Here is a 124,671-nt window from a genome sequence, read left to right as displayed (position 1 = left end):
GGCAGTGTTTCCCTGTAGAGTGAGAGATGGCCTGATAAGTAGAGGTAATAAATAGCCCAATCCAGGCGTGAACAGCCTTTTCTCTCTCTCTCCCCTTTCTCTCTCTCACTCACTCACTCACTCCAGCCCCTGTGGCCAAAAAGGCATCTGCTGCTCATGCTGATGTCATCTGGCGATAATAACCAGGCCCAGCGTGGCACCAGACCACAGCCAGCGCTACGCCTCCCTCCTCTCTGCCGTGCTTTGGCTTACTGGGAGAAGATCTGGCAACCTGAGGCTGAGGAGGATAGCAACTCATGCACTACTGGCAGTCAGCCCCATAGACGCAGGGTTGGGGAGCAGTGAGGGACCGCAATAAGGGGTTACTGGGGTCTGGCAACCTTCGGATGGAGAGTTTCAAGGATCTGGCAACCTCGGAGGTCTGCGGTAGAGATTGCACCCCCTGCAGGAAGCCCCATAGCCGAAGGGTGTTAGGGACCCAGAGAGGGGGATCTGCAGCGCACTGCTGGGATCTGGCAACTCGCAGCTATGGTGAAATACAAGTGCAACAACTCAACAGTCACCACACTGCTATATAAACACTAAAACAACAGGATAACCTTGTTTCCAGTGTGTGTGGGAGGTATTTGGTTGGCATGGCTAATCCAGGCTAACCATTTTACTCCCCTTGTCCTAGTCCTAGAAGGCTCCATCCAGCCCCACTACCACCTGCCTTACCACAGCTTTTTCCCCACAACCCACCAGGGACGCCAACCCCCAACCCTCCAAACCCCCCAACACATTACCACAGAGTGGCCACTCTCACCCTAATCCCCCTCCCCTGCCTCCTCCTCAGTGGTTTGTAGGAAATCTATTGCTGTGTCTCAAATGGTACCCTATTCCCTGTTTAATGCTCTATGGGCCCTGGTCAAAGCTAGTGCACTGTGTAGGGAGTAGGGTGCAATTTGGGACGCAGTCAATGTGTTCACTTTCCTAGAGTGGTTAAGAGCACCAGCAACATGGAATTGGAAGGTAACTAACTCGACACTCTTGCCATTTCCTAAAGGGTTTCTAAAATGGGTGTGAGTGGGAGAATTGAGTTACTTTGGGTGGGTAAGATGGTTCAGGCCTGGTCACTCCGCCCACCTGCACTGCGGACCATTACAATGGCTATTAAAGCTCCTGCTAGCACGTGTCAATCTCTCCATTTGGACTCAGAGTGGGAGGACTATTAAATGACTGGATGGGCTGCTGCTTCCTACTTCTCTTTCTGTCTGTCTCCTCCCCCTCCTCTGTCTCTTTTTAACTCCATCTCTCTCCCTCTCTCTGCCAGTCTCTCTCTCTCTCTCTCTCTCTCTCTCTCTCTCTCTCTCTCCTCTCTCTCTCTCTCTCTCTCTCTCTCTCTCTCTCTCTCTCTCTCTCTCTCTCTCTCTCTCTCTCTCTCTCTCCTCTCTCTCTCAGTAACTGTCTGCTGTCTGCGAGCATCAACTCCTCGGCTGACACTGATGCCTGCCTGCCTTCCTGCCTCTCTCTCGCTCTCCATCTCTATGGAGGAGAGGAAAGAAGGAAGCAGGGTAGACAGAGAAATCAAATTGTCTTCATCTAATTCCCTCTGACATCCAATTCAGACTGCTGGAGGAGGGGGTGGGCTGTGGTGGTAACCTGAGGAGGAGGGATGTGTGTGTGTCTGGGTGTGTCTGTGGGTGCGTGTGCGTGTGCCTGTGTGTGTGTGTGTGGTGGGAGGGGGGTCAGTTAGCTGTGGGCAGATATTCAGAATCCCCCTTGCTCCGTGTCAGATGGAGCACAGATCAACCAAGGGATGAAGGCTCCCCTCAAGTCAACACGCGTACACGTACACACACACACACACACACACACACACACACACACACACACACACACACACACACACACACACACACACACACACACACACACACACACACACACACACACACACACACACACACACTTCTTCAAGGATAGACTGACCAATACTCTTTCTTTCAAAATAACGGTTTCTTTCATGTAACAACCATGCATGAAACAAATACCACTGAAAGCAATTTAAGGAGGCAATTTAGATTCATTTGAGTAACCTACATACGTTTACATAAATTGCAATCAATTGCATAACCAAATATCCCAAACACTGTGACCGACCTAAGTAATACACACCAAAAGAAGCAGTATCAACAGACCGAAGCTCATGACTATCCAGGGATTGCTTGAGAGGAAATGATGTCATAATTAAAAGGTATTGGTATTTTCTCTCAGGGACTCAAAGTCAGGTCAGCTAATACATGGTCATCGTAGAGCCACGAGGACCGTGCTGGTCAGAGTATCTATCTCCACGGTGACCTGTCCACTCATATACCATTTTCACTCTATCGTGCCGACCCCAACCACAGACTGCTAGCGCTGGTATAGTATGCTCACCCTGTACCAGCATGCTTCCAACAGCTTTATAGGGCGGCAGGTTAGTGCTGAGGGTGTTGGGATAGTAACGAAAGGTCGCTAGTTTGAATCCCCAAGGTGAACGATCCATCGATGTGCCCTTGAGCAAGGCACTTAACCCTAATTGCTCCAGGGTCTCCCGTTAATAATGGCTGACCCTGGCTGTGACCCCACTCTCCCAGGGCGTCTTAGGGAGAGTGGGATAAACACATTTCCAATTCACATCTGTATTTACACACAATTGTACATGTGTGAAAGAGGACAATAAGCAGCCACTAAAGTGGACGAGTAACCAGGCAAGACCAGTTCAGCTTGGCTCAGTAGTGAGAAAAGGATAGTAGTGAGACTGACTGCCTGGGCCTTACTAGTCCACCTGGTTCACTCTGCAGACCAATCTGGTTCACTCTGCAGACCAAGCTGGTTCACTCTGCAGACCAAGCTGGTTCGCTCTGCAGACCAAGCTGGTTCACTCTGCAGACCAAGCTGGTTCGCTCTGCTGACTAAGCTGGTTCGCTCTGCTGACCAAGCTGGTTCGCTCTGCTGACCAAGCTGGTTCGCTCTGCAGACCAAGCTGGTTCACTCTGCAGACCAAGCTGGTTCGCTATGCTGACCAAGCTGATTCACTCTGCTGGCAAAGCTGGTTCGCTCTGCTGACCAAGCTGGTTCGCTCTGCAGGCCAAGCTGGTTCACTCTGCTGACCAAGCTGATTCACTCTGCTGACCAAGCTGGTTCACTCTGCTGGCAAAGCTGGTTTGCTCTGCAGACCAAGCTGGTTCGCTATGCTGACCAAGTTGGTTCGCTCTGCAGGCCAAGCTGGTTCACTCTGCTGACCAAGCTGATTCACTCTGCTGACCAAGCTGGTTCGCTCTGCTGACCAAGCTGGTTCGCTCTGCAGGCCAAGCTGGTTCACTCTGCTGACCAAGCTGATTCACTCTGCTCTCCAAGCTGGTTCACTCTGCTGACCAAGCTGGTTCACTCTGCTGACCACGCTGGTTCGCTCTGCTGACCAAGCTGGTTCGCTCTGCTGACCAAGCTGGTTCGCTCTGCAGACCAAGCTGGTTCGCTCTGCTGACCAAGTTGATTCACTCTGCTGGCAAAGCTGGTTCACTCTGCTGACCAAGCTGATTCACTCTGCTGTCCAAGCTGGTTCGCTCTGCAGACCAAGCTGGTTCGCTCTGCAGACCAAGCTGGTTCGCTCTGCTGACCAAGCTGGTTCACTCTGCTGACCAAGCTGATTCACTCTGCTGTCCAAGCTGGTTCGCTCTGCTGACCAAGCTGGTTCGCTCTGCAGGCCAAGCTGGTTCACTCTGCTGACCAAGCTGATTCACTCTGCTCTCCAAGCTGGTTCACTCTGCTGACCAAGCTGGTTCACTCTGCTGACCAAGCTGGTTCGCTCTGCTGACCAAGCTGGTTCGCTCTGCTGACCAAGCTGGTTCGCTCTGCAGACCAAGCTGGTTCGCTCTGCTGACCAAGCTGATTCACTCTGCTGGCCAAGCTTGATTCGCTCTGCTGTCCAAGCTGGTTCTGCTGACCAAGCTGGTTCGCCTGCAGGCCAAGCTGGTTCACTCTGCTGACCAAGCTGATTCACTCTGCTCTCCAAGCTGGTTCACTCTGCTGACCAAGCTGGTTCACTCTGCTGACCAAGCTGGTTCGCTCTGCTGACCAAGCTGGTTCGCTCTGCTGACCAAGCTGGTTCGCTCTGCAGACCAAGCTGGTTCGCTCTGCTGACCAAGCTGATTCACTCTGCTGGCAAAGCTGGTTCACTCTGCTGACCAAGCTGATTCACTCTGCTGTCCAAGCTGGTTCGCTCTGCAGACCAAGCTGGTTCGCTCTGCAGGCCAAGCTGGTTCGCTCTGCTGACCAAGCTGGTTCGCTCTGCTGACCAAGCTGGTTCGCTCTGCAGACCAAGCTGGTTCACTCTGCTGACCAAGCTGATTCACTCTGCTGTCCAAGCTGGTTCGCTCTGCAGACCAAGCTGGTTCGCTCTGCAGGCCAAGCTGGTTCGCTCTGCTGACCAAGCTGGTTCGCTCTGCAGACCAAGCTGGTTTGCTCTGCTGACCAAGCTGGTTCACTCTGCTGACCAAGCTGGTTCACTCTGCTGAGCAACTACTTCTCTTTGTCATCCGTCTGTTTTTGTTACCACAACGCCCTTCAGGCCTCCTACACAGCCTATGGAAGCCCCTAAATCCCCCTTTCTCTCTCATTATTTATCTCTATCTACCCCATTCTATCTATCCCTCCTCTTTCTCTTCCCCATTTGGTTTTTTCAGTCTCTCTCTCTCTCAAGGCTATGCTCACTGAGTCTGTACATAGTCAAAGCTTTCCTTAATTTTGGGTCAGTCACAGTGGTCAGGTATTCTGCCGCTGTGTACTCTCTGTGTAGGGCCAAATAGCATTCTAGTTTGCTCTGTTTTTTTGTTAATTCTTTCCAATGTGTTAAGTAATTATCTTTTTGTTTTCTCATGATTTGGTTGGGTCTAATTGTGCTGTTGTCCTGGGGCTCTGTAGGGTGTGTTTGTGTTTGTGAACAGAGCCCCAGGACCAGTTTGCTTAGGGGACTCTTCTCCAGGTTCATCTCTCTGTTTGTGATGGCTTTGTTATGGAAGGTTTGTGAATGAGGTGGTTGTAGAATTTAATGGCTCTTTTCTGGATTTTGATAATTAGTGGGTATCGGCCTAATTCTGCTCTGCATGCATTATTTGGTGTTTTACGTTGTACACGGAGGATACTTTTGCAGAATTCTGCGTGCAGAGTCTCAATTTGGTGTTTGTCCCATTTTGTGAAGTCTTGGTTGGTGAGCGGACCCCAGACCTCACAACCATAAAGGGCAATGGGCTCTATGACTGATTCAAGTATTTTTAGCCAAATCCTAATTGGTATGTTGAAATTTATGTTTCTTTTGATGGCATAGAATGCCCTTCTTGCCTTGTCTCTCAGATCGTTCACACCTTTGTGGAAGTTACCTGTGGCGCTGATGTTTAGGCCAAGGTATGTATAGTTTTTTGTGTGCTCTAGGGCAACAGTGTCGAGATGGAATTTGTATTTGTGGTCCTGGTGACTCGACCTTTTTGGAACACCATTATTTTGGTCTTACTGAGATTTACTGTCAGGGCCCAGGTCTGACAGAATCTGTGCATAAGATCTAGGTGCTGCTGTAGGCCCTCCTTGGTTGGTGACAGAAGCACCAGATCATCAGCAAACAGCAGACATTTGACTTCGGATTCTAGCAGGGGGAGGCCGGGTGCTGCAGACTTTTCTAGTGCCCGCGCCAGTTCGTTGATATATATGTTGAAGAGGGTGGGGCTTAAGCTGCATCCCTGTCTAACCCCACGACCCTGTGTGAAGAAATGTGTGTGTTTTTTGCCAATTTTAACCGCACACTTGTTGTTTGTGTACATGGATTTTATAATGTCATATGTTTTACCCCCAACACCACTTTCCATCAGTTTGTATAGCAGACCCTCATGCCAAATTGAGTCGAAGGCTTTTTTGAAATCAACAAAGCATGAGAAGACTTTGCCTTTGTTTTGGTTTGTTTGGTTGTCAATTAAGGTGTGCAGGGTGAATACATGGTCTGTTGTACGGTAATTTGGTAAAAAGCCAATTTGACATTTGCTCAGTACATTGTTTTCATTGAGGAAATGTACGAGTCTGCTGTTAATAATAATGCAGAGGATTTTCCCAAGGTTACTGTTGACACATATTCCACGGTAGTTATTGGGGTCAAATTTGTCTCCACTTTTGTGGATTGGGGTGATCAGTCCTTGGTTCCAAATATTGGGGAAGATGCCAGAGCTAAGTATGATGTTAAAGAGTTTTAGTATAGCCAATTGGAATTTGTTGTCTGTATATTTGATCATTTCATTGAGGATACCATCGACATCACAGGCCTTTTTGGGTTGGAGGGTTTTTATTTTGTCCTGTAACTCATTCAATGTAATTGGAGAATCCAGTGGGTTCTGGTAGTCTTTAATAGTTGATTCTAAGATCTGTAGTTGATCATGTATATGTTTTTGCTCTTTGTTATAGAACCAAAAAGATTGGAGAAGTGGTCTCTCTCTCTCTCTCTCTCTCTCTCTCTCTCTCTCTCTCTCTCTCTCTCTCTCTCTCTCTCTCTCTCTCTCTCTCTCTCTCTCTCTCTCTCTCTCTCTCTCTCTCTCTCTCTCTCTCTCTCTCCGCTCTGTCCCGTCTTCTCTGACCCTGACTCTCCTCGACCCCTCACACAATGGTGCTTCACACACTGTCACCAGCCTCACTGCACCCTCGGTATTCACTTGGAGAAACACAGGGAGAGGGTGAGATACAGAGAGAGAGGGAGGGACAGAGAAACAGGGAGGGACAGAGAAACAGAGGGAGAGAAACAGAGGGAGAGAGAGGTAGAGGGAGAGACTGTACTATTTACTGTAACCTACTACAGCTGTGCACAGTGAACCAAAAATGTGCTCCATGGAAATCGGTGGCCACAAATGATAGAATCTTGCTGGAGCAGTGCAATGCTCTGATCTGTAATGGATTTTAAAAAAACACCACCAATTCTATAACTGTGTGTACAGAAAATATTGATGGAGCAGAACATGAGGGCTAGCTCCATGTAGGTACACACAGGGGGTGGGAGCTGGCTGAGTTCTTTCTCTCTGTGTGTGTGTGTGTGTGTGTGTGTGTGTGTGTGTGTGTGTGTGTGTGTGTGTGTGTGTGTGTGTGTGTGTGTGTGTGTGTGTGTGTGTGTGTGTGTGAGAGAGAATAAGTGTGTGTATGACAGGTTTCTGGACAGATTCACACGAGGGAGCTGCCACTCCTTGGTCACTTGCTTCACACCATGCCAGGTCAGCAGTGGGTCAGCACTAAGCAAGGAAGACAGAGATAGAGACAGAGAGAGAATGACAGAACCCTGAGTGTAAATAAGAGAGAAAAAATGTGATGTGTAGCTGTACAGAGAGAGAACGAATAGCAGAGAGAGAGAAGCAGAGAGAGAACTAGAAGCAGAGAGAGAAGCAGAGAGAGAACTAGAAGCAGAGAGAGAGAGAGGGGCAGAGAGAGAGAGAGGCAGAGAGAGAGAGAGAGAGAGGCAGAGAGAGAGAGAGAGGCAGAGAGAGAGAGAGGCAGAGAGAGAGAGAGAAAGATCAAACATTAATTTCTTGTACAGCACATAGCAGCAGGAGCCGTGGCACAGTACCAAAGGAAACGAAAGGCAAGAGTTGAAATGAGAGAGCGTTTGTTTTCGATGTGTTTCGGTTTGTAATGACTGAAGTGAAGAGCACATTTTAAAGTTCTAGTTCAGAGTCATGAGTGGGCTGTTGTTTTCAATTAGAGCCACGGTTTCCCTCCCTAGTTTAAATATGCAATGCTTGGCTGTGAAACCATTTACTTTGATAGACTGCACTGCTAAATGAGAGGAAACCAGTATAGAAAAGGCACAGGCAGCATGGGGGAGCGTTTAGACACACTGAAATAAATCTGGAGGGATTGCAAGTGACATGCCTGCAGCTCCGACATCCAAACTCGATCAATTAAACATCAAATCCTGATCCTCCACCATAGTTCTCCTGCCAAACCCGTTCTTCATTGCTTTAATCCTCAATGCTGAAACCCAGCCCAGTTCCCAAGCTAGCGTGGAGAAAGAAAACAATCAAAGCATGTTAAAGTAGCCCTATGGTGCAGGGGTGTTGGGGGGAAGACAGTATGTGTGCGTGAGTGTGTGGGGGGGTGGCAGTGTGTGTGTCTGTGTGTGAGGCATGGTGTGTGTATGTGTCTGTGTGAGTGAGGGAGACAGTGTGTGTGTGAGAGGCATGGGGGATAGGGTGTGTGGGCTGTGGCCAAACCCCTCCTCCTCCTCTCCCCTCTATAGCAGGGTCTTGGCTGCGTTCACAGTGCAGGCATGTCACTGTCTTTAACAAACTCTGACATCACACAAATCACTGGAGTGGTTACTCGGCAACTGGAGGGGATTTTGGACCCCGCTGGAGCCAAAACCGTCTTCCACTGGGGAATTTGATTCAGTGGAAGTCTTCACAGATAAACAGCCAAGTCAATAACCACCACAAGAGCTAAAGGGGGACGTTGATTCAGTCTTCTGTTTTCCTGCCAGTAGACGGATATCAGAGAAGTCAACTCTGACATACGGCCAGAGAAACGCCTGCCCAGTCTGCCACATGCATGTCAGAGAGGAAAGACGTGCTGTTTTCACATTGTGGTGAAATCCCCAAATCTATTTCCCACTCACTCTTAATCTTCCCTCTCTCTCACCATCTTTTTTTCTCTTTCAACCACTCCCACGAACTGTTATTCATTTCTTTCTGTCTCCCCCGTGTGGCCGTTGACATTTATAGGCAGGAATGCAGTCAATGCAGCCGAAACCCAAACCAACATTTGACAGTTGACTTTTAATTCGAGGCAGAATTTGAAAGTGGTGAAAACTCATACCTCCCAACTCCAAAGTTAAGAGTATGATGTCATATCACATGTTTATCTTGTGAGAAAACCCATAAAATGTGAGTGATACGCCAGAGGTTGTGGTCATGAGGTCTGTTAATTGTAAAATACTTAAATGGACTATTTTATATCATTATAAAGTCATTTAGCACACATCTAATATATTTTGGTAGAAAAATGAACGAGCGGTTCTGCAAGCATCTCCAATTTTATGCTGCCAGTGGCGGAGCTGAATTTGAGAGTTTTCTACAGCAGGAAAATAATCCTGCAGCGAAAGGATTATTATGTGGATAATAATCTATGTACATTTTTGTAGTGGTTTCTACATTTTTTGGAAGTGAAGAACAAATTACAAACTTTTTAAACCTCAAATACACTACAAGTTTGACATTTCCTGCATTGCATGATGGTGCCCCTGCAACAGGGTGATCCAATTAAGATCCTACACTCAAAGGCTGTGTTTAGACAGCCCAATTCAGATCTTTTTTTCACTAATTGGTCTTTTGGCCAATCACATCAGATCTTTTTCAGATTCTGATCTGATTTGTCGAAAGACCAATTAGTGGAAAAAAAGATCAGAATTGGGCTGCCTGTCTAAATGCAGGCAAATGTCTGTAAAAATATCACTTGTTCCATTCAGTTTCATCATTGCTCTATAGATATTTTTGCAAATCAAAGACACCCCAAATTAAACATATTGGGACACTACATTCAGCCAAACTCAAAGTATGTCGATACAAATCTTGCTATGAACGTCCATGTTGTTGGTGTCTATTGCAATGACCTTGTTTTAAAATAACGGTACAGTAATTTTCTTGTTAATTTACCTGTGTTTTTAGGCACGGGTTGTAACGTTGTCAATAATTCCTAAAGACTCTAATTACTTATGCTCCTACGTTAAGCGTACTTGTTGCTTTACCTAAACGTTGGATAAGTAATAGGCTATAACATAATTTACAAAATAGAGTATGTTTGACAAATTGGAGAAGCAGAAATGTTGCGGGTTGCCTACCTTTTAACCTTGCCTCCTCTGCTGGTTACATTGGAGCATTACACGTTAATGTACCTGAACACACTCACTTCAAGCTTAAATGCTAATTAATTGCAAGTGTTAACAAAATGAATGACATTTGGTAGAAACCAAACCATAAATTCTTCTTGAGGACTTTGCTTTGAAATAAATGTGCAAATACGAAAGGAATATGATGAAATGTATTTAGACACAAAATATTTACATATTTTATAGTATTATTTCTTTTTAGTGGCCAAAAGATTGTAATGCACCTGTAAACACACGTTGTAACAATCGGATGGCAAGACAAACACATCTTAAACATATTTAATTACACAAAATAAAAAAAGTATTGCCATATCTCTAATCCACCACCATCTGTTCATTCATTCCATAGTCAATATCATAAACATTCTTATGAGAGATGATGGCACAACTGACACAACACATGCATATAAATCTCAGAACACAATAAGCAGGTTTTAGACAGCTGGCTCAGGGACCGTGACTAATACTGTACCTGGTGGTTCTTTAGGAGGGCAGGGAAAGATCATAAAGAGAAGATGTCGGTGGAAGAGAGAGGGAGGGGCTAAGCGCTGCACAGGAAGTTGAGCTTTGTTCTCATTCCTAGAGTGAGTGACTAAGGGTCAATGATACCTGAGCTCTGTGTACAGTCATCGTATATCGTAAAATACAATGAGTTATCATGTCATGTAATATCAGTTACTTTGTCACCCTTTAAAAAAGGTGGTATTCAAAACATTTCTGAGGTTTTTGTCCTTCAAATCTGTTAATCAAATAACCGTCAATTTATTACATCTCTTATCAAAATGAAAATAAATCAATAAATAGATTTAGTCCATTACATTTTTCAAATGATCTTTCTCAAAAACGTTTGTATATTGTCAAATAAAATAATGTGTACTCTTCATTTTTAGGGGTCCTTAACCCAGACTTTCAATGCCACTGCTTTAAAAACATATTCCAACATAAATCCATATAATGCCTACAATCATTACACTTCAACCCTATCTTGAGTTGCACACTTCCGAATAGGTCATTAAATCCCTCATTGTATGGAAACTTTAACTGTGTCGGACAGTTAGTCAACATACTCGGACTGGAATTCCTACATTACATTTCAGGTGTGACTTGGGTATGACCATATGGTTTCACAGGTTTGTTGAAATCCCGTGTATAATACAATACACAGTATTTAACACTATCGTATCTTTATGATGAAGATCATTGAAAAACGATTCCCAAAAACAATACAAGTAAATATAGGTTGGAAAAAACAACAAGAACTTAATGAAGCTAAACCAAAGTGCAGGTACATACTACCTTGATTACAGAATTCATGTATAGGTAGCTATCATAGGTACACAATCCATTTCCCTTGTCCCATAATGGTCAGGTATGTAATGCCTATTGGAACTCTTCTACGTCTTATCCGTTTACAAATAATCCAAATCATTTATTTGACAAATTTGTAATTCAAAGACATCCAATTTGGCCACGAGTACCTCATCAACAAACTTCACATTGGTGCCTCTGATGCCTTAAAAATCACCACAAATCAGGCTCCACCCACACAATCTTCTTCTGCTCCACCAAGATGATGGAGTGCAGGGTGGTGAGCAGAGTGGTTTTGTCGTCCCACGAGTCAGGGCTGACGATGCGGTAGAGGCAGGGCAGCTTGTCCAGCAGCGACTCCTCGCTGCGGGAACACTCCAGTTGCTGCTCCTCGGACCAGCCCTGACGCTGCACCTTAGACCTGGGCGAGAGGGGGAGGAGGTAGGGGTGAGGTCGGGCGATAGCGAGAGAGCGAAGATAAAGACAAATAGGGTAGAAGGCGAGATGGAGGGAGAGAGAACAAGAGAAATAAACACAAAGACACACCATGTAGGAGGGGCAATGGAACAATATTGCTACCATTCATATTTCGTATCAAAAGTCACACAATGGCCTACTTGAGTTTGCGTGCTGCTCTGGACTTGGACTGGGCGATGAAGATGATGATGGGGAAGATCTCTGCCCTGTGGAGGCGGCGTACACAGTCCAGACCTAGAGGCAGGACACAGTGAGTACCCTGAGAGAAGAGACAGGAGAGGAGTTTCGGTATGGTCAGTACTGCAGCTGCATTAAATAACAGGACCACTGAAAATAAGGGAGGTATTGTCGGTTATTTTTGTGACGTTTGTGGAAAACGGTTCAAGTAAGTCATAAACCATTTTTTCCCCCTAATACCAGTATGTCAAATACGGTGTTGTCATTTGGAATATCCCACCTGTTTCATGACCCTCTCAACACTCTGCAGGGTGTAACACCACTGACCCCCCTGTTCACACTCCTCCAGCACCTCAGAGCTCTGCAGCCTGGCAGCGTGCTCACTGGAACTCAATAACTCTGGGGATAGGGGGAGGGAGGGAGAGAGGGAGGGGGAGAGATGGGTATAGGATAAGGTGAGACAGCAGGTACGAGGAAAACAAACATTTGCATCTTCATTAACATCACCTCCCGCTACTGAGCAAATAGTAGATCATCTCATTGGAATTCCGCTCTGGGCATCGGGCAGGTGATGGATGGAAGAAGAAAAAAAGAGAGGAGAGAGAAAAAACACCAGAAAAAAGAAAGACTCCTCCCTAACCTGGCTCACACAACTGAAAGCCCTGCCACTCGGCCAGCTTCTGATCCAGGACACGGCCGAGGATTGTGGGTAGCAGGAGGACCGGACGACAGACGGGTGGGTAGTGGGGCGTGACCAGGGTGTAGGGCATGAGGGTCAAATAGCCTCTGGGTGCAGAGGCATCCCCTAGAGCAGAGGACAATATTAGGACACGCCGGGTTCAAGTCAATAACCAAGGCGACATTATTACAGGTATAAGAGCTGTGACGATACCAGGAACGCAATATTTTTACCTTGGCAAAAATGAAAACACGATACATGCCACGATACCCGTATCGTCCCAGCCCTAATAGGTATGGTAATATCATAGGGGCGTTAATCCAACCTGCTTTAGCAATGTTTATGCACAGTTTAGCAAACTTGGTTTGATGCAGAACTTCAATGGGTGCCATGTTGACAATTCAATGTGTTTGGCTCCAACATGGAGGACAGTCTTATGATACGACCTCTATGGTCCTGGCTCTGTTATGTTTTGTATATTCTTGTGTACAAAAATGACTTCCAATCCAGCTTTGACTGTGTCTGATGTATACCTGGCCCAGTGCGCTTGTCCTTGCTGTCTTCTACACAGACCCACAGAGGATTCCTCCCCTGCCTCCCCATACTGACGATCCTCACAGTCTTCTTCTTGTCCTGGGCCTGAGAACCCAGCAAACAACGTGTTAACCCGAACGTTTGACAGCGGTTCGGAGGGATATTCACACGACTACAACGTTTTCTTCATGAATGTTCGGTTAACACGTTCCAGAGACGTCAAAAACAAACATTTTTGGAACACATTCGCGGGACAGGAGTGTCACCTGACTGTAACTCAGAAACCCTAAAGCGAGTTGGATTTTGGTCCGAGCAGTTCTGCAAACTATGAAACGAGTGAAGGATGTTACCTTTCTAAGTGCCATGGGTTGGATGCTCATGTCCTCGATAGCGCTGATCAGCAGGCGTTGGGCCCTGCAATGAGATATACATGATGTCATTTATGTATTGGCCAATTCAAATCCTGTAGTAGTCATTATCAGTACGTCATTGAATCAAACATAGATTAGATGTAGTAGATGTTAGTTCTCCAGAGGGGGACAGATATAGCCTAGTCTAGAAAGACTAGAAAGAATCCATGTCAACGATCCAATCCCACATGGTGGGTACTGGGCCTACTACCTGTAGTAGTTGGGCAAGTTGCCAGTCTTGAGATCCAGCAGTTGGCAAGGGTGGACGTGGCTGGCCCTCCAGGAGCGGTCAGCGCCCGCTGGGAGGGTGCATGTGACGTGGAGGATGTCGTTACAGGAAACGGACAGAGCGTCCTGCGAGCCCCCGGGTAACGTCATGTTGACGCGCACGTAGAAGGAGTCACCTGACATGGCCTCGCCACTCTGCCGCAGGAGCTTCTCATAGGCTGAGAGAGAGAGAGAGAGAGAGAGAGAGAGAGAGAGAGAGAGAGAGAGAGAGAGAAGTGGAGGGACCATGGAGGATTATGACTGTGACGATCTGGGTCACGGCACCAATGTTACAGGTGTGATATATACACACACGCGACCAACCAACATGAATACAGAAACATTAAAATAGCATATTTTATATTACACAGAGAACGGTAACTATACAATGCTATTGTAGCATCCCAATAGCTTTCCAGCGAGAAAAAAAGAGAGCACTCTCTGTGTTGCTGATGTGAATATTAGCCAGGTGCTGAAATGGACTACTTTGAAGTTATCATGGGTTAAGTGTCCCCAGTATGTCACTCTGTTTTTCACCCTTATGTTGCTATGTTACCTCAAAACAAACAGTCAGCCTAAATACCTATGAAACATGAAACGGATAACCCTCGACTTTCAACCTAAATCATGAGAATGAGGCACTTCTGTGACGAGATCCAGAGACACACACTACTAGTCAAACAACATTTTTTCTAATCAGCTAAGAACACATTTTTCTCTCTCTAGTGTCTGATCTGGGCGATTTGACACTAAAGTCACGTTAACATTTTGAAGAACCTCCTTGCTTATACAATTCTGTCACATCAGAAGGATAATGTCAAGCAAGGGAGAAAGAAAGGATGCATTTTAGTATTTGCACTGGCTAGGGTATTTGAATGTGTTAACGTACAATTATTTTGACCAGACTGTTTTGAACATAGGGCCAGGGTCTCACCATCTTGGTTGGGCCTCAGGGAGAGGTGGCAGAAGCCTCGGACCTGCCCCAGAGCCCACCTGGCCTCTTCCAGGGTGGTGTCCTCCAGAACCATCCTTAGAACCTGCTGAGCCTGCTCATACTTCACCTGGAACCCAGTAGCACAAACACCCATTAGAATTATAGTGCCTTCACAGAAACTATAAAGAAGAGCGGGGAGTTATGACACAAAATGGCTGCCATGAATCGATCTGTCAGGTAGATAGGAGACTGGAGTTGTGGAGACAGACACAAACACACACACACCTCCAGAATTTGTGCCCCCGAACTAATGCCCACTGTGTTGGCGGCGGAGCCCTCAGTGACCTGGTGGACGAACACTCCCGTCTTGTTACCCCCCACCACCTGCAGCTGGCTCAGCAGCGCCTCCCCCTGGAAGGAGATGGTCAAGACTCGGCCAGTGATGCGCATGGCCCGGGGCCGGGAGCGCAGCAGGAACGGGGGGGCTGATGCCCTGGAGAGACTGGGGTTGAGATGGAGAGGAGTGGAGAGTATTTCATTGTCACATTAATCTATCCTGGAGAGGCTACGGAAAGTTCATAAACAATCGAGCATCTGACCAACATGCGTGTGATTTTAGCTTCGGGTTAACTAAGATTATTGTTAAATGCATACGATGTACAATAAGGTACTTTGATTTTGGTAATGGCGCCCTATAGGAGCAAATAATTTTCATGTGTCATCATCATAATACCATCTCCTTGCAATATACAGGCTAAATGGCTTTCTTCCTCTGTTCCTCTGCTTGCTTCAGCCTTCCCTTCAGCAACAATTCAAGGTAGGGAATGTGAGTACATCCCATAGATTTCAGTACATCACGGTAAATTCAAGTTCCTCACCCATCACTGTTGTTGCTTTGGCAGGAAGGCATGTTTGACATAACAGATTGCTCAACCTCATTGCCTGTAAATCGAATAAAACAAAAGAGACTGTTCAAGAATGTGTCCACAGAGAGAACGCCCGACAGTTAATGTGTTACCTAGGCTACCAGGCCAGGATCCAAACTTCACCCAAGGCTAATTTCGTCTCTGCTCGGAGAGTGGCCAACCAAAACATTTATATTTGTTTCCAGGAAGTCTCATCTGGGTGTTCCCTTCAAAGACAAACATGCAAGCACACGCTTATATCCATGTATGTAAGCACACAAATGCACAAACACACAAACACACTCGAAAGTACACACAGAAGCTGCTAAGTCCCAGTAAGGTGAGAGGTTGTTAAAGGTTGGAGTTTATTCAGTTACGTACCACCGGGGATGAACACAAAGTCATTGTCAAGTAAGACGTCACATTCAGCCGTCTCCGAGCTAGAAGAGGGGATAACACTTGTTTACAAAATGGTGTCTTCTTATTTTGTCCTTATTTTCTCTCTCTCTCTCTCTCTCTCTCTCTCTCTAACCACTCCTTCCCCCCCTCTCTATGTATCATGTATGCTGCGACATATAAACTGGCTGAGTGAGTTGGACTGCAGAAATACAGAATTGCCATCAAGGCACTTGGACGGACTGTCTTCACTGTAAACACAAAACCACGACAATAAACATGAGCATGGGCAGCCGTTCACCTGTGAAAACAACCTATGATTAGTTCCAAGAATAACACCTGAATCCTCGATCAAATATGACCACAAAGGGTGCGTTTCCAATGGCACCCTAATCCCTATATAGTGCACTACTATATAGAGATTTGGAACACAGCCAGAGAACCCAAATAGTTTACAGGAAGATCAAATCTACCTTTATAATGAAATGATCTCATGTTACTAGAACAGAAAGCAGGGCTAGAGACCCTGGGGGGAAAATGAAATGAAGCCTTGAAATGAAGCTCTTCCCGGCAACACAGAGTAAACACATGGCCTTCCTGGTAAAAAAGCAGACTTTGGACAGCGACATCACATCACTCAGAATATAGAAGGAAGTATGCCAGCTGTACTACTGTGTAAGTGTCCAACTGGTTCTGAATGAGGAGTCAGACTGTGTCTTAAACATACACAGAGTCTAAAACACACACACACCTTACCTGTCTCGATTGTACCATAGGGTCTTTTCTCGTGTCCGCAGTGACTCTGGGCATGGAGGCTCCACATTTTGGGACCGGACACTACTTGGAGTAATATCGCGACTCTACACACACACACACACAATTACCAGATGTCAAGTTTATAATGCAAATCATTAAAGACAAATCAGATGATATAAACAGCTGACATGACTGATATAAATCCTGCACACACACCTTTATATTGCATCCCCTCACGGAATCGGAATCGGGGCAGATTGCATGCATGCGGCGGAGGCGGGGACGAGGGGAGGGGCTGGAGGGGAGGCTGTCACTGCTGGAGCCCTGGCTCTCCCAGCTAAACTTCCATTCCTGGAGACAGACAGACACACGTTAGTCGTTAGTATCTCGTTTAGAATCTGCTCTGCATGTTAATGTGTGTATGGAGTGTGCGTGGGTGTGTACACAATGTGCATTTGCATGTATACAGTGTTCGCGCTGCGCAGCGTGTCCTTCTCAGCCAAGCTCCTGGCATTCTGGGCCTGGGCCTCGTCCCTGGACAGGCACGCCTGGAGGGATGGACAGACAGACAGATAAGACAGACATACCTACAATGAGTGTTCAAAACATTAAGGACACCTTCCTGATATTGAGTTGCAACCCCCCCAGCAGTGTTGCAGTTCTTGACACAAACCGGTGCGCATGAACTGCCTGCATGTCTGACTTTGCTCGTCCCGCCACATACACTGAGCGTACAAAACATTAGGAACACCTGCTCTTTCCATGACGTACACTGAGCAAGTGAATCCAGGTAAACGCTATCCCTTGTTGAGGTCACTTGTTAAATCCACCTTCATCAGTGTAGATGAAGGGGAGGAGAAAGAAGGTTAAAGGTTAAAGGAGGTTAAAGAAGGTTTTTGATGCCTTGAGACAACGGAGACGTGCGTAAGGCTGAATGGGAAAGACAAAATATTTCAGCGCCTTTGAACAGAGCATGGTAGTAGGTGCTGTTGCACAGCTACTACCATGTTGAACACTTACTACCATGCTCTGTTCAAAGGCGCTGAAATATTTTGTCTTTCCCATTCCCCCTCTGAATGGCACACATACGCACGTCTCCGTTGTCTCTTAGCTTTTGCCTGGATTCACTTGCTCAGTGTATGTCATGGAAAGAGCAGGTGTTCCTAATGTTTTGTACGCTCAGTGTATGTGGCGGGACGAGCAAAGACAGACATGCAGGCAGGTCAGTATGCAAATAGGTGGATATAGGCAGACAGACATGCAGGCAGGTCCGTATGCAAATAGGTGGATATAGGCAGACAGACATGCAGGCAGGTCCGTATGCAAATAGGTGGATATAGGCAGACAGACATGCAGGCAGGTCCGTATGCAAATAGGTGGATATAGGCAGACAGACTGACAGGCAGGCGGACACACAGAAAGGTACGGCATTCCAATAATTGATTTCAGGATGAGCAATGATGCCATAAGGTAATCGCTCCTCACGTGGTCTCTCTCTGCCTGTAGCTCCCTCAGTTGGCTCTGTATGACAGTACTCTTCTGCTGGTACATCTCACAGTCCAGAGTCAGCTTCTGAACCTGCAGCGCCAGACACTCTTTATGTTCCACCATCTTAAGAGCAAACACACACCAGGTGGTGTTTTAAGTTTGGCCACTCATAAATGTACCCGTGTAACAAATTCTATTGCCTTTCAGCAGATGTTTGCTGCCGGAATAAAATGGCCAACTCAAAAGGGTTGTTCGCAATCTCCTAGACACACACACACCTCCTGCCTCTCGCGGGTCAGCTGCTCATTCTCCTCTCTGTAGCACCTGAGCTGCTCAGCAAGCTCTATATGGACATCCCTCGCCTCAACCAGGTCTTGGCCCAGGATATCCCCCAGCGCCTGGAGAGAGAGAGAGGGGGGTGTAGGGATACAGAGAATGGGGGATAGAACATTGGAGAAAAATAAAGGGGAGAGGGATAGTGAGAGAAACAGAAGGACAAGAGGACGTGACAGTCAGAACCACAGTGTGTCTGAGAAATTCTAGTTTCTTTGTAGAAGTCTGAGCTTGTTTCCTCCTCACTCACCGGGGCGATTGTCTCCGCCACCAGTAGCTGCCTGCGCAGAGCGCTAATCTCCTCCTGCAGTCGCTGCGTCTGGCTGGGGGTGGTGCATTTGAGCGAGCGCTGCCTCTCATAGTCCGTCTCTGTCTGGGCTTTGCGCAGCTCAAACTGAAGCTGATATACCTGCCCATCATCGAAAAACAGAAGACTAGTGTCACAAATTCTGTGACCGCAGTATTTGACCACAGTTACTTCAACATGTTTTCTGTTGTCCCTTGTTGTTTCTTACAGTAAATTAAATGTATCACTTAAAGATGGAATCCGCAGTAGGGGAAACAGTGCCACTGTCCGCCCCATGGTTGTTGTAATTGTTTTGTTGAAGAAACAGAGCTGGGGAGCATCGTGTACAGTTTTTAAAAGAAGTGTGGTACATATGCAATGATGTCCGAGGGGGGAAAAAACTGTGTTTGTTGTTTGCAGTAATATCTTTGTTGTTGTAATATCGCAAACGGACGTGGCAGTTTCACCATTAAGGATTCCAGCTCTTTGAATTGAATTTCTTTTGAGTAACAGACATATACAACAAATGTACAATGAGGACAAGGATGCCGAAGCTTTAACACGTTTCTACACCAAAAATAATGCTGTTATTAGTTCAATGAACTTTACCATACTTTTGGTCAACCCTGTAAATACCGTAATTTATCACTTCATGTAAACGCAGTGCAGTCATCACCACTCCGGAATATCACACAGCTAGCCCTTTTACCCTGACCTGCAGGTTGAGGTCGCTGCAGTGGATGTTGGCGGCCGACCTCTCCTCGATGACGGCGGTGTACCGCGCATACAGGCCACACTTCTCGTCCTTCAGCTTCAAGATGTCGTGGTGCGCGGCAGCCAAGTTCTTCCTCATGCGGCCGTGGTCGGCCTTAAGACGGCGAGACTCCTCCTGCCGCTCCAGAGTCTGACCTAGCTGCGCCTCCAGGGAGGTGCAACGTGACCCCAGCCGACTGGCCTCCTGCCGAGCCTCCTTCAGCTCCTTCTGCATCCCTGTCAAGGCTTTGACCAGGTACTCCGTCAAGTCCGAGTACTTAATCAGGCCTGGCAGGAAATCAGATTAGGATGGACACACTACAGCTACTGCTAACCCAGGACTACTGATTGGACTATTTATAATTTCCCACCAAATATTTTTACCAAATGATTTACTCCAATGGGGATTATATGAATACTTTATATTTAGAATACTGTTTACTGATGAATAGAATGAACACATTGCACTGGTTTTCAAGCAGACAGGGCAAATTGAAAAAGAACCATCATTCTTCACACAAGGTAACCCAGCCCTCTCCTTAACACAGGGCCTAAATGAGCCAGATGGGAAACAGGGCATGTGTTGTGTGTTACTCACCACTGAAGCCGGAGGGCTCGGTGCTGGGCTTGCGGCCTGTGACCTGGGTGTAGATGGTGGGGTAGTGGATCATCAGGCTCTCCAGCAGGGCCATTGCGCCGTTCCTCCCCTGGATACGCAGCAGGTCCAGCATGTGACCTAAAGAAGACAAAGGGTTAAATAGGACGAAGTGCACAACGTAAATCAAAGACGAAGATGGACTGTTTTATGGACTTATTCATAAAAATGTGCTGTTGTATTTCCTCATTCATTTAGTAGTTTTATAGGGACAGACTATTAAACTATGGACATGTTGAGTTATAAACATTTATGAATCGCATAACTCATTTTCATCACCAGTTATACACTGAGTGTACAAAACATTAGGAACACACAATATTGAGTTGCACCTTCTTTTGCCTCAATTTGTCAGGGCATGGACTCTAGAAGGTGTCAAAAGCGTTTGACAGGAGACTCCGTTGGGGTGTGTTTCCCCACCTGTTGTTGTTGGGTTGGGACTTCATAATGAACGACAGTGCCACTGGAAATCCCTATGCTCTCCTGCTTCTGACTCCTGCACCTACCTCTTCTTAGGAGGCACCTAACAACTGAGTGTATGCAAAGATTTTTATTTTCAAATCCTTTTACATTTAATTCAGCTTGTGTTATGCTAATTTTACTTTTTCCCGACCCGCGGAAACAACTTTGAAGATGACGACCGCAAAATGTAAAATCCTCAAAGGTTGTTACAATCCTGCAACGCTATGTCAACAGAACTTGGTGCTTACCCACGGATGTATTAGGTTACGAAATCCAACTTTAAAAAAATAAAACATTTATACTAATGACATGTTAGAGAAAGAATGATTCAGAACATAAATGATCATATTTGTCTTGGTAAAATGTATTTTATAACATAAGTAAGTGACATTTCATCACCAAAGCTGGGCAGAGTAGGTGGACACCCTATACAGTGTCCTTGTGGTTAAAGTGTCCACCTTGAGATTGCAAGGTTGAATGGCAGGTTCCTGGTTGATTCCTACCCAAGACTCTACAAATGGGACCTTGATGCCTCTCTGCTTGGGACTCAGCATTAAGGAGATGGATTGCTGTGCCACTAGTGTCCTGCCCAGGGGGTGTACTTGTACATCAGGCTCCCTCATGCTACAGAAACAGGACATAGGCTCCTGCCCATATGGGCCGTTCTGGCTCTACTTACTCCCCCAACGAAATGTATAAACAAAACCAAGTGGAAAAAAATCAACAGTGATAGAATGGAATAGAATTAAACAGAACAGAAAGAATACAGAAAGCATACAACAGAAGAACATCTAAAGTAATACAATAGGAAATCATAGAAACGAATAGAATAGAAGTCTTACTGGTCCTCATGGAGCTGTTGTTGAGCTTGAGGCAGGAGATGATCTCATCTTCATCCATCTCTGTGAGGACCCTGGCCTGGCGCAGGTAGGGGATCAACATACATGGTTTCACACCCAGGGAGATACGATGACGGTTGTCGTTGATCAGCTCCCACACATCTTCCTCACCCATCTCCTTGAGGTCGGGCCCCTCCGGAACACATTCCGCTGCCATGGTGAATGCCCGGCGTGTGTGTGAGGCGAGTCACTTCGAGTGAGTGTCGCAGGCAGACGCAGTCACTGAAGACACACACACTTAATAACACACACACACCTAGTATTATCACTGTCCAATGCTGGGGGAAAAAGCTAACTGTCAGAGACACAGGGACTCCACGCCCGGCTGGTGTAGGCGTCAATGCATGCAAGGGTGTGTGTGTGTGAGAGATAACCTGAAAGACAAGAAACATACACCCCAGTGAATCAGTGCCCACGCCAACCCATGCATGCCCTTTATTACTGAACTCATTTTGTAAATGCCGGATCTCTAGCGAGACGCTACTTCACCCAAGTTGCGTCAAATAGTATCTTCTTCAGTGCCATGAGATATTGCGTGTGACTAAACAAACTGACAAGATTTCAACTTGGGGGACAGGAATTGAGTACAATTCACACGCAAATATTTAAAGTCAAATACACACAGGCCTACTTAAAGCGTAAAATGACTTCCTATAACATGTACAAAACCATTTACCATTTCTTTGGAGTTGCAAGTGTAGCCTCTGTACAATCACCATGATCTACCCAACTCGGGCGAGCAGCGCTCCTCCCGTCAATGTCAGCGCATGGGCGAGGAGGACAACTAAACCGACTAATTGTACAAAGTTACTAACCAACCAATCAAAAAATAACTAATTTGGATTATTACTGATGGACCACAGCCTAAAAAATAAACAAACAAAAAACATGAAGCTTGTTCCTGGTAACATTTCTAGGGCCATTGGGTTATTCCTTGGGAAAGTGAATATAAAAAGGCTGAGGTTGGAACTTACACTACATGACCAAAGGTAGGTGGACACCTGCTGGTCGACCATCTCATTCCGAAATCATGGCCATCAATATAGAGTTGGTCTCCCCTTTGCTGCTATACTCCACTCTTCTGGGAAGGCTTTCCACTAGATGTTGGAACATTGCTGCAGGGACTTGCTTCCATTCAGCCACAAAAGAAATAGTGTGGTGGAGCACTGATGTTGTGCAATTAGGCCTGGGTACATCCCAAAGGTGTTCGATGGGGTTGAGGTCAGGGCTATGCGCAGGCCAGTCAAGTTTTTCCACACCGATCTCGACAAACCATTTCTGTATGAACCTCGCTTTGTGCACGTGGGCATTGTCATGCTGAAACAGGAAAGGGCCTTCCCCAAACTATTGCCACAAAGTTGGAAGCACAGAATCATTTAGAATGTCATGTATGCTGTATCGTTAACATTCCCCTTCACTGGAGCTAAGGGGCCGAGCGCGAACCATGAAAAATGGCTGCTCGGCCAAGGAAACCCATTTCATGAAGCTTTCTGATTTTGCTTCCAGAGGTAGTTTGGAACTCAGTGGTGAGTGTTGCAACCGAGGACAGACGATTTTTACACACTACGCACTTCAGCACTCTGCAGTCCCGTTCTGTGAGTCTGTGTGGCCTACCACTTCGCGGCTGAGCCATTGTTGCTCCTAGACGTTTCCACTTCCACTTCACAATTACAGCACTTACAGTTGACCAGGGCAGAAATTTGACGAACTGATTTGTTGTAAAAGTGGCATTCTATGACGGTGCCACGTTGAAAGTCACTGAGCTCTTCAATAAGGCCATTCTACGGCCAATGTTTGTCTATGGAGATGGCATGGCTGCGTGCTCGATTTTATACGCCTCTCAGCATCGGGTGTGGCTGAAATAACCAAATCCACTAATTTGAAGAGGTGTCCACATACTTTTGTATATATGTTGTGTCAATTTTTGGATTATGAGATGTCACATGGAAAATGCATTTGAATAATGCTATTTAAATATATTACAATTGCAATGGCGTCATAACTTTACTGGAAAATCAAATGGTCATTGAGATGACACATCAGTAGTTGCACCTTCAAAACCATATTCATTCCATTGAGTTACTTCCCTACGGCCTACTGCATGTAGGCTATTTACTTAGAGCTTCTGTGAATCATAGTCTGTCTTATAAAAGGTCTTTATGTAATGTAGCCTAGACACTGTGTGTGCAATACCAATGGAACTAGGATGTTGTTTTTGTGACAACCAATGAAACCATCAACAACAAGTTTAAGTTATGAGAAACAATATGAATCCACCCCACTGTGACTGATTTCTCAATCAACACTGACAGATGCCCATATATGAGACTGACTAGACTGGTATAAATTAATTTGGTGTCACAGTGGAAAAGTGCAGAACATACTAACTACTTATTTTAAAATATATATTGTCACTTCGGTATGTGTCCCTTCATCCGTCGACACGGACACCAAGGCTGCATTTACACAGGCAGCCAAATTCAGATTTTCTTTCTTCCCTAATTGCTCTTTTGACCAATCAGATCAACTCTGAAAAAGATTGGATGTGAAAAGATCCGATGGGATTGGTCACAAGACCACCTAGAGGAAAAAAAGATCAGAATTGGACTGTCTTAATGTACACCTTAATGTACACTTATGTTGACAATACCTGTTAGACCAGACGGCAAGTGCAGCTATAGGCCTTGGAATACAGGTCATACACAAACACATTTACAAGCCTTCTTACATAATAAAGTGTTAAACATACTTATAACAAATTATAAAGAATTATACCTGGATGATTTAAGTAAAGTGTGTTACTGAAATAAATTCAATCAAACCCAAAGTATGTAAAAATGATACATTTCCTGTTCCTACGCTGTAAAATTGTAATTCACTGATTTGAAAGCAACTTCCTAGTAGGCATCAACTATATGCTTTCACCTATCATGCACCCTTAGATCAGAGCAGATGAGCGAGAGGATGCGAGGAAAGGAAGCCTTCATAGACTATAGAGACGCATCCTAGGACGAAACATAACAGGTTAGTGGGTGGTCCACCGGCTGATATTGATCTGTGCCAACTGAAGGGCTGTGGCCTCACTAATGTGTAACCTGGCCTTCTCACCCTTCCAATTCAATTCATTGTGTGTATTATAATAGCACCAAACCGGTCATGTAACAGGCAAACAAAGCCACTGGCAAAGCTATGTGAGAGATTGAGGCCAAGCCTCTAAATAACAGCCATCACGGACAAAGATTCCTATAACAAAGGTTTCTCTGACAGTAAGTACACAAACTACTTCTTGATCCATCAGTGAAACATATATAACAGCAAAAGTTGTTGAAAAGAGGGGGAATGTAATTTGTGACTGGCCTGGTTCCGGATCATCACTGATTTAGGGACAGTTTTTGAGCGGCAGGTAGCCTTGTGGTTAGAACTTTGGGCCAGTAACCGAAAGGTTTCTAGATCGAATCACCGAGCTGACAAGGTAAAAATCTGTCGTTCTGCCTCTGAACAAGGCATTTAACCCACTGTTCCTAGGCCATCACAGTAAATAAGATTTTGTTCTTAACTGACCTGCCTAGCTAAATAAAAGGTAAATAAATAAATAAATAAACAGTTTGGGAGCTCCCTTCCCTTGCTGGAGCCCCAAACTGTGACAAAAGGCACTTCAGGAACACATGAGATTAGGGTGATAATCTAGTTATATAAATGAATTAGATATCCAGAGTTGAATAGAGAATAAATTCCAAAGGGGCCCGGTGTTGATTCACAAAGAAACCCATTTGGGAAAAACTTCCTGACTATGTCAGCGACTGCTTATTGGATGGTGGAACCAGACAATTATCCAATATTATCTGATATTTGACTTTGATGGATATATCCTTTAATTTATGTTAAGTGACCCTTAAAGGCATTGAATTATGTTGTTTGTCTGTTTGTTATTATCTAAGGAAGTCTCTAGATTTTGCTCGCCTGAAGTAGAGTATCTTGTGATAAATTGCAGACCACACTACTTGCCTAGAGAGTTTTCAGCTATACTTTTCGTGGCTGTTTATTTACCACCACAGACAGATGCTGGCACTAAGATCGCACTCAGTCAGCTGTATAAGGAAATAAGCAAACAAGAAACCACTCACCCAGAGGCGGCGCTCCTAGTGGCCGGAGACTTTAATGCTGGGAAACTTAAATCAGTTCTACCTCATTTCTGTTAAATGTGCAACCAGAGAGAACAAAAATTCTAGATCACCTTTACTCCACACACAGAGACACGTACAAAGCTCTCCCTCGCCCTCCATTTGGTAAATCTGACCACAATTCTATCCTACTGATTCCTGCTTACAAGCAAAAATTAAAGCAGGAAGCACCAGTGACTCGATCTATAAAAAAGTGATGAGATGAAGCAGATGCTAAATAACAGGACTGTTTTGCTATCACAGACTGGCACATGTTCCAGGATTCTTCCGATGGCATTGAGGAGTACACCACATCAGTCACTGGCTTTATCAATAAGTGCATCGAGGACGTCGTCCCCACAGTGACTGTACGTACGTACCCCAACCACAAGCAATGGATTACAGGCAACATCCGCACTGAGCTAAAGGGTAGAGCTGCCGCTTCCAAGGTGCGGAACTATAACCCGGAAGCTTATAAGAAATACTGCTACTCCCTCCGACGAACCATCAAACAGACAAAGCGTCAATACAGGGCTAAGATTGAATCGTACTACACCGGCTCCGATGCTCATCTTATGTGGCAGGGCTTGTAAACTATTACAGACTCCAAAGGGAAGCACAGCTGCAAGCTTCCCAGTGACACGAGCCTACCAGACAAGCTAAATCACTTCTATGCTCGCTTCGAGGCAAGCAACACTGAGGCATGCATGAGAGCATCAGCTGTTCCGGATGACTGTGTGATCGCACTCTCCGCAGCCGACGTCAGTAAAACCTTTAAACAGGTCAACATTCACAAGGCTGCAGGGCCAGACGGATTACCAGAATGTGTGCTCCGGGCATGTGCTGACCAACTGGCAGGTGTCTTCACTGACATTTTCAACATGTCCCTGATTGAGTCTGTAATACCAACATGTTTCAAGCAGACCACCATAGTCCCTGTGCCCAGGAACACGAAGGCAACCTGCCTAAATTACTACAGACCTGTAGCACTCACGTCCGTAGCCAGAAACCCTAAAACCACTCCAATTTGCATACCGCCCAAACGGATCCACAGATTATGCACTCTCTATTGCACCTCACACTGCCCTTTCCCACCTGGACAAAAGGAACACCTATTTGAGAACGCTATTAATTGACTACAGCTCAGCGTTCAACACCATAGTATTTTCACGTCCGGATGAAAAGCGTGCCCAAAGTAAACTGCCTGCTACTCAGGCCCAGAAGCTAGTATTAGTAGATTTGGACAGGAAACACTCTGAAGATTCTAAAACGGTTTGAATAATGTCTGTGAGAATAACAGAACTGATTTGGCAGGTGAGAGCCAAATCCATCCAGGGAGTTTTTTTTTAGGTCAATCTGTTTTCTATTTGTTTTCTATGGCAAGCCCGTTTTAATAGAAATATGCTTCCAGTTCCTATCGCTTCCACTAGATGTCAACAGTCTTTAGAAATTGGTTGATGTTTTTCCTTTGAGTAATGAAGAAGTAGCCATTTCCTATCTGGGTGGATAGCCAAGTGTACTGTTGAGGTTGGGGCGCACGACCTGAAAGCTCGCTCCACTTTGTTTTTATCCGCTATTGAACGCAATTTACCCCGTCTTAAATGTAATTGAGTATTTACGTAAAAAAATACCTAAAGTTAGATTAGGAAAGTTGTTTGAAATGTTTGGACAAAGTTTACAGGTAACTTATTCAATAATGTGTAGTCATGTCGGGCGAGTTGGAACCAGTGTTTTTCGGGAGATCAAACACGCCAAATAAATGGACATTTTGGAGATATAATGACAGAATTCATTGAACAAAATGATCCTTTGTGATGTTTATGGGTCATATTGGAGTGCCAACAGAAGAAGCTCTTCAAAGGTAAGGCATGAATTATATCGTTATTTCTGACTTTTGTGTCGTGCCTGGCGGGTAGAAATATGATTGTGATGTGTTTTATGATGGGGTGCTGTCCTCAGATAATAGCATGGTTTGCTTTCGCCATAAAGCCTTTTTGAAATCTGACATGGTGGCTGGATTAACAAGAAGTAAAGCTTTAATTTGGTGTATTGCACTTGTGATTGTATGAAAGTTAAATATTTCTAATAATTTTATTTTAATTTGGCGCTCTGCCATTTGACGGGATTTGATCCCTAAGACGTTTTTAAGGATCCTGGGACTAAACACCTCCCTCTGCAACTAGATGCTGGACCTCCTGAGGGGCCGCCCCCAGGTGGTGAGGGTAGGTAGCAACACATCTGCCACGCTGATCCTCAACAGTGGAGCCCCCCAGGGGCGCATGCTCAGTCCTCTCCTGTACTCCTTGTTCACCCACGACTGCATGGCCAGGCATGACTCCAACACCATCATTAAGTTTGCAGACAACACAACAGTGGTAGGCCTGATCACCGACAATGACTAGATAGCCTAAAGGGAGGAGGTCAGAGACCTGGCCGGGTGGTGCCAGTACATCACTGGGGCTAAGCTGCCTGCCATCCAGGACCTCTACACCAGGCGGTGTCAGAGGAAGGCCCAGAAAATTGTCAAAGACCCCAGTCATAGACTGTTCTCTCTACTAATGCATGGCAAGTGGTACCGGAGTGCTAAGTCTAGTACAAAAAGGCTTCTCAACAGTTTTTACCCCCAAGCCATAAGACTCCTGAACAGGTAATCAAATGGCTATCTGGACTATTTGCATTGTGTGCCTCCCCCTCCCCCCTCGTTTACACTGCTGCTACTCTCTGTTTATCATATATGCAGTCACTTTAACCATATCTACATGTACATACTACCTCAAATCAGCCCAACTAACCGTTGCATGTATGTAGCCTTTGATTTGATTTATTTCACCTTTATTTAACCAGGTAGGCAAGTTGAGAACAAGTTCTCATTTACAATTGCGACCTGGCCAAGATAAAGCAAAGCAGTTCGACAGATACAACGACACAGAGTTACACATGGAGTAAAACAAACATACAGTCAATAATACAGTATAAACAAGTCTATATAAAATGTGAGCAAATTAGGTGAGAAGGGAGGTAAAGGCAAAAAAGGCCATGGTGGCAAAGTAAATACAATATAGCAAGTAAAACACTGGAATGGTAGTTTTGCAATGGAAGAATGTGCAAGGTAGAAATAAAAATAATGGGGTGCAAAGGAGCAAAATAAATAAATAAATAAATAAAATACAGTTGGGAAAGAGGTAGTTGTTTGGGCTAAATTATAGGTGGGCTATGTACAGGTACAGTAATCTGTGATTTGACATATGATCATTCACAGGCTGGCTTTAGTGATTCCATATTTAAGATTTAGCTAGTTTGCAGATATTAAGTAAAGAAAGAATATCAAATGTTGCCTTTAATGTTTATATACTGTACGTGTATCTTCAGTTTATCCATGGACAATATTATTTTCACACGCTGGCAGGATGTATCCGTGTATATATTAAATCAACTCTTAATTTTATCAACTGAAAATGAACTGAAACAAAATAAACTGAAATATTCTGAAAACCTAAATTGCCCAATCAAGGCCAGGAGGAGAGCTTCCACCCCAAGTCCAGCTCCCAAATCCTAACAGTCAGAGTAACATAGAACACCATAGAGCAGTAAAATCCTACAACTATAATGGATCTCTATCTCCAATCTACTCCGTGGGTGATCCTATGATGGGAGTTTTCAGTCATGTAATAGCCAGTGTGTCTCCTGACCAAGCGGTGTCAGCAAGCACGCGGCCAGGGCTAGGGAGAGGCGTCGTAGCGCCCCTTGGTGCTGGGGGAACTCCTGCTGGACACGGTGCAGGATGGTGGCCACAGCATGCAGACGCTCCTCCTGCAACGCAGGCTCCAAGGCTTCGCCGGTGGACAGGGCGCTGTAGCGACCCTCATGCACCGCTTGGAGCTGCTTGGCCCGGCCCTGGAGGGAGACCAGATGGGCCAGTTTCTAGAGGAATGGAAAGAGGAGAGATGAAGGCGACGGAAGAGCGGGGGAGGGAGGAGAGAGAGACAGAGACAGAGAGAGAGAGAGAGAGAGAGAGAGAGAGAGAGAGAGAGAGGGAGAGAGAGAGGGTGAAAGTGAGGATAGAGAGAGATTAGGTGTGAGAGAGAAAGAGAGACAGAGCGAGAGAACCAGACCCGAGAAAGGAAAAGAAGGATGGATAAGAGATTAAAAAAGACATGGCATGTGATGAAAAGAGATATTCAAACAGCTATGCACAGTGAAAACCACTTCTCAACTATGGATAACAATAAGCTGGGCGGGAATAATGTTGAGAGTGAATGTGTCTACATCGCGTACCCTCTCCTTGGTGTCCTGCAGACAGTGGAAGTCTGAGGTGAGGACAGTTCTGGCTCTGTGGAGCTCTCCCAGCTGCAGCTGTTTGTCCCGCAGACTGCTGCTCAGACTGGCCTGGCCGTGCTGCAGCTCTCTGAGGCCCTCACACTCCTCCGCTTTGCTGTTAGGGTGGGGACACACACACGCAACATAGACACACATATTAAGCATACAATATGTGTACTGTACGTATTTGACTGGGGGACTGATGAACACCAGTTTGACCTTGAGTCTGTGCAGGAAGTCAGTCTCCATCAGGACATTGCCCTGCTTCAGGGCCTGGTTGAGATGCCTGTTCTCAATCAGTAGGAAGTTGAGCTTCAACATGTCCGCCATCAGCTCCTTCATGTGTCTCTCCAGCTCGGCCTGCTCCCGCTGCTCCTGTTGCATCTCACCTGGACGGGAGGCAGCGGAGAGGTGGGGAGACCATGGGTTAGGGTGTGTGTGTTGGGGGAGACCATGGGTTAGGGTGTGTGTGTTGGGGGAGACCATGGGTTAGGGTGTGTGTATTGGGGGAGACCATGGGTTAGGGTGTGTGTGTTGGGGGAGACCATGGGTTAGGGTGTGTGTGTTGGGGAGACCATGGCTTAGGGTGTGTGTATTGGGGGAGACCATGGCTTAGGGTGTGTGTATTGGGGAGACCATGGCTTAGGGTGTGTGTATTGGGGGAGACCATGGCTTAGGGTGTGTGTATTGGGGGAGGCCATGGGTTAGGGTGTGTGTGTTGGGGGAGACCATGGGTTAGGGTGTGTGTATTGGGGGAGACCATGGGTTAGGGTGTGTGTATTGGGGGAGACCATGGGTTAGGGTGTGTGTGTTGGGGAGACCATGGCTTAGGGTGTGTGTATTGGGGGAGACCATGGGTTAGGGTGTGTGTGTTGGGGGAGACCATGGGTTAGGGTGTGTGTGTTGGGGGAGACCATGGCTTAGGGTGTGTGTATTGGGGAGACCATGGCTTAGGGTGTGTGTGTTGGGGGAGACCATGGGTTAGGGTGTGTGTTGGGGGAGACCATGGGTTAGGGTGTGTGTATTGGGGAGACCATGGGTTAGGGTGTGTGTGTTGGGGAGACCATGGGTTAGGGTGTGTGTGTTGGGGAGACCATGGGTTAGGGTGTGTGTATTGGGGGAGACCATGGGTTAGGGTGTGTGTGTTGGGGGAGACCATGGGTTAGGGTGTGTGTGTTGGGGGAGACCATGGGTTAGGGTGTGTGTATTGGGGGAGACCATGGGTTAGGGTGTGTGTGTTGGGGGAGACCATGGGTTAGGGTGTGTGTGTTGGGGGAGACCATGGGTTAGGGTGTGTGTGTTGGGGGAGACCATGGGTTAGGTTGTGTGTGTTGGGGGAGACCATGGGTTAGGGTGTGTGTATTGGGGACGGGAGTGTGTTTGTTTGGTCAGGGTCACAAAGAACCACCTGTGGGCTGGGTACTGGTAGGTGTATGACACTTAAATAAATCATATTTCTCTCTATATCCACTGTGCGTGTGTTTTACTCTTGCTGCGGATGGAGAGTTGCATCCGTAGTGTGAGCAGGGTGGTGCTCTGAGTCCGTGTCTCCTGGGTCAGTGTGTGTGCGGGTCCGCGGGTGTTTACGTACTCTCGGTGCAGACTTTCCTCTGCTGTAGGATGGTGAATTGGGCCTGCAGCGTGAGCAGGGCGGCGATCCGGGCCTGTTTCTCCTGGCTCAGTCTCACTAGCAGCCAGAGCTGCTGCTGCTCCTTGATCTCTCCTCCCACTGCTTGGTCAGAGTACTGGCCTGGATCTCCAATGGGCCCAGGTCCTCGTGCTGTTGACGTACGTAGGGACGTGATCAAGACAACATAGAAAGTCAGGAAAATGGCATTTTTCAAAGCTGAAACGTTTCAAATCCATTCTAGCTCCAGTCTTATTGTAGAGGATGGTGCTACCATAAAAATAGAATATCATTGTAGATATGTCGGTGCCACCTATTTTAGATTCAGTACCTATAGTCCTTTATTATTAGACAATAACCCCAAAATATTCAGCTGGTTACTGGTCAGTGCTTGGTTGTAAGTTAACTCTCACCCCAGTGCTGGCGACGAGCTGCTCAATCGTCTTGTTGTAAACGTTGATGGTGGCCTGCTTGCGCTCGATGACGGTGACGTGCTTGGTGATCCGGGTAGAGAGAGGGGGGTAGAGAGAGGGAGAATCAGTTATAGAAGCCATAGCCCTCCACTCACCAATCAAGAACTCACAAAATGGGACAAACACCAAATTGAGACTCTGTGTGCTGAATTCTGGAAAAATATCCTGTGTGTTCAACGTTAAACACCAAATAATGCATATGCAGAGGAGAATTAGGCCGATACCCTCTAATTATCAAATCCAGAAAAGAGCAGTTCAATTCTACAACCACCTAAAAGGAAGCGATTCTCAAACCTTCCATTACAAAGCCATCACCTTCAGAGAGATGAACCTGGAGAAGAGTCCCCTAAACAAGCTGGTCCTGGGGCTCTGTTCACAAACAGACCCCACAGAGCTCCAGGACAGCAACACAATTAGACCCAACCAAATCATGAGAAAAGAAAAAGAGAATTCTTTCCAATGTGTCAAATAATTTACAAAAAAACTGAGCAAACTAGAATGCTCCATGGCCCTAAACATAGAGTACACAGTGGCAGAATACCTGACCACTGACTGACCCAAACTTAAGGAAAGCTTTGACTATGTACAGACTCAGTGAACATAGCCTTGCTATTGAGAAGGGCTGTCATAGGCAGACTTGGCTCTCAAATGAAGACAGGCTATGTGCACATCGCCCACAAAATCAGGTGGAAACTGAGTTGCACTTCCTGACCTCCTGCCAAATATATGACCCATATTAGAGACACATATCTCCCTCAGATTACACAGATACACAAAACTCCCATATCTACTGGGTGAAATATCACAGTGTGCCATCACAACAGCAAGATTTGTGACTTGTTGCCATAAGAAAAGGGCAACCAGTATAGAACTAGCACCATTGTAAATACAACCCATATTTATGTTTATTTATTTTCCCTTTCGTACTTTACAGCATTACAACACTGTACAGTATATAGACATAATGACACTTGACATGTCTTTATTCTTTTGGAACTTCTGTAAGTGTAATATTTACTGAAAATTGTAGTTGTTTATTCAACTTTTGTTCATTGATTTTTCACTTGCTTTGGCAATGTTAACATGTTTCCCATGCCAAAAAAGCCCTTAAATTGAATTGAAATTGAATTGAGAGGGGGGTAGAGAGAGAGAGAGAGAGAGAGAGAGAGAGAGAGAGAGAGAGAGAAGATTCAGCCATAGTAATAAGAATTATTTTAAATTCTATTTCTAGACCCTTAGCAACTGGTCCAGGACCAGTTTTGCTGTTTGGCTCAGAAAGGTTAACATTAGAACTAACATTTGGCTGATCTTGAATCAGGTGTGTTTCTGCCTGGGGCTTCTCGGAGTGGGGCTTTCGCGAGGTGTTCTTCGTGGCTGTGATGTCGGAGTGCAGGTCGGCATTAACCACCTGCATGTAGAACAGACGCAGTGCCAGGTTCTCTACCTCACTCTGCAGCTGGGACACTGAGGAAGGAGGTGATAGACGTAGTTAGGGACAGGAGTTTTTCCTGACTATGTCACCTGACCAGGAAAACCTTTAGGTGACCGTTATGTACTATTATAACTAGGTTAGGGTACTGATTTTTTCCTTGATTAGGTCAAGAAAAACTCCTGGCCCAAGCCATAGTACAGATATAGGATCTTAATTGGACCTATATTATCACAGCAAAATAAGTGCATAATGTTGCTTGATCGGTGGTTATATCTCTATGGGTCTCACCGTGTGACCTCTGCTTGCCGGCCTGGCTGGTGCGGTACTGGCTTCGGACCCCCTCTAGCCGATCCTGGGCCTGTTGGCGCTGGGTGGCCGCCTGCGGTCTAAATAGCCATCTAGGGAGATGGGTGGAGGAGGGGAGGGAAAGAGAGGATAGCTTGGGGTCAGAATTACATATGGCAAATGCATTTATGGCAAATGCACTATGGATATTTCTTAATGTTATAACAATAGTGATTAATTGTAAATCAATTGTTGTTGCTTATAGATCATTTCTAGTTGCAGATTCGTTTATTTTGTATTTTGAAATGAAAGCACAGGGTCATGTTTCGAGATTGAGCCAAAACAAGTCAATGGCTCCCTCTCCTGGGAAAAGAGTGAATTCAAAACGGGGACCCATAAATGGTATGAATCGTACTGCATGTCTACTGTAAAGTGGATGTCCATGCTGATTTGATTGTAAACCATTGGAAAGGATTTAAAGTCTTTGCTTCAGAAGAAGAGACCTACTGTACCTTCTCCCGCAACTCCACGTTGAGTCTCCCCAGTTGCTTATGGAGGTGGTTCTTCAGTGCAGTCTGGAACCTTCTCATCAGCGGCTGCAGGCAGATAGGAGAAGCCATACTAAGACGTTCATCTGATAAGCATAACAGGGTTTAAACCTTAAGGTAATTAAAAACAATGTTATCAGTGATGTTAAGCGGGGAAACTGCTTACGTGTTCAGGGGTCCAGCACAATTTGCTCATCTGCACCATCATCCTCTTCCGCCGCCCTGCGTAACTCGTCCCCATCGCTGTCAGAGAGGGGGTCTGAGAGGTGCAATAAGGGGTGAGGTGGAAAGGGCATTGTTTCGTTATCTGGAACCCCCAAAAATATGTTTCGTGATCAAACCTCAACAGATACCGTGCTTGACAAGTCACAGTGCTCAACGCAATTTCAAAGATGAAAGAAATCAGTTAAAATTTCCACCATTGTTCTATCCCTCGCTTTTATTGAAACCCAGCTGACCTGAGTTGCTGGTGGGGTTGAAGGCTGCACCTGTACCACTGTCTCCTGACTGTGACACTGGGTGATCAGTCCCCGCCCTCAGCCTGCTCTGCTGATCCACCCTGCATGGAGGACAGACAGGAGGACACTCAGGAAGTCACTTTTTGAACCATAGAGACACAATATAATACTACTAATAAAGTGTTATTGTTAATTCTGTGCATTGACCATCGGCTAAATCACGTCTAAATCGTCTTTTGGAAACAATTTCATGATTTTGAATGATTACAAAGAAAATGCCGATGATACAATATCATGAGACTCACAAATCCTAACTTGAGAAAGGTGAGAAAATACGTATTCTGTGCTGTAGAGTAGTCTCTTTCACAAACCTCCTGCACAGGTAGCACAGTAACGCCAGAGTCCTCTGCTGCCTCGTCAGCACCACCTGGCTGTTCATCTCCTCCTTCTGTGGCGGGGTTCCCCTCCTCTCATCTTCCCCTCCTCCCTCACTTCCCCCACCCTCCATTGGATGCGGTGGAGACCAAGATGGTTGACTCTGTCAGCACTACAAGAAGGTTATCTTTGTGACACCCAAGTCACAACAACATTGGATTTGATTGCAGTCATATAGGCAGGTAGTCAACCGATTAAGAGCTTTGGTGCCAGTAACCGAAAGGTTGCTGGTTTGAATCCCCCAGCCGACCAGGTGAAAAATCAGTTGATGTGCCCTTGAGCAAGGCACTTAACCATAATTGCTCTGGATAAGAGTGTCTGCTAAATAATGTCACCTGCTCTTTTAACACCCTTTCATTGAAAGCCTTACCTGCTTCTTGAGTTATTAAGGCAAAAGAAAGGTCAGAGAATGAAAATAATGTATTGAAACAATAATGAAAATGTAAAAGTTGGCTGACAAAGCCTCCTGTCATCACCTGGGAAGACATGACAGAGCAGACACAAATCATTTGATTCACTAACGTTATGAAGTTCACGACATAATAATCTATTAGGCCCTCATACCTTTGCTTCAAAATGAAATAAGATAGATATGATGGCTATGCCTACTACACGCATAATGTTTCTCATTGCATGCGGCTATCCACTTGTCTTGAAGTTGGCGTGCTTATTGGTTATATGCTATTAACGCTAACTGAATAGCATATTTTTCATTTGACAGCTAACAGCTTAAAATACCAGAATGTTTGGAATATTCTCGAATGCATAAATTACTAAACCTTACGGTTGCTTTATCACCTCTTCAGCAACAACAAATAATCCTGTAGCTAGTCGGACGAAATTGAATTTGCAAACTTAAAACAGGCACTCACCACTGTTTGTCAGCCGGTCAGGCGTTGCTAGGAAACGACACACTTCCGTGAAGGGATAAGGGGGTTAGAGCCTAGTAATTGAATAGAGCCGCCCCTCGTGAATATTCATGATTGAAATTTGTGGACAATTCAAGCTTTGCAGTACATGGGTTTTCAGAGATGAATGAATTTGAACATTTTAAATATTGATGCATGGGTATGTGAGTGTGGCAGTTATAACTTCAGTATATGACAAAAAAATAGGTTCATAAAAAAATATATATATTTCAATCAAGAGCGAATAATTACAAAGCCAGCTGATATTTTTTAATAATTTGTACCACAATACCATTGAAATTCATAGTCGTACAAAATCGATAACAGAAAAGAACAAAGCCTGCTAAATCAACAAATAACATTATTTTGTAAAAATAAAAAGGCATCATTTTAGAGAACTTCTTTAGGGAAACTTTGTCTCTCCCAACTAAGAGACATGTTCCAGCCAAGCAGGAGACATGGATGAGGCTCAACAAATTAGTCCTTAAAAATCTAAATAATCCATCCATTTGCAGAATCATCAACTCTTATCGTATAAATCTGATGTGATATTCATATCATTCTGTCATTGTACATTGTCTTTCAGAAAAGCAGACAAAGCTTTACAAAACGTTCTAATTCCAACCTGGTACTATGCCTACATTCAGGTCCATAATTATTGGCACCCTTGATAAAGATGAGCAAAGAGACTGTGTAAAATAAATAACACAAATACTGAGCTATATTGTATACGCCAAAACATTTGAAAATGTAATTATTTTATACTAATACAATTGCTCAGAGAATACAATTGCTCATTTTTTAAATAAGGGGTCAAAATTATTGCCACCCCTGTTTTCAATACTTTTAGCACGCTCCCCAGATCCCTCCCACTGTGTTCTCCAATCTTTTAAAAATGTTCTTTAAAGGCTGTGTCATTATTCTCACAAAGGTACAGTGCTGGGGTACTGAAAACAGGGGTGCCAATTACTTTGACGCCTACCATTTTGATAATAGATTTAATACTTTTTAAACTAAATCTCTTTCTCTGAGCAATTGTGTTAATATACAATAAATCACAATTTCAACAAACAAATGCATGCAATATAGTGCAGTATTTGTATAATTTATTTGAGTGTTTTTGGCTCATCTTTATCAAGGGTTCCAATAATAATAATATTACCAACCAAATAATCAATAAAACGAAGATGAAGAAAGAAACGAATTAGAAGTACTGTTAAAGGAAAGTGAAAACGAGATATTCCTTCAATGACATTCTACAACAGTGCCTTAGTGTCCTGACAAATAAAAGGAATGAAAACAAATAGGAATTCATGTAAACAAATCCAATACTGTGCATTTAAAACTTAACTACAAAATTAAGAAAACATAACAGTACAGAAAATGATTCAGACTTCAATAGTGATGATTTCTGAGATTTAAATTATTTTTGGAGTTAACAGTTTATTTTCCCAGTATTAATGATAGTTTTGGCAAAGGGTACACTACATCATTTAGTTTAACTCTACCAAGTGTCATGGAGCACATCTGGCAAGGTGGCTCATTTCCAAGCATTGGCAACTGTTGATGATGGCCATTTGAAAATACACAACAAACAAAAAAACTTTTTTTAAAACAACACTTCCTACATCATTTGAAAGAATAAATGAAAACCTATGTGGTGCCGAGCACCACAGGAATGGTCTCAACGTGCCATGGGTATTATACTCTCTGTAGCATGTACAACACAATAGCACTGCAAAGATGCAATACATGTCTGTAGATACAATTGCATTAGTGTTTACAAGGAAAAAATCAATCAAAACTTCTGTTTAAGTTGTGCAATACTTGGCATACCCCAATCAAAATGATCCATGTGATTGGTTAGGAATAGTTTCCATACAACAAACAATAAAACAGTCCAACAATCTGTCAATATAGCCATACATACATTCAACAAAAGTGTTAGGCCCCTTATGTACACCTCTTCAGAAATACATTTCTATGAGATATATCTTCACAAGATTATATATATACTACTTTCTCATTGCTCACCTCATGTCCATAGTTAGCAAGGAATTTGCATAGGCATTAGTGAATTAAAGACACGTGTTGCCTAGGTAATGACGGCTAACCCTATAGCATTGGCTTCCAGAGACAAACGAGGGGAGGGGCTTCATATAGCTGCTTCCATATAGATATGGACAGTGATCATTTGCATATAAAGAGGTGTGGTGTACAGTTAAAGAGGGGAATAGGTAGAACTTTCCCCCTTGCCACTGATATACAGTAGGGTCAGACATATTCTCATCCCCAAAACAGTTAGAATTTGGGGTGGAGCAATCCGATTCTAGACCTGTAGTAAAGGGGAACTTCTACCCCGAGCAGTAAGATACGTGGGGTCACAGCAAGTGTACATACTGTTAGTGTTCACTTGGACACAGACCACACAAAGCATAGGGTAGCATTGATGCCTGAAATCATATGGCAAATAATACATGTGACATTGTCAAAAGTATCCACTCCTGCTTTTAGTGTCAGGCTCCACACACACAAATGCTCACTCAAATGCAGACACACCTGTACAATAACAAAAGTATAATCTAGCGGTTTACATGTCTCATTCAACTATTTATTTTCACGCTATTCTCTTGATTCGGGTCCCCAAACAATAGTTGTTTCCTATCTAGGACGTAAGGTGAACGGTGAATGCGAAATAACCATGTGTTCATAGGACACTGTGTAACCTTATAACCCACAGAAACTCTCCACTCCGTTCCACCTATACCACTAACCTCTAACCTGCCCCTGTCAAAGGTTGTATCACTGTTACATGTGACATTATTTAAAAAATGGAATTTTCTAAGTCTGTTCATCCTACAGATTTAAAAAACAACAACAACAAAAAACAGCAGTGACAGTTTTTATTTTTAGTGTTTGTCCTTCCTGGTTGGTTGACTGACCTCTGTCTCAGTCCGTCAGTGAGCTTGTTAAAGGGTCAAAGTTCATCTGATGAGGTCATCCTGTTCTGCCAGTGACAAAAAAATACCCTTGGGTATGGAGCTATTGGAATGTCTGTGGTAATGGATGTCTTTTTGTATGTCCTTATACACCGACAAGCCTTATACTACTACAAGGCCCCTTGGCTCCCATTCTAATTCACACGTTTCAGGCAAATACTGTAAACAATCCTTCATATGCCGTTAGTGGCGCCCCCCTCTGTTTCGGAGGGCTCTGTTTCCCCCTGGGTCGTATCGGCTGTGGAGGTGGAGGGCATTCCAAAAGAGCGGGGGTCCATGGCAGAGTGCATGATGGTCAGCCACAAGTCGTCCATGTTTGGCATGACAAAGATTTTCTACGTCGGAGAGAAGATGGGAGAGATTCAGAGGTGATACTATTTGGATGTAGTATGCGGACATACAGTTTGGACACAGGCATGCAGACACAGGCATGCAGACACAGGCATGCAGACACAGGCATGCAGACACAGGCATGCAGACATACCTGAAACTCCTGGTCCAGTTTCTTCTCGATCCAGTCGGTGACGTGGGCCAGTGTGACCTCTCGCTCTCCCAGTTTGGGCCGAGCCTTTAACTCCAGGTGGGGTGGACTCCTGAAGCCATACCTGCGATTCAAACAGAGTCAACAAACACACTAGAGAAACACCAGGGTGTAAATTTCAACTATAACAGATCACGCAGCACTCATTGGGTCATTGGTTATTGTACTGTGTGGGAAAGTTAACCTCTTGAGTGTAGGGGGCAGTATTTTGATGTTTGGGTGAAAAACATACCCACATGAAACTGCCTATTTCTCAGGCCCAGAATCTAGAATATGCATATAATTGTCAGATTACGATAGAAAACACTAAAGTTTCCAAAACTGTCAAAATATTGTCTGAGTATAACAGAACTGATATTGCAGGCGGAAACCTGAGGAAAATCCAACCCGGGTGTGCTGTTTTTCCTGAAAGCTCTCTGTTCCATTGCCTGCCTTCGCTCCATTTAAAGGGATATCAACCAGATTCCTTTTCCTATGGCTTCCCCATGGTGTGAACAGTCTTTACATTTACATTTACATTTAAGTCATTTAGCAGACGCTCTTATCCAGAGCGACTTACAAATTGGTGCATACACCTTATGACATCCAGTGGAACAGCCACTTACAATAGTGCATCTAAATCTTTTATAGACATAGTCTCAGACTTTTATTTTGAAAAATGAGCGAGAAAGATCACATTGCGTCATTGTATGGCTGGGTGCCAGCAGAGTTTTGCATGTGCAACAGCTTGGAGCAGACATTTTCTCTCTCTCTCCTATTGAAGAAGCTACAGTCCTGCTTGAAATATTATAGATTATATATTGTAAAAACAACCTGAGGATTGATTTTAAAAAACTTTTGACATGTTTCTACGAACTTTACGGATACTATTTGGAATTTTCGTCTGCCCGGTCGTGACCGCTCGAGCCTGTGGATTTCTGAACATACCAACCAAATGGAGGTATTTTGGATATAAAAATAATCTTTATTGAACAAAAGGAACATTTATGTGTAACTGGGAGTCTCGTGAGTGCCAACATCCGAAGATCATCAAAGGTAAAGCGATTCATTTTATTGCTTTTCTGACTTTGTGACAAATCTATTTGGCTGCTAGCGGTTTGTAACGTTTTGTCTGCTGAGAGAGATGTCCTTACATAAACGCTTGGTATGCTTTCGCCGAAAAGCTTTTTTGAAATCTGACACGCCAGGTGGATTAACAACAAGCTAAGCTGTGTTTTGCTATATTGCACTTGTGATTTCATAAAAATTAAATATTTGTAAAAATTTTATTTGAATTTGGTGCTCTGCAATTCAGAGGATGTTGACGAAAATTATCCCGGTAACGGGATGGGTGCATCAAGAAGTTAATGGTAAAGGTTACTCAGAATAACAAGGTACATAAAATGTCAGTTTTCCAGGGATGTGATCAGTCACCAGCAGAGGGCTCAAGTGCATTGAACAACAGCATTAACTAATGCACAACAGTATGCCAACAAGTGTTTGATTGGCACCCCTATAATACTATATTAAAGTGTATTCATTATGTATTGAGGTGGTATGAATGTGTTGGGGGTGTAGCATATCCTGTTGGTGGGTGGAGGTATGATGTATAACTATATGAAGCTGTTAAGAACATACCATATCCTGTCAGTGGGTGGGGGTGGGATGTTAACGGCCAGCGTTCCTCGGAGCGCCTGTACTTCCACGGTGAGCAGCAGGGGCGTGTTGGACACCTCCTCCATCTTCTTCTTGATGAACTCCGTCTCAGTGGCCTTCTGGAAGTACTTGGACTTGGCGATCTTGTCCACGAAGCGCATGATCTTACTGGGCTGGCGGCCCCCCATGTATCTAATGGAGAGGAGAGATTTAAGGGTGTTACTTTGTCGCGCAAATCTACCTTGATTTATGTAAAAGTCTGGATTACATACAAGTAGTACAGAAAGGTACTTTAAAAAGGTAAACAAGGTAAATAATCAGGGTAAAAGTAAATACACTGTAATTAGTCTCACCCCTCTGCTCCAGGGACATCATTGGTGACCTCTGAACTATCCTCTTCGTCAGAGGACCCTGCACTGGATGATTCCTCATCACTGTCCGCCAGGCAGTATGTCCGTGGTCTGTACCTGGCACACACACACACACACGATTCAGTATGGACTCAGAGGGAGATGAACTACAAACCCTGTTCACACGAGGAAATACAAGTGTTTTTCAGTCCCCCCCCGAGCACATTGAATTATTGAATACTATATTATTGAGTTTCTCACAGATTTGAAACATTTGTTGTGGTATTGTGTAGAAAGACATGACAATTTAAGTTACTGAAAATGCATGAGTTCAGTGTATTGTTAGTTGTTTTGGACAGTGTCTCAGTCTAGGGTTATATGATCAGGACTAAGAGTAAGAGAACATTAAACATTTGAGATTAAAGTCTTATTTACAGTTTAACTGCAAGATATGAATTGCCACAATGATGTTTGTTCTTCAAATTATGTTGTTAATGAAAACAGAAATATGTAATAGCCCACATTATCTAGAAAAATGTATAAAAGGATTTTGTTTTTAAGAGGATTCCATTTGTTTCAGGTTTTTCGTTTCAAATTCACAATTTAAAAGAAAAACAAGAAATGTGAGTGTTCTAAGTCCACAATAACGCTTAAACCACATCAAGAGACCACTTTAGGTCTGAAAAAATAAAAAATAAAAGTGTGTAGTTTCATGTGCACAGCAAGCAAGCAAGTAGTGTGATGTTAGAGTTTGCAAAACAAATGCCCACTCATGATATAATTTTTCCAGGTAAACATAGGGTAGTTTGTAGTTAACATTTAACTGTGCAGGTTGTTGGGAAAGCCATCTACCAGAAGACTTCTTTAGCATAATTGTTAATGACTTACACAAAGTGGTAGACCCGCGCACCACACGCATACAGACAGGCATTTTCATTGCCTCTTCAGAAAGTTGCATTGATGGATTCTGTTCATGTTAGAGGTTGACCGATTAATCGGAATGGCCGATTAATTAGGGCCGATTTCAAGTTTTCATAACAATCGGAAATCTGTATTTTTGGACACAGATTTGGACATTTTTTACACCTTTATTTATCTAGGCAAGTCAGTTAAGAACACATTCTTATTTTCAATGACGGCCTAGGAACGGTGGGTTAACTGCCTTGTTCAGGGGCAGAAAGACAGATTTTTACCTTGTCAGCTCTGGGATTCAATCTTGCAACCTTACAGTTAACTAGTCCAACTCTCTAACCACCTGATTACATTGCACTCCACAAGGAGACTGCCTGTTACGCGAATGCAGTAAGAAGCCAAGGTAAGTTGATACTAGCATTAAACTTATCTTATAAAAAAACAATCAATCATAATCACTAGTTAACTACACATGGTTGATGATATTACTAGTTTATCTAGTGTGCCCTGCGTTGCATATAATCGATGTGGTGCGTATTCGCGAAAAAGGACTATCGTTGCTCCAATAGGTACCTAACCATAAACATCAATGCCTTTCTTAAAATCAATACACAAGTATATATTTTTTAAACCTGCATATTTAGTTAATATTGCCTGCTAACCTGACTCGTTGCGAACTCTGTGAAGACTATTTTTTCCTAACAAAGACAGCCAACTTCGCCAAACGGGGGATGATTTAACAAAAGCGCATTTGCGAAAAAAGCACAATCGTTGCACGACTGTACCTAACCATAAACATCAATGCCTTTCTTAAAATCAATACACAGAAGTATATATTTTTAAACCTGCATATTTTGCTAAAAGAAATACAGGTTAGTAGGCGATATTAACCAGGTGAAATTGTGTCACTTCTCTTGCGTTCATTGCACGCAGAGTCAGGGTATATGCAACAGTTTGGGCCGCCTAATTTGCCAGAATTTTACGTAATTATCACATAACATTTAAGGTTGTGCAATGTAACAGGAATATTTAGACTTATGGATGCCACCTGTTAGATAAAATACGGAACGGTTCTGTATTTCACTGAAAGAATAAACGTTTTCTTTTCGAGATGATAGTTTCCGGATTCGACCATATTAATGACCTACGGCTCGTATTTCTGTGTGTTATGTTATAATTAAGTCTATAATTTGATAGAGCAGTCTGACAGAGATGGTAGGCACCAGCAGGCTCGTAAGCATTCATTCAAACAGCACTTTAGTGCGTTTTGCCAGCAGCTCGTCGCTGTGCTTCAAGCATTGAGCTGTTTATGACTTCAAGCCTATCAACTCCTGAGATTAGGCTGGTGTAACCGATGTGAAATGGCTAGCTAGTTAGCGGGGTGCACGCTAATAGTGTTTCAAACATCACTCGCTCTGAGACTTGGAGTAGTTGTTCCCCTTGCTCTGCAAGGGCAGCGGCATTTGTGGAGTGATGGGTAACGGTGCTTCGAGGGTGGCTGTTGTCAATGTGTTCCTGGTTCGAGCCTAGGTAAGGGTGAGGAGAAGGACGGAAGCTATACTGTTACACTGGCAATACTAAAGTGCCTATAAGAACATCCAATAGTCGAAGGTATATGAAATACAAATCGTACAGAGAGAAATTGTCCTACAATTCTTATAATAACTGCAACCTAAAACTTCTTACCTGGGAATATATTGAAGACTCCTGTTAAAAGGAACCACCAGCTTTCATATTATTCTCATGTTCTGAGCAAGGAACTTAAACGTTAGCTTTTTTACATGGCACATATTGCACTTTTACTTTCTTCTCCAACACTTTGTATTTGCATTATTTAAACCAAATTGAACATGTTTCATTTTATTTTAGGCTAAATTGATTTTATTGATGTATTATATTAAGTTAAAATAAGTGTTCATTCAGTATTGTTGTAATTGTCACTATTACAAATATATATTTTTTAAATTGTCCGATTAATCGGTATCTGCTTTTTTTTGGTCCTCCAATCATCGGCATGGGCGTTGAAAAATCATAATCTGTCCACCTCTAGTTCATGTCTTATGATAAACTTGGGAAAAGTAATTACAGTTCAATACATGTAGTTTTTAAAATATTGTTGAATTCCATTTTAATGCCTGCATTTTGTGAGGGCCCTAATTATCATATTTGGACCAGAATGAGGCTCTCACTACCTATTGTTTCTGAAATGATGAATCGCCATCTTCATCGAATGTTTTCATAATTTGTCTGCATGTAAGCGCCAAAAAGCCTCGTCTATCAGTAGCCTATGAAAATTAGGGAGACAAGTGAACGACTCTCTCACTGATGCATTTCGGTAGGCTACAACTGACAGACGAGAGTCACTCACTTCAGCGTCACTGTCTGGCAAGACACGACATCCTAGGAAAGGAAACCTAGGAAATCCTTTGGTTTACTTGTCCATGTACATATAACCACGTTGTGTGATTTATGAAAGGCAAAGGTATATAGGAGAAGGACTATATTGAGTCAGTTCGACACCTATGATAAACTAGTAAACACTTCCTGTTCAGTTATTAATCAATGCACAGTAAATGGTCTACAACGTTCCACGACTCCGCGTGGCTGGCTATGTGGAAACACCCAAAAGAAAATAAATGTGTGTCAGAAATTAAAATAGGCTAAGTCGTGGATTTCACAAGCATCACTCTCTCTACCTACTCCGTGTAAAGGAATTTAACTGCAACCAGAGATCTGTATATAATGACAAGATGCTCCCTACCAATGGGGGGAGTCGTCCCAAACAAGGGAAGACAAGCGACAAGCTTAGGTCTAAAATAATCCCATAGAAACGCATTGGGTTTATTTTGGAAAGATTTTGGAGAGAGTGAAACCTCTCGCTTCGACTCTTCCTCTCTGCTGCGTTTCCTGTCATCGCTCGCTTTCTGACAGGAGCCTATCCTATCAATAGATCTGTAAAATAATCATATGGTTCATTCGAGCGGGACAGGGCTCAACGGACTAGCGAATTGAAACTTTTAAAATGAAAAGTAACCTAGTTAATATGAAATGGAAAATGTAGCAAGCTACAAATGAGTCTAACTGGCTGATTAGCCGACAGCATCAGCCGGCGCTAATGGAAAACACTGAGTATGGATTGATGCGTCCTCTTGAGATCCCCTTTGTTTTAGCGTTCACATGAGTCTGAACACTGACAAAACAAACCCATTCACAATGTCAGTTAGATGGGATGGAAGCCATCGGTAATGAAATGACCACAAAAACAGATTGAAATGAAAAGAAAATGGAAACGAGAAGGCCCCAGAGAATCTCAGCACTCACCAGGTGAAGGAAATATCCATGTAAGGGTGCGTCCAGGAACGGAAGGAAGGAAGGAAGGAAGGAAGGAAGGAAGGAAGGAAGGAAGGAAGGAAGGAAGGACAGAGAAAAAGGGAGAGTGTACAGGAGACCAGTTAAGAGAACAGGTCGCTAAACCCCTGATCCTGTGGAAAGCTAATTCTCTCATTATGTGTTCAGAGGTGGAAAACGGTGTAAACCTTTAACAGTTGTTTCAAGAACGTCAGTGCAAATTTGTCAACAAGACAGCTATTAATAAGGTTAATATCCCACTGGATAGTGAAGAGAATGTCTCATACTTCCCATATGGCTACACAAATGTTTACTGTGGGAAATGAAGGTTATTCCACCCTGTGCAACCACCTTCGAGAGTAATTATGTTCATTCAATGTTTCATAGTTAAAATACTGTTAACCCTACACTGTAAACCTAGAATGAACGTTTATAATCATTATTAGAGTAGGTCACACACCAGTCAGTGTTGTGTTTAGTGAGGACCATTCCATCCCCTTACCCATCCTTGCTGATGTCTCTGATGCGCACGCCATCTCCGTCCTTCCCCAGTCTGATCAGGTTCATCTTAGTCTCCAGGGTCATCAGGAAGGAGCCGCTGTACGAAATCTCCAGGTCAAACCACAGACCTGGGGGAGACAGACAGACAGAGGTTGGTGTGTGTGTAGGGCAGGCGATGTCTGTGTGCGTGTGTTCCTGTGTGTGTAGTCGAAATTACACATCTCTGTTTGGAAGAATGCCAATGGAGTGGAGGAACACATATTAGATGATCACGTTGACAAACCAAACTACTTGACCCAGCATTGAACAGTAACCTACCACCATTGACTGTAGCATGAAGACAAATAGCAGCGCTTCAGGTAAAGTCATTGGAAACTACAGTAAGTGATGAACTTTCCAGATCTGCAGAGCCTAAAGTTGAGTAGATCTGGCTAAAGGTTCTCAATCTGTGGCGAATGCTCCAGGACACTATTGCCAGACAGTGGAAGAGAACCGAAGTGAGGGATACAAAAAGAGAGAGATCACAGGACCCTTTGAACAGAGGGGAAACAGTTGGACACAGTGCGATACCCCTCACAGGGCTCGTTTGATGTCAGCGGGGTGCTGCTCGCTGCATAAACATGCGTCTCTTCTGAAAGCCCCAGCTCTGTTAATCTGGGTTAGAGAAATACCCTATCAAGGCCCCGGCCCAAAGCCTCCCTCACATGGGGCAGACCTGGGTTCTCCGAACAGGTTGACCATCACACACACTATTACACAGCAGCACGGGAATACAGACACACACTAGCACATACACGGTAACACACACGCACATCATGGAACTGTACTTTGGGAGAGAGCCACTTTACACCGCTAGGAGGCACTCCTGGGTTGATAGATGATGCAGGCGTGTATGTGCGTTAGTGAGAGACCATACACTCTCTCTTAGCAACACAGTAAGCCTTCACACTAACACACCAGTTGTATCTCTCCCACAGCAGGAATGATGGGAATTCTAACCGGCTTAATCAGACAGTCGATCAATAGATGACACACAGACTCATACGGTGCATTCGGAAAGTATTCAGACCCCTTTACTTTTTCCACATTCTGTTAAGTTAAAGCCTTACTCAAATGTATTAAATTAATTTCTTTCCTCATCGATCTACACTCAATAACCCATAAAGACAAAGTGAAAACAGAAATACTTTATTTAGATAAGAATTCAGACCCTTTGCTATGAGAGATTGAGTTCAGGTGCATCCTGTTTCCATTAATCATCCTTGAGATATTTCTACAACTTGATTGGAGTCCACCTGTGGTAATTTCAATTCAAATTCAAAAACCAAGCCATGAGGTCGAAGAAATTGTCCGTAGAGCTCCGACACAGGATTGTGTCGAGGCACAGATCAGGGGAAGGGTACCAAAAAATGTCTGCAGCATTGAAGGTCCCTGAGAACACAGTGGCCTCCATCGTTCTTAAATGGACAAAGATTTGAACCACCAATACTTCCTAGAGCTGGCCGCCCGGCCAAACTGAGCAATCGGAGGAGAACAGGGAGGTGAACAAGAACCTGATGGTCACTGACAGAGCTCCAGAGTTCCTCTGTGGAGATCGGAGAACCTTCCAGAAGGACAACCATCTCTGCAGCACTCCACCAATCAGGCCTTTATGGTAGAGTGGCCAGACGTAAGCCACAGTAAAAAGGCACATGACAGCCAGCTTGGAGTCTGCCAAAAGGCACCTATAAAGGCCTCTCAGATCATGAGAAACAAGATTCTCTAGTCTGATGAAACCAAGATTGAACTCCTTGGCCTGATGCCAAGCCTCAAGTCTGGAGGAAACCAGGCACCGCTCATCACCTGGCCAATACCATCCCTATAGTGAAGCATGGTGGTGGCAGATTCATGCTGTGGAGATGTTTTTCAGCGGCAGGGACTGGGAGACTAGGATCGAGGGAAAGACGAAGGGAGCGAAGTAAAGAGATCCTTAAATGAACAGTGAAGCTCTGTATGAGTCTGTAATTGAATAACACACATCCTCAATATCACAGGGTCTTTATCATGGCGTGTTTTAGAACACTGTGTACAGAAAGACAACTGTATGTCTCCTGTACGGCACTACACTGCTTTGAAATGAAAGATGTTCGGTTTACTTACAGCTAAAAGAGACTTGATAGCTAGACAGAAAGTTTTGGTACAAACGTAATTAGCATAGAGTATTATATACATTTTCAACTATTGTTGGCCAGTTCTTTTAGTGGGCTTTCATCCAAGGTAATTTACCTAGGACTAAGCTTAAGAGAGGAAAATCATGAACAGTAACATTTGAGTTGACCTGTAGCCTCACTGTTCCTGTTGATTTCACAGAAACACAGCAGGTAGAGAAAACGAGGAACTATGCATGAAAACCAACTAGTGACACCATTCACCTACAGGGTGAACACTCCCAGAGAATTGGAGAAGCTGCGCTTCTTTCTCCACAGCATCCTCGCCAAGCCTGAACGTTAGCTGTGCTAAGTGACCACAAGACAACGCAAAACGTACACAAACGCGCCCCAGCCCTGTCCACTCAGACCACATCCCCATGGTGTGTGCGAGAGAGAGAGAAAGCCAGGGGACTTGTGGCCCTTGCCAAACCCTGTGTGGCTCTGGTGATAATAAGGCTGTGCCCGACAGCGTTAGGGGTTAAGGGAGGGCAAGTCTGATAGCGTGGGGGGAGGAGCACCAAATCGCTAGCTGAGAGAGATGTATTGAACGATCAACTCTGTCCTAATTGGGGTGAGCTGGAATGGTGACGAGACAGATGAGCAGAGCAGGACCAGACAGACAGACCGACCGAGAGAAAGATGTGGGTCCTTAGGTCCACCGTCTATTCCACTGTCAGTGAGTTTTATTGATCGTGGTTGCCCAGCAGTTTCCAGTAAGGGCAGAAGGCAGAGACCTTGAGCTGCCTGGAGGACAGACTGGGCCTCTCTAACAGTCCTGGATTATATAAACATTTCTTTTGAATGTAAGCTAGAGGAATCTTTTCCTTAAGAAACATTATAGTTGCATACTCTTGTTCCAATGCAAATGATTGAAACGTTGGTGAACTCTAGCAAATATGTGTCTGTTAACCTGCACATTGCCAGTTCAGCTGTGTGTTAGCCTCAGTCTAGAACAGTGGTATTCAGTGGTCAGGGTGGGGGTGGCCAAAATAAAAATAAAGTTTCAGAGATGAAAATGTAATGAATTGAAGGTTATTTGTTGATGTAAAATGAATGAGGTTTTCCAGATAGATTCGTCAGCAAATTCTACTGTTCGTGAGAGTTCAATATTGACCTAATCCCTACTTACTTCGGGGCCTATTTCGAAACGGTTGCAGCATATGATCATTACTAAGTAACATTAGGTTGAGAGATAGTGGGACTCTGTAACCTAGTTGGATCGAACCACTATATCATTGACAACATCTTCCACTGCAAAACATCAGGCAATAACACAGTATTTTCCCAGAACGCTGATTACTCTTTAAACCCATAACAACTCACACAAAAACACAATTAACAACCCACAAAAAAAATGGTTGTCTGTGGAAGCCTGGGTTGTGTTCATTCTTATTGGAAAGGAGTAAGTAGCCCCTCCCCATTTCACTCAATACTTTACTGTTTGGTGACTAATGAACATAGCCCATAGCCCAGTCCCCCTGAGTGTAGTGGAAGTGCATTCCTCCAACTCCGATCCAACAGAATCGGTTCCCCTCAGCCTGTGGTGGAATCCATTTCCTCTCCCATTAAGTCTCAGAGCGCCGGGTAATAGAAATGACAAAACACTGGAGGCAGTGACTCAGAGGAACAGCAGGTAGATACAGAGAGACAGAGACAGAGAGTGTTTGGCAAAAAGAGGAAGAAATGGTATGAGAGGAACAGAGAAACTGGTAGAATGAAAGAAAGATGGGTAGTGTAGAGAAGCGACAATCCAACTGCCAGACATAGAAACACAGATTCTTTCACTAGTGTTCAACTCTTCTTGTCTGTAACTCAGCCCCATGGGGAAGCAGATTCAAGACTGGGCCCTAGCTAATTTATTCATTTCACCTATATTTAACCACAAAGGGCTCATTGAGATTTAAAATCTCTTTTTCAAGAGCGTCCTGGCCAAGACAGGCAGCACCAAGTCATTACAAAAATTACAGACAAACATGAAAAACTACAAGTAATCTAGTAAAAACCATAGAATTCACAAGAGTATAAAACAGCAAAAACAGCAAATTAAAAACATTGACAGGTCAGGGAATCTGTCTCAAAATCATTAATCAGTGATTTAAAAACACCAATCGGGACAAGTTCTTCCAGTTTAAAAGTTTTTTGTAAGGCGTTCCAAGACGATGGTGCAGAGTACATAAAAGCCCTTTTACCAAATCCAGTTCGGACATTTGGAACAGTTAGCAGGATAAAGTCCAGCGAACGAAGAGTACCCACCACATTTCTGAAAATAAAAATGCCCAAAATAAAAAGTTAGTAAACCCAAAATGGATTTGTAATTTTTTTAATTTATCCATTATTTTACCAGGTAAGTTAACTAAGAACACATTCTCATTTGCAGCAACGATGGAATAGTTACAGGGGAGAGGAGGGGGATTAATGAGCCAATTGTAAACTGGGGATTATTAGGTGACCGTGATGGTTTGAGGGCCAGATTGGGAATTTAGCCAGGACACCGGGGTTAACACCCCTACTCTTACAATAAGTGCTATGGGATCTTTAATGGACCTCAGAGAGTCAAGACACCCATTTAACTTCCCATCCGAAAGTATACCAGTGATTGAGCCTACTAGTGACTAGAGAAGGCCAGCCAACCCTGGTATACAAAGTGCAGTGGTGCATAAGGGTTTTGCAGTTTAAAATAAATCTCAAAGTGCCATAGTAAAGGGTGTCAATTGATCTCAAACACTGAGCGGAAGCATTCATATATAGAAGTTATGCCCCACAGTGTAGATTTTCTTGCATCTTATTAGTGTGTGAATATTAGGAGAGATGGTCCTTCTGTAGCTCAGTTGGTAGAGCATGGCGCTTGTAACGCCAGGGTAGTGGGTTCGATTCCTGGGACCACCCATACGTAGAATGTATGCACACATGACTGTAAGTCGCTTTGGATAAAAGCGTCTGCTAAATGGCATATTATGGTTTCATGTGACATGTAGATCAGGTACTTTACATTCTAGCAATGGCCAAAGATGACTGGCCCACTGAATGCCCCACTCCATTGGGGCATGGCCCTCCTATGGCTTCCATCCTATGGCCTCTCTTTTAAATTGCATATTCAATAACTTACAAAAACAATTGAGGCTGAAATGGGGAATTTTATCTTAGGCATAAGGCCTGTTTTTCTTTTGAAGCCAGAAGGAGGCTAGTATCAGCTACATTTTTGCCTTTACTAGACTATGGGGATATTTTATTAAGGGTGTATGTACCCAGAAATGACATGTGCTGTGTATGCACCCAATAATGATTACCTACTGTGCAAATACGGAAGGTAAGGTGTTTGACGGTTAGATGTTACGAGAGACACTCCACTTCTGCTAGAAAGCAACCAACCAACAGTCACTCCACTAAAGTTGAGGCATATTCATATTATGAGCTGATTCATATTATGTACCGTCCAAACTTCTGCTCAACTGTACTCTACAAACTGCAGTGTGTTTGTACTGAGAAGCTGGTTGTGCAACTAACAGCCAAGTCTATGGCCCCTCTAGTGTACCTCAGCCTTTATTTACTCAGTCTAACAGATAACCATGTGACCCACTCAACAGCTCAGGACTTGATTACATTGTACTTAGTAAGGCATTTTCCCGCAAAACACATTCCATCACAGTAGCATAATATTCTAAACAAGAGCTTGATTAACATAGCACGGTACTCGTCGATAATGTTGTCAATGAGTGATATTGAGTGAGTAAACGCCTATCAGGATTGGGTAGACTCCTGTGGAACATAATGATCAAATTCTTCTTAATAGATATATTCATTGAGTTGAGGTATTGCCCCTACTGGGATTGGAAATGCTCCTCCTGTTGATGAACGTAAATGTTACAATTCTTAAGTCTTACAATATAGAATGGAAGCATAAAGTCATCACCGACACGGACCAGTCTGGCGTCTCGTTCAATGAATAACCTACTGTGTCATTGTGGTCGCTTGGTCGTTGTTAGCACGGTTAGCTAGCATCACACGGTGTCTCTCAGTGGTGTTGCTGTCCCCTGGTCCAGGGGTTATGACAGAGCCCTAATATTACAATCTTATTAATCAGAGAAAGGGGCTGGATAAGGGAGCGGTGGGGAGTCATCACAAAAACACACCGACACGTCCGTACTAGGACAGAGCAAAGAGAGAAAATGTACATGTGTTAAACAGTAGCGACGTGTGCCAATAAATCAGAGGATGTAAATCAACACTGCGCCTGTCAGAAAAGAAATGACAAGATTGTTATAATACTGTTATTGCATAAAATGGTTGTTTTATGCAACAGAATAGGGGATTTCTAGAACACTCCTCTGTGTGTGTGGGCTGAAAGCAGGCTTCTTTAACACTGACAGTGGATTTACAATGGATTAGTGATTAGACAACATTCCATTTCATGATTAGTGTCTGTGTTTGTCTGTCGGTAACAGGGAGAACTAATCTCCAGTTTCTTTCAAAAGAAAATATTTTGTATTCTAGGTTGCGTTAGCATTTTTGTACAAGCGAGCAGTAAATCTTGATGTCTGTTGAAATGTGAAAGGTCTCTCCTTTTGATTGCAATAATTCCAAGACACGACATACAAACAACCACAAAACTGCCCGTATGTTTATAGAGAGCCATGCTGGCCTGAATCTACAGTTCATGCCTTCTCGTAAAGGGCCTTCCTGAATGAAACAGTGATTCTAATAAACAGACTGCACAGCACGGCTCTAAATGACAGCCCTGCATCTGCCACAATGTCACCACGCAGCGGAGGGGATCAATTGCAATGCAGGGGCGGTGTGAAGTGGAATTCAAACCACATCGCACAGTGGGAGCATGGCTGAGCGAGTGTGTTAGTGGCAGAGTATGTGTGTTTGAGTGTGTGTATAAACACAATGTATTGCAATTTTCTTCATTGGTCAGGATTTGGTTGATGGACAGTACAGTAGCACACATCCAGGGTTCTTGCCTTGATGGTCCACTGAGGGTTTGGAGGCGCCAAGGATTCTGGGAGTGGCCACGCCCATGTCTAGCTCTGTCAGGGTCAGCTCGTTCATGAAGTAGGGGAGCTGGAGGAGAAGGAAACAGTCAAGCAGATCTCTTTACACACACACAGTCTGCAGCTGCAGGGGATAGTAAGTGCATGTTAGAGGTTGATGGTAACAGGCCACTCACTCGCTCCTTCGACATCTCCCACATTCTACTAGTCATTCTCTTCTGCCACAAAGGCCCCTATCGACTCCCTCACGCCGGCTAGATGAGACAACAAGACTAACAGCCAACATCACCACATGACATTGGGAATATGACCAGACGAAGAGCTATCGTGGGGCTAGTAACAACTCCAAAGACGAAACAATGGGGGTAATCGAAGGACCAGGATACAAAACAGGGATGAAGAGAGAGAGGAATGAGGGTCTCTCTCTGAGCCCAGTGTGGAGTCTCTGAGTCCTGTGGCGGGGCTGCACAGCGGAAGTGGCTGACATTTAGAGAGTGTGTGTGTGTGTGTGTGTGTGTGTGTGTGTGTGTGTGGTGTGTGTCCCTGCAGAGTCGGAAGGATCCACTGTGAGGCATTAAGTCCCCTGGTCAATTTTTATTTTGTTTTTTCATTATTAGTCATGCATGGCCCATTCTCGCTCTCTACTCTTCTTCTGAGCCAAATAAACGTTGCACTCTCCCTCTTCTTCATCCCTTCTGGAGCTCAGTGGTAACAGAATACAGTACATATACAACAGTGTAAGAATGCTCTTAAGCACACAAGCAGTTTGTCACAACAGGGCCATAGGTGAGAGGTGAGAGGCAAGAGGTCAAAGGCCACTCACCCGGATCTTGCTGAGTTTCATCTGGATCTTCTTCGAGACCACGTCGGCCCAGTAGGGCTCGCCCAGGAAGTCCCATACCACCCGGCCAATCAGAGAGTTCACCCAGGCAACAGGCTCCTCCTCCCCCAGCACCAAGACAGGGCCAAAGCTGCTGCTGCTCAGCAACTAGTAGGGAGGCGGGGACACAAGAGGAGAAAAATAAGGAAGCATGATAAACTTTAACTTAGCACTGTAATTGGATTAATTTACTGAAATTATGTATAATAAAAACAAATTATGAATTTAATAATAGAGTATAGTACAGTAAAGTATTTTCTTTTTTTTTTAAATACACAAAAAGAGAAAGAAATAAGGGAGTGTTGATGGTATACCTTCTTGCCCAACCCAGGGCTACTCTGTGGACTCTGGACTACGGGACTAGTGGCAGCGACGGGGGTGGCAGTGGCAGTCTCGGGGGGCACCAGGGTGGCCATGTATACACTGTAGTCCAGTAGGGACTTGGTCTTGGCTGTTACGCCTGCTGTTGAGTCCTTGGCCCTTGGCTGAGACGCTAGCACCTCGTCCAGACTGCTGCGGCTGTTGCTGCGGCTGTGAGAGTTCAAGGCTGACGGTGGGGGGGTCAAAGGTGAACAAGATATTATAAAGAAGCAGCTAGATCAAAATATTTCATGTGCATTATGAAATACAAATGTAGCCTTGCACTTTCCTCAGGTGCATTCACATTGTCACACTATATATGTGCAAGCATGCTAGCGCCAGACATGATTGTTGAATTAAGAGACTCAACAAGTAACAACTTCCTGTAAATAACTAGTATGGAAGAAAGTGTGTGTAAGTTGGTCCGTGAGTGTGTGTGTGTGTCACCTAGATCAATCCACTGACCGGTCTTAATCCCCTGCAGACTGGTGGCTCTCTTCATCCCAGGCTTGGAGGCCAGCAGGATCCTCCGGTGCCACTCCTCCTTCTCCCTCCCTGTCCGACCAAACAGGTACAGGGTCAGCTCTGGACCACAGGACCTTTTGGCCTCCTCCGTCACCGCGGTGGCCTCTCCTGTGATCGTGGTTCTCTCGTTTGTGGTTTCGCTGCGGTCGCCCTCTGCCTTGGACATGAAGTCGTCCTGCTTGGCCAGCTCGATGCAGATAGGGTACTTCTTGTTCCACACGCGCTTCCTGGCCAGATTCTGGGGCACCAGAAAGATCTAGAGAGGGAATACAAGGATTGATTGAGTTGGGTGTGTGTGTGGCCTAATGGGAACTTAAAACTGAAATGGACTCCAAGACCAAAGGCCAAGTACACACACCACATATACTATATGTAATATATAGCAGATGGTGACACATACACCCACAACCCCTCTTCACCCCCGCCCGTAGCTGATCGTGGGTCAATCTGCATTTTCCACATTAAAATGGTTACGGTTAGGATTGGGGTAGGGGAAGCTGATCTAAGATCTATACCTAGGCGGAAATGCACCCACCTTGCTGTCAGTGAGGTCGTAGATCTTCTGGCTGATGTAGCTGACGTCGGGCTTGGATTCGTTATGCGTGGCCCGCCGGGCGATATTGCGGTTGGGTTTGGACAGGCGCAGGATGGAGCCCTCTAGTCTCACATACACAGAGTGGGTCAGAGTGGCGTGGTATGTCTCCGGGTCATAGTTCACTATCTCGTTCATCCAGCCCTGCAGGATGAGATAGAGAAATTAGTCAGGCATTTTTTTGGTACCCATCCCCAGATCTGTGCATCGACACAATCTTGTCTCGGAGCTCTAAGGACAATTCCTTCGACCTCATGGCTTGGTTTTTGCTCTGACATGCACTGTCAATTGTGGTACCATATATAGACAGGTGCGTGCCTTTCCAAATCATGTCCAATCAATTGAAATTTACCACAGGTGGACTCCAATCAAGTTGTAGAAACATCTCAAGGATGATCAATGGAAACAGGATGCAGCTGATCACAATTTCCAGTCTCATAGCAAAGTGTCTGAATACTTATGTAAATATATATATTTTTTTTTTAATACATTTACAAAATTTATAAAAACCTGTTTTCACTTTGTCAATATGAGGTATTGTGTGTAGACTGATGAGACAAATAAATAATTGCATCCATTTTACAATAAGGCTGTGAAGCAACAAAATGAGAAAAAGGTCAAGGGGTCTGAAGACGTTCTGAATGCACTGTATGAACCTCCAGTACTGCTGAACCCTTCCGGAAAGACACTACAATGATTTTAGGCACCTGACAAAGCAAATTAATGTTAAATGCATGAACTTCCGATTCTGTCAACGTATAGAAACTAAATCACAATCATTGTGTCAAAATTGAGATCACAACTCCGGTGTGTGTGTAGAAATGGTCTGGAACAGATAAGATGGCTTTGGTAATGCTCAAAGTAGGCTGCTGAGAAATATGATGCATGTCTTGTCAATGGACCTGAGCCTGAGTCTCTTTGGCTTAGTAGATAGCCTTTCGGCTCCTTTCCTGGGTTTGTTCGCGTTGTCATTTCAAATTATGAACATACAATAAGTATTCAAATGAAAAGCCAGTCCCTTTGTGAGCTAGGGCGCACCATGTGTGTAGTTAGACCAAAATGATGTAGTTTGGTGGGTAAAAAGGTCATCATTTGTTTTTGAAAAATAGCTTCCAAAACATATTTGGTGTGGAGGTCAATTATAAAACTTTATGGTAGTAAATTAACTGTGTTGATTTATTTAGATGTTTTCCCCTCAGAAATCACTCCTGCTGGCTTAGACTGCACACTGTGTGTGTGTGTGTCTATGTTCTAATGTCACTGCTACCAACAGCTTCATTAAACTACTAGGCGTAATCAAATCTAAGGGGTGGAAATGAAGTCCGTCTAAATCCCTGGACATGCCCTATGCCACAGACGGGAACAGTAACTTCTAAAATGCTTAACCTTCAAACAACGGTGATGCCATCACAGACTCAAACACACAACTATCCACGACTTCACCTCAACCCTGATACACTGTTAGGTATAGTGCTCCTAGTTGCTCCTAGTGGCTATCATCGCTTTTACAACCAGTGCATATTGTTCACGTTATTTCATGCCACCATGTGAAATATTTAATCGCCGGTTTGGCCTTGAACCACTAACACAATCATCATCCAACGGCAGTAGATTGAAGAAGATAGTAAAATCGCGACAGCAGTCATCTAGTAACTCGCTGCCTCTTCTCCTCGTCAGCTGAGTCTGAAGTAGTGCACTATATTGGGAATAGGGTGCCATTTAGGATGCAACCTTCCAGTCGCATCTCGTCCCTTCCTCTTCGCAGAGATCAAGACGGCCCCTAGAGCTTTGCCATCACAGACACACAAGTCTCCAGCAGGAAACTTGATATAGGCCTAGATGTGCTGGTTCTATTGCTCCTACAGCTAGACATGAAGAGAGGGAGGATGGAGAGAGAGAGAGAGAGCGAGACACAGAAAGAGAGAAGACACCGTTGTCACCAAATTCTCATATTATAGTCATGAACAAAGCCTATCCCTTTTGTGTCCCAAACACCACCATTCACTGTCCCTTTGACTGACAAGGCCAAGCCCAGGAAAGTAAAGCCTGCCAGTTAATGTGCTTGTGTGCTGTCTGCCGGTGATGTTATCATCAGCTTTCCAATATGTGGGGGTCAAACAAGACAGTGAACCCTCTCCATTATATTATGCGACTGACCGACTGGCCTTCACAGCCAGTCCAGAGGTGACATCATTTGGAAGAGGGCCACGGGACGTGGGGTGACCACTCTACCACAGAGTCTATTACTGTCTGGCAAGCTATGGAGGGCATTAGCAGTGAAGAGAAGTAGGCTAACAGGCTTTGAGTATGATATATAGCCACAGTGGGTATGGTCTGTCTGATCCATTTGAGTGCTAATGCTGCTGAATGAGGCAGCTGGCTAGCGCTAAAACAACTCCCCTCAGGTAATTTATTGTCTATTAGCGCTAACAATGGAGGATGAGGTATATTTGCCTCTGAGCCTCACTCTTTTGTTCCCTCTGACATCAAAGTGGTGAGCGAGACGATCTCATTTGATGCTCAAATAGGCGTATTTCTTCTCTGAATGGCACTTTATGTGGTCTGTCACAACAGGCATCTGCATTTGTCTAGAGACTAGTCAGTAGTCTAGAGGAGGATAATAGAAGAGGCTGTGAGAGGATGCTAGCAGATACCCATAGACTTCCAGTCATTGCGCTAACGTTAGTTAGCATTGGTTTGCAAAACTACCTGGAACTTTTCATACTGGGCACAGAGACACAGAAATGGTATCCACTAGTTTATCTGACTCTGGGGGAGTAGATAAATCGGCTCATTGCTAAAGTCCCGAAGTATGCCTTTAAGCCAGTCAAGGATCATGATGGGTGCTGAAACATTGTACAGGTAACTGCCAAAATAAAGGACACTTGTGTAAATGAGGGATACAAAGTATATTGAAAGCAGGTGGTGCCACACAGGTGAGGTTCCTGAGTTAATTAAGAAATTATCGTCCCATCATGCTTAGTGCCCTTGTGCCATTATTTTGGCTACAATGTCTAGAAGAGATCTCAGTGACTTTGAAAGTGGGTTCTCAAAGGGTAGGGTGTCTGTGTGAGTCTCAGTCACCAGATCTCAAACCAATTGAACACTTATGGGAGATTCTGGAGCAGCACCTGAGACATTTTCAACCACCATCAACAAAATAACACCAAATTAAGGAATTTCCCATGTCAGAATAGTGTCGCATCCCTCCAATAGAGTTCCAGACACTTTTAGGATCCATGCCAAGGTGCATTGAAGCTGATCTGGCAACTCACGTTGGCCCAACGCCCTGTTAAGACACTTTTGTTGGTGTTGCCTTTATTTTGTCAGTTACATGTAGGTAATCAGTCAGTCTAAAAAGAGACCTGATCTAGGCCTACTTCACGGTGCTCTTACAATTCATTCTCTACAAGGTTTGCACAATTCCCAAATTTCCAGGTTCTTTAAGAAGTCACCAGTTGGAGGATTCCTGGAATTAGGAGAGAATAAGCAGGGAGGAAATCCTCCAACTAGGATTTCTGAAAAATCTGGGAACATTAGAAGTTTCATGTGAAAGTATTTTAAAGGTGCTTTTATGAAAACAGTATTACATTGACAACAGCAGGAACTAAAATAATAATTTTCAGCTATTACCAGGCTACAAGACGGTCATCCAGCTTCTTCTTAAATTTACAATGAACACTAATGAGATCAAGGCTAGTGAATTACAGGTCAACCTTGAGAAATCGATCTCTCTAATGTTCGGTCGAAAACAGATTTGCTCTGATATAACACAAGTATTGGGAAAGTTCAACGTGATACCTTACCACAGCAGGTCTCTCATTGTTAACAAATAGAAATCCGGCCATTAGCTAGGTAATAATGACATGGTGTTATGAATCTTTCATTTCTGGGGCCGTGTTCAGTACCACTGCCTATTCATGTGACCATGGATTTCGGCATATCTTCAGTTAATTGGTTTTTACAGTGATTTCAAACCTCTCCTCTGGGATCCCCAGACTGCCCAATGAATTTGCTCTATTCCAGAGCTAGCACTATTGATCCCACTTCGCGACTAATCATTAAGCCCTTGCTTAGTGAATCCGGAGTGGTAGTTCCAGGGTACAACTCAATTGTGAAACATCTGGGGGTCCCCGAGGAGGGGTTAGAAAACCATTAGGTTAGAAGACCATGGAGTTCCTCACCTTGAAGATGTTTGGCTCTTTGATGCCCATCTGGGCCATGTTCCACAGCCTCCCCTGGTGTCTGGGATGTCTGGAGCGATTGCCAGAAGGCTTGGGTCCGGCCAACCACACCACAGCGATAGCTAGCATGAACCCTAGTCCCACTCCGAGCAGCATACCCCCAACGTAGGTGGGCAGGGGCAACACGAAGTACCCGTAGACCAGCGCTGTGATGATGATCAGGGTGTAGTGTGGAATGCTGGGTGGTGGATCTTCTCCCTCTGACTTGTCGTCACTGCATAGTTCCGGACTGCCACTAGGGGGAAGTCTCACTTGGCTGCATGTATTGTTCGTTCTGTCAACATAATCCCCGTCGGTATCCTCAAAGTCCTCACTAGACAGGACACAGAAGTCCTCATCCTCCAGCTTGGCCAGGGCCGACATGGAGCACTTGTCCAGGCCGAGAGAGGCGGAAACGGAGGAGGACATCTTAGGACTTCTGGTGTGACTGGTGTCAGCGGTGGGATTTGGCAAGCTGGCTCCGTTTCCGGTTCCCTCGGACTCCCAGTCATCCCCGGTTTCCTCCTCCTTGATGCTGTAGTTGTTGTTGCTCTCCGGTTGGCCGTTGTTGAGGGAGGCCAGGCAGGTGAGCTCCGAAGCACTGGACGAGAGCGCTTTGGACCGGAAGGCACTGCTGCCAATGCCTCCGCTCTTGTCCTCCATGATCTTATTTAACATCTGGAGAGGCTCGTAGATGGCCTCTGAGAAACGGCGCTTAGTGTCCTCGATGCTCGCCTCCACAGACGCCTTAAAGAAGTTGCGGCTGTCTGGGGAGGTGAGCGTCGAGGAGGGTGCAGTCTTGGAGTCACCCCCGGCAACAACACCCACCGGGGCACGGGATTGGGTGAATTGCTTGAAGAGTTGCAGGTGGAGGCGGGAGTCCGAGAGGCGGTAGGGCGAGGAGGAGGAGGAAGAGGATTCCTGGGAGGTGTCAGAGGAGAGTGACTTGACCAGGGTTTTCATCGGGTGGCGGTGGCGCACGGAAGTGGGGGCAGCGGGGGAGATGGAGACAATCTCAGAAGGCTCGACGATGTCAGAGGATAGAGACTTGACCAGGCTGAAGAAAAGTTTGCCGCTAGACTTGGAGGGAGAGGAAGTGGATTTACAGTTGGAGGCAGGGGAAGGAGAGGAGCTCTTCGGTTCAGAGGGTAATGTGGAGGTAATGGAGCTTTGAGGACCAGTTGATGATGACATAGGCAGAACTGCAGCCTGAGCCTCAGAGTTCAACCCCGCACCTTCAAGGATCAGATCCTCGCTGGCCTCCAGGGCCTTCACAATGCCTGGGTACTCCTTGGGTGCAGCAGGGGGATGAGGAGAGGACGCAACTGCCCCATAGAGCTCCTCTTCCTCCTCCTCCTCGCCCAGGGGCGAGAAGTGGATGGTGATGGATTTCCGGGACAGCGAGCCCTGGACGTGGAGCTTGGGCACAGGTGGCGGCCGTGAGGCTGAGGGAGGAGGAGCTTTGGCGTTGTCTGCATGGCTACTGTGGCAGCTGGCCATCGCAGTGCTCCTGCTGGGTCACAGTCTAGGGAGATAGACAGGGAGAGGGCAAAGGTTACACACATGTCCCCATACTGTATCATTACCAAACAAACTTATACTACAGAGTATATGGCGTTAAATGGGTATTAATATTGACCACACATAGCCCTATGCAAATACACACATGAACCTACATAAACAGGAGGGCAATGTCAGGCATGTAGGCTATATAGTACATGACATCCCCATGTGTCATTATCAAACAACCTCAACTCAGCCAGAACAAAGAACGGTTTCAACAACGGGCATTAGACTGTTAAATCGAGGTTTGGGGGAGGAACCTACTCTAATAGCAGGGCTAGAAGGCGTATTACTTAGCAATTAACAAAAGTTAATCAAGCCGAGTTACAGTAGCCATATCCTATGAGATGCCCCTATAATATCCTTCTTGAAAGCAGGGCCAAATCAATGAGGGGAAATGTAATTAAGCCCTTAAAGACTTCCCCTGGCTGAGCCCTTTCCTTTGATAGGGGATGGAGTCCAACACAGCTCTTACAGGAAGCCCACAGTCTTCTGACAAGAATGGCCACCACACTGAGGGACCAGCTGGCTTGCAGGGCTGGTGAAAGAAACCTAAACCTAAGAAACCTAAAACCCTGGAGTCCGATACTATTTCCTAGTTTGTGAGTGGCTGACACTGAAATCACGGCTACTATAGCAATGATTAATGGGAGCAATCACAAAGGCAATCCCTGTAAATAGCACTGAATCGATCTACGATATCACAAGAAAGCAAGAAGCTAAAGCAGCAAGGAAGGTTGATGGTCCTAAGATGGGGCCGGAGAAGGCGGTGGACGTTTTACGTGTTCCTATCCAATTGTTTTTTCATGTGTTTCTTCGCATTGTTTGTAACTTATTTAGTCATTTATTTAGTACCTAATGTTGCGGCTACCGTCTCTTCTAAACGAAAATAACTTCTGGACATCAGACCTGCAAATATTTTTGTAAATAACAGCTGGTGCACGATATCTAAGGAAGTCTCAAGGTTTTGCTCGCCTGAGGTATAGTATCTCATGATAAGCTGTAGACCACACTATCTACCTAGATAATTTTCTAGACACCACCACAGACTGAGGCCGGCACTAAACTGCACTCAATGAACTATTCCGCCATAAGCAAACAGGAAAACGCTCAGCCAGAGGCGGCGCTCCTAGTGGTCGGGGACTTTAATGCAGGAAAACTTAAATATGTTTGACCTAATTTCTATCAGCATGTTAAATGTGCAACCAGAGGGAAAAAAACACCACCTCTACTCCATTCTTGAGACGCATACAAAGCTCTCCCTCACCCCCCATTTGGCAAATTTCACCATAATTCTATCCTCCTGATTCCTGCTTACAAGCAAAAACTAAAGCAGGAAGCACTAGTGACTCGATCAATAAAAAAGTGGTCAGATGAAGCAGATTCTAAGCCACAGGATTGTTTTGCCAGCAGAGACTGGAATATGTTCTGGGATTCCTCAGACAGCATTGATGAGTACACCACATCAGTCATTGGCTTCATCAATAAGTGCATCGATGACGTCTTCCCGACAGTGACCGTACGTACATACCCCAACCAGAAGCCATGGATTAAGGCAACAGCCGTACTGAGCTAAAGGCTAGAGCTGCTGTTTTCAATGAGCGGGACTCTAACCCGGAAGCTTAGAAGAAATCCCGCTATGCACTCAGATGAACCAACAAACAGGCAAAGCTTCAATACAGGACTAAGATCGAACCGTACTACACCGGCTCTGACGCTCGTCGGATTTGCAAACCATTACAGACTACAAAAGGGAAGCACAGCCGAGAGCTGCCCAGAAACACGAGCCTTCCAGACGAGCTAAACTACTTTTATGGTCGCTTTGAGGCAAATAACACTGAAACATCCATGAGAGCAACAGCTGTTCCAGATTGTGTGATCACGCTCTCCGCAGCCAATGTGAGTAAGCCCTTTAAACAGGTGAGCCGCAGGCCAGACGGATTACCAGGACGTGTAGTCAGAGTATGCACTGACCAACTGGCAAGTGTCTTCACTGACATTTTCATTTTCTCTCCCTGTCTGTGTCTGTAATACCAACATGTTTCAAGCAGACCACCATACTGCCTGTGCCCTAGACCCATTCCAATGTGTATAGCGCTCTAACAAATTCAATGATGATGCCATCTCTATTGCACTCCACACTGCCCTTTCCCACCTCGACAAAAGGAACACCTATGTGAGAATGCTATTCATTGACTACAGCTCAGCGTTTAATAACATATTGCCCTTGATGCTCATCACTAAGCTAAGGACCCTGGGACTAAACACCTCCGTCTGCAACTGGATCCTGGACTTCCTGATGGGCAGCCCCCAGGTGGTAAGGGTAGGTAACAACACATCCGCCACGCTGATCCTTAACACAGGGGCCCATTGGGTGCGTGCTCAGTCCCCTCCTATACTCCCTGTTCACTCATGACTGCACGGCCAGGCACGACTCCAACACCGTCATTAAGTTTGCCGATGACAACAGTGGTAGGGCTTATCACCGACAACAATGAGACAGCCGAGTGGTGCGAGGATAGCAACCTCTCCCTCAACATGAGCAAGACAAAAAGGAGATGATTGTGGACTACAGGAAGAGGACTAAGCACGCCCCTATTCTCATCAACGTGGCTGTAGTGGAGCAAGTTGAGAGCATCTTGACTGGTTGCATCACTGCCTGGTATGGCAACTGCTTGGCCTCCGACCGCAAGGCACCAGAGGGTAGTGCGCATGGCTCAGTACATCACTGGGGCAAAGCTTCCTGCCATCCAGGATCTCTATACCAGGCGGTGTCAGAGGTAGGCACTAGAAATTGTCAGACTCCAGCCACCCTTGTCATAGACTGTTCTCTCTGCTACCGCACGGCAAGCGGTACCACACCGTCAAGTCTAGGTCCAAGAGGCTTCTAAACAGCTTCTACCCCCAAGCCATAAGACTCCTGAACATCTAATCAAATGGCTACCCAGACTATTTGCATTTGGCGCATGTGACTAATAACATTTGAGGTTAGAAGGTAGCCTAATAAACAAAGATGGGAATGGTAGATTCGGCAAAATCAATGCAGGCTTTCCTGGAAGTTACCAAGTACAAATGAATGCACGGTTATATGGATGAATAGATGACTGCATGGTTATCTGAATATGAACCACTGTTTCCCATTCCCAGACAGAGTGAGAAGGAGAGAAAGGGTTGAGTGGGTAGAGGCTGACAGAATGCCATGCTGTCTCAGTGCTTGTTCTGCGTCAGCCTTCCCAGCAGGCCGATCACCCCACCCACACCTAGTGATTATAACCCCACTATGACACCACCAGGTGAGATACAGACAAACACCCAACTAGCACACACGCAGGAGCGCACGCACACACATACGTACACGTACACACATCATATTCAAGCATTCAAACTGTGTGTCTGACATTCTCCCTCCTTTTCTGTGTCTTTCTCTCACATGCACTCACACACCCCTCAGAGCAATACATAAAATGCCAGACTAATTATTTGAAGATAAATCCTTTATAAAAGGAGAAAGTGGAGCTTGTTTGAAGCTTGTTGACGTGGGGACGGAAATAGAAACAAAGTGGGATGGATTGTACTCTCTGTGATTGCCACAGAATGGGAACAAACACCTTCACAACAAGCTATGAGGGACCAAAATATCCACATAATGAGATTGTCCCATCTAGGCCTAATTCCCTAGCTGTAATTCTAGGAATGGATTGAACAGTGTGGGACAGAATGACATTTGGGACTGATGTCTTGTTGGTTTCATCATATGACCCTTGGTCTGGATGGCGATAGAGAGCAAACAGTGAGGTCATCATCCAGCCCACACATGACAACGCACAATACAGGCTTGTCTTATGACTACTTGTGTCATTGACCATAAACAAGAGACTTTATTTCCTGAACAATGGCAAGCAAGTGATAAAAACAATGGATGGGGTAGGCATATTGGGTACTCAACTGTGTAGAATGGACCAAACACAGGATACTTTTGCCTACAGGTAGGATAGCCATACTGGAATGAGAACCATACCTTTGGCATACAAACATAACTGTTGTTTATGCCATCCTTTAACAAATATAGTCCGTCCTTATCTCAAGCTTCCTAGGCTTGATCATTTAACTGTATACCTTTGTGGTTCAATGATCATTTAACCATTATTATAGCAATAGACCCTGGGCAATGGTCTCCGAGTGATGCAACAAGGCGAATGGTGATGTTTGCACTGGGCTAAGACTGCGTGGAAGAGAAGTCAGAGAGACTGCTCATCCCAATTAATAAGACTAGACTGGGTTTTGTCTATGGTAAAAAGTAAACGGATTGAGATATTAATTAACACTTATTTGCCCTAGTTGTCAGGTGATATCTCTGGTTTCACTAGAGAGACTGGAAGTGACCAACGGAACATCAATGATGTCGTTCTTGCTGCTGGTGATTCTCTGATCCACCTATACGCAGACGACACCATTCTGTATACTTCTGGCCCCTCTTTGGAAACTGTGTTAACTAACCTCCAGACGAGCTTCAATGCCATACAACTCTCCTTCAACTGCTCTTAAATGCAAGTAAAACTAAATGCATGCTATTCAATCGATCACAGCCCGCACCTGCCCAGCATCACTTCTCTGGACGGCTTTGACTTAGAATACGTGGACAACTACAAATACCTAGGTGTCTGGTTAGACTGTAAACTCTCCTTCCAGACTCACATTAAGCATCTCCAATCCAAAATTAAATCTAGAATCGGCTTCCTATATCGCAAAAAAAGCATCCTTCACTCATGCTACCCTCATAAAAACTGACCATCCTACCGATCCTCGACTTCGGCGATGTCATCTATAAAATAGCCTCCAACACTCTACTCAACGAATTGGATGCAGTCTATCACAGTGCCATCCGTTTTGTCACCAAAGCCCCATACACTACCCACCACCTGTACGCTCTCGTTGGTTGGCGCTCGCTTCATACTCGTCGCCAAACCCACTGGCTACAGGTTATCTACAAGTCTCTGCTAGGTAAAGCCCCGCCTTATCTCAGCTCACTGGTCACCATGGCAGCACCCACTTGTAGCACGCGCTCCAGCAGATATATCTCACTGGTCACCCCCAAAGCCAATTCCTACTTTGGTCGCCTCTCCTTCCAGTTCTCCGCTGCCAATGACTGGAACGAACTGCAAAAAAAAATCTCTGAAGCTGGAGACTCATATCTCCCTCACTAGCTTTAAGCACCTTCGGTCAGAGCAGCTCACAGATCACTGCACCTGTACATAGCCCATCTGTAAAACAGCCCATCTATCTACCTCATCCCCATACTGTATTTATTTATTTATCTTGCTCCTTTGCACCACAGTATCTCTACTTGCACATTCATCTTCTGCACATATAACATTCCAGTGTTTATTTGCTATATTGTAATTACTTCGCCACCATGGCCTTTCAGGGGCGGCAGGGTAGCCTAGTGGTTAGAGCGTTAGACTAGTAACCGGAAGGTTGCAAGTTCAAACCCCCGAGCTGACAAGGTACAAATCTGTCATTCTGCCCCTGAACAGGCAGTTCCTAGGCTGTCATTGAAAATAAGAATTTGTTCTTAACTGACTTGCCTGGTTAAATAAAGGTTTAAAAAAATGAGAACATATGCTGGTGGTTCCTTTTAACATGAGTCTTCAATATTCCCAGGTATGAAGGTTTAAGTTGTAGTTATTATAGGAATTATAGGACTATTTCCCTCTATACCATTTGTATTTCATTCACTTTTGACTATTGGATGTTCTTATAGGCACTTTAGTATTGCCAGTGTAACAGTATAGCTTCAGTTAACCCACTGTTCCTCGGCCGTCATTGAAAATAAGAATTTGTTCTTAACTGACTTGCCAAGTTAAATAAAGGTTCAAAAAAAATAATATTGCCTTAAGTCCCTTATCTTACCTCATTTGCACTCACTGTAAATATACTTTTTTTTCTTTTTTTTTTCTACTGTATTATTGACTGCATGTTTTGTTTATTCCATGTGTAACTCTGTGTTGTTGTATGTGTCGAATTGCTATGCCTTATCTTGGCCAAGTCGCAGTTGCAAATGAGAACTTGTTCTCAGCTAGCCTACCTGGTTAAATAAAGGTGAAAAAAATAAATAAAAATAAAGTAGAAGTCACATGTAAACACAGATCTAAGATCAGCCTACCCTCCTCTATTCATTGCCTTAACCATTTAGGAGGGAGAAAGCAAAACGGACATCATGTCAGCATATATTGTAGGCCTCGGGGCAAATGGTCCTACTCCAACGAAGCCAGTGGGTCGATGAGCAGGGGCAGCTCAACCACACGTCGCACAATGATGATGTGATGTAGTAGGCCTAAAGTATGGGAAGAAAGGTATTAGGCTAAAGATATAGGCCTATCTCAGAGCCTAGGACAAAAACACAGTTTAACTTATTCTGTATAAGAGATAGTCTTGAACTGCAACCAACCCTAACCCCCTCACCCATTTAAGACAGTGACAGGATTGAAACATGACCTTTACAACATGACAGTGAAAGCCATTACCACTTCCAACCCGTGTGACGGTTATTACATTACGACTGTAATTGACTACAAAAGGGGTTGTCTGACAGTAGCCTAGGCTACATAAAGGATCTGTTCTCGTGTAACACATGATTAACATTTTTCAACGATGGTGGAAAGCCATGACATTAGGATAAATGCAAATTTGGATTTACATTTAAAAATGAATGTTTCAGAAATAGAGAAGTGATATGATGATAGAGTGTTGAGTGCAGAGCAAGCTCCATATTTAGACACCTCCAGACATCAAGCAATGATTTGAGACAGCAAGTCTTCCACAGTTGAAATGGACACCTACACCTTGACCCTCCAGTGTGCACACACAAGCACAGTTTAACCTTTGCATGCATACCGTGCACTACGGCTGCACAATTCATCTAATTATTTTTAAAAATTGCAATATTGACAATATTTTATTTTTATTACGCCATTAATTTAAACATTCAAATGTAGTAAGGGTCCCCTGAGAAACTGATAAACACTTTGGTTACTACCCTGTCACAACTTTTACCATACTTGTTTTATTTTCATTAGTTGTCATGCAAAACACCAACCATAGAACTAGAAAACTATTTTTATTTCTATGATTCCAACAGTTCACTAAAATCACAAATCTCAATGATTATTTTCCCATATTGTGCAGCACTACCATGCACATATACAGTTGAAGTCAGAAGTTGACATACACCATAGCCAAATGCATTTAAACTCAGCTTCACAATTCCTGACATTTCTCCTCGTAAAAATGCCCTGTCTGAGACCAGGTAGGGTCACCACTTTATTTTAAGAATGTGAAATGTCAGAAAAATAGTAGAGAGAATGATTTATTTCAGGTTTTATTTCTTTCATCAGATTCCCAATGGGTCAGAAGTTTATATACACTCAATTAGTATTTGGTAGCATTGCATTTACATTCTTTAACTTGGGTCAAACGTTTCGGGTAGCCTTCCACAAGCTTCCCCACAATAGGTTGTGTGAATTTTGGCCCATTCCTCCTGACAGAGCTGGTGTAACTTAGTCAGGTTTGGAAGGCCTCCTTGCTCGCACACGCTCTTTCAGTTCTGCCCAACCATTTTCTATAGGATTGAGGTCAGGGCTTTGTGATGGCCCCTCCAATACCTTGACTTTGTTGTCCTTAAGCCATTTTGCCACAAATTTGGAAGGATGCTTGGGTCATTGTTCATTTGGAAGACCCATTTGCAACCAATCTTTAACTTCCTGACTGATGTCTTGAGATGTTGCTTCAATATATCCACATATTGTTCCTTCCTCATGATGGCATCTATTTTGTGAAGTGCACCAGTCCCTCCTGCAGCAAAGTCCCGCCATGACATGATGCTGTCACCCCCGTGCATCATGGTTGGGATGATGTTCTTCCGCTTGCAAGCCTCCCCCTTTTTCCTCCAAACATAACGATGGTCATTATGGCCAAACAGTTCTATTTTTGTTTCATCAGACCAGAGGACATTTCTGCAACAAGTATGAACTTTGTCCCCATGTGCATTTGCAAACCGTAGTTTGGCTATTTTATGGCGGTTTTGAGCAGTGGCTTCTTCCTTGCCGAGCGGCCTTTCAGTTTATGTTTTACTGTGGATATAGATACTTTTGTACCCGTTTCCTCCAGCATCTTCACAAGGTCCTTTGCTGTTGTTCTGGGATTGATTTGCACTTTTCACAACAAAGTACTTTCATCTCTAGGAGACAGAACACGTCTCCTTCCTGAGCGGTATGACAGCTGCGTGGTCCCATGGTGTTTATACTTGCGTACTATTGTTTGTACAGATTAACGTGGTACCTTCAGGCGTTTGGAAATTGCTCCCAAGGATGAACCAGACTTGTGGAGGTCTACATTTTATTTTCTGAGGTCTTGGCTGATTTATTTAGATTGTTGAAGGTAGGCCTTGAAATACATCCACAGGTACACCCCCAATTGATTCAGATTATGTCAATTAGCCTATCAGAAGCTCCTAAAGCCATGACACAATTTACTGGAATTTTCCAAGCTGTTTAAAAGGCACAGTCAACTTTGTGTATGTAAACTTCTGACCGACTGGAAATGTGATACAATGAAATATAAGTGAAATAATCTGTCTGTAAACAATTGCTGGAAAAAAAGACTAGATGTCCTAACCGACTTGCCAAAACTATAGTTTGTTAACAAGACATTTGTGGAGTGGCTGAAAAACTAGTTTTAATGACTCCAACCTAAGTGTATGTAAACTTCTGACTTCAACTGTATGCCCAGAAGTTAACAATACACATACAAGTACAGACACAGGCAAACATGCACATACCTGACGGCTAGGTCAGTATCATTTCTACCCTGTTGTTCCCCAGCTCACAGTTACAGACAGAGAGCTGCTGATCTGAGATCAGCTTCCTTCCCTCAATAAATAATGCATGATTTCAGCAGACTGCCAGATTGCTATGGATTGGTCTCGGATGCTAAAAGCTGCTCTCTGTGCCTCTGCAGGAGAATGTGGTTTAATGATGGAAAAGAATGGAGGAATGTCCGACTACTTCTATTCCTCGACTCCGTACTGACCCCAAGTTGTCCCCTAGCCTAGGTAATGACAATGTGTGGCACCTACTGCTGTGACAGTTCAAAAGGGGTTATCTTTTTTTTTTTTTTTAAACAGTTTTTCCAAGCCATTGCATTTATCAGGAAACAGCTGTATTATGTCAGTGCACAGTGGTAAATCAGTGTTGTGTCTGTCCATGGAGGCTACTGCATTTTATTTCATGGAGATGTAGCTTAGTTGGTAGAGCATGGCACAAGCGCCAGGGTGCTGGGTTCGATTCCCACAGGGGAAATGTAGGAAAAAAGTTGAAAGAAAAAAATGTATGCACTCACTACTGTAAGTGGCTCTGGATAAGAGTGTCTGCTAAATTACCAACATGTAAAATGTAGATGTTACACTTGGATTTTCTATATAAAAAGTTGGTCAAAATCAAACCACCCCAAAAATATTTGCAATCTAAAGTGGACCACTGACTTTTGTTAGCGTGATCAATAATAACCAATTCATAAAACATTTCTCATAATAACAGATGCCAAAAATACTTTCTTTGACATGGGGACAATGAAGTGATGTCAGTCCCCAGCCGGTTTACTTAGACATAGCAGGGCGGACTCAGACTGAACAACAGTCACATGTTAGGGGTGAGCCAGCCAAGCCAAGTCATTTACCACCCCTGTCCCTGCCTGGTCTCGGGGTCAGCAGCAGGCAGCAGCACAATGAGGCCATTCAACAGCCGTGTGCTGTAAACCAAAGTAATAGCTCTCATTATAAATCGCATGGTTCGAGCCATGAATGCTTATTGGCTAAAAGACATAGTATATCAGAAAGTATACCACGGGTATGACAAAAAAGTACTTTTTGCTGTTGCAATTATGTTGGTAACCAGTTTATAATAGCAATACGGCACCTCTGAGTTTTGTGATATATGGCCAATATACCACGGCTAATGGCTATATCGTGGTATTCTGCGTTGCGTCGTGCTTAAGAACAGCCCTAAGCCGTGGTATATTGGCCATATACCACACCTCGGCTTTATTGCTTAATTATAACACATGGGTTGCATCCCAAAAGGCACCCTAATCCCTATATAGTGCCCACATGGCTCTGGTCAAAACTAGTGCACTATATATGGGGCGGCAGGTAGCCTAGTGGTTAGAGAGTTGGGCCAGTAACCGAAAGGTTGCTAGATCGAATCCCCGAGCTGACAGGGTAAAAATCTGTCGTTCTGCCACTGAACAAGGCAGTGACGGCTGTCATTGAAAATAAGAATTTGTTCTTAACTGACTTGCCTAGTTAAATAAAAAAAGGTTAAAATATATATATTTAAAAAAATAAAGAATAGGGTGCCACTTGGGTCATAGAAATCAGATTTAAGCCGGATTAAATACCTGCCCTTAATCCACTTTCCTTTCTCCTTCTCCACCACTAGCTCTTATTCTCTTGAAATCTCAGGGGCAGTGGCGTATACAACAACAAAAAAACATTTCCATTTCACACCACACACACTTGTACAGGTTACTTGTCCTCAGTCTCTTCCCAATTTCTCTCTCACTGAATACAGAACAGCACTACTTTGTTCCATATTACTGAAATAAATCATCATGACTAGACAATATAAAACAACAAGTGGCTGTGTGTGTGTGTAGTGTGTTGGTGTGTGTGTGAACTGAAGTAGTCCCTCCTATAGTTGTATGGTTACATGTGACAAGTGTGTGTACTGTACACGTGCTAATGTGAATGTGTATACAAGCACTTAAGTGATCCCTCCTCCCCTGATGTTCCAGTGGAGGCCTGTAGGACTGAAATGGAGTCATCAGATGCAAGGCAATGGGAGAAGCTAATTATTGCAGTGACAGGACCTCAATAGATACTGGGCTCTGGGCTCAGATAGCTGTTCACGCAGGTTCACTCCCACCAGATGAGTCACACAGTGCAGTAGTGTTTGTCCGGTACACTGAAAACTATAACATGAAAAATGGTTTGGTACTAGAATTGTTACTTTCGGTTCTTCTATCAAATGTGGCTCACATTTGGAAATCAATTAAATGTTTGCAAATTATTCTAAATGTATTACATTTGCCCAAGTTTATGATAAGACATGAACAGAAGGCATCAGTGATTCGTATTCCCTGTAACTTCCTGAAGAGGATACGGCCCGGCCCATCTGGTGTGTACAGTGCGCATACATCTACCACTTTATCTAGCCGTTAACGATGCTAATGAATACCCGCCTTCGGGCTCCCGAGTAGCGCAGCAGTCTAAAGCACTGCATCTCAGTGCTAGAGGCGTCACTATAGACATCCAGGCTGTATCACAACCGGACGTGATTGGGAGTCCCATAGGGGCGGCGCACAATTGGCACCAGCGTAGGTGTATGCCGCCGGTGTAGGCCGTCATTGTAAATAAGAATTCTTAACGGACTTGCCTAGTTAAATAAAAGGATAACAGAAATAAATAAAAGATGGAAAGGCTTTCCAAATAACTAAGAAGCCTATGCCTACCGAGAGTAATCATACATATTTGCATCAATCCAATAGCCATTTGTTTTACAAACTCCCTAAAATGTGCGCTACAGAAAGACAGCTAACCAAACAGCAGTGCTGAGCGCATGCACACTTGACATAAAGGGTAACTACACAAAAATCTACATTTCTATAATTTTTCCAAGACAGGTGATCCCCTGATGTGGTTTAAGCATTTTTTGTATATATTGAACATCCAATCATGTTGTATTTCTAGTAAAGAGCGTGATTTAAAGGCCCGAAAACCTGAGAATACAGATTTTTCCCAGTTTTCTTTTGCTGTGGTATCGTTTTGGTTATCGACTATCATTTTGGTATCGAGTATTGTGATACTAAACCTGGTATCGAAGGCATAAGTCTGGTATCATGACAACACTAGTGGGAATGACAGGAGACTCATCATATTTGTCATACAGGCCTAAAGAGACATCTGGAAAGGTGATGAGTGGGATGAATGGCATAGGTGTACATAGTCACACACTCACCACATAAACACACACACACTAGTAATGACAGACCCCAATACAGAGTTATCATACTGCTACAATGAGTGAGGAAGGTGTATGGGTGAGTAATGATAACATCAATGTGATTGACTTCGTGGGATAGCATGACCATAGTGGGGTGATGCTGAGTCATGTCAGTTGAGTTCTCAGAATCAATTGACGCTTGAAATTCTATCCAAATTAGAGATTGACCGATTAATTAGGGCCGATTTCAAGTTTTCATAACAATCGGAAATCTGTATTTTTGGACGCCTTTATTTAACTAGGCAAGTCAGTTGAGAACACATTCTTAGTTTTAATGACGGCCTAGGAACAGTGGGTTAACTGCCTTGTTCAGGGGCAGAACGACATATTTTTACCTTGTCAGCTCAGGGAATCAATCTTGCAACCTTACGGTTAACTAGTCCAACGCTCTGACCACCTGCCTCACGAGGAGCCCGCCTGTTACGAGAATGCAGTAATAATCCAAGGTAAGTTGCTAGCTAGCATTAAACTTATCTTATAAAAAACAATCAATTAATCATAATTACGAGTTAACTACACATGGTTGATGATACTACTAGTTTATCTAGCGTGTCCTGCATTGCATATAATCGATGCGTTGCGCATTTGCGAAAAAGGACTGTCGTTGCGCCAATGTGTACCTAACCACAAACATCAATGCCTTTCTTAAAATCAATACACAGAAGTGTATATTTTTAAACCTGCATATTTAGCTAAAGGAAATCCAGGTTAGCAGGCAATATTAACCAGGTGAAATTGTGTCACTTCTCTTGGGTTCATTGCACGCAGAGTCATGGTATATGCAACAGTTTGGGCCGCCTGGATCATTTCGAACTAATTTGCCAGAATTTTACGTAATTATGACATAACATTGAACGTTGTGCAATGTCACAGGAATATTTAGATTCATGGATAAAATACGGAACAGTTCTGTAATTCACTGAAAGAATAAACATTTAGTTTTCAAGATGATAGTTTCCGTATTCGACCATATTAATGACCTTTTTATTTTATTTTTTATTTCACCTTTATTTAACCAGGTTGGCTAGTTGAGAACAAGTTCTCATTTGCAACTGCGACCTGGCCAAGATAAAGCATAGCAGTGTGAACAGACAACACAGAGTTACACATGGAGTAAACAATTAACAAGTCAATAACACAGTCGAAAAAAAAGGGAGTCTATATACATTGTGTGCAAAAGGCATGAGGAGGTAGGCGAATAATTACAATTTTGCAGATTAACACTGGAGTGATAAATGATCAGATGGTCATATACAGGTAGAGATATTGGTGTGCAAAAGAGCAGAAAAGTAAATAAATAAAAACAGTATGGGGATGAGGTAGGTAAAAATGGGTGGGCTATTTACCGATAGACTATGTACAGCTGCAGCGATCGGTTAGCTGCTCAGATAGCAGATGTTTGAAGTTGGTGAGGGAGATAAGTCTCCAACTTCAGCGATTTTTGCAATTCGTTCCAGTCACTGGCAGCAGATAACTGGAAAGAAAGGCGGCCAAATGAGGTGTTGGCTTTAGGGATGATTAGTAAGATACACCTGCTGGAGCACGTGCTACGGGTGGGTGTTGCCATCGTGACCAGTGAACTGAGATAAGGTGGAGCTTTACCTAGCATGGACTTGTAGATGACCTGGAGCCAGTGGGTCTGGCGATGAATATGTAGCGAGGGCCAGCCGACTAGAGCATACAGGTCGCAGTGGTGGGTGGTATAAGGTGCTTTAAAACGGATGACACTGTGATAAACTGCATCCAGTTTGCTGAGTAGAGTGTTGGAAGCAATTTTGTAGATGACATCGCCGAAGTCGAGGATCGGTAGGATAGTCAGTTTTACTAGGGTAAGTTTGGCGGAGTGAGTGAAGGTCGGAACCATCCAGGGTGGTGATGCTCGTCAGGCGTGCGGGTGCAGGCAGCGAACGGTTGAAAAGCATGCATTTGGTTTTACTAGCATTTAAGAGCAGTTGGAGGCCACGGAAGGAGTGTTGTATGGCATTGAAGCTCGTTTGGAGGTTAGATACCACAGTGTCCAAGGACGGGCCGGAAGTATATAGAATGGTGTCGTCTGCGTAGGAGGTGGATCAGGGAAATCGCCCGCAGCAAGAGCAACATCATTGACATATACAGAGAAAAGAGTCGGCCCGAGAATTGAACCCTGTGGCACCCCCATAGAGACTGCCAGAGGACCGGACAGCATGCCCTCCGATTTGACACACTGAACTCTGTCTGCAAAGTAGTTGGTGAACCAGGCAAGGCAGTCATCAGAAAAACCGAGGCTACTGAGTCTGCCGATAAGAATATGGTGATTGACAGAGTCGAAAGCCTTGGCAAGGTCGATGAAGACGGCTGCACAGTACTGTCTTTTATCGATGGCGGTTATGATATCGTTTAGTACCTTGAGCGTGGCCTAAGGCTCGTATTTCTGTGTGTTATTATGTTATAATTAAGTCTATGATTTGATAGAGCAGTCTGACTGAGCGATGGTAGGCACTAACAGGCTCGTAAGCATTTATTCAAACAGCACTTTCGTGCGTTTTGCCAGCAGCTCTTCGCAATGCTTCAAGCATAGCACCGTTTATTATTTCAAGGCTATCAACTCCCGAGATGAGGCTCGTATAACCGATGTGAAATGGCTCGCTAGTTAGCGAGGTGAGCGCTAATAGAAATCATAGAGAGAAATTGTCCTATAATTCCTATAATAACTTCAACCTAAAACTTCTTACCTGGGAATATTGAAGACTCATGTTAAAAAGGAACCATCAGCTTTCATATGTTCTCATGTTCTGAGCAAGGAACTTAAACGTTAGCTTTCTTACATGGCACATATTGCACTTGCACTTTCTTCTCCAACACTTTGTTTTTGCATTATTCATTTGAGGCGAAATTGATTATATTGATGTTTTATATTAAGTTAAAATAAGTGTTCATTCAGTGTTCTTGTAATTTTCATTATAACAAATATATATATATTTTTCATGTTTATTTATTTATTTTTAAAATCATAATCGGTCGACCTCTAATCCAAATATCCTGAGGATGGTGTTCATTGTTATAACAAGTTGAGGCCCATATAGGTCTTAGTAAATGTAATGCAAACAAGTGACAAACTATACAACCTACTATAATTCTCTGAAGAGGCTGTAAGCGGACCACATGCACAGACACACGCACAAACTAGGAAAACATAAATAGGCCTAGGTAAAGACAATTATTTTCAAGATAACAGTACTAAAAAAACATTTCCTAACAATGTAAACTTGCCCCTGTTAAGAAAAACAACAATAGGGAGAGAAAACAAGAGGACTTAGTCCGACTTCACAGAACAGGCTTGGCAATGAGCTGCCTGGTGCACTGACCTCTCCTGCTGCAGCTAATTTCCTCCTTGGTAAGCTTTCCAGGACCAGTGACCTCTATCCAGTCTCTCTCTGGCCTTGACACAACAAAACGACCCTTCTCTTCAACCCATCAGAATTATACAAGGTAATGTCAATAGTATCAATATTATTCATCCTTTCGCCAGCATAGGTGATAACCTGTACAATAGCAACTTTTGTATGCTTTCTTAAAATAATGCACAACAGGAAAGGCTGTGTCGAAGGAGCAAGAACAACAGATAATCCTATATTCCTTAATGCAGAAATGCGCAACCAGCAGTTTAAGCATCAAGCTACTTAAAAAAAAAAATCTGATATCTAGTCGTCATGCCAACTAACAACTTCCTTACAACTCCCACTAACAACAAATCTTTCCTGGAATGAATTACCTTGTTGGTAAGGTGACACGTCGTGTTAGAAAACAACAACACTAGGATTCAGAGGAGAGAAAAAAAATATGTCTATGCTTTAACTTGAAAATTAGGAAAACCATCACGCTCCCGATATCTCATTTGTTAACCTTAATCCAATTAGCGTGTTAGCATCTGCTTAGCTTTCACATCAATTTAGTGGCTAGCTCGCCCAGCAGCAAGATAAATGGGCCCTGCTGAGTTTGAGGTCTTCGCTGGTCATGCTAGCTGCAGTCAGAAAGAAATAGGGCTAGACAATAAGACAAGACTGTCAACGTGTGGGAGCTGGTGCTAAAAATTCACCATGCAAAAAAAGAAAGAGAAAAAGACATGATTTCATGTCAGTAAGGATATCCAATACCAGACATTCTTTCAACAGCCCTGCTCTCAGTTCACACTTGAAACTGAACCACATCAAACCATTCTGAGCTGGTATCTAGTGGGAAAAAAGGTTCACTTGGTTTGATGGCATAGGAGGGACTGAGCAGGGAATATACCACCAGTATTTTGATGTTCTTTCCTGTGGTTCAACCACTAGGGACAGCATTATAGGCTCACGCTGCATGTTGATAGTAGTATTATCCTGGGTTAAAAAACAGCCCAGGGCTATTGATACTGCTCTTTGAGTAAATATAGAACATTTGCACTGGCAATGGACAAGGAGTTAGTCTTATCCTTTCTGAGTGTTAATAGCATGTTGCCTTGGGTCTGACAGCCATAAACTTCTGAAATAATGTTGTTTCCATGGTAGCTTGTCTTACCCTCAGGAGAGGGGTATTTGTGCAAGTCATCTTATGTCTGCCATGTGACAGAAATAACAGGCTGCTAGAGGGAGGGATGGCACAATAGCCTCAAGTCACCAGCCCCCTCCGAGGCCTTCTCAAATGTCAAACGTTGTTTTTCCAAATGGCAATCCAGAATAAACATGATAATTCTGGCAGCTAGCATTCAGGGGACATTAGGAAAAAGTAGTGATAGAAAAAGTCTGAAGGGGGTGGGGGGTGGGGGGGTGAGTCAAGATGAAGTCAGAATGTGCAGCGCCGCCATTGTTTTGCTGAGGCTTGACATTAATAAAATTAATTTAAATCTATATGCAACTCAGAGGAAAACACTATTGGCCAAAGCAAAGCGTTTCAGTGTTCTTTGAGTAAAACCTACCTTCCATTACCAATCCCAAAGGGACCGACGGATACCGTAGCTCACCAACCAAACTTGCTTGAGACAAACATAAAACGATAAAGCCTACATATGTTAACTTTCATTCCTTCCAGGGCCTGTTGGAGAGATTGTGTAATGCCAGCCCATGTTTCCTAGGCAGCGTTTAGCAATAATCCCCCCACACTACTATCCCTCTTTACTTATTCAACCTCTCTTTGCTAATACAGCAACTACCTGCTGAGTCACTTACTGAAACCACCAAAGCAATGACAACCCACACAACGCAACACAAAGCCAAAGCCTCTGGTTATTGGTGAAAGCATCCTCTCCCGATGTGTCGTGAACAATTCCTGTTGCTGCCTCCTTTGAAAAGGGAATTTACCAGGGTATTTAAGATAACACTACCGAAAGGTGTTGAAAGGAGGAAATGGGAAGTAAAAACATGTTTGTTGCTCTCTCTCAGTGATGCTTTTGTGCTCTTACATGATGTAATACACAGAAATTTTGCAATAAACTGCAAGACGGGCCTCTATAACCAGAGTGGAGATAGAATGTAGAATAAAAGCATACGGCGTAATAATTTTTCCAATTATATTGAAATGGTGGGTGCGAGTCTGCTGGGTATGAAAATGCCTTTGTGCTAATGCCATTGACACAGAGCACAGGCAGGGGATAAGAAAGAGGGGATTATGGGAGAGAGGGGCGGTTGGCTGAATAGGTGTAAGCAGCACAGTATTCTGGAGCTTAGCTAACACTGACTGAGCTGATAGCATTGCGTGTGTCTTCTTGAAGTACAAGGTCAGGACCTGGGAGAGAGAGAGGGAGGGCGGGATTGGAGGTAGGGAAACAAAGAGAGAAAGAACACATAGTGAAGGAGGGTGTTGAAGGGAGAGAGATGAGAGAAAGAAGAGGGAATAGACAGGTGAGGTAAAGGAAGATAGAAAGGCCTGTGAGTGTGCTTACACCTGACCACTGTCTGGAGTCAGGACAATCTTAGTCGAGCAAGCCTCCCTCACCCAACAGACTTGTTGTGGTCAAACTAGCGGGGCAAGGATAGAGAGAAATGCCGGGCAGTGAAATGAGATCATGGCTATCAATTGTGTCTTTTGATATAGTACGGGTAGTTTGGAAACCTTCTATGCTCTGGTTAGAAGTTGGCAGTTGGCACAATTCTAGGATGAACTTACACTCCCATTCACCCTACTCCTGATAGGCTACTTCTTTAGTGCTAAAAGTACAATTTTCAACATTTCCCTGTCCGAGTCTGTAATACCAACATGTTTCAAGCAGACCACCATAGTCCCTGTGCCCCAAAAAAAAACTAAGATAACCTGCCTAAATGTAGCCATGAAATGCTTTGAAAGCCTGGTCATGGCTCACATCAACACCATTTTCCCAGAAACCCTAGACCCACTCAATTTGCATATCGCACCAACCAACCAATCCAAAATTATATCTAGAATCGGCTTCCTATATCGCAACAAAGCCTCCTTCACTCATGCTGCCAAACATACCCTCGTAAAACTGACCATCCTACCGATCCTTGACTTTGGTGATGTTATCTATAAAATAGCCTCCAATACTCTACACAACAAACTGGATGCAGTCTATCACAGTGCCATCCGTTTTGTCACCAAAGCCCCATACACTACCCACCATTGCGACCTGGATAGTTGGCCCTCGCTTCATACTCGTCGTCAAACCCCCTGGCTACAGTTTATCTACAAGTCTCTGCAAGGTAAAGCCCCGCCTTATCTCAGCTCACTGGTCACCGTAGCAGCACCCACTCGTAGCACGAGCTTCCTTAACTTACCTCATTTGCACTCACTGTATATAGACTTTTCGTTTTCTTTTGTTCTACTGTATTATTGACTGTTTTGTTTATTCCATGTGTAACTGTGTTGTTATATGTGTCGAATTGCTATACTTTATCTTGGCCAGGTCGCAGATGCAAATGAGAACTTGTTCTCAACTAGCCTACCTGTTTAAATAAAGGTGAAATAAAAAATAAATCAATAAAAGAAACTGACGATGCAATCTCTATTGCACTCCACTGCCATTTCCCACCTGGACAAAAGGAACACCTATGTGAGAATGCTATTCATTGACTCCAGCTCAGCGTTCAACACCATAGTGCCCTCAAAGCTCACTAAGCTAAAGACTCTGGGACAAAACACCTCCCTCTGTAAATGGATCGTAGACTTCCTGTCGGGCAGCCCCCAGGTGGTAAGGGTAGGTAACATCACATCTGCCCAACTGATCCTCAACACCGGGGCCCCTCAGGGTTGTGTGCTCTCCTGTACTCCATATTCACTCATGACTGCACGGCCAGGCACGACTCCAACACCATCATTAAGTTAGCTGATGACACAACAGGGGTAGGTCTGATCACCGACAACGATGAGACAGCCTATAGGGAGGTCAGAGACCTGACCTGTGGTGCAAGGACAACAACTTCTCCCTCAATGGAATCAAGACAAAGGAGATGATTGTGGACTACAGGAAAAGGAGGACCGAGCATGCCTCCATTCTCATCGACGAGGCTGTAGTGGAGAATGTCGAGAGCTTCAAGTTCCTTGGCGTCCTCATCACCAACAACTAACATGGTCCAAGCATACCAAGACAGTCGTGAAGAGGGCACGACAAAACATATTCCCCCTCAGGAAACTGAAAAGATTAGGCATGGGTCCTCAAAAGGTTTTACAGCTGCACCATCGAGAGCACCTTGACGGGTTGCATCACTGCCTGGTATGGCAACTGCTCGGCCTCCGACCACAAAGCACTACAGAGGGTAGTGTGTACGGCCCAGTATGTCACCGGGGCTAAGCTGCCTGCCATCCAAGACCTCTATACCAGGCGTCAGAGGAAGGCCCAAAGAAATTGTAAAAGCAGTCACTTTAATAACTCTACCAACATTAACATAATTCACCTCTTGACACCGATGCCCCCCCCACCCCCCTCCCGCACATTGACACATTGTACCGGTACCCCGTTTATAGCCCCGCTATTGTTATTTACTGCTGCTCTTTTTTAATTAGGGATTTTCTTAAAACTGCATTGTTGGTTAAGGGCTTGTAAGTAAGCATTTCACTGTAAGTTGTATTCGGCGCATGTGACAAATACAATTTGATTTGACATTCATTACCTTATACGAAGTGTTTGATTGTGAGAGTACAACCTGTGTGCCGGTGTTAACATACACGGCTCCGATTGACAAGGGAAGAAGACAAGCTTCATTGACTAATGCTTGAGCACAGCTAGCTAAAACAAACTGATGACAGCGTCGGCCAGTAAATACAGGGGACAGAAGACAAGCTGCTCTACCACCCACATGCTAAGGACATTGTTGTTTGACACTTTTAGAAAACTTGAGACCTGACAGTTCCCACACACACTCCCACACAGATGCTAAAACACCTGCCATTGGCTGCCTGCTTTAGACCTGGCTGTGTGTGTGTGTGTCTCTCCACAGAAAACACTAGATGAGAGGATCAGAGAGCTTGAGGCCTGACTGTTCGCATATGTTGTATTTACCAGTAAGTGTGTACTAGTGTGCATGAATAAACATGTTTGTGAGAGAGTGAAAGCGAGAAAGTGTGTGTGTGGTGTGTGTGTGTGTGTGTGTGTGTGAGAGAGAGAGAGAGAAAGCGTGTTGGACACACAAGCCAGTTTAAAACCAGTGTGCATGTTTTCTGATGCACCGGCCAGTGCTAACAGGCTGGGTAAAAAAAAACAGTCAATGAGACAGGATCACCACAGGGCAGCCTGTCAATGCAGTCATAACTCCCTCATACTGAAAATACCACTTCAAGAGTGAATGTGCACAGGCTTTAAACAGTATTTTTGTAATGAGGATGTAGTAGTGGTGGTGGTGGTGTGGGGGTGGGGGTATAGCAGTCGTGCAGGACGTTTCTTCAAGCCTCACTAACTACCAATTCAAAGAGACACTTGTAAACAAGGAGCCGACTGTGTTCCTGAGGCATCTTCCAGGGAAAAGCTGCGTCACTGCTGCCAGGGGCAATGCTCCGGGCCAGGGCTTGAATGGAGAGCGTGCTCAGTTACCCAGAATAGTTAGAAGTCTGTAGAAAAAAAATTACGTAAACAGACCTGATGTTTAGAGAAGTTCTCTCTTGCTCTCTTTAAACAGGAAAAGTCCGGGTGAGGGCCTGATACTTCTCCCCCAGGCCTGATACTGTACCGTACATTCACTACTGTGCACACTACCCACTGGTCTATACAAAAGCCCAACAGCATTAACAAACATGCTGCAGGCCTAACGGTAACCTATCGCATGTTTGAGCTGCTAATTACATAACAGTAGCCTATTTATTTCCAAATGGCTACATTATTACACAGATAAAAAGGATAAATAGATGTCCAATACATTCCAAACAACATTTCTGGTATTGTTGTGGTTCAGTTGTTCTTTTCAGTGAGAAAGGGGCTGGCTGGCATGGGTACAGTATGTGAAGCCATGCCCAGTGCCCACTAAGACAAGGGACACTTAGTGCAGGACGTTAGATGTGAGAACTTATGAGAGGCAAAGAGAGAGTGCTCATGACGTGCCCATCAGCGAGACAGAGACACAGAGAGAGAGAGAGAGAGACAGAGGCAGAGTGACAGAGAGAGAGAGCTGGAGGGTGGTCCTCCATGTCCCTTCTCGCTCGCCAGCGGCCTCCGGCACGGTTCACTGGTCCTTCGTGACGACCCTGACCATATGCTAATATAAAACAAGCTGTCACTCAAGGTTAACAACCCCAAAAACATGCTCTTGGCTTGTCCCTCCACATGTATCTTCCAAAACATCCATATCGCTGACATCCCAAGTCCACAGTGAATCTAGTAATGTTGGATATGTACGAACACAACATAGATCTGAAGTCTGAGTCTCAAGGTAAAGATATAGATTGCAGGTGAATTCATCAGACCATTTCGAGGGCCCTATAAAAATCCACATTGTGGAAAACGCAGACTGATTCACAGAAATCCAGACATTAAAAGGGAATTCAACTATTTAATATTTTTTATTGAACTTAGTAGGCAAGCATTACATAGCGATAGCAGACACCAACCCACATAGCAGATGTTTTGCCGGTGTCGGAACTGCATGGTAGCTGTCAAAATCAGTGATCACCCAATCGCGAAAATGTAGCCTATATAGAAATAATTACGCTCTAATTGAAAAAAAATAGCGTAACGAAAAAAGAGGATTTCTATCAGCCTAATGGAGGTGTAGATTACATCTCACATTCCAGTGTTCTAGCGTGTAAATAAGGCTGCATTTCACATAATGCAACTACGTGCAGCCAAAAACAAATGTCCTCTAATGACAGGAGCCGCTTGTAGATTTGACAGCTCTAATGCAGTTCCACCTCGACACTGCCAAAACATCCGCTATGCAGACGTTGCCTGAAGTGGATCTGATTGCACAGAGCCTTAAATGTATTGAACTTATTAGACAATTCATTGAATTTGCACAGGACTTGAACTAAATGCATAAGCTTCGTATTTTCCTGCAACGGCACAGGAATGCCCGTTAGTGTGTGTTGTGGGTGTCTAGTCTACACTGTGTAGCCGTTAGTGATAATGCTAATGATAACCTGTTTTTTTTTTATCTGTACTGTTTTGTCTTTCATTTGTTTTCTTTGGTGTAAATTTGTATTTTTAGTAAAAGAACTAAAACCGCCTGCTGGTAGATGGAAAGGCTTTCCCCCAAAAATTCTCAAAGAAATGCTAACTACGAAGAAGCCTATGCCTACCTAGCAGAATAATATCACTTTCATAGATTTTTTCCCAGAACTCAAAACTGGTCTAATGATGTGGTTTAAGTACTGTTTTGTACCAAAACCATAAAATAAAATCGTTTTTTCTATTTTGAAAGTGAAAAACTTAAACCTGGAAAAACAAAACGGAATGAGGATTTTATAGGGCATTTTATAGGGCATAAAAACAGATTTTATAGGGAACTACATTTCTATAGCAAGCCAAGGGTATTGGTTTCAATATGTAAGTAACAAAGCCTACCAGCCTAAATGCCTTTTATGCTCGCTTCGAGGCAAGCAATTCTGAAGCATGCATGAGAGCACCAGCTGTTCCGGATGACAGTGTGATCAAGACCTTGAAACAGGTCAACATTCACAAGGCCCCGGGGCCAGACAAATAACCTTAACGTGTACTCAGAGTATGCGCGGACCAACTGGCAAGTGTCTTCACTGACGTTTTCAACCTCTCCCTGACCGAGTCTGTAATACCTACAGTTGAAGTCAGAAGTTTACATACACTTAGGTTGGAGTGATTAAAACGTGTTTTTTTTAACCACTGGATCAATTTCTTGTTAACAAACTACACCCTGTATATAGCCTCGTTATTGTATTGTGTTACTTTTAATTTCATTTTTTACTTGAGTTTATTTAGTAAATATTTTCTTAACCAACAATTCAGTTAAAGAAATAGCGTTAAGGGCTCCTAAGTAAGCATTTCACAGTAAGGTCTACACCTGCTGTGACAAATAAAAATGTATTTGATTAAAGAGAAAGAATGGGAACCCTGATTGTCAAAGTCACTTACAGAATTCCATGGCTCCAGTGGAGGGGAAAGGATTTAACATGCACACTTTAGGCTGAATCAATGTGAGCTATATTGGTTCATTGACCCCTCATGTCATCCATGTTAAATAATGCACTCTTCACTTAACCACCACTCAACTTCCTAAACAGGCCCTCATTATCTTTGAATGAGCTACACGGCCTTGACAGCGACAGAACTGCTACGCTGCCGACACACAGGGATCTTGTTCCACTGCTCTCGTTACATGGGCGACACTGCTAGACAACCTTGGCTGTTGGCACAGTCAACCATTACGGCTACGGGTAGGCTACAATGTTAATTTATTCTCCCTATGGCTGAGCCGACACCCAGAGCCATTTGGGTCTGCAACTGACTACCAAGTTGAATCAAGGGTTCAAGAGTTCACGCTGTTGTTATTAAACACAAAGGCTACTCACAGGTGAGCTCCTTTGAACTAAAGCTATAATTCCAGACATAACAATTGCAGTTCTCATTTGAGGGGGCATGGTCTACATAGTCTAGGCTAATTATTGTGATATGGGAACTTCGTTTCCACTTAGAAACTTGGAGCAGTTTTAATTAGAGGTCGACCGAATAATCGGAATGGCCGATTAATTAGGGCCGATTTCATGTTTTCATAACAATCAGTATTTCTGGGCGCCGATTTGCCAATTTAAAAAATAAATAAAAAACAAATTTTTATACCTTTATTTAACTAGGCAAGTCAGTAAAGAACACTTAATTTTAATGATGGCCGAGGAACGGTGGGTTAACTGCCTCGTTCAGGGGAAGAATGACAGATTTTCACCTTGTCAGCTCGGGGGATCCAATCTTGCAAACTTACAGTTAACTAGTCCAACGCAAAAAAGACCTACCTCTCTCTCGTTGCACTCCACAAGGAGACAGACTGCGTGTTACGCGAATGCAGTAAGCCAAGGTAAGTTGCTAGCTAGCATAAAACTTATCTTATTAAAACAAATCATAATCACTAGTTAACTACTAATGGTTGATGATATTACTAGATATTATCTAGCATGTCTTGCATATAATCTGACTCTCAGTCAGCATACAAGTATCTGACTGAGAGGTTGTAGGCAGAGGCAGGCGCGTAAACATTCATTAAAACAGCACTTTCGTGCATTTTGCCAGCAGCTCTTCATTGTGCTTCAAGCATTGCGCTGTTTATGACTTAAAGCCTATCAACTCCCGAGATGAGGCTGGTGTAACCGAAGTGAAATGGCTAGCTAGTTAGCGCGCGCTAATAGTGTTTCAAATGTCACTCGCTCTGAGCCTTGGGGTGGTTGTTTCCCTTGCTCTGCATGGGTAACGCTGCTTCGATGGTGGCTGTTGTCTTAGTGTTGCTGGTTCGAGCGAGTAGAGGGACGGAAGCTATACTGTTACACTGGCAATACTAAAGTGCCTATAAGAACTTCCAATAGTCAAAGGTTAATGAAATACAAATGGTATAGAGGGAAATAGTCCTATAATTCCTATAATAACTACAACCTAAAACTTCTTACCTGGGAATATTGAAGACTCGTGTTAAAAGGAACCACCAGCTTTCATATGTTCTAATTTTTTTAAACATTTATTTAACTAGGCAAGTCAGTTAAGAACTACCCAAAACATTTGACCCAAGTTAAACCATTTAAAAGGCAATGTTACTAAATACTAATTGGGTGTGTATAAACTTCTGACCCACTGTGAATGTGATGAAAGAAATGAAAGCTGAAATAAATAATTCTCCACTATTATTCTGACATTTCACATTCTTAAAATAAAAGTGGTGATAATAACTGACCTAAACCAGGGAATTTTTACTAGGATTAAATGTCAGGAATAGTGAACGACTAAGTTTAAATGTAATTGGCTACGGTGTCTGTAAACTTCGACTTCAACTGTATGCAAACACACAAGATGTGCTAAGAATGATATGTACAGTTGTAGATATAGAGTGAGCTATGTCAAGAATCCAGTATATAAATAAAAACTCAGTGAGTATAAACAGTGTAACTAAAATGCAATGAACAGTCATATAAATATCATTACAGTATTTAATTGCACAGTACAAAAGCCCATTGCAAAATGGATAGAATTGCAGGAAATTAGCTTCCGGACCAGAGTCCGAAATATAAATATATATACCGTACCAGTCAAAAATGTGGACACACCCAAACTCTCTCAATTCAAGGATTATTCTATTTTCTACATTGTAAAATAATAGTGAAGACAAAAAAAAGTATTAAATAACACATATGGAATCATGTCATAAACAAAAAAGTGTTAAATCTAAATATATTTTAGATTCCTCAAAGTAGCCACCCCTTGCCTTGATGACAGCTTTGCACACTCTTGGCATTCTCTCAACCAGCTTCATGAGGTATAACTTTCCAACAGTCTTGAAAGAGTTCCCACATATGCTGAGCACTTGTTGGCTACTCTTCCTTCACTCTGCGGTCCAACTCAACCCAAACCATCTCAACTGGGTTGAAGTTGGGTGATTGTGGAGGCAAGATCATTTGATGCAGCACTCCATCACTCTCCTTGCTAAAATAGCCCTTACACAGCCTGGATGTGTGTTTTGGGTCCTTGTCCTGTTCAAAAACAAATGATAGTCCCACTAAGCCCAAACAAGATGGGATGGTGTATTGCTGCAGAATGCTGTGGTAGCCATGCTGGTTAAGTGTGCCTTGAATTCTAAATAAATCCCAGACCGTGTCACCAGCAAAGCACCCTCACACCTCCATGCTTCACGGTGGGCACCACACATGCAGATATCATCCATTCACCTACTCAAACACAGCAGTTGAAACCAAAAATCTCAAATTTGGACTCATCAGACCAGAGGACAGATGTCCACTGCTCTAATGTCCATTGCGCGTGCTTCTTGGCTCAAGCCAAGTCTCTTCTTATTGTTGTCCTTCAGTAGGTGTTTCTTTGCAGCAATTCAAGCATGAAAGTCTGATTCACTCAGTCTCCTCTGAACAGTTGATTTTAAGATGTTTGTTACTTTAACTCTGTGTAGTATTTATTTGGGTTGCAATCTGAGGTGCAGTTAACTAATGAACTTATCCTCTGCAGCAGAGCTAACTCTGGGTCTTCCTTTCCTGTGACGGTCCTCATGAGAGACAGTTTCATCATAGCGCTTGATGGTTTTTGCAACTGCACTTGAAGAAAGTTTTTGAGATTGTCCGCATTGACTGACCTTTATGTTTTAAAGTAATGAAGGACTGTCGTTTCTTTTTGCTTATTTGAGCTGTTCTTGCCACAATATCGACTTGGTCTTTTACCAAATTGTGTGTCTACACAGTATCAGGGCTCTAAAGTGCAACAATTTTACTCACATTTGCACCTAAAAATATTTTGCTGTGCAAATTGGAATTTTAATTTAGGAGCACCAGTGTGCCCAAAAAAAACACCAGATGATAATTGTTACAATGATTACTTAACTGTACCCCAGCCCGAGTACCATGGAGAATACACAAAGCAGATTCATGACTGTCATGCTTGCACCATTACTACAAAGAAAACGACTTGTTAGCGCAAATATTTTGAATTGCGCTCCTAAGTTATTAAACTTAGAGGCATACGTGATCTGTGATTTCTTTTTTTTTTAAAGTCAGCATGGATCCTCCGAGTATGGACATTATCTGTATAGAAAATATGTAATAAGCAGTAGTTATATATAATGAGCCTTGACTAGAATACAGTATATACACATATGAAGAGGGTAAAACAGTATGTAAACATTATTGAAGTGACCAGTGTTCAATGATTATGTATTAGGGCAGCTGTCTCTAAGGTGCAGGGTAAAGTACCTTGTAGTAGCCGACTAGTGACAGAAAAAGGTTCAGGTTAGGGTACTGGGCAGATGCCGGGCTAGTGTTGACTGTTTAACAGTCTGATGGCGTGGAGATAAACAGCTTCTATCAGTCTCTCGGTCCCAGCTTTGATGCACCTGTACCATCTCCGCCTTCTAGATGGTAGTGGAGTGAACAGGCCGTGGCTCGGGAGGCTGAGGTCCTTGATGATCTTCTTGGCCTTTCTGTCCAGCCGTCTACTGCTGCAGTGTTCACCAACACTGACTCTAATCCTTCCAACTCTGTCTCCCCCTTGGCTAATCGACACACTCAGTCATCCAGATACACAAGCACATGAACGCACATGAACGCACAGTCGCATACAAGTGAAAGTGTGCAAACACGGACACACACCTAAGAGAGTGAAAGCCTATCTGTCTGGAGTAATTTGGTTTTCCTGCCACTTCGACACAGTTCCACAACAGCCAACTTCCAAGGCAACCGTACGCTACAGCACACAACAGTGCTGAAGAACTGATACCTAGCTAGACAGACTGTAGAAAATGAGGAAAAAACCAACATGGAAGAACAATCAATAGTTTGTGATACTGCACTGCTAATAACACCGTATATAGTAGAAACCAAAGGGGCTAGGCATTTCTAAGCTGACTGTTAATGATGAACTCTGGTACTTTGATCAATAGTGAAAGTGACTAATGTGTTCTGAAATGGACTGAGCTGCCAAGAAATATCCATGACTAATCAGTTAGGTAGTGGCCTCGTGTACTGAAGGATCTGGAATGACACAGTTCGGGTCCAAAATGACAGTTCATCTGTCTGTGCTTCGGCTTTCTGGGATGAGACATCTCTATTTCTGTCTGCTTTCGTCTCGGAATGAAAGCAACTAATCACGGCTTGCCTCGCCATCTCCATTTTTTAAAAGCGACAGACATTGGCTTGGGAAGTAGCATTTATACTCTGTCTATATGTATTTCCCTCCCACCCTCCTTGTATCAGCGCTGTTTCTCCTGGTAAACAAGTAATTGTATCCTAGGGGTAGGAGATGATGGACGGCCTGTTGCTAGGTACAGAGACTATGCCTGACCCACCTCTGTTATCGCTCATAGCTAACAGGTTGACATGTTTCTGTAATGGTCATTATTTCTGAGGGAACTCAGAGGGCATTGACCCCATCTGCACAAACAACTGTCTTCAGAGACCTGGGGAAAAGACAAGAGCGCTCTCAGGAGTACGAGGAATCACTGAGCTATGAAGACAAAATGAATAGCTGCCATATTGAAATAATCTTCATTGGTGTTGGAGGGGCCTGTTAACAGAATGGACAATGTGATCCGCTGTGATTGGAAGTCTCAGCCAGGTGTCTTCAGTTGATGTATATAGACGTGTTTTAATCTAATCAACTATATCCACTGAGATTGTCTGATGCTTTAAGCACACGGTTTGATTTTTTAAAATGAAGACACAAAGAAAGGCTGAAGGGAGTCCAACCGCAATTGATTTGATTGTGCTAGGTCAGGCTCAGACATGCTGCGTTGTGTAATAAAAATAAAAATTAAAGCAAGTGACGAACACCCATTGTCTCTCTTTCTCTCCTCCCTGCTGCAGCGACCACCACAGAAAATCAGTGTCCATCTGGCTGTCCATGATGCTAAAGCTGCAACATAATTACAGAAATGTTTGACTGTTACTGAAATCCGTCATTTGTTTAGTAAAAACATTCCCTATTCACTCAACCCTTGCTCTCTTTATATGACACATGAATGCATCGCATGCACGTGACCAATAGGGTCTGACATACAGTGTATCACAATCACATGAATAAATTCATTATAACAAACTGTGGGACCTTACAGAGACGAAAGAGTGTGTTTTTTTTATTTTTAAATGTCACAAAAAAAAAACAGTTATTAATTTGTCATTATGGATTATTGTGTAGATTGATGAGGGGAAAAACAAATGAATCCATTTTAGAATAAGGCTGTAACGTATCAAACCGTGGGAAAAGCCAAGGGCTCTGAAAACTTTCCAAATGCACTGTAACTATTGAAATAAAGAACTAAAGTTCAATGGTTGGTGGCTAATACAAGGCTGCTATACTAATGATAATGACATTAGCCTACTTACTATAATGATCATAATAGCAATAATAACAATACAAAGGAGATCAAGAAAAGGGAGGGTTATTAGGCTATTATTATAATAGTAAATATAATTTCTCTGACAATTTTGAACAGTGTAAACACCACAGAGGCTGTTCTAACGGAAAACAAGTGTAAAGTATTTTTATTACAGCAAATATTAAAAACAGCCAAATTTGTGAAATTGTTTATCTGGTTGCGTGAGGCTTGGTGCTCACGGAATCAGTAGGCTATTAAACAAAAACTCAAACAGGCAACACAAGCAGGATCGGTTCTATTTCTGTAGCTAGACATGCACTACATGATAAAAGTATGTGATACCTGCTCATCAAACAAAATCATTAATATGGAGTTGGTCCCCCTTTGCTGCTATAACAGCCTCCACTCTTCTGGGAAGGCGTTCCACTAGATGGGAGAACATTTTCCTCTCTCCTCACTTTTCTTAGACAAATAAGGCAAGGGCTGTTTGCTCGTCTCCTAACTTTGCTGCTGCCTCCGCCGCATTGCTCTCAACACCTTCCGGAAAGAATGTCGGTGTTGCCAAGAGGAGAATAATGGTGATATAAACGGCCGACAACTAACATCAAGCATATTTCAAAAGAGATTACTCAAGCACTGGCACTTCTTCCTCTATTTCTCACATGAGGCTCTGCATAGAGCACATTCCATATGAGCACATTCCATAGAGAACAAATCACAACAACGATGAGTCATTGAGAAACATCGATAAGTATTTTTACTCATAAGAGACAAACTGATAAGGGGGATTGGTTTGCATAATTTGTTTTGGGTTGCACTTCAGATGAAGGTTCAGTTAGCCTAAGAACCTAACGCTACAAATGTCTGTCTGATCTGATAAGAGAGTGCATTTCATGACTACTTGAGAAATGGGTAGGTAACAAGGCCAAAATAAATGCCTGTTTATTGAACCATTGTGCCCTCCTGCCTTAATCCCAGTCAAACCTGTTGAGATCAGAACCAACAACAATGCCATTCCATGGAGTTAAACGTCACCAGCGTTGACCTGTATTTGCATAGACATGCTCGGGTTGATAGGAAGAGCCTGTTGGACTTGATCAGCTGTGGCAGGGCAATGTGTTGAGTTTCTCCTCTGTGCCTTAGCGTAAAGGGAAAGTTCCTCCACAATTGCTCAGCTTTCTGCCACACCTGTTACAGCCTCTGAACGGCTAACGTGTGACTTGGACCATGACGCAACAAGACACAACAGTACAGTTGAGTCAACAACTCAGTGCTCTGCTCTATAAAGAGCCATTACAAAATGGTGTGAATGCTAATTTGATGACTGATGGAGGAGAAATGAGCCTGAGTATAAAAATAGACCAACATCTTGGACATATTTAGGCGGCCAGATGGCCAAGTAGTGAGTCAGGGGCAAAGCCATGAACAGGTGCCGAGTCAACAGTGTAATCCGTAGGCCCAGCATAAAACTGTGATAAGCAGCACATTTTCCCAGTCTAACGACACTCTCGTGCACAATAACGCAGTGTGGTATTACCAGCAATCTACAGGGAGGTCTCTGCACTGTGAAGAGAACAGCCTACACACACCTGTTCTATGACATTTCAAAACAGGATAGATGGAGATCCGTCATCAGTCGCCAAAGTTAAATAACAAGCATGGGGTGTTCGGCTTGGGAAAAAACAACAACATTTCAACCTGTACTCAAATCAGTTAGCGTTCTGCTAACTTGTTATGTAGGGGCTCACTATCTGGCCTAAAATTAACATGAGACCTTCTAAGACTTCGACCTCACGACCATATGTGCCAATGTGGTCAAAATGAACAGTCGCCATGACTACCAGAGGAAAATCAAACAGATTTGTTTCACGGCAGCTTTTGCTTGACAGGAACTAAAGGCTTGCTTTGACTTCCCTTTCTACTATATAACAGACATCTATTTCACGATGCCTCCGGTTTTGCTGTTGATGGACAGGTGTGACTTCTCTTTCTGATGCACCTGCTACTCAAATTAGGCTAAGCTTAGTGAGTCTTAAAACAGGTGCTAAAGGCACCCTATCCATTCTCTCGCTTTCACACGTTCTAACTCTAACCCGACACACAAATCCAGAGGATTTCACGCTGCTCAAGGCCATGTCTCTTGTGTGGATGACGTTTTCAGATGTGGGAAAGGTGCTTTTGACTAAAACACACAGCAATTCTATTAACAGCCTTAGTGTTAGGCTAGGTGATGTGTTGCGAGAGTGAAGTAAAGGATGTAGAGTCGGAATTAGTAGAATTTGATTTCAGAATTTTCCTAACGGTAGCTTGCCTAGCACATACAATATCGTATTGAGTACACGTGAGGAGGCCCCTTGAAATGACTCATGCTAGAGGGCAGTGTAAAAAGGGTGCAACCAACAGTGGATCATTAAGCAGGTTTCACACACTATCAGGACATCGCATAATTGTCAATAGCACAAACATATGATCAATAGCACAAACAGATAAGCTTTTATATATAGGCCAATGGGAAACACCCTGGGGGAAAAATACTTGTTGAATATGAAATAAACAAGCCTAGGCCAACAACAAGTGCAAAAGGTTGCGAAACCCAAACTGTTGAGTCTTTCTTGGGATACATTTGTTTAAGGAAAACGGTTGAATAATCATTTCACAGGACTTGTTTATTTGACGTGTTTATTTTATCACAGTGCTGAATGGCAGCCACAGACAGCCATTTACTTTTCACTTGGCCAATTGGTCAAATCCATTTCAAGGTACCTGACAAATACCTCAGGTCTGCTCAAAAAGAATAAACAGCAGAGGGCATTTGGCCCTCGCCTCAGCAGCAGAGAATGTCAGTGATGACGTTTATTTCCTTGTATTTGTTTGGGCTGAAAAGAGACATGCTGATCTGCGGAGGCTGCTGAGGGGAGAACGGCTCATAGTAATGGCTGGAAAGGTGCGAATGGAATGGCATCAAACACATATTTGATACCATTGCACTCATTCTGCTCCGGCCATTACCACACGCCCTGTGTGTCTTACTATGGTTCGCCTAGAACCTGTCCTTGACTGCTGCTGCAATCTCCATCGTTTCCAATAGAATAAAGGCTGTGTGTTACATAAATCAGTGTCTCTCTTTCTCCTTCCGTTTTATTTTCTTTCCCCACTCTCTCTCAAAGGTCAGTTGTGTCACAGAGAATGGATCACTGATCAGTTGAAATTTACTGGCAACGTGCTTACCTCGTATCCTCAGTGCCATTCAATCCAGCATTGTCTCGGCGTCTGCATTCATGTAGAGTCGACTCTCACATGTCCACAGTGTTCAATCACCTGCTAAAGAGAACAATTCAACAATGGTCATATAGATATTTGTACATCAAAACGTGTAAAATTGCACAACACACACACTCACTTAATTTCACGTTGGACTTGCCACACAAATACTTTCGTCAAAAGTTGTGTAACTATGTGGTTTTCATCATGGCATCACTCAAACATTTGCTCAGGTGAGAAATGTTTCCAAAGATGTAATCCAATTTGCCCATAGTCTGCATTTGAGATAAAATGTTGGCCACAACAGTATAACTAGCTACTGTACGTATGCAATGACTAACGTCACCCATCTGGCTTTTTAGTTGATTCAAAGAACAATTTAAAACATATGAAAGCAACTTCCTGCTTATGTTATTAACTATAAGGAAACACGGGCAATGTTTAATCGGTTAGTAAGCTTATGTTCAATAAACTATGCATACACTGCTAGCTTTGACAGCTAACAGCAGCTCGCTAGCGTTTAGCCATGGGTGAAACAAAGCCCTAGTAAACTCCCTAGTTTAGTTTTGGATGCAGCTAAACCTAATGACTAGTTAACTTAGCTAGTTACTACGTCAATATCAAAACAACTCTCGCTTTTACATTTCAACATTCAGTCTTGTGAAACCCCTGATTGAAATGGTTTGTTTTACGAAATAACAACGAAGTCGTTTGTGGAAAACAATCTATGTACACCGCTGGCTACGTGACATTTCTCGACAACAAAGCCAAATGTGTCAAAACTGAAACTGCGATAAAGAGGTGCGTTTTTCCTAATCAAGCGCGAGCTTACCGTGTCCCGAGTTCATCATCTCTCGAGCGAGCAGGATTACAAAATCCACTGAATGGATATGAACAGTTTACCGGACAGTAACAAAACGTTGTATTGTTATCACTTCCAAGTACTGCGTCGTTGTCTGAGCCTCATTTCATGCCCAGCCTGTTGACAGCTAACTGCTAGAAGCACAGAGTTCCTGAGTGAAAATACCCATTAACGTCTCCCAAGGCTAGAGTAATCAAAGTCGATAAGAAGGATCATCAACCCGAACCCGTTCGGGGATTGATTATACAGAAGTTTTGGGATTGTTTCCCAATATTTTTTATTTTAGGACTATAAAATGGACTTGAAATACATGTCACAGATAAAAAGTTTATGAAAAATGTTAAATGAAAATGATATTGACCTTTGTAGGTTATAAATGGAGCACAGTTAGAGCACACAGATACACTTTGTAACTTTGGTATCTAGATCTTTCCACTGTGGATTGTCTCATAATACTACCAAAAATAAGAAATAATTGTACTTGACTATCTAGCCATCAAATACACTAACACGCACACTAAATGCACAGCATTCACTTGAAATTATGCATCAGTCCATCTCTTGATTTCAAAGAGTAGATTATTATTTGTGTCATTGAATCCATTGGAAAAAATAAACATAACTTTTGTGGGAATTGCTTGTTCTCATATAATATAATGGGATTCTATCTTGATTTTTTACATTTTATTTAACTTGTTGATGACCATGACATTGATGCGGTATTGAATACAATCAAGATCATGACGTAATTTAAATCACATTTGGATTATTTTCACCACCTCCTGAAAGCTGTGCCCATTTTATGACTTTCACACAGCTTGAGATTGTCCTTGGTTGAGAAAAGTGCTATTTAAATGGACTTCACTGATTGGAATAAAGGCTTGTATGGTAATGAAGCATTGCCATCTAGTGTTAATAACTTATAACTGTTGCTACTCTCCCAATTCATTTGGGACATGTTTTGTATCCACTACAGAAAATCATCTCAGGAATCTACATTACAGCTACATTACATTACTACTACATTACATTTAATGCACATTTTTACTCTATACAAATTACATTTAGACTATGTTTAGATTAGTCACAGACTCTAGTCGAACTCTTATAGAATACCAAAAATAAACAAAGAGAATTGAGAAAGAACTCCGCACCATACCTTGCTTGTACTTAATGTCTTTAATCAATTCAATCACTCCCTTCCTAACTCTGTATCTTTCATCTCTCAAATACAGAACCACAAGCAAGATACGTTACAAACTCAAAGTATTCTAAATTAAATCACTAAGCCCCTTGCATGCAGACAAGCTGAAAGAGCATTCTGCCCAGAAAGAAACATGGCAGTTGGCACAGTATCTGAAATCTGCAGTGTGATGACGTTTGTCTGCCTACCAACTCCCCCGGTGGGGTTATGGTAATGAGTTGTGACACAGAATAAATGTAATGTTTGTCTTGTTTTTATTTATTCCTTTAATAAGGCCTCGCTGCCTCTCAAGTCCGTCAAGCCCCACTCACTGTTAGTGAAATATGACTTTACTCTTCGACTGAAGTCTTCTTATGTATATGTGTATGTCTCAGGCTCAGTCAAATGTATTTGTATTATGTCCGTTTCAATATATGAAAATGATTGATTATTTCAACTTCATTTTACAAATCTAAGAACCTTTTTTTAATGTAGGAAATGCAGTTGGTAGTTAGTAGCTAGACTGTTTTCAAACTCTCCTTCCAGACTCATATCAAACATCTCCAATCATTTCTAAAGAAAATCAAATCAAGAGTCATGGCTTTCTATTCCGCAACAAAGCCTCCTTCACTCACGCTTCAATGCCAAACTTACCTAGTAAAACCAAATAGTAAAACTGACTATCCTGGACGATCCTCAACTTTGGCGACGACTCATCTACAAAATTGCTTCCAACACTCTACTCAGCAAACTGGATGCAGTTTATCACAGTGTCATCCGTTTTAAAGCACCTTATACCACCCACCACTGCGACCTGTATGCTCTAGTCGGCTGGCCCTCGCTACATATTCGTCGCCAGACCCACTGGCTCCAGGTCATCTACAAGTCCATGCTAGGTAAAGCTCCACCTTATCTCAGTTCACTATCTCAGTTCACTGGTCACGATGGCAACACCCACCCGTAGCACGTGCTCCAGCAGGTGTATCTCACTGATCATCCCTAAAGCCAACACCTCATTTGGCCGCCTTTCATTCCAGTACTCTGCTGCCTGTGACTGGAACGAATTGCAAAAATCGCTGAAGTTGGAGACTTTTATCTCTCTCACCAACTTCAATCATCTGCTATCTGAGCAGCTAACCGATCGCTGCAGCTGTACATAGTCTATTGGTAAATAGCCCACCCATTTTCACCTACCACATCCCCATACTGTTTTTAATTATTTACAATTCTGCTCTTTTGAACACCAATATCTCTACCTGTACATGACCATCTGATCATTTATCACTCCAGTGTTAATCTGCAAAATTGTAATTATTCGCCTACCTCCTCATGCCTTTTGCACACAATGTATATACTCCCCTTTTTTTCTACTGTGTTATTGACTTGTTAATTGTTTACTCCATGTGTAACTCTGTGTTGTATGTTCACACTGCTATACTTTATCTTGGCCAGGTCGCAGTTGCAAATGAGAAGTTGTTCTCAACTAGCCTACCTGGTTAAATAAAGGTGAAATACAATTTTAAAGAATAAATCAAATAAAATGAAATAAACTCTTGTTTTAATATGGTGAAACTATTCCTGCTGAATTTTTTTTTACTAAGGAAATATTGAACATCTAATAGTCAAATAATAGTGTTAAGGCAGGGTTGGGTAGTAATCTGATTTAAAACATGTTTTTAACTGTAATTGGTTATGCTGCCAGCAAAATCATTGTAATCGGATTACAAATACTTTTGGAAGACTAGATTACACTTTTTTGGATTACTTTTAAATTCAGAAAGGGTGTTTACAGAAAAAAAATACATTATGACACCTTTAAGTTTTTTCAATGACATTCAATTCAGCATTGATAAAAGGTGCAAGTTTCATGCTTGTTTTCTAACCAAATGAGAGGTATGAATTCACCAGTTGTGAAGTCATAACTAGCAGTTGGATGCATTCATGTACTTTGAACTTGTTGAGAATTGCTGATTGGCCAAAAGCCAACAAGCTGCGTATACTAATACACTAAAAGTACAGCTATCATGCTTGTAAAGTAATTATAGTGTTCAAATTCATATCAATAGATTGCTTTTTATGAATAATGTTTTGTTGCATTTAACTGCAAGAAATGCTGCTATCAAGGTAATGTCTTTAGTAGGTGTCGTCAGAAGTCAGCATGTGAAAGAAGTTGCAGCTCAGGATGATGGACGAGTTTCCCACTAGTAACGACCAGTTTGGGGGTCGTTAAAGTGGGGGTTTTCCCAGTCGTATGTGGTAAATTCGCACCTCCCACTTGTTTGCAAATGCAGCATAACTTCGTTCCACCTGAGTCTGACCACAAGTCTGAGACCACTATGATGACACACAAACTAAATTTGATGGATTAATTTTGTCTTCTTCCAATGCCTCTTAAGGGGAAAGTAATCCAAAAGTAACGGAAAGTAATCAAATTATGTTACAGAGTTAAAGTAATCCAAAAGTTACGTTACTGATTAGAGTTTTGGACAGGTAACTAGTAACTTACGGATTACATTTAGAAAGTAACCTATTCAATCCTCTGTGAACGTAGGTGGGCTGGTTCTACTCTTTTTTTTAGCTATTTCTGTTTTTTTGTGGAGGAAAACTGAGTGGGTCGAGCATAACACGTCAACCCAGTAACTCATAGATAGGCTAGAAATGTTTTAACACTTACATTGTTTGAGTGACGCTTGCGTTCAATTGCCCCTACTTGTTGCACACAACAAGCTTCTATTCCACCTGTCACAAGGGGATTCATGGCTGATTTAAGATGAAATCGTTACTGTTAACCCTGTTACTTCATGTGGTACTAAATAGACACTTACTATAATCATTCTTATTTATTTAACCTTTTCACATAGGAAAACGTGTTTTTTTATTAAGTTGAACATGTACCCTTTATAACAGAATGTTCAAATTAGTTGAAATCAAACATGTTTTTTTCTCCACCAAGTTAAACCATCTCAAAAGGCACCGAATAGGTGGAACCACCAAGTTGTACTAATAGCTACACCGCTACATGGCAAACAGGTCACTGACTACTGAAAACACGACAAAGACTTGAATTTAGTTCAACTACCACCATGCTACTGAAAATGTAGTTGGATTGCTAGTAGAATTAGATGTCCTGAAACTACTTCCCAACACTGCACATGATAATGTACATGAAAATATCTATGACATTTGTTTTTCATTTTTCAGGGCTCCAGTACCCCTGATTAGAATCAATATAAAATTGACATCAACAGAAGTTAATATTTCATGGCAATGTGTCCCCTTCTCCTATATTACACTTTGACTAAGTTAATATCCATAATGTACATGCTATGTGTTCTGAAGGTCAACTATCCAGGTGTGTCTTCTTCAGGCATGACTCCTATCCCGCAGCAGTTTGATAGAGAAGGCCAGGTCCACTGTGTAAGCTAGCAGAGTAATGCTGGTCATCACTGCTTCCATGACAACAAGGGTGGGCCCAGTTTTCCTGTCTGTGAGGTCTTGGTCACGTTTCCGTAGCTCCAGGACTCTGGTAAAACACAGTATGGTGGCGACCACATAGAGAAGCACCCCTGTCAGACTGAAGCCAGCCAGCAGGCGGTCAAAGGGCAGGGGGCATCGCCCAGCACAGTCCCCTAGAACCACCATCACTGTACCCAGGGACATTAGGAGACAGAGGGCATACCACGCCCCAGACACCCATAGCTGCCAACCCACAGCTGCCAAACCTACTTTTACCAAAGCTCCACGGACCTGCTCCACCACCAGGACGATCATCTCACATCCTCCCCAGAGCTGGAGCACCTTGAGCAGGCCGGGCACGCTGGCCATGTAGCCCTTCTGGTCCTGGGTCTGGTTGCAGATGAGATAGGCCTCGGTTGCATAGGCCAGGAAGGTGAGACACGACGCCAAGGAGGCGGCAATAGGACGGGGCCAGGCACCTTCATGACACATGACCGCCCAGGGGAAGGTGACTGTGGCGCTGAAGGTCATGAGGGTGGCGAGAGCCGCCACAGTCACGGTCAGGTTCTTCCAGGAGATGGGGACCAGGCTGTGGAACTGGATGATGTTGACCACGTGGATTAGGAGGGTGAGGATGAAGAAGAGGCACCAGGTGAACATGCAGAGGATCCTGAAGGAGTACTGGTGGGTGTCAGAGGTCAGCTCTGAGGGAACCAGGGAGGCTACCAGGCTGAAGGTAAGGCAACCGGACAGGAGAGCCCACATGCGCACCAGAGACAGAGGGCTGGTCAGATCACTGGCCTCCAGTACAATTACAGGCATGGTGGTGGTTCCCAAACAAAGTCCAAAACCAGAAAGTCCAAAAAGGCTGTAGACAGAGGTTTATAATGTTGTAACGGGCTTGTCTGTAGAGCAACAAAGAGGTGTCTTGCTTCCTTTAATAAATATCCAAACCTCAGTTTGGACAAGCTCAAATTCAAGTTGTAACGTCTATTTAGGTTGAAACAGAAATTTGCTTCCACCTTCCGAAAAGTGTGTCAACAACCTAAACCAGGACAATGTACTACACCAGTGAGGAGTCAACTCACAAAAAGATTTCGCACCAACTGAGAAAAAAATCTAAGAACGCTGTCGTGTTGAGCTCTTTTAGTCAGATGACAAACCCCTTTGTACATCTCTCATTTCTGCTAACTCCAAATCCAGGAAAGATCCCTCCAGAACTAGAATATGGTAAGCCCAAAATGAAAGGCCAGCGCATGAGCCAGCGGTCATCTCCACTCTGTTCCATACCACCAATTACTTTGACAATGCAAACCTGATTAAAACCCCCACTTTTCTATCCCTTGCTTCCTATACCCCAGCCTGGTCTCATAGACTAGACGTAACATAGTAAACATAAAGCGGTGACACTCAAATTATTATAATATATTACGTTTTGTAAGGTTACATAAGGCAAAAAACAAAAGTAGGGTGGGTGGGCATATAATGCGAACGTCAAGCAACCAAAAGGTTATTGAGTTCAAATCTCATCATGGACTGTTTTAGCATGTCAGCTAATTAGCAACTTTTCAACTACTTATTACTTTTTTAGCTACCTTGCAACTACTTATCGTGTTAGCTTAACCCTTCCCCTAAGCCTAACCCTAACCTCAACCCTTTTAGCTAACCCTTTCCCTAACCCTTTAACCTAACTCCTATACTTAACCCTAATCCCTAACCCTAACCCCTAGCCGAGCAACTAGCCACATAACTAGAATTCGTAACATATCGTAAGTTTTGCAAATTCGTAACATATTGTACGTTTTGCAAATTAGTAACTTATAATACAAATTGAAATTCGTAACATATCATACGAAATGGTTGAACGACATCCACAAATGAATACATACCATACGAAACGTAACATATCATACTAAACCCTGGACTTCCTGATGGGCCGCCACAAGGTGGTAAGGGTAGGTAAATGCCACATACGCCACACTGATCCTCAACAAGGGGGCCCCTCAGGGGTGCGTGCTCAGTCCCCTCCTGTACTCCCTGTTCACTCATGACTGCATGGCCGGGCACGACTCCAACATCATCATTAAGTTTGCCGATGACACAATAAGGGACCTGATCACTGACAACGATAAGACAGCCTATAGGGAGGAGGTCAGAGACCTGGCTGTGTGGTGCCAGGACAACAACCTCTCCCTCAATGTGATCAAGACAAATAAAATAAAATGTATTTATATAGCCCTTTGTTCATCAGCTGATATCTCAAAGTGCTGTACAGAAACCCAGCATAAAACCCCAGAAAGCAAGCAATGCAGGTGTAGAAGCACGGTGGCTTGGAAAAACTCCCTAGAAAGGCCAAGACCTAGGAAGAAACCTAGAGAGGAACCAGGCTATGAGGGGTGGCCAGTCCTCTTCTGGCTTTACTTTGCCGGGTGGAGATTATAACAGAACTTGGCCAAGATGTTCAAATGTTCATAAATGACCCGCATGGTCAAATAATAATAATCACAGTAGTTGTCGAGGGTGCAGCAAGTCAGCACCTCAGGAGTAAATGTCAGTTGGCTTTTCATAGCCAATCATTAAGAGTATCTCTACCACTCCTGCTGTCTCTTGAGAGTTGAAAACAGCAGGTCTGGGACAGGTAGCACGTCCGGTGAACAGGTCAGGATTCCATAGCCTCAGGCAGAACAGTTGAAAATGGAGCAGCAGCACGGCCAGGTGGACTGGGGACAGCAATGAGTCATCATGCCATGACAAAGAAGATGATTATGAACTACAGGAAAAGGAGGACCAAGCACGCCCCCATTCTCATCGACAGGGCTGTAGTCGAGCAGGTTGAGAGCTTCAAGATCCTTGGTGTCCACATCATCAACAAACTATCATGGTCCAAGCACAACAAGACAGTTGTGGAGAGGGAACGACAAAAACAATTCCCCCTCAGGAGACTGAAAAAATGTGGCATGGGTTCTCAGATCCTCAAAAAGTTCTACAGCTGCACTATCGAGAGCATCCTGACTGGCTGCATCCCTGTCTGGTATGGCAACTGCTCGGCCTCTGACCACAAGGCACTACACAGGGTAGTGTGTACGGCCCAGTACATCACTGGGGCCAAGCTTCCTGCCATCCAGGACCTCTATACCAGGCAGTGTCAGAGGAAGGCCCAAAGAAATTGTCAAAGACTCCAGCCACCCTTGTCAAAGACTGTTCTCTCTGCTACCGCACGACAAGCAGTACCAGAATGTCAAGTCTCGGCCCAAAAGGCTTCTTAACAGCTTCTACCCCCAAGCCATATAAGACTCCTGAACAGCTAATCAAATGGCTACCCAGACTATTTGCATTGTCGGCCCCCTCCCCCCTTTTACGCTGCTGCTACTCTCTGTTTATTATCTATGCATAGTCACTTTAACTCTACCTACATATTACCTCAATTACCCAGACTAACCGGTGCCCCCGCACATTGTCTCTGTACCGGTACCACCTGTATATAGCCTCACTATTGTTATTTTACTGCTGCTCTAAAATGTAAAAAATATATACACACGTCCGATTTTGCAGGTTTTCCTAAAATGCAAATTAATTACTTAAAAATCATACAATGTGATTTTCTGGATTTTTGTTTTAGATTCCGTCTCTCACAGTTGAAGTGTACCTATGATAAAAATTAAAGACCTCTAGATGCTTTGTAAGTAGGAAAACCTGCAAAATCGGCAGTGTATCAAATACAATGTATTTAGTTACCTATTTTTTACTTAACACGTATTTTTCTCAAAACTGCATTGTTGGTTAGGGCTTGAATGTGAGCATTTCACTGTAAGGTCTACACTTGTTGTATTCGGGCAAATGTGACAAATACAATTTTATTTTAAATTGAGGTTCTTGGATTTACATTGAGAATAATACGAAATTCTCTGAGACCAGGCTGAATACCCACACCTCTCTCCTCCACCCTACCCCGCTAAATCCGCCCACTTCTTCACTCCACTGGCTCCACTTCCTGTTATGGTTGCAGCACTCTCAGTCTCATGGTGTAGGTGGCTGCAGGTGACCGCAATAACACAGTCGCAAACATCACTATCGTTTTCCCTGACACAGTTCGCATGACATGCTGTTCCCTTTTCTAGTATTATTCTGAACAATTTTTTTCTGGTTACTGTAAATAATGTGTTACTAATACACACATATGCACACACACACACACACACACACACACACACACACACACACACACACACACACACACACACACACACACACACACACACACACACACACACACACACACACACACACACACACACACACACACACACACACACACACACAATCCCTTTGGTCAGGTTTATGGAGGGATAAATGTGGTCAGTGTGAACTGAATGTTGTTTACATGGTGTTTGAGTCTATGTATTAAATATCAGGTCTGGATTTACAGCTGGGTACTCCTAATGCAAGCCAAGGCCCATTGACAATTGGAGGGTGTCGTAGATCATTTTACTGAAGTGCTTTTCAGAGGAGCTATATGTGGAACATTTGATTCTACACAGTCCTCGGGGGAGTAGTACCGGAGGTGGAGAAGAATTTCTCAGTTGCTCTTTCATTTGACAACACTTGTATGTGTGCTTGAGGTGTGCAGATAAATGAGTGTGTGTGTGTGTGTGTGTGTGTGTGTGTGTGTGTGTGTGTGTGTGTGTGTGTGTGTGTGCGTGCGTGCGTGTGTGCGCGTGTTTGTGAGTGTGTGTGTGTGTGTGTGTGTGTGTGTGCGTGCGTGCGTGCGTGCGTGCGTGCGTGTGTGTGTGTGTGTGTGTGTGTATAAAACGGTATACAATGTGTTAGTGTGTGTGTACATTGGTTTATTTGTCTGTCTGTGCGTGCGTGTATGCGTCCGTGAATTCTGTTCATGATGTATGTGTGCGTATTAGACACGTTCAGTTTTTAAGAAGAGTAGCTATTTGACGACATAAATGATAGAACAACACCATTTTACCAAAATAGAGACAGAACACATCATCAAATACATGTATTATGATCATCAGACGAATTACTGTCATCACTGAACAAAGACGTGACATCATTGACTTTTTTGTTGCTTGGGTGCCATTATTGCTGTCTAGACTAGCCTAAACCATACTTTGAGGGAGATGGTAAAGACGTGTTCTGATTGGGCGATCTCTAATTGTTCAGGCTTGTGATTGGACTGCAGATAGAACCTTATAGTGCCAAGTTTAAGTAGCTATATGCAGATCTTTGTAGTTTTTCATTTTTTCCCCCACTTAAAATCTAACTTCGGAACCGTATAGTCCCAAGCTCTCGATTTGTAGTTGAACAAGTCGTTGCATGTATAGATTTATTTTTTTAACTTGACTTGACTTGGAAAAACTTGTGACTTGACTTGTCTTGACATGACTTGACTTGCTCTTAGAATGCGTGACTTGGACTTGAGTCGAGATCTTGTGACTTGAGATTTTCTTATGACTCGAATAATAGTGAATTGGTCCCACCTCTGGTGTGTTCTGTTTATGATGTGTGTGTGTGTGTGTGTGTGTGCGCGTGTGCGTGTGTGTGTGTGTGTCTTTGTCTTGTCATGATCTCACACAGTCACTTCAGTTGTGAACCTGCTTTCTATGTTATATATAGACGCGGGATACTTCAATTCCCATGTGTCACACTGCTCAAGTTCAAAAACAGGCCTTGTGAGAAGAGAAGACACATTCCACAAAGCCACACAATAGCAGATAAACAACAGAACCACCAACCAATGCCAATGCAAGGGTAGATTGGCATTGTTGTTCGCTGTATGGATGTAATGTATGAGACTTTAGAAGTTCAAGGTTGGGGATGAATTTATTACATTTGAATTAGATGAACTGGAATTTAATTTTAAAGTAGAAATTGTCCATTGATTTCAATGAGTTCAATTTATAATTGATATGTCACTGAAAATAAGAATTTGTTCTTAACTGACGTGCCTAGTTAAATAAAGGATGATGTCAAATATCTCAGAGTGAGTTGGTTTTAAGGAACTTTTGTCAAATCCCCCTTCTATTAATTGGGTGGCTGTTTGGATTCATTCTTCCAAAGCTGCCAGTCAAGGCAGCTTTGTAAAGAAGGTGCATCTGTTGTATGACTGGTCTTCAATATCTACAATGCTAAAAGTGGTCTATATTACCTGCAATCTGTGTATAAGGTGATAATTTGGATAACAGTGCCACTATGTGGTAGATATATGAATTACACTGACTCTCGAGAGCAGCCAGACCTCGTACTAATGCAGGCCTGGAGGGGACCCCCAATGTATCACTATGAGGTGAACTCTCACACTCCTTACAATCTCTATACAAGTTTACTCATTACAACCAACCATAGTTTCTGTGTACAAATTATCATTGTTATTCAGTCTATTTGAATCAATATTTCATACACATCATATTAATAACATCACATCACGTAACTGTTTCAAAATGACGATAAAAAAATACAGATTGGAAAAGGTAACCAATGAATGCAGACAGTGACTATAGGCATTAGACAACAGTGAAGAAACTGGGTTTACAAAGTGTGAAGATCAACTGCGGCTTTCTGCAACCGAATGTAAGACGCAACCAGAGGACTGAGAGTAGACCGTATCCTTTATGTGGCTTTCACATGAGTCAGGTAGAATTATTTTCTCATGCTGTGCAAGTCCCTGCACTGCAGTTTCCAGTGCACTGTGTCCTTTACCGCTGTGCATTATAAGGAGTCACAGACACTGACTGATCTATATCATGAACTATCTGCTATTGCCAGGACTATGTGATCTGACCAGGAAAAGAACTCGGGGCCCTTATTATTGAGTGTTTATATCTTTGGCCGTGGATGATATAACACAGAAACGACCAAGGGCATCACTGACTACCCACAAGGACACAGACGCCTCACAGAAAGAGGACGAGTTGTCGCCCACTAGCCTAACTAACACACAAAAAAAGAGATGAGCAACTCTTTCATTTTGGAGAGAGAGAGAGGGGGAAAGATAGAATAAGGAAGGAAAGAAGGGAGGGAGAGGGAAAGAAAGGGAAGGAAAAGCAGAGGAGAGTGAATAATTGATGTGGCCCCGGTCCCGGTGCTGGTTCCAGCAGCTCACACTATCGTACAAAGACATTTAGCAATGATTCAGATCAAAGAGCCACAGACTCCCGCTGCTAAGCTGAAAGGCGAAGCCCGCCGATTGCCTTCTCGCCAGCACTAATATCATCGTCTTTATGCAGTTAATAAACAGCACTCTTCAGTCGAACTATATCATTACGTCCGACTTAGGAAGCTAATCATTCAAAAGCAGAGAATCGCCACTGTTCTCCGCTTTAAACCAAACAACATTGTATTGCATGCTGGGGCTGGGAGAAGGCATGTGTGTGTGTGTGTGTGTGTATGTGTTTTTGGAAGGGGACATCAAAGCTTTGTCACAGTGTACAGTGAGCGTGTCAGGCAGGCTCGCAAACACACTGTCTACCTCGATCGATACGGACATGAAGAACACTATTGAAGTTGCCTTATAAGACCACAGGGTAGCATCAGGTTTGGTCAGAATCTCCCACACACACACACACACTCGCACGCAAGCACACATGTAAACGCACACACACACACACACACACACAGGTGCGCACATATACACACACACACACGCATGCACACACGACACACACATGCATACGCACACATGAACCCAAACACCCGTACAGACACACATGCACACGTACACACACGAGTGCAGGCAGGCACGCACACACGCATACACACACACACACACACCACAGGAGGTCAGTGGCACCTTAATTGGGGAGGACGGGCTCATGGTAATAGACGGAGTGGAATAGGTGGAATGGTATGAAATACATAAAACACATGATTTGATGCTCTTCCATTTACTCCGTTGGGGGCCATTATTATGAGCCGTCCTCCCTCAGCAGCCTCCTGTGACACACACACAAACACGCCGTCCCCTTTAGTCTTGTTAGGAACCTTTCATTTCATCAAATCAAAGTCTTCAGTAGGTGTGTGTGCTTGTTGTGTGTGAATGTATGTGTGTGTTTGCATGTGTTCGTGGTATAGTAATGGAGTAATGGAGTAATGGAGTAATGGAGTAATGGAGTAATGGAGTAATGGAGTAATGGAGTAATGGAGTAATGGAGTAATGGAGTAATGGAGTAAACAGTAAAGCCCTCGTTTTGTCTGATGTCACCTTGCTTCCAGTAGCGTATTTTAATGAAAAGCTCCACTGTTCCCATTTGCATTTCATAGTCATACTCTTTCTGACTGAAAGGACTGCAACACAAACAGGGCTTTAAGACACAGGGATAGCTGGGAGTGCAATATAATAGGGGATGTCCTTGTAACTGAACATTCATGTGGTGCTCATCCCAAAACAGCCACTAGCTTCTATCCCTTGCCCCTACTCTCATCCACTTGTGAAGACCTGAGAGGATTGGATAAGGAATATGGTAAATGCTCCGTCATGACCTACACATGCTGAGGGGTAGGGGACGGGTTGATATGGGATTGGGCATTCTTCCACATACAGTCTTCCAGTCTATAGAGGGCGCCCTCTAACTGAAGAGAGCAACTAACATGGTCTTTTAAATCAGAAAATGGTTAATTGAATAAAGCAATTCAGCTCTTGCTGCTGGTACTATGTAATGATTCCAAAAACTATTCTGTCTCTCATTAGATATAATATGTTTAGCCAGTTGGAATACAAAAATAGTTATATTCACACAATAATGCAACACAATAACCACAATCAATACTAGGTGTGCTTCATGTAACCACCTCAGGATGATATAATGGTAGTTGATCTGCTTGAGACGTTACTTAAATGTTCTTAAAATAACCCTTTGTGACTTTAAAGGGGACATCCCCTTTTTCGCTTTAGATTGAAAAGGGATATTTGAGCAATCGTCAGTTAGGCCGCAGGCTCCTATAGCCGTGTTGCGGGAATACTGTTTCTATGTATCTATGTAATAGAAACGTACTGTAAAGGTTAAGTCTCTGGTTCTGTATCAGTGATGTGGCGTCATGTTGCGGTTATGGAATGGTTGAATGGCACTGTTCTCAAGGTAGCACAAGGTGAATAATAGGTAGGGCCAAATGAGAAAGTTTACAGGATTGACTGACACCAGAACAGATCTGTATCTCCCCTGCATTTTAAAACAGGATGGATCAACTCCATAGAACAACTGGACTGAGATCAGTGAAGGTGGATGGTGAAGCTCCGCAGTAGAGTTCTGTTACAGTGTTACAGGGATCAGATGACACACCAGATCAGCACCTTGCTCTGGGACTGGGCAAGCACACACACACACACGCACGCACGCACGCACGCACGCACGCACGCACGTACGCACGCACGCACGCACACGCACACACACACACACACACACACACACACACACACACACACACACACACACACACGCGCACACACACACACACACACACACACACACACACACACACACACACACACACACACACACACACACACACACAGGTACTGTAGGGGTCAGCAGCTGTTAGGTTGTCTGATCAGATGGAAGGAGCTCCAGGGGTCAACACACACACTGTAGCTGTATCAGAAGGCCCAAACATCACCAGATGGGTTATCACTCAATCAAACATCAACCCTGGGTTATGACATCACTAGAGTTAAACACTCAACCCTGGGTTATGACATCACTAGAGTTACCCACTCAACCCTGAGTTATGACGTCACTAGAGTTACCCACTCAAACCTGGTTATGAGGCTTCGCTCACCTCACTTCTCGTCAGTGCCTTATAAGAGACCAGACAACCTGGGTTGAGATATTCAATTCAATTGACATGGTATTGGTACTCCCTGTATACAGCTTCATTCTTGTGTGTTTTATTTGTCTAGTATTTTATCTTCTTGTTTAACTCTGCATCGTTGGGAAAGAGCTTGTAAGCTCTAAGGTCTACCTACACCTGTTGTTCTCGGCGCACGTGACAAATACAATTTGAGTCTTCTACCTCTAGGACCTGAGGAACAACACACACATTACACATTACTCTCCTGTGCCTCAAATGGCACCCGATTCCCTGGGGCTCTGGTCAAAAGAAATGCAGTACATAAGGAACAGTGTGGCATTTGCGGCACAGCCCCAGCACCACTGAACATGGCTGGATTGCAGTTAATGACTTCAAAAACGGTCTGGTTTCCCAGATACAGATTAAGTGCTTCACAAAAAAACCGCAACACCAGTGTATTGGATATTTAATCTTAACATACAGAAATGTTGACAGTACAATCTTCTCTCTTACCAGATTTTTAGACCACAATGTAGTTTTTTTTTTTTGTCGTGTTGGACTTCATATTGACATGCATTCCCCAGAAAGGTTTGTTTCAATCTCATGGATTTCAGAATCTCATGCACTGACAAACACTGCCATGTGTGTTACAGTGTGTTTCTCTACACTGATGTACAGCTCTGTGTGTGTGTTTTTTAAAAACCCATCTAAAGACAGGAAACTGTCATATCAGACAGAAGAAAAAGTAAGGGGACGTGAGCGACTATTGTGCAAACTAGATATTTAATCACTATAGGGCAAACCAGGGCCCACAGGGCACTGGTCAGAAACTATGTAGGGAATAGGATGACATTTGGGACCGACACATTGACTACATCACCAGTGATGTATTGAGCTCCACGTGGACGAGGAGATGGAGAACGTGTGCTTCATTCTATAGCTAGAGGACTCCTGGTATCTCCAGTATCATTTTTTGTCTTTATCTGTTGTCTGGTACTGTCTTTTTGCTCGATAGGGCCATCTGCTTTAAGTGTTGCCTTTCTTCCCATCAGCCTACTTGGTGTGTGAACTGTTGACTGCTCGTCATTTGCAGATGGTTGTTGACATATCAACCAGAATTAAGGGGCAGGGCATTTTGTAACTTGTTTTGATAACCAGTGACAGTTTTGGAGGGGGTGTGGTTTCTCCTCTCCTAGGCAATCAGCAATTAGTAGAAGGCGGCGTGACGTTCACCTCTGCTAGGTAATTAGTGTTAGTACTTCAATCTCCCCTGGTTTCTCAGCAGCAGCAGCTGCAAGCGGCGGTCGTGTCAGTCCTGTCGGCAAAACTAAGACCGTTGCCAAAACAAAGCTCCACACGAATCTTTCACTGTAGTATCTTACCTCGTTATTTTCTGATGATATCATTTACTCTTTAGTAGCTTTGGCAACTCAGTGTTTCCTCTCCAGTAGGCCTCTCCAGTAGGCCTCTCCAGTAGGCCTACCTCCAGTAGGCTTGACAGATGCTCCCCACCCCTTGGCTGCAACCCTTCTAATTTAGTGCACCCTGCACGCACAACCCATGTGGAATTCTGGGTGTCTGGCAGCGTTTTCAACTGCCAATCAGTGATCAGCGGATGGGGCCACAGTGTCTCCTGACCCCTCCTGTCTCAGCCTCCAGTATTTATGCTGCAGTAGTTTATGTGTCGGGGGGCTAGGGTCAGTTTGTTATATCTGGAGTACTTCTCCTGTCCTATTCGGTGTCCTGTGTGAATCTAAGTGTGCGTTCTCTAATTCTCTCCTTCTCTCTTTCTTTCTCTCTCTCGGAGGACCTGAGCCCTAGGACCATGCCCCAGGACTACCTGAGATGACTCCTTGCTGTCCCCAGTCCACCTGGCCATGCTGCTGCTCCAGTTTCAACTGGCCTGGGCCCTAGGACCATGTCCCAGGACTACCTGACATGAGGACTCCTTGCTGTCCCCAGTCCACCTGGCCATGCTCCTGCTCCAGTTTCAACTGTTCTGCCTTACTATTATTCAACCATGCTGGGTCATTTATGAACATTTGAACATCTTGGCCACGTTCTGTTATAATCTCCACCCGGCACAGCCAAAAGAGGACTGGCCACCCCACATATGCTCTCTCTAATTCTCTCTTTCTTTCTCTCTCTCTCGGAGGACCTGAGCCCTAGGACAGTGCCCCAGGACTACCTGACATGATGGCTCCTTGCTGTCCCCATTCCACCTGACTGCTGCTGCTCCAGTTTCAACTGTTCTGCCTTATTATTATTCGACCATGCTGGTCATTTATGAACATTTGAACATCTTGGTCATGTTCTGTTATAATCTCTACCCGGCACAGCCAGAAGAGGACTGGCCACCCCACATAGCCCGGTTCCTCTCTAGGTTTCTTCCTAGGTTTTGGCCTTTCTAGGGAGTTTTTCCTAGCCACCGTGCTTTTACACCTGCATTGTTTGCTGTTTGGGGTTTTAGGCTGGGTTTCTGTACAGCACTTTGAGATATCAGCTGATGTACGAAGGGCTATATAAATAAATTTGATTTGATTTGATTTGATCAGCCTATGCTGCCCTTCAGTCCCTGGACTTTTTGGCCCTGAAGGAAACATGGATCACTACAGAGAACACTGCTACTCCAGCTGCTCTCCTCATCGGACTACATTTTCTCTCATAGTCCAAGAGCATCTGGTCGTTGTGATGGTGGCACAGGGCTACTAATTTCTCCTAACTGGAGATTTGATCTTCTTCTCTTTTCTCCTTCTCTCACCTTGTCCATCTCCTCATTTCAATTCCATGCTGTCACTGTCACTTATCCACTCAAACTTAACATTGTTGTCATCTATCACCCACTAGGCGCCCTTGGAGAGCTCATCATGACGTCTGCCTTTGATTAATTTATTTCCAACTCTCTCTTAACTCTCCTTGCCTCTTTTCACCTCACACTTTCCCAGTCCCCTCCAATTCACAAGGCAGGCAATACACTTGACCTCATCTTTACTAGAGTCTGTTCGCCTACTAATCTCACTGCAACCCCCCTCCAGGTCTCTGATCACTATGTAGTTTCCTTTCTGTCTCCCTTTCCTACAACCCTAGCCACTCAGCCCCTACCCATATATTCATGCTCTGTCGCAATCTTTGTTCTCTCTCTCCCACTGCTTTCTCCTCTTCTATCCTATCACATCTCCCTTCTGCTAAATCCATCTTCCTTCCTGATTCTGCCTCTTCCTCCCTGGTTCCACAGCCACAGAACTACCCTACGCCTTCTCCCCTCTCTCTCCAGATGAAATCCTGTGACTAGTGACGTCTGGCCGCATGACAACCTCGGCCCGGTCCCCTTCTCCAGACGATCTCAGAAGACCTTCTCCCATTCCTCACTTCCCTTATCAACTCATCCCTGACCACTGGTTGTGTCCCTTCTGACTTCAAAATACCCTGAGGAAACAAACACTTGACTCATCTGATGTCAAACTATAGACCTGTATCCCTTTTTTTCTCTCTCCAAAACACTGTCTCTGACCAACTCCCTCGTTATCTCACTCAGAAAAATCTTCTTGACCAGCTTCAAGACGGGTCACTCAGCCGAGACTGCTCTTCTCTGTTTCACGGAGGCTCTCCTCACTGCCAAAGCTGACTCTCTCTCCTCTGTTCTCATCCTCCAAGATCTATCGGCTGCCTTCGACACTGTGAACCATCAGATCCTCCTCCTTTCAGGGCTTGGAGTCTCAGGCTGCACACTCTTGGATTGCAAACTTCACACTCCGCTCCTACCAGGTGACGTGGAGAGGATCTGTGTCTGCACCACGTACTCTCACTACCGGTGTCCCGCAGGGCTCGGTTCTAGGCCCTCTCCTCTTCTCACTATACACCAAGACACTCAGCTCTGGTCTCTCCTATCATTGCTATGCGGAAGGCAATTAACTATCCCCCCTTCTGATCCCCAGGTGGCGACACCCATCTCTGCGTCCCTGGCAGTTATCTCAGCTTGGATGTCGGCCCACCACCTCAAACTCAACCTCGACAAGACAGCGCTGGTGCTCCTACCTGGGAAGGCCTACCCGCTCATACACCTCTCCATCACGGTTGACAATTCCAGTGTCGCCCTCCCAAAGTGCAAAGAACATTGATGTCACCCTGGACAACACTCATTCTCTGCAAACATCAAAGCAGTGACTCGCTCCTGCAGATTCATGCTCCTAATCCAGGCACTTGTCATTTCCCGTCTGGCCTACAGCAACTCACTGTTGGCTGGGCTCCCTGTTTGTGCAATCAAACCCAAGCACCTTATGAAGAACGCTACAGCCCGCCGGGCTTTCAACCTTCCCGGGTTTACCCATGGCACCCTGCTTCTTTGCACACTCCACTGGCTTTGCATCAACTACTAGACCATGGTGCTTGCCTACAGAGCAGCAAGAGGAACTACCCCTCCCTACCGTCAACCCTACACCCCAAGCACCCCCCACCCCTGCCTTCCTAGCTCGGACTTTGCTGATATCTACTTTATTGAGGAAAAGTGCACTTCCAATATGATATGTGATATGCGGTTGTCCCACATAGCCATCGTAAGATGAATGCACTGTAAGTCGCTCTGGATAAGAGTGTCTGCTAAATGACCAAAATGTCAAATGACAACAAGAGGATAAGAAGCAATGGCTCTTTAGTTTAGAGTGTTACACCGCCGGAGAAGGAGGGACACAGTAGTGTGCAGTCTTCACACAGACTACTAGCGTACAGTGACGCGTTCATCTCAGTTACAGCCACATTATGGTAGGGACATATAGTGCATTTCTAGCCCGGGTACCAGCCTGCGTGTGCTAACATGACACAGAGTACAAGGACTGAAATGTTAGCAGATAACAGGTCTGGATTTCAGGCAAGTTAGCTACAGATGTAGGATCTTAATTTGAGCTATATTGTCAGGCTTCGAACTTTGAGTCCAGAATGATGCTTGATAAGTGGTTGGGCTATTAGCTGGCCAAAAGTAGGCTACATGAAAAGTGCAATACTGTTAAAATCACCGTGTTAGTGTGAGTTCAGTGAATTAATGTAAATCACAAATCTCATTAGCATTTCATGCGTTGCAGGAAAATCCTCAGCAACAAAAGAGTGACCAAATGAAGCTCCTACGTATGTACACTTCTGTGTTCTTCTCTGAATTGTGATAGACGTTATTCAAATTCTGAGTTGCATCTAGCTACACGTAATGTCAAGAATCTATTGAATTCTACTGTTGCTACAGCACAGTAATAACAACAATATAGCCTATTGTAGCTTGCTGAGACTCTCGTATCTCTGTGGCCATAGAATGTACTGGTCAGCTGTAACAAGACAAACAGCACAGTTACAGTTACAGAGCTGACCCAAGATCTGTTTCTAAGGTAAACATCACCCTTAAGCATTACCACCAGGCCAGTCCAGGGAAGGTCCCATGGTATCCATAGCCATGCTGGCAGCACTATAAAGTCCAATAGGATCTCTCTCCAACACCCGCTCTCTTGTTTGATCAGGGGCCAGACCTCTCTGCCAGCCAGCCTCTATTATTCAGGGGCCCACAGAAAATGCCCACAAAAAAAGGCAAGCTAGTTTTTGAGCTTGACAATCTCCCGCTGCCTCGGCTTATCCACACCCCATTCCTTTCTCGTTCCCCCTCTTCTCCTGATCACAGGACACAGAGATGGGGGGGGATTTGCCTCATGGTAGGTTGCTGTTTTATATGAAACGTGAGGGAAGAAAGGAGAGAAGGGGGAGAGAATGAAAGAAAGGGAGACTTGGGTCTTGGTGAGGGCTGGTATGTAGAACCAGGAGCCACTTGAGAAGTAGTGTGTCTTAGAGTGGACGGGTTTGTTTGGAGAAGCCCTCTCCAGCCAAATGCGGGATTACCAAAACGCAGGTTCCCATGAAACACCACCGCCTCAGTCATAAAGGGGTTTCTGGGTTACACACATGCACGCACACACACACACACACAAATGTGCAAGCAAGCACATACAGTGCCTTCGGAAAGTACTCAGATCCATCGACTATTTACACATTTTTACACATTACAGCCTTATTCTAATATTGATTTATTTATTGTTTTCTCATCAATCTACACACAATACCCCATAATGACAAAGCAAAAACAGGTGTTACATTTTTTTAAATAATTTATTAAAACTGAAATAATACATTTAAATAAGTATTCAGACCCTTTACTAAGTGCTTTGTTGAAGTACCTTTGGCAGCGATTACAGCCTTGAGTCTTCTTGGGTATGACGATACAAGCTTGGCACACCTGTATTTGGGTGAGTTTCTCCTATTCTTCTCTGCAGATCCTCAAGCTCTATCAGGTTGGATGGGGAGTGTTGCTGCACAGCTATTTTCAGGTCTTTCCAGATATGTTATATCGGGTTCCAGTCCGGGCTCTGTCTGGTCATTGTCCTGTTGGAAGGTGAACCTTAGCCCCAGTCTGAGGTCCTGAGCACTCTGGATCAGGTTTTCATTAAGGATCTCTGTACTTTGCCCCATTCATCTTTGCCTCGATCCTAACTAGTCTCCTAGTCCCTACCGCTGAAAAACATCCCCACAACATGATGCTGCCACCACCATGCTCCACCGTAGGGATGGTGCCAGGTTTCCCCCAGATGTGATGCTTGGCATTCAAGCCAAAGAGTTTAATATTGGTTTCATCAGACTAGAGAATCTTGTTTCTCATGGTCTGAGAGTCTTTAGGTGCCTTTTGGCTCCAAGCAGGCTGTCGTGCCTCTTACTGAGGAGTGGCTTGTGTCTGGCCACTCTACCATAAAGGCCTGATTGGTGGAGTGCTGCAGAGATGGTTGTACTTTTGGAAGGTTCTCCCATCTCCAAAGATGAACTATAGAGCTCTGTCAGAGTGACCATCGGCTTCTTGGTCACCTCCCTGACCAAGGCCCTTCTCCCCTGATTGCTCAATTTGGCCGGGCGGCCAGCTCTAGGAAGAGTCTTGGTGGTTCCAAACTTTTTCCATTTAAGAATGATGAAGGTCATTGTGTTCTTGTGGACCTTCAATGCAGCAGAATTTTTTTAGTACTCTTCCCCTGATCTGTGCCTCCACCTAATTCTGCCTCGGGGGTCTAACGACAATTCCTTCGACCTTATGGCTTGGTTTTTGTTCTGACATGCACTGTCAACTGTGGGACCTTATATAGACAGGTGTGTGCCTTTTCAAATCATTAATTTACCACAGGTGGACTTCAATCAAGTTGTAGAAACATCTCAAGGATGATCAATGGAATCTACTTTCCGAAGGCACTGTGTCACAATACACACATGCACACGCACGTACTGTACATGTACACACAAACCTCAACACTTTCTGACCACTTGTAATGAAGAAAGGAGAACACCTTCGTGGACCACGTTCTCTCACCACATTCACTCTGAGGAGAAACAGTTTCCCAGAATGTTAGGAAGCCTGGTGCTGGTTTAAAGGGAGGAAGGCACGTAGACACCTCAAATATTTAACATGCCCAATATATTGCGTGAGTGAGGGAAGTTGCTTGGAATTGTGGATAGGCTGTTCAGTGCACAGGCTTGGCCCCTTTCTGCTTGCGTGCCGTCTTGTGGTGATGGTAGTCCCCTCTGGTGACATCGCTGTGGGAACAGCTGCCGTGACGATCCCCCCCAGTTGCCATGCCGATCCGGCCCATCCTCGTTTCCCTTTGATCTCCCTATGCCACCCTGGTGGCAGATTGAACAACTAGAACAACTGTTAGCCCCTTGTCCTCACCTCACTGTCCACTCAACAGACAGCAGAGTTAGCCTAGCCTACATAGCATATGCATCCATCCTCAACATCTCTGTTAGCATCGTTAGCACTGCTAAAGTCAGGAGGCATCAGAGGCAGCTGTCAAATGAACTAGATTCCAATGCTAGGTCCAAGGTCGCTCCCACGCTAGGCGCTAACTCCGTTGAGCTAACTGTTTAGCTTAGTTTGTCTCTTTGAATTTGAAGACCACTTAAAGGGATAGTTTGTGAGAGGCCCAGTTGAGCTAGCCTCAGCATGGGGTGGAGCCTGCAGTTGTCACCTGTCATGAGACAACTCACCAAGAGAAGACAAGGTGACTGATGGACTAGCGGATCCTCAAAGTTCCTCATTTTACCTTTAGATTTGAGTAATTTAGCAGATTTACAGAAGCAATTAAGGTTAAGTGCCTTGCTCAAGGGCACATCGGTAGATGTTTCACCTAATCGGCTCGGGGCTTGGAACCAGCAACCTCTCGGAGCAGAGAACATTCTCTTATGAACATGCACTCAAGCACATACACACGCGTGCCACACACGCACACAGTCTGGAGCAGACGAACACGTTTACATTTTGCTGGACACACACTCACTGACACCTGGAGAAGATTAGGTTGTTTCAGTACAGGGTATAAACCTCCATATCTCCCATTACTAGCAGTGGTGTAAACTTCTTAAGTAAAAATACATTAAAAGTACTACTTAAGTCATTTTTTTTGGTAGCTGTACTTTACATTACAATTTATATTTTTTTACTTCCCTACTCTCCTAAAGAAAATAAAGTACTTCTTTACGCCATTTTACGCCCTGACGCCCAAAAGTACTCGTTACATTTTGACAAGAAAATGGTCCGATTGACTTATCAAGAGAACATCCCGAGTCATCCCTACTGCCGCTGATCTGGCAAACTCATTAAACACAAATGCTTTATTTGTAAATTGTGTCTGAGTGTTGGCGTGCCCTTCGCTATCTGTAAATAAAAAAAATGAAAATGATATTGTCCCACCTGGTTTGCTGAATATAAGGAATTTGAAATTATTTATATTTTTATTTTTACTTCTGATACTGAAATATATTTGAGCAATTCTGTATACTTTTGATACTTATAAAACCAAATACTTTTAGACTTTCACTCAAGTAGTATTTTACTGGGTGACTTTCACTTTACATTTTCTATTAAGGTATCTTTACTTTTACTCAAGTATGACAATTGGGTACTTTTTCCACCACTGGTTACTAGGAACAGGGCCCCGATCTCTGCCTTTCTCTCTCTCTCTCTCTTTCTTTCTCTCCTTCAAACTCACCCTTTAATTCTGATCCTCTCACATCTTCCACTTCTTAATTACAAAATGAGCTAGTGACACTTTGCTCAAATTTGGACATCAAGGTCTGAAATGTAACTGATTTTCATTATTCTCCTCTAATCAGCGACTGATTCAGACCTGGGAGTCCAATCATGAATCAGCTACCAAGGAGAAAATAAAACCAGCAGTACTCTGGACCTCCAGGCTGAAATGTAACTAGTATATCAAGAAGACTAGTCAACAGTACAATGCATCCCCTTTTTAATATGAATTGCATCTTCATGGTGTATTGTAATGTATTAGTGTATAGGCCTACTGAACTGCCAGTTTGGCAGGCCTTTAAACTATTTGTGTGCATAGGTGTGCATATATCTGTAGCCAAGGGCATAGCCTAAGTGTGAGTTCGAGACAAAGCAAGTCAAAGATAGACAGAGAGACGGCCACACACACACAACTATGCTTTGTGGTTTGCAGCAGTCAACTTCACTGCAAGACGGACGTTTGTGTGGCATGTGGGAAAGGGAACATCTCAATATGATTTCTACGTGTCTCCAAAAGTAACGTTTGTGCAGAGGGTCGCTGGGGGTTAGCCATAAGCAAATTCAACGAGTCATGTTGATTCTAATTATAGGCAAAGGGAGGTAGGCGTTGTGTTATTAAAAACACTCAAATACATCGGGGCTCCCTTTCAGACACAAGTTCTCTTTCTTTCTCCTTCTTTCTCGCCCTCCTGCCACGTCCCTCCATCCCCTCCTCTGGAGCTCGCTTCAATCCGGAGGCGGGAATTTTGCTCGACAAGTGATCAAAGAGCAGTCGTGCGTCGCCAGGTGCGGCTGTGGCAGCTTCAACCGCCAACAACGACACAGCCTCATTTTTGAGTTTTTTTCTTCACTGAAAAAAACAAAACAATGCTTGGGCGAACTGCTGTTGTGTCTGAGGGAGAGAGAAATACTTTTATTCCCATTATTTCTGAAGGCCTTCTCTTCTCTCTTTCGGAAGGAAGAAGGGAGGGAGAGATCTTGTGAGTGTGACGGTGAATCGGTGGAGCTGCGTCCCCATTGTGTGCCGTCCCCTAGTGCGCCACGGCGGTTTGAGATGTTTCTCTCTGCAAATTACAGCGCCACTCAAGACACACGACCAGCGGGAGCGAGCGAACAGAGAGAGGACAACGCGGCAGGGATTAGGCTTTATTAAGTCTCAGTCATGAAGGGTGGGCACGACAACAGTCACAAAACACACAACAACACACTGCTACACACAATGTGTGTGTCTTGCCGGGCCAGAGAGTGAAGGGTTGAGGGGGTGTATGGGGGAAGCTGTAATAAGTATCTCAATCCCAAAGTGTTTACAGTGCAGCACTGTATGGAGAGTATCACCTCACTATACGCACATGATGATATCTAGCCCTAGGGGGCTAGCGCGATGTTATTGAAATGGAGGGATTGGAGCGACTAAGCATTGACCATCCTCACACTCTCTCATATGACTGACAGTTTAGGAGATGGGGAGTGCATTGTGCACAAGGGTTTTGTTGGCGCGCACAAATGCAATAATAAAGGTAAACATAACAATTGGTAGACCTAATTCTGTTCAAAGATGGCCGTAGAAAATGGATGCGTCTTGGGACGAGCTCTAGGCTCTGAACTTGTTCTAAGTGGCTGGCTATTGTGTTTCTTTGTCCCCATCTGGCCTGAACCCAGAAACAAAATGGCCGCCTTTTGAGTGAGTCCGCGTTAAGACCTCATGATGACATTATCAAACAGACACCTCCATTAACCTAACTTGATGCCTTTTCTTTCGTCTCCTGAACTGTGTATGTGATGGATTAACTGCTAATACTAATGTCAGAGTTGAGATACTTTATTCCACTGAATTAATCATCAAAAAATTCCACAAAATGGCTTTGTAATCCTTAATTCTCTGAAGCTCTAAAATGACGCACTAGCCCTTTGTTGTCAAGTAGTGAAGCATATGAAATCCACATTCTCCAGATGCCATCACTTTCAAAACTCCTTTGAAGTTTTGTGACATTTGTTTCACTTTGAAGCCTCATATTTGTAGACAGACACATTCCTGCCATGATGCCTTTTCTTCACAAGACCACAAATCTCCACTCAATGTCCACCCAGTAAGCATCAGTAAGCATCTGTATCCTACACCCAGTCAACGGCATGAAACATAATGCTATAAGTTTCCTTACAACAGTGTGGTGTGCGAATGAGCTCACCAGAAATCAGCAATGTCCACTCATGTATGCATCTGTTCACTGTATGTGTCTGTGTGTTGGGCCAAGTTCACAGCCGGTGGCCCTTGTGGTTGTCACAGTAGCTTTATCCAGGCATTGTAGAGGGGTTGGAGGGGAGGGAGGGGGCCCTGACAAGTGGGTATCAGGTCCAGAAGCGTGTGAACCACGGCCGCGATCCAGCTGTCTCCGCCACACCCCCAATCTCCCCTACCCCTCTATGTACCCCCCTCTATCTCTCCACCCTTCCAGCCCTCCACCCTCCCTCCTCCTTCAGCCACTGCTGCCTCCAGCTGGAAGCTTTGAACCCACCCCACCCCTCCCCTCCCTTCCACACCTCCTCCCTCTCTTCTTCCACATAAGTCCAGAGATTGGGGAGGAAGAATAAATAGACGGCGGCCCTCGTCACGGCGGCCCTCGTCTTTCATCGCGGCAAAGGGGATCAGGGGTCAGAGTGCGTCAGGCGGGTTAGAGTGATTGTCTCGGCCGACAGTCAGACAGGCCATCAATACTGCCTGGTGTATAAACAGATGTCAAAAGTGTACGTGTGACATCGTGGGACTATTCAGTTGAACATTTACTCTATACTGTGATATTGGGTACTTTAATTGGTGTCAAATACAGTCCAGGGATGTTAAAGGGGACATGGACCCACAATTTAAAAAGAGGTCACAGAAATCAAACATTTAAACTGATATAGAGGGAAGACCTTAAAGATACGCTCACATATCTGACGGGCTGCATCACTGCCTGGTACGGCAACTGCTCAGCCTCCGTCCGCAATGCACTACAGAGGGTAGTGTGTACGCCCCAGTACATCACGGGGGCCTAGCTTCCTGCCATCCAGGATCTCTACACCAGGCGGTGTCAGAGGAAGGCCCTAAAAATTGTCAGACTCCAGCCACCCTTGTCGTAGACTGTCCTCTCTGCTACCGCACGACCAGCAGTACCAGACCGTCAAGTCCAAGAGGCTTCTAAACAGCTTCTACCCCCAAGCCATAAGAATCCTGGACAGGTAATCAAATGGCTACCCGGAATATTTGCATTGCCCCCCCCCTCTTTGACGCTGCTGCTACTCTCTGTTATTTTCTATGCATAGTCACTTTAATAACTCTACCTACATATTGTACATATTACCTCAATTACCTAGACACCGGTGCCCCCGCACATTGACTCTGCACCAGTACCTCCTGTATATAGCCTCCACATTGACTCTGCACCAGTACCCCCTGTATATAGCCACCATATTGACTCTGCACCAGTACCTCCTGTATATAGCCTCCACATTGACTCTGCACCAGTACCCCCTGTATATAGCCTCCACATTGACTCTGCACCAGTACCTCCTGTATATAGCCTCCACATTGACTCTGTACCAGTACCCCCTGTATATAGCCTCCACATTGACTCTGCACCAGTACCCCCTGTATATAGCCTCCACATTGACTCTGTACCAGTATCCGTTGTATATAGCCTCCACATTGACTCTGCACCAGTACCCCCTGTATATAGCCTCCACATTGACTCTGCACCAGTACCCCCTGTATATAGCCTCCACATTGACTCTGCACCAGTACCCCCTGTATATAGCCTCCACATTGACTCTGCACCAGTACCCCCTGTATATAGCCTCCACATTGACTCTGTACCAGTACCCCCTGTATATAGCCTCCACATTGACTCTGCACCAGTACCCCCTGTATATAGCCTCCACATTGACTCTGCACCAGTACCCCCTGTATATAGCCTCCACATTGACTCTGTACCAGTATCCGTTGTATATAGCCTCCACATTGACTCTGCACCAGTACCCCCTGTATATAGCCTCCACATTGACTCTGCACCAGTACCCCCTGTATATAGCCTCCACATTGACTCTGTACCGTAATACCCTGTATATAGCCTCCACATTGACTCTGCACCAGTACCCCCTGTATATAGCCTCCACACTGACTCTGTACCGTAATACCCTGTATATAGCCTCCACATTGACTCTGCACCAGTACCCCTGTATATAGCCTCCACACTGACTCTGTACCGTAATACCCTGTACATAGCCTCCACATTGACTCTGTACCGTAATACCCTGTATATAGCCTCCACATTGACTCTGCACCAGTACCCCTGTATATAGCCTCCACACTGACTCTGTACCGTAATACCCTGTATATAGCCTCCACATTGACTCTGTACCGTAATACCCTGTATATAGCCTCCACATTGACTCTGCACCAGTACCCCTGTATATAGCCTCCACACTGACTCTGTACCAGTAATACCCCGTATATAGCCTCCACATTGACTCTGTACCAATACCCTGTATATAGCCTCCACATTGACTCTGCACCAGTACCCCTGTATATAGCCTCCACATTGACTCTGCACCAGTACCTCCTGTATATAGCCTCCACATTGACTCTGCACCAGTACCCATGTATATAGCCTCCACACTGACTCTGTACCGTAATATCCTGTATATAGCCTCCACATTGACTCTACACCAGTACCCCTGTATATAGCCTCCACACTGACTCTGTACTGTAATACCCTGTATATAGCCTCCACATTGACTCTGCACCAGTACCCCCCTGTATATAGCCTCCACACTGACTCTGTTCCGTAATACCCTGTATATAGCCTCCACATTGACTCTGCACCAGTACCCCCTGTATATAGCCTCCACATTGACTCTGCACCAGTACCCCCTGTATATAGCCTCCACACTGACTCTGTACTGTAATACCCCGTATATAGCCTCCACATTGACTCTGTACCGTAATACCCTGTATATAGCCTCCACATTGACTCTGCACCAGTACCCCCATGTATATAGCCTCCACACTGACTCTGTACCGTAATATCCTGTATATAGCCTCCACATTGACTCTACACCAGTACCCCCTGTATATAGCCTCCACACTGACTCTGTACTGTAATACCCTGTATATAGCCTCCACATTGACTCTGCACCAGTACCCCCTGTATATAGCCTCCACATTGACTCTGTACCGTAATACCCTGTATATAGCCTCCACATTGACTCTGCACCAGTACCCCCTGTATATAGCCTCCACATTGACTCTGTACCGTAATACCCTGTATATAGCCTCCACATTGACTCTGCACCAGTACCCCCTGTATATAGCCTCCACACTGACTCTGTACCGTAATACCCTGTATATAGCCTCCACATTGACTCTGTACCGTAATACCCTGTATATAGCCTCCACATTGACTCTGCACCAGTACCCCCTGTATATAGCCTCCACACTGACTCTGTACCGTAATACCCTGTATATAGCCTCCACATTGACTCTGTACCGTAATACCCTGTATATAGCCTCCACATTGACTCTGCACCAGTAC

At 44.0% G+C, this 124,671-nt stretch overlaps 4 protein-coding genes and 1 long non-coding RNA gene across 15 annotated transcripts; all 5 read right to left on the bottom strand.

The window, feature by feature from the left end:
• Positions 1–10,188: 10,188 nt before the first annotated feature.
• LOC118389195 (caspase recruitment domain-containing protein 14-like) lies at positions 10,189–21,976 on the bottom strand. 4 transcript variants are annotated; one of them, XM_052527516.1, is made up of 20 exons: positions 21,588–21,976; positions 20,227–20,364; positions 19,585–19,916; positions 18,840–18,998; positions 18,535–18,654; positions 18,254–18,346; positions 17,236–17,316; positions 16,985–17,119; positions 16,769–16,872; positions 15,998–16,056; positions 15,590–15,653; positions 14,997–15,213; positions 14,712–14,838; positions 13,722–13,956; positions 13,451–13,514; positions 13,100–13,205; positions 12,528–12,692; positions 12,168–12,286; positions 11,851–11,969; positions 10,189–11,654 (listed from the first exon to the last, which is right to left on the bottom strand). In XM_052527516.1, exons 1-20 carry the CDS (start codon positions 21,799–21,801, stop codon positions 11,447–11,449), a joined length of 2,859 nt encoding a protein of 952 aa, XP_052383476.1. In that variant the 5' UTR covers positions 21,802–21,976; the 3' UTR covers positions 10,189–11,446. The 4 variants fall into 4 exon arrangements, with proteins under 4 accessions (XP_052383476.1, XP_052383477.1, XP_052383475.1 ...); XM_052527517.1 differs by having other exon boundaries at positions 18,254–18,379; positions 19,585–19,874; XM_052527515.1 differs by having other exon boundaries at positions 18,254–18,379; positions 21,588–21,975.
• A 6,622-nt stretch (positions 21,977–28,598) lies between these two features.
• Positions 28,599–33,508, bottom strand: LOC127932288 (uncharacterized). 2 transcript variants are annotated; one of them, XM_052527513.1, is made up of 4 exons: positions 32,162–33,508; positions 31,713–31,901; positions 30,080–30,510; positions 28,599–29,725 (listed from the first exon to the last, which is right to left on the bottom strand). In XM_052527513.1, exons 3-4 carry the CDS (start codon positions 30,503–30,505, stop codon positions 29,462–29,464), a joined length of 690 nt encoding a protein of 229 aa, XP_052383473.1. In that variant the 5' UTR covers positions 30,506–30,510; positions 31,713–31,901; positions 32,162–33,508; the 3' UTR covers positions 28,599–29,461. The 2 variants fall into 2 exon arrangements, with proteins under 2 accessions (XP_052383473.1, XP_052383472.1); XM_052527512.1 differs by lacking the exons at positions 31,713–31,901; positions 32,162–33,508 and having other exon boundaries at positions 30,080–31,162.
• Positions 33,509–33,648: 140 nt separating this feature from the next.
• On the bottom strand, positions 33,649–36,273 carry LOC118389194 (uncharacterized). Of its 3 annotated transcripts, XR_008144708.1 has the most exons (7): positions 35,750–36,273; positions 35,316–35,491; positions 34,945–35,045; positions 34,653–34,745; positions 34,451–34,534; positions 33,942–34,051; positions 33,649–33,685 (listed from the first exon to the last, which is right to left on the bottom strand). It is a non-coding gene; the product is annotated as an uncharacterized LOC118389194 (long non-coding RNA). The 3 variants fall into 3 exon arrangements; XR_004826694.1 differs by having other exon boundaries at positions 34,653–34,793; positions 35,316–36,273; XR_004826691.2 differs by having other exon boundaries at positions 35,316–36,273.
• A 262-nt stretch (positions 36,274–36,535) lies between these two features.
• Positions 36,536–95,751, bottom strand: LOC118389193 (testis-expressed protein 2-like). Of its 5 annotated transcripts, none has more exons than XM_035779012.2 (13): positions 95,544–95,751; positions 94,679–94,771; positions 60,298–61,861; positions 56,057–56,257; positions 55,444–55,777; positions 54,951–55,183; positions 54,580–54,744; positions 53,727–53,826; positions 46,575–46,701; positions 41,816–41,929; positions 41,445–41,654; positions 39,771–39,891; positions 36,536–39,621 (listed from the first exon to the last, which is right to left on the bottom strand). In XM_035779012.2, exons 3-13 carry the CDS (start codon positions 61,834–61,836, stop codon positions 39,460–39,462), a joined length of 3,306 nt encoding a protein of 1,101 aa, XP_035634905.1. In that variant the 5' UTR covers positions 61,837–61,861; positions 94,679–94,771; positions 95,544–95,751; the 3' UTR covers positions 36,536–39,459. The 5 variants fall into 5 exon arrangements, with proteins under 5 accessions (XP_035634905.1, XP_035634907.1, XP_035634906.1 ...); XM_035779014.2 differs by having other exon boundaries at positions 41,816–41,923; XM_035779013.2 differs by having other exon boundaries at positions 94,679–94,768.
• Positions 95,752–100,119: 4,368 nt separating this feature from the next.
• Positions 100,120–101,034, bottom strand: LOC118389390 (myeloid-associated differentiation marker-like). Its single transcript, XM_035779303.1, has one exon. It carries the CDS (start codon positions 101,032–101,034, stop codon positions 100,120–100,122), a length of 915 nt encoding a protein of 304 aa, XP_035635196.1.
• Between the last annotated feature and the right edge of the window lie 23,637 nt (positions 101,035–124,671).

This window comes from Oncorhynchus keta, chromosome 10 (assembly GCF_023373465.1).
Source record: "Oncorhynchus keta strain PuntledgeMale-10-30-2019 chromosome 10, Oket_V2, whole genome shotgun sequence".
In the NCBI taxonomy this organism is placed as follows: domain Eukaryota; kingdom Metazoa; phylum Chordata; class Actinopteri; order Salmoniformes; family Salmonidae; genus Oncorhynchus; species Oncorhynchus keta.
This window is presented reverse-complemented; position numbering and strand designations above follow the sequence as displayed.

Coding starts and splice junctions, on each gene's coding strand:
- LOC118389390 (XM_035779303.1), bottom strand. CDS start 101,034: ATGCCTGTAATTGTACTGGAGGCCAGTGATCTGACCAGCCCTCTGTCT.
- LOC118389195 (XM_052527515.1), bottom strand. CDS start 21,801: ATGGCAGCGGAATGTGTTCCGGAGGGGCCCGACCTCAAGGAGATGGGT. Junction 18,655..18,839: donor TGGCGGAGACAATCGCCCCG/GTGAGTGAGGAG, acceptor CTCTCTCTCCAG/GCGCTGGGGGATATCCTGGG. Junction 13,957..14,711: donor CCTGAGGCCCAACCAAGATG/GTGAGACCCTGG, acceptor TCTCTCTCTCAG/CCTATGAGAAGCTCCTGCGG.
- LOC118389193 (XM_035779012.2), bottom strand. CDS start 61,836: ATGGCCAGCTGCCACAGTAGCCATGCAGACAACGCCAAAGCTCCTCCT. Junction 55,778..56,056: donor ACGACCTCACTGACAGCAAG/GTGGGTGCATTT, acceptor TTCCCTCTCTAG/ATCTTTCTGGTGCCCCAGAA. Junction 55,184..55,443: donor CGGTCAGTGGATTGATCTAG/GTGACACACACA, acceptor CCCCACCGTCAG/CCTTGAACTCTCACAGCCGC.
- LOC127932288 (XM_052527512.1), bottom strand. CDS start 30,607: ATGGTCTCCCCCAACACACACACCCTAACCCATGGTCTCCCCCAACAC. Junction 29,726..30,079: donor TGCAGGACACCAAGGAGAGG/GTACGCGATGTA, acceptor CCATTCCTCTAG/AAACTGGCCCATCTGGTCTC.